General features: G+C 44.8%; 3 protein-coding genes across 5 annotated transcripts; all 3 read left to right on the top strand.

The window, feature by feature from the left end:
- Positions 1-26350: 26350 nt before the first annotated feature.
- On the top strand, positions 26351-48585 carry TRIM16 (tripartite motif containing 16). Its single transcript, XM_081115682.1, has 6 exons — positions 26351-26883; positions 32105-32200; positions 35425-35658; positions 40547-40712; positions 41172-41267; positions 45272-48585. Exons 1-6 carry the CDS (start codon positions 26404-26406, stop codon positions 45853-45855), a joined length of 1656 nt encoding a protein of 551 aa, XP_080971808.1. The 5' UTR covers positions 26351-26403; the 3' UTR covers positions 45856-48585.
- Positions 48586-55423: 6838 nt separating this feature from the next.
- FBXW10B (F-box and WD repeat domain containing 10B) lies at positions 55424-100470 on the top strand. The gene is made up of 14 exons (XM_081161908.1): positions 55424-56057; positions 57253-57420; positions 58337-58537; positions 58624-58751; positions 59409-59531; positions 62638-62747; positions 64293-64493; positions 75751-75872; positions 80009-80157; positions 81124-81266; positions 92257-92415; positions 94026-94267; positions 95158-95316; positions 97761-100470. Exons 1-14 carry the CDS (start codon positions 55553-55555, stop codon positions 98579-98581), a joined length of 3231 nt encoding a protein of 1076 aa, XP_081018034.1. The 5' UTR covers positions 55424-55552; the 3' UTR covers positions 98582-100470.
- Positions 100471-102112: 1642 nt separating this feature from the next.
- On the top strand, positions 102113-123308 carry LOC308568682 (Golgi apparatus membrane protein TVP23 homolog B). Of its 3 annotated transcripts, XM_081161912.1 has the most exons (7): positions 102114-102280; positions 105181-105263; positions 106356-106500; positions 111074-111163; positions 112248-112379; positions 120702-120830; positions 122118-123308. In XM_081161912.1, exons 1-7 carry the CDS (start codon positions 102269-102271, stop codon positions 122142-122144), a joined length of 618 nt encoding a protein of 205 aa, XP_081018038.1. In that variant the 5' UTR covers positions 102114-102268; the 3' UTR covers positions 122145-123308. The 3 variants fall into 3 exon arrangements, with proteins under 3 accessions (XP_081018039.1, XP_081018038.1, XP_081018040.1); XM_081161913.1 differs by lacking the exon at positions 120702-120830 and having other exon boundaries at positions 102113-102280; XM_081161914.1 differs by lacking the exons at positions 102114-102280; positions 106356-106500 and having other exon boundaries at positions 105179-105263.
- Positions 123309-143123: the final 19815 nt, after the last annotated feature.

The following is a 143123-nucleotide window of genomic DNA, read 5'->3' as shown; positions in this document are numbered from 1 at the left end:
CTCGTATGTGGAATCTAATGAACAAAGTAAACATGAACAAAACAGATCCAGAGACACAGAAGCATGGAACAGACTGAGGAATCTCAAGGGAAGGCGGAAGTGGGTAGGGACATTGATTGATTTGCATATGTTGGATCATCCTTGTGTTTCTGGAATAAACCCCATTTGATTGTGATGTAATAGATTTTTAATTTATTTGCTAGTGTTTTAAGGTTTTTGCATCTGTATTCATCAGAAACATTGGACTGTAGGGTGTGTGTGTGTGTGATCTTTGCCTGAGTTTGGTATCAGGGTTCTTTTTGCCTCACAAAGTATGTTAGGAAGTATTGCCTCTTCCAGTTTTTGAAGAATTTGAGAACAGGTGTTAAGTCTTTTTTGAATGTTTGGTAGAATTTACTAGTGAAGCCAGTTGGTTCTGGACTTTGACTTTTTGGAAGTTTTCTGATGTTTGTTTCAAATTCTTCACTGTTGATTTGTCTATTTAGATTTTTTAATTCTTTGTGATTCAGTCTAGAAAGGTTATATATTTCTAGAAGCTTATTCCTTTCTTCTAGGTTATTTAATTTGGTGGCAGATAGACTTTCATAATAGTCTTTTACAGTTTCTTTTGGTATTTTTTTTTTTGGTGTCTCTGGTTACTTCTCTTTAATTTCTGATTCTGTTTATTTAAACCTTTTCTGTTTTTTTCCCCTTATGTTAACCAGAGGTTTGTGAATTTTATCAGTCTTTTCAAAGAACCAGCTCTTTGTTGCATTAATTTTCTGTATAGCCTTTTTGTTCTTTATTTAATTGTACTCTAATGTTTTATTATTTCTTTTCTTCTTCTGACATTGGGCTGCTTTTGTTCTTTGTTTTCTAGTTCTTTACAATGTAATGTTAGGTTGTTTACTTGGCATTTTTTCAAAGATAAGCCTGTAATAATATAAACTTTCATCTTGTTACTGCTTTTGCTGCATCCCAGAAGTTTTGATATGTCGTATTGTCATTCTCGTTTGTCTCTATGTATCTCTGGATCGCTCCTTTTATTTATTTTTACCCAGTAATTTTTTAGTAGCATGTTGTTTAATATCCACATATTTGTGGGTTTTTTTTTCATGTTCTTTTTGCATATGGTTTTTAATTTCAAAGCATTGTGCATGGAAAACTTGCTTGGCATGATTTGAATCTTCTTAAATTTATTGAGGCTATTTTGTGTCCCAGCATATGGTCTATCCTTGAGAATGTTCCATGTGCACTGGAGAAGAGTGTATAATCTGTTGTTCTGGGATGAAGGGCTCTGTAAGTGTTATTTATGTCTGTGTGGGCTAATGTGTCATTTAAGGTTAGCATTTCTTTATTGATTTTTTTTTTGTTTGAATGACTTATCCATAACTGTCAATGTGATATTTAATTCTCCTATTATTTATTGTGTTCTTGTCAGTTTCTCCCTTTTGTTCTGTTAGTAGTTGCTTTCTATATTTTGGAACTCCCTGATTGGGTGCATATGTATTAAGAAGTGTTATGTCTTTAAAAATTTTTTAAAAAAAATATATTTTTACTGACTTCAGAGAGATGAAGGGAGAGGGAGAGAGATAGAAACATCAATGATGAGAGAGAGTCATTGTCATTGGTCGGCGGCCTCCTATGCGCCCCCTACCGGGGATTGAGCCCCTCAACCCAGGCATGTGCCCTGACTGGGAATCGAACCACGACCTACCTACCTTTTTTCCTTCCTTCCTTCCTTCCTTCCTTCCTTCCTTCCTTCCTTCCTTCCTTCCTTCCTTCCTTCCTCCTCTCCCTCCCTCCCTCCCTCCCTCCCTCCCTCCCTCCCTCCCTCCCTCCCTCCCTCCCTCCCTCTCTTCTTTCCTTCTTTTAAAATATATCTTTATTGATTTCAGAGAGAGGAAGGGAGAGGGAGAGAGAGAGAGATAGAAACATCAATGATGAGAGTCACTGATCGGCTGCCTCCTGCAAATTCCCTACTGGGGGTTGAGCCCGCAACCCTGGCATGTGCCCTGACTGAGAATTGAACCTTGATCTCCTGGATCAACTGCTGAGCCACAGTGGACAAGTGTCATTTTGATGTAATATCCCCTTTAACATTATACAATGTTCATCTTTTTCACTTGTTACTTTGTTATCTTGAAATCTATGTTGTCAGATAAAATATGGCTACTCCTGCTTTTCTCTAGATGCCATTTGTTGAGTCGATCTTTGATTTGCCACTTCGATGTGTCTTGAAGGCAGCACGTGGTTGGGTTTTGTTTCTTGGTTCAGTCTGCTACTGTGTGCCCTTTTTTTTTTTTTTTGGTGAATTCAGCTCATTTACATTTAGGGTAATTATTGATGTATAAATATTTCTCATAACCATTTTATCTTTTGTTTTTCTCGCAGGTTTTTATCTTCATTGTTAGTTTTCCCCCTGTGTTTCTGTGTATTATTTTAGTTTGGTGGTATCCTATAATTTTCTCCTCTGTTTCCTCTTTTTCTAAGTTATGTGTCTCAGCTTTGGATCTTTTCTGCGTGGTCACCATTAGGTTTATTCAACATTTTTTCATATATATCATAGTTTTCTTCTTCTTAAAGGAGGGCTCCATTCTCCTTTGCAGATTCAGACCTTTACCCTTTTTCCTTCTGTGAATTTGTCATCAATAATTATCCCTATTTATGCTGTGAGTTTATCTCCGAATGCAACAGGTATTGTTTTCTCCTCTCTTTTTTAATGTCTTACCTCCTCTAACCTTATGTGACATTTACATGTATAATGCCCTATTCTGAACAGTGGGTAATACCCGGCTTCTGTCTGGCTGTTAGTGACCTTACTCGTGGTTTTGTGTCCTTTTGTCCCCTGTTCCAGGCAGAATAAACTCTCTAGTATTTCCTGTAGTAAAGATCTTCTGGTGGTAAATTCCTTCAGCTTCTGTACATCTGGAAAAGTCTGTATTTTTCCTTCATATCTAAAGGGTAACTTTGCAGGAGAGGTTATTCTTGGCTGGTAATTTCTACCCTTTAGTAGTTTGAATATTAGATTTTACTGTCTTTTAACCAGAGTTGTTCTCCTGAAATAACCCCTGCCAACCCAGTGGAATTCTCCTTATAGGCTCCTGGCTGCCTGGAGAATTTTTTCTGTGCCGTTAATTTTTGACAGGCTTAATATAGTGTGACAAGGCCTTTTCAGATTGAGATAATAAAGTGCTCTGTGGGCTTCTTGGGGTTGAGGATCTAGGTTTTTGCACAGGTCAGGGAATTCCCCTTCGCTGCTTGTTTGTATAGGCTTTTGGTTCTTTTCCCTCTCCTCTCTCTACCTCGTACTCTTCTATTACCTTTTCTGACTTTGTCAGGTTGTTCTCATAGAGTGCTTTGTTTCTTCTTCTGTCAAGTCTCTCTCATTCCATCTGCATCACTTCTAGATTTCTATCTTTGATATCATTAATTCTTTTCTCTGCACGGTCAGCTCTATTTTACAGCCTTGCCAGTTTATACTTTACTTTTTACTGAGTTCTTCATCTCCAGAATTACTTTTTTGTACTTTTTGAAGTTTTAATCTGTTTGGGAAAGAACTCACTTCATCCATTAATTTTATTTATGAGCTTATTAAACAGCCTATCTATGTTTTCTTGTATCTTGTTGAGTTTTTTCAGAACTGCAATCTTAAATTCTCCATCATTTAAGTCATGTTTTCCCACATCTTTATTTTCTGGAGAGTTTTTATTTTCTTTTTGAGCTGATATTGGATGGATTTCTCATCTGCCAAGGCACCTACAAGTGGCATTTCTTTAGTAAATTGTTAAGAAGAGTCTTTCTTTTGTTTTCCAGTAGGTGGCGCTAAAACACAAGATTTTTAAGTTTTCTTGCCCAGCTCTGGCTTTCCTGATCTCTGTGGGGTGATTAAAGATGTCCTGTATTTCGGGGGGAGCTGAGCATCCTCTCTGTGACCGGGTCTCCTCAGTCTCAGGGCACCAGTTCCACAGGGGAATGTGATGGGCAATGGTGCTCCATGTCCATGAAATACCTGAGTTTCCCTTAGAGTGCTGGCAGTGCGCCTGTCGTGGGTGGGGGTGAGGTGAGCAGGGAGAGGTTGGCTGGCATGTTTGTGGCTTAGTTTCCCCAGAAATGTTTACTGCCAGACCTCAGTGATTTCACCACTGTGTCTCCAATCATCCCTGGAAATACGCACAGTGTACACCCATTGCTTAGAAAAAAATTCTTTTGTGGCCTCAGTTCTCAGGCTTGCAGTTTCTGTCCTCTGCAACCTTGTTACCAGAGGAGATGGGCTCTCCTTTGGTTTCGCAGGAAAAGAGCTTCAGGGACACTTCACAGGAGGCGATTTCAGCCATAGTGGCAAGATTTCTTCCAGTGAAAAGAGATTGTACAGTCTCAGAGACAGAGAGCAGGCAGCTACAGGGTGGCGGCTGCGGCTGCGTGGACTCAGGAAAGAAAGTTACAGAGGCAAAGAGAGTCCTCTGCCGCTATGTGCAGCACTGCTGGCAAGTCTCCTGGGGAAAGTTTGGGAGAAAAGAAGGCAAAATGTATCTTCCCTGGAGAAGAAAAGGCAGGAGCCTGCCCCGAGGTGGAGCACTCTGGATTCTGTGCCAGGCTTCCATATATTTCCTTGGGTTTGGGAAAGACCAGGCTTTCTTTCAACCACCCCATGTCTCTCCTGGCTCTTCCCGGCCTGTGCTGGTGCCCTCCCCGCCCCAGCCTGTCTCCTGGCTCTTCCCGGCCTGTGCTGGTGCCCTCCCCCTCCCCAGCCTCTCTCCTGGATTTTCCAGGGGCTTCTGCCCTTCTCCCACTCGACCCTCTTCCAGACTTTGCCAGGCTGGCTTCCTCCCCATGTTCTGGTTGCCACTTTGGCTTCTCTCGCACATGCCCCATAGCTCTGCTCCATCCTTTGGCTTCTGCTGTGCATGTGCTTAGAGAAAGAAATCCCTCGGGGCCATATTAGCTTCTCCCGCGTGCATTCAGCAAAAGGGATTTCTCCTGCACCATCTTGGCTCCCCCATGCCTGCACTCAGGGAAGGGATCCCCCCTTGCCATTTTCTCCCTCACCCTTTTATCCGCGGGGATGCCACCAGGGTGGCTGTAATGCTCTTTCCGGCCTAGTCCGCTAGGCAGGATACTTGCTCCCTTTGGCGGACCGATGCCAGTTTCTCCTCCTCGTGACTGACAGGTTAAACGGACTTAATCAGATGTGTCTGGTTCTGTTCCCTTTTGCATTAATATCCAACTGCCTACTCTAAGAACTGGACACTCACTGCTACAACTTTTTCTGGGGACCACTGCTAGCCATGGAGAGAGAACAAGGGGTGTGCTCTTGGACGGTGAGTGGAATTGGCCAGGCTCTGTTGCTTTGTACGCAAGTTACCTGGCACACACTGGGACTACTCTTCTCTGCCTTTGCCCAGGTCACTGGGTTTAGCCGCAGCCAGAACAGATCCCTCTCCCAGGAATGCTGGCTGTGTCTCTCTGCTCCTGGCTGTAGGGAGTGCTGGTGGCAACCTGCCTCTTTCTTTCTCCCTAGAGCCACAGGGTGCTCCAGGTTGCATCCATGGCATGATCTAGGCTCTTCTCTCTTCTCTGCTTTCATACCCCCTCATCCAGCTTTGAATGTTTCTGTGCTCGGATCTCTCAGATGTGACTGAATGTTGAGCGGTAGAAACCTCTGTTGGACTATAGCTGTTAAAATTGTTGTAACATTAAGGGGAGAGACTTAGAACACCTCTCATGCTGCCATTCATCTGCTGGCACTTCCCAGGTTTGCTTTTAGAATAATTACATTCTGTAAAGTTCAATGATTTTGGGGTGCACTGTAATTCAAGCATACTTGTGTTGTTGTTTTTTACTGTAAAAACATAGGCCAGTTCCCAAGGGCAGGATTTCAGGGAGTATGACTGGGCACCTGCATCCAGCCCGAGGTGCCAGCACAGCAAGCAGGGAGGAAAGGTGTTGGGAATACTTTTCCTACCTCACAGCTCAGTGTGCCTGCTTTAAAAAAATCAGTATAACAACCAAACCATATTTATAAAATTCTACTGATCATATCAACAACAAATTTTTTTTTATTTGGATGATTACAACTGAACATATCTATATAATGCTATCTAAACTCAGAGAGAGACTGTACAAAACTGGATTACCCTATATCCCCAGTGTGTTTTTCATTTCCTATGATCAATTAGGCCATCCCTTTTGATCTCTACCAAATTTATGTTTTATTGCTGCATATTATTCCTCTTCAAAATCTTGGACACCAGCTGTTCCTGCTGCCACCTCCTTCAGGAGCAATGCCTTCTCCTCTGGAAGTAGCCTTCACGTGCAGGCATCTCCAAATCTCCAATTATTCCCTGGACTTTCAGAGCCCTTCTGCTTGCTTGTGTCCTCCCAGGATGCCAGGCTCGTCACAGCATGTCTCACCATCTTTGTTTGACATGAGGTTTTCCCAGGCCAGCTGCTGCTCAATCAAATTTCACTTCAGCCTTCAGTACGGCACTTGGCACACGGTAAATACTCATTATTGTTTGAAAACACTGTGGATCTAAAGGAGTTACTCACTGTGGCAGAGAACATTAGCTCTCCATCAAAATTCATTCTACTCCTTGAGGCCCGTGGCTGGACTACCTCTCCCTGCTTCCCTCATGGCCACATGACAATTATGCTGAGCTCAGGCTTGCACAGTTATAAATTATATCACTTACTTGGGAAACCAGGGCCCACAGAGAGGTAGGGACTGGACAGGGTGCTTGGCAAGCTGACTCCAGAAGTAAGGGTGTTTTCTGACCTGCCAGTCAAGGCTCTATTGCCTCCCACAGGTTTGTCATTGCCCAGCAGAAATCTGAATATTTGGGAAGCCCTTGTGGGTTCCTTCCTATGTGGGTTCCACTTTTTTCTGGGCATCCAGATTGTGAACCCCAGAAAACACGCAAACACACACAAATACGCACACAGGTGTGCGCATAAACTTAAAGGACTGTGGGTAGGATTGAAAGAAGAGTAAACACACAAAGGGACCAGAGGAAAAAACAGAGGTTGAAGGCACTACCCACATGTGCCAGTCGGCAATCCTTCAGTTTCCTAAGTATCCCGGGTCCAGAAGTAAGAATGAGGGTTAGAGTCTGAACACAGGTCTGTTTCAAAGCTGAAACCAGCTGCACCAGAACTTCCCATGGGGACGTGGAGAGATGTGTGTAGGTGTCCCTGTGTGAAGATATGGTCTTGCATGGAAGAGGGCCTAAGCAGTCAGGAGCCCACAGAATGAGATGTGTGACTCAAAGAGGTTACTCAGAAAGGGGGAACCAGGAAGGGAAGTCACTTTCTTGATAATTGGCACCCACAGACATGAAACCCCTATAACCAGGCACCCATATTCTAGTAATGGTCCCATAGCCAGCTCACTAGGCAAGAGACACTCAGTAGTCAAAGATGCTGTCTTTATGTTTTCCAAATTTTGGGGGCTGTTGCTTTAAAATATCCTGCAGGCTCTGGCTGGTTTGGCTCAGTGGTTAGTGTGTTGGCCTGTGGACTGAAGGGTCTCGTGTTTGATTCCGGCCAAGGGCACACACCTCAGTTGCAGGTTCAATCCTGGGCCACGTTGGGACTCATGCGGGAGGCAACCAATCAATGTGTCTCTCTCACAGTGATGTTTCTCTCCCCTCCCCCTCTCTCCCTCCCTCTCTCTCCCCCCTCCACTCCCCCCTTCCTTCCACTCTTTCTGAACAGCAATGGAAAAATATCCTCAGGTGAGGATTAAAAAACCCCAAAAACTTGCAGATAAAATATCCTGCTGCAAGAGCCTTCCCAGGTGCTGGACCCTAGTTCCTGAAGTCCCTGGCCATTCTCAGGAGGTTCCCTCACATAAATCTAGGTGGCATAGGTCAGGCCAGTCCAGGCCACGCTACCTCTGTGAGCCTTGTCGGGGCAGCTGCCACACATCTCTCCTCATGTGCCTAACGGGGACATGAAGAGAGAGATCAGTCTGAGTGGGAACATGTTGGACGGTCCACCATCTGGTGGATTTGTCTGGATCACATCTCAAAACAGGGTTGGCAGAGTGGAAAGGGGTTAATGAGCTGACTCTTTTCTGTGCTAATGGGCCTCTGAGGCCTTAAGGTGTTATCTTTTCCCTCATTGTTGGAGGACTGAGCCACATGTGCAGGGTGTGTGTGTGTGTGAATGTCCACCGTCACAGAGCAGCCTCCGTCTCCTGTTGGGAGATGTGGGAGACTCAGCAGTCATGACAGTGCTAGAACAAGCAGCACGGCGACAGCAGGCCGACCGGAGAAAATGCAATGGGCTCTTCAAGAAGATCTGAGGTTCACCGTCAGACTAGAGAAAACAACCTCGTGCCAGGCCAGCCAGGGAGGCCAGGATGAAGAAGAGAAGGCAAAGCGGAACGGTGATTCTGGTAAAGCTGGGGGCCACGTCTGCCCTGGCTGAGGGGTGCACTGGGAAGGTCTGTCACTGCAAAGGGCCCATCATGAAGCGAAGTGGCTCAGTCTTTATTCCCCAGATAGGAATGGCTTTGGAGAGTCTCAATGTTAAATATATTTTAAAAACTGTGACCTTGCAACCTGAATGTGCCCATTGTGCATTATGTGACACATCTTCACTCTCGGGTACTGGGCAAAGGGTTTCAGATATTCACAGAACTGAGGTGTGGAATCTGCTGTCACAGGGCTGAGTGGTGATGACAATACCATAGAGAGTGAATACGTGTGGGCAAAATTCCGGGTTATTAAACTCATAACCTGGTCTCTTTTCCACAAAAACTATAACTACTTTTTACTGCCCTGACCATGATGCCCCTTTAGGATATCAGGGACAATGGGCACGTTCACCAGGCAAAGCAGACTCTGAGCTGATCGCTGGTGGGCAGTGTGGGCCAAGCCTTGGCTGTGCTGAGAGTGTCAGCGACATTTCCAGTGTCTTAGGAGTGAACTACTAGCTACTCAGATTTATATCACAAAAGGTTGCATGATGGGAAAATAACTTTAATACTTACACCGAGGGTCAGTTTCACTTTGCACAGAGGTCCACCCGTGAATGGAGGGGTGGAGGAAAGGAGGGGGTTGGACACACACGGGGGTTGGACATATCATTTTACAAGTCTGTCTGTGTCACAAGGAACAGCTTCCTCTCAATGGCTTACCTTATAATTTGGTATTGGTAGTGGATTTTTATAAAATTCTGAATGAAATTGAAGAAAATATGCAAGTAAATGTTTTTTCAAGCAATCCTCTAAAGTCAGAAAACATGTTCTGAAGAAAGGCAGCCAGTAAAAAAGTCTTGGAGCAGCAGCGTCATGGTCTCAGGAGGAGAAGCACTGCCTGCTGGTGGCTCAAGGAGAAACACCACTAGCACTGCAGGGTCCCTGGTTCCTTCGGCAAAGCGGGGGCAGGGGGCCTGCGTGGAGGTGGGCAAAGGGGAGGAAGTGCAGATTCTGGCAGTCGCACACTATGACAGTCATGACAAATGTCACAGACCACCAAAGGTAGGGTTTTGATGTCTTCAAATGGCCACTGTTGGGCTCTGGTAACTGAATCAGGAGACCTGGGGTCACAGGACACCCGGCACAGAGCACCTTTCCACTTCCCTCACCAGGGCTGTCACTGTGGTCCTGCGGGGAAAAGCTCTCTGGACTCGCTGTGCGGCCCCACTGCAGACCAGCTCCTCAGCTGATTCTCTCTCAGCCCCTTGAGGCAGCGCTCAAAGCCTGTGCTCAGTGGGGGGCTGAGTACTTGTCTGGGTTCCTCTGTTAAAGGTAATTGCTCTTCCTGGCTCCTGTTCTCCCCCGCCCTCCTCCTTTGGTAATTGCTCCGCAACTGGGTCCCCAATAGGTACGACCAGTGCTTCCCAGGTGTTCAAGGGGCGGGAGTGACATCGTTAAGCTGGGGACACATCTCCGTTTCATGGTTCAGGGACTTGGGCTGTTTCTTCTGACACCTTGCCCTGCGGGTTAACTGGAGAGTTCCTTCATAGCTTTATTCCAGATGATTCTGCTTGTCACGTGCTGAAGGGGAGGCAGCGAACAGGGAGGAAGACAGAGGGCACAGAAGGGTGTTAAAGGACCCTCTGTTAAGTGACTATTTCCCCACCCCCACCACCAACCCAGGAATTCACTGTGTGTTCAAACACGGACGGCCCAAGACGCACGGGTCAGGCCCTTGGCAGCAAGTCAGCACGTGTACTGGGAAGACCAGCGGTGCTGGTGGTCCCTTGTGAGCCGAGGCACCCTGGAGACCTCGGAGAGCTTTACAGAGGCTCTCACCCAGCCTGCAGTGCCTCCCCCAGAGCTATTCCCAAGTGCAGGGAAGCTAATGAACATTGGACCCATGTGCTCTTGGAGATCAGGGGAGATGCCAGGGAATCATCCCTCTTCTGGGTTCCAACCTGGACTGATACCAGATACAGGCTAAGTTCAGTTAAAGGTAACAGGTATGTAGGGCTAGCTGGGCCAACATGGCTTAGACCCAGGACCAAAATAGACTCTCTACTTCCTGTCCCCAAATGGAAAAGTGGAGCCCTGGGCAGTCCACCTGGCCCCACCCACCTTTGCTTACCCCACGCAAATGAAGATTTTGTACTGTTTTCCTTCGAAGTTTTATGGCTTTAGCTTTTATGTTTAAGTCTATGATCCATTTCTAGTTAATTGTTGGGTGTGGTAGGAGTAAGGGCGATGATTCATTTTCCCACGTGTACATCCAGAGATAGAAATGCCTTCCACCCAGACCCAGAGCAGAGCCAGCCTGGGGCCTCCCTCCCTGAGGAGGCGAGTGGCAAATGACCTGAGTAACTGAAAGAAAATCCTCAAATTCATCACTATTCTCTACTGGATTTCTAGTCAGTTTTAATTGAAGTTCATGCATTTCGTCCCCCCTATTTAATTGCCTTTTGGAGATCGAATCATTTAACTTGTTTAAATTAAACCTGAAAAAATTACAAGACAACAAATTAAACCCTTTACAAGAGTTTCATTAAGTACTGGTGCCTGTAATTCCTAACCCCATGGCCTGACAAATCTCTGATTTTTTGGGGTAAAAACAGAGCAGGCACCCTTTCCCATCCCCTGAGGAGTACACACGATCGCGTCCAGATGCATCTGAGAACTTCCATGTCACGGAGAACAGAGCGACCGTGAATCTGATGGGCCGTTGGAAAGGGAGATGTGTAATTAGCCTTTGATGTTTAACTATGACAGTTGACCTGCACGTTCTGTACAGTTGTGCATTTTAATGTATGTTAGATTTTTGTATATCAGACTAATTGTACAATTTCACCTGAGAAGCAGAGGTTTGCTGTGGCTCTTATGAGGAGTCCCAAAATTCTGCAATAAAAAATAAAAACAGGCCTCTGGCTACAAATTTGTTCTAGTCATAGGACTGAAATAACTCAAAAAGTATTCCTAAGAATTGCTATAAATCTAAACATACTACCCCTCCTCTCTACATGTCTACACCAGCATCCCAAAGCCCATTAATATATTTTCCACAAGAAAAATGGGTTTGGTGGTTAAATTAGTTAACAAATTAAGGAGTAAAAGAATTAAACTTTTACATTAAAATTTATATACAATTTTCAGAGTCTTTAGTTGCTAAATTAGATGAAACCATTTCAATTGTATCATGCCTCCCTTCCTCCTGCCCTCCCTCCCTCAGGGCGCCTACCTAAGAGCAGTGTTGGGAGGAATGAATGAGTTGATGCATATAAAGGGGCGGAGCAGCCTGGCCCGTGTGGCTGGGTGGGTTGAGCACTGTCCAGGGCACCAAGAGTTCGCTGGTTTGGTCAGTTCAGGGAATGTGCCCTGGTGTGCCCTGGTTGATAGGTTTCCAGTAGGGGGTGTGCAGGAGGCAGCCAATCCATGTTACTCTCTCAGGGATGTTTCTATCTCTCCCTCTCTCTCCCTCTCTCTCTAAAAAAATAAAGGTGCCTGAACAATGTCTAGCACATCAAAGTGCTTTATAGGTGCTTATTATAATTATTGTCAAGGAAATCGGAAAGGGTTTGGAGAGAGCTAAAGAAGGCAGTCTGTACATTGAATTCTCCCTTCATGCTCCTAAAAATGAAAGACACGGACCAATGTCTGCATCTCAAATTGCATTTCTAGGGTAAGGACGAAAGTTAGATAATTCACATTGAAAAAAATCTTACAAATGCTGTGAATATGAGAGGACCTGTTACCACTGAGCTTTTATTTCACACCTGAGGATCCACCCTGGAGAGGCCACATGAACACAGCAAAGCCGTCCATTTTCACTTAGCCGTAATTAGCATCGGCAATGCACATATCACGCACGATAAATTATTAATGTAGTGACAGTGGGAAGACATTAGACAATGTTCTTTCATATATTATTGATGTCCAATGATGCACACTGGTAAAACCAAAAACAAAACCCTAGAAATAGAACAGAGGTTTTGTGAAGCCACGGCCTAGAATTTTGTGCTTTTTTAACATCATTGTTTTCATAGGACCCCGATCCTGGAATTTAAATATATAAATAAAAGACTCCAGTAATACCAAACTCATTGTATACAGTACAGTCCTTACTGGAGGAAATACTTATGTTGCAATAGGTATGGCAAAGGCTATCATGGCTCATTTCCAATCGCCTCTAACCATAGATTTTAGAAGGGGCGGGTAGAAGTCATACTTCCCTGAATGTACCTGTTTTGTAGATTTGACTCTGGAGTTATGTGAATGTTTAATATAGGGTGAAACAAACAAATCAAAATGTATTGGCAATTTGTGTCTTCCTTTTTCTCCCCATCAGTCTATTTAAGGTTGACCAATTTTATTGACCTTTTCAGAGAACTAGCTTTTGTGATTCCACATCTAGGAATATATCCTAAGAATCCTGAAACACTAATCAGAAAGGATATATCACCCCTATGTTCATAGCAGCATTATTTACAGTAGCTAAGATCTAGAAACAGCCCAAGTGCCCATCAGTAGATGAGTGGATAAAAAAAAGCTGTGGCACATTTACACCATGGAATACTATGCAGCTGTTTAAAACAAGGATCCCTTACCCTATGAGACAGCATGGAGGGACCTGGGGAATATTATGCCAAGGGAAATAAGCCAGGCAGAGAAAGACAAATATCACAAGATCACTCTTATGTGGAATCTAGTGAACAAAATAAATTGACGAACAAAATAGACCCAGAGACATTGAAGCATGGAACAGACTGACGTATAGCAGAGGGAAGGGTGTGTGTGTGTGAGAAGAGATTAACCAAAGAATTTATATGCATATACGCATAACCTATGGACACAGACAATAGTGTGGTGAAAGCCTGGGGAGGGGGCGGGAACAGGGTGGAGAGGGTTAATGGCAGGAAAAAGGGGACAATCTTTAAAACTTCCAACAGGGGAACTTTAAGTATTTAGTGTAGGCTTTTTATTTTAAAAATGAGGAGATAGAGGCCTGGAGAGGTTAAATGATATGCCCAAGCTGTTTATTTTGGGTAGTCAATAGCAGAGTTGAATTTCCATGGACTTTTTTCTCCAAATAATACCCCTTAGCTACGTGCAGACTACAGAGGAGCAATACTGGGACTGCAGGGGCCAGAAGGATCCTTCCAAACGGGGCAACCAGCGGCTGAGGGGGGCAGGAAGAGACTGCCTTACTATTTAGCGGCGGTTACCAACCGGGGTACTGCGATGAGGCCGCGGGGATCCCTGTTTCTGCCTGAGGCAGTTGGGATGCGCTGGGTGAGACTGGAGTTTCCTGTTACTGAATTTGAACCTCAGTACAGCAAAGCTGTGAAAAGAATTCTGTGCAACCAGGGGTTAGCGATCGCTCCCTGACGATGGAGCTGCTCTAGGGAGCATCTTGCCTCACGTGCTGCTTCTGTGAGTGAATGGACAACACATTTTATTTATTTCGCGTGCAACAAGACTTTTATTCTCTTAGCTCTAGTCTCAACCAGGGCCATTTTTGTCTCCCGGGGTACAGTTGCCAGTCTCTGGAGACATTTATGGTTGTCACAACTTGAGGAGAGGGTGTCACTAGCATCTAGAGCAGGGGTGGTCTGGCCCTGCCAAGGCAACTGCAGGCAGGACTCGAAATTCAATAAATCTAGGAGCTTTTTTCATAGCTAAGTTTTAAGTTGATAATTGTGTATGGCCCACGAATGATGTTATAAATACCCAAATGGCCCTTGCAGTAAAAAGGTTCCCCACCCCTGCTCTAGAGGACAGAGGAAGGGACAATGCTAAGCATCCTACAACGCACAGGAGAGCCCCCAGAACACTTACCCCGCCCCAAATGGTGATGGTGCTGAGGTAGGCAACTGGCCATGGCGGATGTGACCACCAGGTGGCAGTCATGCCCGCTGTTGCGATGTTAAAATTGACAGAGCGCAGTTGATTGCAATAGTCAATCCCTCTCTTCTCAGCGCGCACACACACGCGCACACACACACACACACACCCCTTTTAAATTACAAAAGTGAATTATTTTTGCAACAGACTCAAATAATATAGAAATTCATAAAGTAAAAAACAGGGTTCCTTTGTTTCCCCTTCAAGTCCTGCCCTTTATAATTATGTTTGATATGGGCCTGTCCAGAGTCTGTTCTTGTTTATATGTGTATGTGTATATATGCCTGTCTGTGTATGTACACACACACGTACGACTAGTGTACTGTGTCTTTTGTTTTGCAACTCACTTTTAAATCTCAACATTATACTGTAGACATCTTTACAAGTAACTTAGAGCTACCTCATTGTTTAGATGGGTGCAGAGTGTTCTGACGTATGGATGTACTATAATTTATTTATATACTTTCCTACTGATGGGCACTTGTGTTCTTTCCATTTTTTTGCTGATACAAACAATTCTGTGCTCATGGTGCCATTGCTGCAGGATGGACTCCTGGAAACGGGAGAGCTGGGTCTGCGTGCAGGCCCATTTAGAATCGTCGTAAACCGGCTGCCGTGATCCGCACTCTGACAGTGCCAGAGCGCGCCTGTCTCCCCACACTCTTGCCTGCGTTGGCTACTATCAATATTTTTAATTTATACTTTACTATATTTCATTCTTAATGAGGTTGAATATCTTTTCATATGTTCATCTATATTTTCATATGTTTATCAGTCCATGAATTGCTTGTTAATTTCCTTTCCCCATTTTTATATTGGACTGTTTTCTTTTTATCAGTTTTAACTAGCTCTTTATGTGTTTTGCTTGTTTGTGCTTTGTCTAAAGTTTGCTTTTTAATAAGGAGTGAGTTAGGGGTAAAACTTAATATTTCCTCAAATTGCTAGCTGATTGAACTGATAGCATTTATTAAATAATTCCTTCTCATTGTGATGAAACGCATATGTACATGGGTCTATTTTTGTATTCTGTTCTATCTGATCTTGTGCCAGTTTCACAGTATTTTATTCACTGTAGCCTTATAACTGGTAAAGAAGGGTGTTAGGTGATGTACTATGGTGTACAAAAGCCTAGTGGTAGGAAAGCATGGCAAGGGAGTGAACGAGGCCAGAGGCTAGAGAAGGAAGGAGGGCAAGGGGAGGAGGGGCTGATGTTGCAGGGCACACACTGTAATTCTTATTGCATGTGCCTTACACCTCAATAAAGGTGACTGTTCAGAAAGTTTTCTCTGGTGCAATATGGAGAGTGGGCCAGAGGGAGCAGGAGTTCTAATTCCGAGGCTGGTGCCATGATACAGTGAGAGACGATGGCTCTGGCTGTAGCCATGGCCGTGGGAATACAGAGGGTAAGGTCCTGAGATACCCGAAATGCACGGTGGGGTTGGGGGGTGGGGGCTGGGGCACTCCCGGTCTCTGGTTTAGGCATCTGGCTGGGTGCTAGCAGGAATCTGAGAGGAAGAACCAGGACGAGGCCCGGTGGGTTGTGGTGGGATCGGAAAAGGCTGTAAGTTCAATTTTGGATGTGCCTGTGAGAAAGTCAGGTTTTTTACATTGAGAAAGTAGTTGGATATCAAAATCTGAAAGTCTGGGCTGGAGACATTAACTTGTGAGTCATTCGTACTGATGGTGACTGAAGTCTTAGGAATGGAGGGGAGAGGAGCTCTCACCCTCAGCAGCCAGGAGGCGGGAGGGGAGCGGCCTGGAAAGCAGGAGAGTGTGGCTCCGCCTGAATGTTATTCATTCATTGTCCAGCTTTCCAACACATCATCTTGTTTTAAAAGTTAGAATCTTACAACAACCCTGGGAGTCACACAAGGCAGGTACCACTCTAATTTTATAGGCGAAGAAACTTGAGGCTCAGAAGGCAAATGACACCTGTAAGGGGCTGACGAACGGCTGAGCTGGGATGCACCCAGGTGTGCTGACCACTCATTCCTGGTGGCTCTGTTTGCGAAGACACTCCCTGAACTGCCACTGGAGACGTGTCAGCAAACAGATTTATTTTTAAAAGTTACTGTGTTATGATATGTAAATGATGAATTCTTATTTAAAAATTGGAAACTATGGGAAAGCACAGAAGAGTAACCATCTGCAGTAATTTCATGCAGACCTCTTCCTCCATACATGTATAGATACATTTAAAGCTATTCTTTTCTATGTGATTAGCCTCATCATGTGCAATCCAATTTACAGCCGCCTTTCAGAACCTTAATATATTGTGATTCTCTCCTCATGCCATTAAATAATGAAAACCTGGCTTTGAATGAGTTGTTTGGCAGAATCTTAGAAGTGCAAATAAAACAACCTGCCAAAAGGAAACAAGTCGTGTTGAGTAGATTACTTATAATACTACCCAATTACCTATGTCTTTTAATATTCCTCTTATTGAAGCCAAAACATGCATTCGCTTTTGGGAAGGAATGGTGCTGCTGGAACTAAAGTTTCCTTGACCCAGATGTGTGATCCCCACTGCTCTCCTGTAATCCTGGAGGGCATGTGCTGTGTGCCGCAGCTTGACGTGATGTTACCCGGGCCTGTGGGTCCACTTCATAGGGGTGTATTTCTAGTCTACAGGGACAGGATGAGCGTGCTCTTCCCAGGCCCCCAACATGAGGCCACACCTTAAGCTATGAGATGAAGCTATGAGAGCCCCTACTCTAAATTGAGGGAAACAGAACCAAAAGGTGAACATAGGTGTCAGGATAGGTGCCAGGCATGACAAACCTACAAACCTGACACCGATCCAGAAGCCACACGTGCAAGTCTGGAGTAGGAGGGGAGCACATGCTCTAGAAGTCCCACCTCACTCGGGAAGCATCCCCGATGCACATTTCCTCAGTATGTAGTCTGTCTGCTTTGAGATGCTAGAACTGATCATGTGGGGGAGACAGCAAGTCAGTCTACACAGAGCAGGAGGTGTGGTCAGTCACACTGGCCAACGGGTGGCAGAGGCCAAGTCTGGCACAGATGAGCAGAGCCCAGTCCAGGAGCTGGGACGAAACCTGTGGAAGAGAAAAGTAAAAGCTGTGCTCTGCCGTTAGGCGATTTAGAGTGAAGCTTGAATGTGGGATTCAGAGAAGTCTGGGCCTCTCCAGTGAACTGGTGGGCAGCCCAGCAGGGGTCTCACTGCGTGAGAGACCGGGGAGCCTCCCAGCAGAATGCTTGTCCTGAGGGTGGGACTTAGCCGGGTGAGCCTGGCTCCGCATCGCCATTCCAGGGGCAGTGTGAGAAGGTGTCCTGGGGAAGGCAGACTGTGTCCTAGGGTCTGCCCTGGAGCCAGCCTCTGTGAAGCTGTGGAGTTTCTGGGAGACAGAGAGCCCTGAGTAAATAGAGAATGAGCAGTGTAAATAAAATCGGAGGGACACGGTGTACCCACACCCTGCTTTGGGACTCCTCCGGCAGAACCCTCTGCACTCCATTCCTGGGCAACCGGGACCCCTTCTGGACTCCAGAGCATGGGAGGCGCAGTGGTTAGAGAAGAAGGTGCCGGGTGGAAGCGGTGGTGCCCCCAGGAACCCAAGAAACACTGGGAGAAGGAGTTTGCAGGTCTGACCTTAATCCGTAGGGGGGGGAGCGACTATGCCTGTGACCCTGCTCGTATCCACAGGCTTCCGTTACCAGGGCTCTCCTTGGCCTGTCCCTTATCTCACAGCTTAAGAGAACTCCTCTGAAGGATCCTTCAGGCCACCAAATTCTGGTGTTTGTGAGCATAATATTATTAGCAAATACGTTCATTTGCATTTGTATGATGTGTTCACTTCCATTTTCTCACAAACCACACTAAGTTTGCTGAAGCTGATCCTGCATTCCCATTTGATGGATGAGGAAACTGGGGCCCAGAGAGGTTAAGATACTTATAAAGGTCACAGAGCTGGTAGGTTCTAGGATCATGACACCAAGCATTTGACAATTCTAACTCCAGATTTTCTTTCTGATGATATCTGGAGCCCTCCCAGAACAAAATCACTCAAGTGTCCCGTTTAAAAGCCTTCCTATTAAAACAGTCTTGGCCAGACAGCAATTATTTCACTCTCGTGGGGGTAACACGAGCGCTCCTGTTTCATTCAGTCCCCGCCTGCATGCACCATCCTTGAAGCAGAGCTGCCCTCATCCCAGGAGGTCCATCAGCAGACGTGTGCTTCCTCCAGCCAGCCAGGTGCAGAAATAAAGAGCATCCTTCAGTCACCTGCTTTCCAACAGTGTGGTAATTGGGAATCAAAACCACTTGAGCAAAGGGGTGACCCAGGGGAACAAGGCGGGAGCTCTGGCAGCTTCTGAGACTCAGCATCTCTGGGCAGGGAGAGGCCTCAGGGGAGGAAGAGCACATTGTTTATAGAGAAAATGCCCCATTGGCCTTTGACCCTGGCTACAAACAATCCCCCGCGGGAGGGCCAGGTTTTGGACTTAGAATGAACTTTGCTTTTCCTCCCTTTGTTCAGGGATCTAGGTCAGTAAATCTTTTCTTATTATTAAACAAAATAAGTAAATAAAAAAGAGGAGCCAATTCCAAGGTTGCTGGAGGAGAGTTCCACAGCGTCGGGTGGTAATTCACGGTGTAGAAACTGAGCCGACCCAGTGAGCGTCCCGGGCTCATCCTGGTTAGCGGCCGGTGCGCGGTGGATCAGAACCCAGCACCTCTGGACAAGTCATTTAGCCTGAGAAGCCTGGGTTTTCTCATCTACTGAGTAGGAACAGCAATAGCGCCTCTTCGGGTGGCCGTGAAGATTCACCCCTGTGCTCTGCGCGATGCCTTCTCACTGATGTCGACATTAGCACTATCGGCACCGCGCGCCCTAGAGCTTCACCAGACTCCTCAGGCAGAGCAAGGCCAGGCGCTCAGGCTGCCCCGCTCTGGGTGCCGTGGGTTCCATGCCTGTGCCGCCAGCCGGCTCAGGGGCCAGTTTTACCATCCTCTGCTTGAGCGGGTGAAGGAAGTTTCTGGAGCTTTTGGTGGCTCCGTCTTCTTGCAGAGGCCCCGTTTCTCATCTGTCCTTGGGAAAATCCTTCTTCCTTGCCCGTGTAGTGCCCGCTCTGGTTCTGTTTGTAGGCAACACACAGGCTCCTGTGTGGCCCAGAGGCCGCCAAATCCCAGCCTCTCTCTGTGGAGCCCAGAGGCGCATTTTGCTCTCCTCACCTCTTGACAGCCTTTGGCCACCTTTGTGATGTCCATGCTTCCTGGGAGCTGCTGGGTTTGGGTAATTTTCAAGCCACACTTTGGCCACAGCAGTTCTTTCAGCAATTCACACATGAACACGCCCACAGACCCACTGTGGGCCGGGTTTGGCTTCTTTTCTGCTGCGAACAATAACCTTTGGTCACAGTAGTGGCCAGTGCGGACCGCTCCCCTATGTCACTGTGCTCCCCGGGTGCCAGGCACCCAAGTAGTCAGTGTGCTGAGTCTCCCACACATGTTACCGTCACTACTCCATCCTTCTTGGTTTTTGCTATCACATGCTAGTCCTCACTGAGCTCGAGCTTTCTTATTTGTGAGTGTTGGGAGGGGAGGGAGGAGCGTGGAGGGAATGGTTTTCTAAGGTTTCTTGCAACTCTGAAGGTGCATACCTCCTCGTAAACCTATGAGGACCCTCGCCCCGGCCCTGCAGCCTGCCCGCCCACCTGGCTACGCCCTGCCCGCAAGTCTGCCCTCCCCGCCCCGTGAGCTGCTGAGCCGCGGCTGCCCTCAGCACCCGGGGGTGACCACACCCGCCTGGCCCTTATGAGGTAAACTTATGAGGGTGAATATGGCCCTACGGAATGCGTGGCATCCCAGCAAATCGCTAGATTGGGGGTGCCCATTTTTTAAAATTTATCTTTATTGTTGACAGTATTGCAGATGTCCCCCACTTTTCCCCCTGGAGGTGCCCGTTTTGACTGGGGGCCGAGCGGCTGTCTGACGTCCAGAAAACTGGCAGTACAAAAGCAACTCTTTGCTTGGGGCCTCTGGGGTGAGCCAGATTTGGAACCCATCTTCTATCCCCAGGGCCAGAAATAATATTTGTTACATATTTTAAAAGATTCATTTCATTTGTGCCCTGGCTGGTGTGGCTCAGTGGTTAGAGTGTCAGCCTGTGCACCGCAGGATCATGGGTTCGATTGCTGGTCAAGGGCACACACTTGGGTTGCAGATCCCCAGCCCCAGTCGGGGTGCACGTGGGAGGCACCCAGTCGATGCGTCTGTCTCACATCGATGTTTCTCTCTCTGTCTCTCTCCCTCTGTACCCCTTCCTTCCACTCTCTCCGAAAATCAATGGAGGATTAACAAACAAGCAAATTACTTCATTTGTTACGGGGAGGTTATTTTGCCATTTTAGGCCTAACTATAAAGATGACTGGAGTTCAATCTGTGTAATTACTTTGGGTTTTATCACACCACAGTGCTTAGGGCCGTTAAGGAGGTTGATATGAAGATTCAGCAGAACACAGACCAATGAATTTGTGAACTGTGTGCCTCATAAAAATGTCCTGCGCTTGGGTCTGGAGAGTGTGGTCACATTCCTGAGCTCTCCATTTCCAGGGCATTGAAGGCTCCCCCGCCCCTCCCGTAGGTTCCTGGGTGGTGAGAGAAGAGGTGATGGGAATGCACCATGGCCACACCTCACTGGCAAACAGAAGGGAACCTGGGAGTACTCAGGACTAGACTTCCTGCCGCCTATGGAAGAAATGAGCCCACGCACTCTCGTAGTTGGAGGCTGTCCATAGCTGAAGGCACAGTAGAAGCTGATTCCTGCCAGTGTTCACCCATCAACAGGAGCCTGTCAGGCATTGTGGTGGGTGCTAGGCAGTTGGACCCTACCAGAGTTTGCAGTCTCATCTTCTGAACAACACGTGTGTCTCAGTCTTTATGGAGAGAGGGCACGTGTAATACCCTAGGAAGCCCCCTCCTTCCTGAAGAGTCCAGCCACTACACCACAGAGATAGGTGTGGGGGGTAGGGCACCATGTCCTGAGATGAGGAGCAGTGATTCTTTGAGTCTGTAATCTCAGTTCTCCTCTCCATCAGTTCATTCTCTTGTTTTGCTAGTAATAATTAATGATCAGAACACTCTATGAGAAAAGCAGGGCTGGGGACCAATTTGCAACAGCAACCCCAAGCCTGAAAGCCCACTAGGACAATTCCCCTTGGGGAACCACTGGGACAAAGCACCCTGAGGAGCCAGGAAAATTCTGGGCTGGTTTCTGGAAGAGTGATGCCTCTCTGGAGGTAATGATCTTGAACCTGCAGTGGCACTCCTCTGTGTGATTGGTGATTTTGCTCCAACGATCCTTGCTTTTAGATGCAAGTTCAGGGGAGGTGAACAGAGGGGTCAGTTAGGGTTCTAGGGTTGTCAAGAGAATGTGACAGGGTAGAAAGGGCAGGGGGGCTGAGGGCAGCTGCAGGAGAAGGCTGTTAGTGGCGGACCATGGAGTGTAAAGGAGCAAAAAAGAAACGAAGCCAGGAGGGGAAGAGGACGGAGAGGAAATGGTGGAGACAGTGGGTTAGAGGCCCGATGAACCTGAGGCCCTTTTTCCACAGGGCACCTCAGCGAGCGAGCCATAGGCGTGGTCAGAGAGTGGGATTATCAATTCATGGTTTTGGAGACAGAGTTCCGGTGACTTTAAAATCCATGTGTGAGGAAGGAAATTCCAATACGTGCGACACAAGTGAGACTCAAGGACATTATGCTGAGGGAAGTAAGCTAGACACGGAAGGACAACTACTGCACGACTCCACTTACGTGAGGTTCTTAGAATAGCCAAGTTCATGAGACGGAAAGTAGGATGGGGCTGCCAGGGGCTGGGGGAGAGGATGGGGAGCCAGTGTTTGGTGGGGACAGAGGTTCAGTTTTACAAGATGAAAAGAGCTCTGGCGATGGGTGGTGCTGATGGTTGCACAGCAGTGTGAACGTGCTTAACGCCACTGAGCTGTGCACTAAACGCGGTTAAGGTGGTAAGTTTCATATGTGTATTTTACTGCATTAAAAAAAAAGCCAGGTGTGACCCCAGGGTGGTGGCTGAGGAGAAGGAGCTCAGCGATGAGGTGGTGAAGGAAATTCAGAGGTGGAGGCCCTGAGAATGAGGGTAGAGCTGGGGTGGAGAGGGGGAGGCTGCGATCCAGGGCCTTCAGCCTCCACGAGTAAGGGGCAGGAGACAGCCAGGAGGAGCGGAGGGGGTGGCATTGCTGGGTGGGATGAGCAGCAGGGGGCAGACCTGACAAGAAGGCTGGGGTGCTGGGGGTCTGGGCATTTGCGATGGGGGTGAGGGCGACTCCCAGTCCTCTGCTCGGAGATACACGGGAAGGAGCAGAGCCGGGAGAGGCGGCAGGAGAAACAGTCTGGGGAAAACCAAGTTTCTGTGAAGGAGGGGAGGGGGGCTAAGGGGCAACTGAGAAAGGGGTGGTTGGTGGTGGTGGTAGAGCGATCGTTTCCATTAGGAATTTGAGTTTAGGGGTCACGCAGGGCGTCGGCCTCAGGCCTCTGGTGCTGGGCCATGGTGGGGCTTGAGGTGCGAGGAGATGCACTGCGGTTCCTGGCAGTAGGGGTAAGACCGCGGTGCCCCTTCCACTCAGCTCAGATGTGAGCTCAGACACAACAGTTCCCAGGGAGCCAAACCAGGAGCCTATTTACCAGCCCTGCCTAGACCAACCTGCTCATTTGATGGACAAGGAAACTGAGGTTAAGAGGGAACAAATGGTTTTCTTAGACCAGCCTGGGGCTGAAAATTCAGATTTCCTGTTCTCGACGCGGCTGTGGAGTGTCCGCGAGTTCCGGGGCTCCGACGGAGAAGGGCTGAGCACGCCCATGAGCTGCCCTGCAGAGTGGGTAGCGAAGCAGGTGTGGCAGGGACACAGCTCACGAAAGGGGGAAGGGTGGGAAGGAGAAGGGGAGGTAAAGAAGGGGAGATGAGTGAGAGGCCACAAAACACCCAGGCTGGACCATGCCCTCTAACTGGCACTTGAGAACGTGGACCAGGTCGGACAGGCAACCACCTTCTCTCCCCTCCCTAGGAAGCTCAAAGGCTCTGTTCAGTTCCGTGCCAGGTCATTCTGAGAGTGAAGCAACCCTGTCCTGTTAATACTGGAGAAAGCCCCAAGGCCAACCAGCAGAAGCCAGCTTCTTTCCCTCCTGGTTGGAGATTTAAAAACCATGAAATGAAACATAAGGAAACCTCTCTGGGGGGATCTTCAGCAGTGAAGGAGGGTAGTCAGGACAGGGATACTTGGGAAACTATACATGTTGCTGAAAAGAACAAACAGGGCCACATCTGAGATAGATTGTGATGGTCTCCTATGCCCCCCAGCTCTAAGCAGCTGCTGGGTTTCTTGCATTTATGAAATGTTTTGGTCACTGGCAAGAAACGTCCCTTGGTTTATTTGGTTTAATCCAGGCCCTGCAGAACTCACCCCAGGGGTGGAGAGCCATGGGGGGCGTGACTCTTGGGAGATACCCCAAGCCCTGATCCCAGGGGTGAGCTGCACCAGGGCCCCCTCCCTGATTCTCTCTCTCTCTATTCGATTTGTTTTCCAAACCCATATATATGAAGACATCTGGGGGAAGTTGTAGAGTCTCTTCAGGATACAGAGTTGGGGGCAGGTACCCTGGGTTCTTTGGTACTTGTCTGGCAAACACTAAGTACACTGTGCACCCCCCACACCCAGTGGTGATGCCTTTCTTCTCAGGGCCCAGATACTTCCTGTCTCATCCCCTGGCCATGTGTTATGAGCTGAATCATTTCTCTGCCCCCACCCCAATTCATAAATTAAAATCCTAACCCCTAGTAGCTCTGAATGTGACTGTATTTGGAGACAGGGTCTTTAAAGAGATCATTAAAGTAAACTGAGGTCATTCAGGTGGGCCTCATCCAGTATGACTGACGTCTTTATAAGAAGGGGAGAATGGGACACAGTGGAAGACCATGTGAGGACACAGGGAGAAGGCAGCCATCTATAAGCCAAGGAGAGAGGCCTCAGAAGAAATTAACCTTGCCAACACCTTGATCTTGGACATTCGGCCTCCATAATTGTGAGGAAACAAATTCCTGTTGTTTAAACTGTGAAACATTGCCATAAGTTGAAGCCATTTAAAACAGAACTAGGGAAGCCTTGTGTGTCTTAATCCTCTAAGCTTTGGAATGTTTGAACTGGGAAAAATAATCTTTGGACTGGGCCAGACCAACATTGTATTTCAAACAAACGTTTGCAAGTTAATCAGAAAGGAGGCATCCTGACTATTGGACTGATAGGTAAGGACGTTCTTTAGAATGAGCATCACCATGTATAGCTAAAGAAAAAGTTAGCCTATTTGCTCCTTCAGAAATTTTTCCTTTATTCATGTAATTATGCCTCTTCCTTTACCTCGTAAAAACCCCTTGCCTTCACCCCCTAATCAAAAAATTATTTGGGTTTGAAGAGGTTCAGAGCAGACCTCCCCAAGATGAGCTACTTAGGCATGTAAATTATTCTGAGCTGAAGGCAATGGAGACCCTACAGTCTCATGAGAAACTTTTACCTCTCCCTTAAAGGATTTAAATTTGGGTCCTTGCCCATAATAAAAGTTATCACCAGAAATAAATTTTCATGACCTATCTACAGAGCAGGGCAAACATCTAATTTCTGGACAGATGTTCTCCTGTGAATGACCTTCCTCCCCTCTGAAGCCCCAAGGCACCTTACCTCATCCTGAGCTCAGAATGCCATGTATATAATTTTCCTTTCTGTCCCTGAACCTCTCATGTATGTGGGTCTCTGACTCTCCCATGTATGCAGGATTCCCAAACATGTATGTGTAATTAAATTTGGTTATTTTCTCTTGTTAATCTATCCCATGTCTGCTTGAATATTAGAACAGCTGGAAGAACCTAGAAGGGTTGAGGAAATCCCCCCCCTCCCCCCAGGTTTCTGCCTGAATCAGTGTTTCCCAAATAGCTATTCTTTTTTTAAATCTCAAATAAACACTTGTTGCTTCTCAATTTGGTCTTTTATTTTCAGGTTACCAAAACCAACTAGTCAGTGTTTTTGTTATGGCAGCCCAAGCGAACTTATACAGCATGTCTAGGAACGCCTTATTAAGTGGGCAAAGGGGCTATTTCTTGGCATAGACCCCTCTCTAGGAACCATAGGGCAGGATGTGTAGCCTGGGAGGGTTGTCTGAATGGAGCTCCATGTGGAAGGAGACAAACTCCTCCCTGCCCCCTGATCCATACTAAATGTCCATCTGAACCCGGAATGCATAAGATGGTTATATGGGAGAGGTCAGAGGTCAGATTCAGAAACACGTACCTTGCTCCGAGCTGACTCATGTCTGTTCTGTGAGAGGGGAACGGGTGAATGGCTGCCCTGCGTCTGAAGTCCTTATATTTTGGATCTCTTTAAAAAGAAAAACAAGCCCTAGCCAGTGTGGTTCAGTGGTTAGAGTGTCGGCCTGCTCACTGAAGGGTTGTGGGTTTGATTCCACGTCAAGGGCACAGACCTGGGTTGCAGTTTCGATCCCCAGCTGCCCCAATTGGGGCATGTGTGGGAGGCGACCAATGGATCTGTCTCTCTCACATCGATGTTTCTCTCTCTCTCTTCCTTCCACTTTCTCTGAAAAGCAATGGAAGAGATATCCTTGGGTGAGGGTTAAAGAAACAAACGAACAAACAAAATAAACACAAAAAAAGGTAGCCTGTAAAACTATGTAAAGCAATGCAGGCTTTTTACAGCAGAGCTCAGGAATCCCTTGTCTTTTCCAGAGCAGCCACAGACTTACAGGGCCTTCAGCTGCGCCTATGGGGTCAGATTATTCACATAAGAATGGGAGTTTTGGACGAGGCCCGAGGAGAAGCCCGAGCCTGTGGGGACATCCCGAACTGCTGTCTGAAGTATGAGTAATGTAGCTGCCTTGGCGGCACCGCAGCTGGCTGCTGTCCAAGCCCTGAGCGGAGTCACGACTAACCGAGCTTCCTCTGGGAGGGAGGAAACAGTTAAAGTCCTGCAGGGCTGCAGTCATCTGGGCGTGGCCCTCTGTCTGACTTGAGCTCAGGATCCTGGGCCGAGGAGCAGAGGCAGGGAAGCTCGGCAGCGCCTTCCAGATGGCTGAGCTGGACCTGATGGCTCCAGGGCCGCTGGCCGGGATCGCCGCTCACTCCCTGGCCACCCTCAGCCCGGACTCGGGGTCAGCCAGCCCGGCAGAAGAGAACAAGGGCTCCCTGGGGAGCCCCCCGCGGGAGGCTGAGGGACAGGGCGCCGGCTCTGGTGGCGAGGGAGAGGAGGAGATCCTGTGTGACTTCTGCCTCGGGGCCCGCAGGGTGAGGGCGGTGAAGTCCTGCCTGACCTGCATGGTGAACTACTGCGAGGAGCACCTGCGGCCACACCAGGAGAACAGCAAGCTGCACAGCCACCAGCTGGCCGAGCCGGCCAGGGACCGCGACCTGCGCACCTGCCCTGCCCACCACGGCCCGCTGGTGGCCTTCTGCTGCCCTGACCGGCAGTGCATCTGCCAGGAGTGCGGCCAGGGCGAGCACAAGGGCCACGCCTCGGTCTCCCTGGATGTTGCCCGCAGGGACAAGGAGGTGGGTACTGGGGCCCCTCTGGGAGAGGGGGTGGGGAGCCGGGGAGCCCAGGGAGAGGCCGAGCCACTGCCAAGCGCCCAGGGTCGCTCACTCCACTTCTGTGCTCGGAGTTCGCCCGAGAAGGACTGTGCCCTGTTCATCCAGGGTCAGTATCTACTTCACCTGGCGCTGGAGACGGAAGCGGGTGACCCTGTCCCCGCCCCTGTGCTGCCTCTCTGCCTGCCTCCTGGTGCGGCCTGGTTGCCTGCTGTTCCTCACGCCGCTTCCGCCCATTGTCCCGCTTTCGGATGTGGGGTGCAGCGATGCTCCCCTCTGCCTGGATCTCTGTGGCAGTTAACACAGTGTGAACTTGGCAGAGATTCAAGAGAGAGGAATCAAACCTTTCCCCTCATTTCTCCTTCCCTCTACCCCAAACAAGAGACCAGCAGAAAGTGCCCCCCTAGAGGTACCGGGGTGAAATTCAAGAGCTTGAAAAGTGCTAAGATAACATAGAGTTGGAAACTTCCCTCCAGGTACAATGTCAAGGGTGGCTTCACTCAGGGAAAATAAAAGTTCCTTATCAGATAGAGGTATCAGGAGGGACTGAAAAAACACCATGCTCATAGCCTGTAATTTTATTCCCATCAGATAGGGAAACGGTTTCTAGAACAACTAGCCCTACAGCTGACAGCCTAGAGTTCTTGGGAATGGATTTAGCAACTTTGTAGAGCGTTTCTCAACCTTAAACTTCTGGGGAGCAGTTTTTTGTTCCAAGCGACAAAGTGCAGCTGACTCTTGTCCTATGTTCCTTATATTCACACTGAGGGTGGTCTGTCTGCACTGCGAGCGGGGTGAGGGTGGTGGGGGGTGAAGGGGTGAGGGGGTGAGGGGGTGGGCCCACCCTTGGCCCAGTCCCTGGGCAGCAGAGGAAGAAGGTTCCTGGGGAGGGCAGTTTACTTGTCAGGCCCCTCCCCCAGGCACTCTTGGGCTTAGATTCTATCCAGTGTTAGTGGGAATTGTTTTGGAAAACTCTGTGGTCCAGATGCCAACGAGTCATTGTTTCCAACTTTGGAAGCCACTCGCCACCGGTTTCTAGTGTTTCCAGTGTCAGGGAACATCACTCCTCTCCCTACTTTCATAACCTTTCAGGCTCTGCGCTGACCGACAGATCAAAGGAAAGGCTCCGTGTAACTGAGGAAATCAGTCTTCACTGAGCACTGCTATGTGCTAAACGCTTTCCGTGGATTTCCCCACCTGGTCCTCACATAACTCTATGAGTGACGATCTTTTATCTCCACCACATTTGTCCAAACTCTTAGATATGACTAAGTCATGGAGAGAGGAATGAAAGCTTTAGGGACCCACCCTACTGGAGGAACACGAGGGCAGGACCCCAAGATCACCATATTAGAACCTGACTTTTTCTTTTGCACTAAAAACCTACCAAACACAGCAGAAATATTAAGACAAAGTGTACTGCTTTTTCCTTTGGGTATAACATCTGATTTTCATTATACTTTCCTGGAAAAGTGATGCATGTACATATTGAAAAACAATCTTCTCCAAATATTGCAGTGAATTACGGCAGGAGAAGGTCTCCCTCCCATCCTGGACTCCCATCCCCCTCCTCAGAGGCACAGGCCACCATCTACACTTCCTTCTGTTTTCTTTAAGGAATGTTCTATGCCCGTGGCAGCACAGACACAATATGAATTTTAAACATGGTGTAAACTGATGCATTACAGGGATGTAGGGTAATTGCAGTTCTGAGCAGGAGGAGTTGTGTAGAGCGTGTGCGGAACCCCAAGTTCAGACCTCCTAAGAGGGGCCTGGTGAAATAAAATAAAGACAGCTACCTAAGGGTCTAGGGAAGTTTTGAGGGCTGAAAAGCAACCATGGTTATAAATATAGTGCAATAGCCCCAGCCCCAGATTTTTGGTGATGAACCCGGTTTACAACCTCTGTGTTTTGGTCTGCCTAAGAGAGCTCTTGTCCTTTCCACCCTGTGTCCTTGTTTTCAGCTCAGATAGTCAGTTTACTCTGTGACAGCCACATTCTAGGTGGCTCTGCCAAATCTTCGGAGCCCAAAGATTTCTTGTGAGGGGCCCAGCCCAGAAGATGCAGTGCCTTGATGAGGCTGCAACTGCACCGGGATTTTTTGCAAGTTTTATTAGACTAAATTAAGGCTCTAGAAACCCAATATTCCCTTCAGCTAGCCCAAGCCTGCTGGCATTACTTGCTGAAGGTGACTTTGGATAGTGTTAAGGGCTAATTACTCAGGCAGGCGTGTTGTGCATAGAAAACTGTAAATGGCAGGGTCGGCCATGAGGACACAAAGTAGCCGAAATCCTGCATTGGTCTGCAGAGCAACTTAGGTCTCAGTGAAGCAGTGAGCCCTTTCTGAAGCTCCCCCGGCCTCTAGCTATGCCGGGGGCAAAAGCTCGGAGTTCCCGGAGTAGTTCGGTGCCCTGTGATTGTTCTGTTCTGCCAGCCTCTTCCTGATGGGGCCTCAGCACTTCCCTTTGCTCCAAGCCAGCTGCCCGAGCCCCTTCCTCTAAGGGCGGCTGGTCCAACTCCTCTCCCCCTCCTGACTCGCAGGCCGGCTGCTGTGGAAACGTGCACATGTGCACGCTGGTGCGGTCTGCGCTCCTCCTGACCGCTTCTGTTTGTCCTGACCCACAGAGTGCACAGGGTTCTTTCTTGCTTTTCCTCAAGCTTATCAAACATTTTGGAGTGCTTCCTACGGGCTGTCAGGCTCCCCGTCTGTCCTCGGGGAGTGTGGACTCTGATCAGGAAGCCGAGCACATTCCGGGGCTCCCTGGAATGCCAAAGGGCTGGGGCAGCACAGGCCGTGGCCGTGAGGTCAGGGCAGGGTTCTGATCTGGGCCCTGTCTCGGATCTTGAAGTCCATTCGTGACAGGCCATTACATTCAACATCAGCGTTGGTTCCAGAAAGTTCAGAACTGTGTGCTGCCCGCAGACAGTGTCCACATAGAACAGCAGCGAAGTTTCTGAGAGCCGCGGGGATTCGTGCATCTCTGGAGAGCAGGTGACCAGCATTGCTCACAGCCTGTTTGCTGGCATCCAGAAGATGGGTGGCGGAAGGCCACTCAGGAAAGGAATTTATTTAGAGATTTTGAGGAATGCCTTGGACTTAGTATTATGCAACTTGTTTTTGTTAAACAGTCTCCCAGGCTGGATGTCTTTCAAGAGCAGCGAGGATGTCTTATTTCACTGGACTAGCATGTAGCAGGTTCTGACCAATAACTGAGGAGTGAAGTCAGATGGAAACCAAATGTAAACACTCCAGCAGGACCAGCATCTCGTGGTTGGAAATACAGAGGAACTAAGACCATTGGGAATTTTCTTCTCTTTTCTCATGCTCTCTGCTCTTCCTATTTGCATCTCTGACCTGGCTCCTGGCCACCAAGCTCTGGGTGGGTACCTTTGCCCTGTAGATAGAAGCAAGGACAATTCTGTTGACATTCCTGAGGCCCTGCACCAACGGAGACACTAAATGACTTGACACAGGTTGTATGGCCAGCAGCGGCAGGCAAGTATGGTACCCTTTGCATATTTGTCATTGCCCTGCTGAAGAGGCGGGACTCTCTGTGCCCTTCAACATAGGGCCCTCTGCGCTCATGGATGCCCCCTCCTGCTCTGGCACCTTGGCTGGGCTGGGAGTGGCTGGCATTCTGGGAAACCCTGAAGCCAGAGTATGAGCCACCCATTATTTTCTAAGAGAGGAACAACTGGAGATACTGGTTTCTCAAAGCGATCCCACCTCTGTGGTAAACAGGAGTGGCTGCCCTTGGGGTGACTCACTCAGAGAGGTCACCATTAGGGACGTAGGAGCCTTTTGCTCTTGTTATGGCCGTTTGCAGAGAGTGAGAGAAGTGCCTCCCTGGAGATCTCTGGGGTCTCCCTGCGGCTCTGGGCCACGCTGGGCTATTTTACCAGTTCTCGCACTGCCAGGGGGTTCTGCTGGGTCTGCCTCCACCTTAATCAGCCGCTCGTGTCTCCTTCCGCCCCCTCTGGAACCGGTCACTGCGCAAGCCTTTTCGACAGGTCAGGATTATACAAGTGCCCCAAATAGGCCAGGCGCCCCCCCCCCTTCACTCCTGGGCATCAGGTCTCAGGTCTCAGGAGTGGGAGGTCACTGGGTTCCCAGGCTCCAAGTCAGCGCCCCAGAGCCTGAGCAAAGGATTCCTGCCCACAGCTCCCTCGCCCAGAGGCATGAAACTCCCCCAGGTTTCAGTGGGAGAAAGGAGAGACTTCATTTATAGCCTTGGAGCTCTATTAGGGCTTAATGACTCAGCTTTAAGTGCAGCGTAACCTATTCAGAGCAACCAGAGCTATTCTTTTTTTTTGCTGTCTCATGCCCTTGTGGAAGCAGGAGAGTGACAGGGCCTCTGACATTTTCAAAGGCTTAAGTTTCATGCCTTGGCACACTTTGTGGCAGAAAGGGCGTCCCAGGAGGGGAGAGTGGAGCTGGCAGTGGGGTCGGAGCAGGTGGACTTGCCTCGGCTGGCCGCTGTGCCCGCCTCCAGGGGGAAGGAGACTCGCGGGGGAGCCGCCATGGCAGCCCTAGCAAGGGCAAGGAGGGCCCCGGCGGCACTGGCACGGGCACAGCACCCACAGCGCACCAGCTACTGGGCACAGTCTCATTAACGCGCTGTCCCCGTCAGCCCTCACAGAAGCGCCACCAGTTAGGCGCTTCACAGGTGAAGAAGTGGGAGTCCGGAGATGTTCAGTAGACTTTTCCCAAGTCTCGGCTGCTAAATGGAAAACCTGGGATCCCCGCCATCAGCTCCAAGCCCCATGCTCCCTGTTAGGTTATTCTGGGTCCGAAGGCCTGGGCTTAACTCCACTGTTCAACTGCGTGACCTTGGATAGGTGGCTTGATTTTATTATGTGTGAAATGGAGACAGTGACCTTTACATATGGGTACGGTTAGGATGATTTGAGGTAATCCATATTACTGCTTAAAATAATGACCAGCGTGGCACAGTGTATGTGCTCCCCATATTTTAGCCAATTCCTGCTGAGTTCAGCCCCAGGAGGTTCTGGCGCACGGATGACCTTTGCGCCTCCGTTTAGGGTTCTCTGGGCTCACTTCTGAGAGCAGCTTCTGAGGCCAAACTCTCCTTTCCGTGGAAGTAAGGGGAGGGCGCTGTTGCTCCTGGGACCTTCTGTGAGCACTGCCTCCTTCCTGCTTAATGCTGTCTTTTTCTTTTCTTAGGCTGAGCTTCGGAGCACCCAGCTAGACCTGGAGCGGAAACTCAAATTGAATGAAAACGCCATCGCCAGGCTCCAAGCCAATCATAAATCCGTTTTGGTAAGGCTGGTCGGGGTCACCTGTCAGGCCGCAGTACATGCCCGGATGCAGCTGCAGGCTCAGCGAGGCCCAGCAGGTTCAGCCTCCATGTCCGTGGGCTCCTAGGTCTCTCAGCAAATGAGAATGAGAGGTATAGACACAGCCAGCTGCACCCCTGGGTGGCCTAACCTGCTGTTGGGATTGGCTATGAAAGTAGTTTACAGCTCGAAATTGGCAAGTGAGTTACTTTTTCATAATATAGAGCAGAAGCAAGACTAGGTCTGTAATAGCATTTAAGAAAAATATCTTTATTGATTTCAGAGAGAGGAAGGGAGAGAGAGAGAGAGAGAAACATCAGTGATGAGAGAGTCATTGATTGGCTGCCTCCTGCACGCCCCCGACTGGAGATTAAGCCTGCAACTGGGCATGTGCCCTGACCAGGAATCGAACCTCGATTTCCTGGATCCCAGGTCAATGCTCAACCACTGAGCCACGCCTGGCCGGGCAATAATAGCATTTTTATTCTTACATTTCTGTATGCTTTCTTGATCAGGACAAAAGGGTGTGGGAGAGTTAGGGGGTTGTTTAGATGGAGCTCCAGGAATTTTACGTAATCTTGGCTTCTCCACCTCCATGTGAGTGTCATTAGTCCTATGTCTTGGCAACCAGAAAAGAGAGTTGAAAACTGCTAATTAGTGGATGATACTTGTTAAGGTCAGTGGTATACAGGCTACTTAGTTTTAGGCTCTCTGGTTTTATGACCACTTTCCATATAAACTCAATGTAGACCCAAACAGTTCCACAAATGCTTCTCATTAGTGGTAAACCAATAACCATCACTCAGAAGAGAATGCAATACATCTGTCCTATGACAGTGAATCAGCAGTGTTATTTTTGTATACCAAGAATGATTCTATCCCATCCATCCATCCACCCACCCAACCATCTGTCCATCCATCCATCCATCCACCCACCCACCTACCCACCCACCCATGTGTAATACGTGTATTCATTTCAACTTAATTTTCTCCTCAGTGTTTATAACTAAGTGCTACTGAATGGTAAATACTTCTTTCTTATGCACATAATCTTATGAAAGAAGAAAAACAATTGCCCATTTAAAGCCTTATAAACCTTCAGAGATTGTTGATTTCCAATCTCAGCGTAGTCTGGAGAACCACACAGAGCACCTTGCCTTTCCCAGTTCTTTAATTTTCAGACACTTTGGTCCCTATGCAGCTCTTTTCAGAATTGCCTGGTAACCGAGGGAGGTAGTTATCATAATGTCACCGTGTACAAGGGACATGAAGACAGAGAGATAAGACTTGTCTGGGACCCCTAGATGGATGAAACAGGTGAACCTGGGATTGTTGCTCCCTCGGCCTAAGAACGACTCAGTCCATCGACAGGCATGTGCACCATAATCTTCAAATCTTTACCTTTGGTACTTTGATGTGTTTGTGGCCCCTCCTTTCCTTAGTCTTTATTTGTCATCATTTGGGCAGTAAATTATATGTTTATACATTCCATTTAGATGCAAGGAAGAAGTACATCCATGGGAAGGCTTAGGAATGAGAGGCTACACAGGACAGCGGAAGAGTAAACCCACCAGCATCATTTGAGGCCTTCCTCAGGAGGGCCACAGCGGAGCGGGGTTTGCACCTGAAGTTTGTCTTTAGTCTTATGCCTCTGAGCTTCATGCTATCATGCTCCCTACATGTCATCATTATAGGGAGTAAATGGATTCCTCTCCTTTCCCATAATACCCCGGGCCCAACCAACATTGTCTCGCAAACAAGCGTTTGCAAAGCTAACAGGGAAGCAGGCATCCTGACCACAGGGACTAGAAATTATAACTCTGAAGACAGAATCAGAAACCAGCCATGTATAGCCAAAGAGTGACTCAGCTTGTTAGCACCAATAGAAGTTTCTTTTTTTTCTATTCCTTTTCTCATAAAAACCCCTTGCTCTCATCCTGTAACTGGGACACCATTTAGGTTTCTGCCTGAATCTGTACTCCCTGAGCTGCAGTTCTTTTTGATTCCAAATAAATGCTTGTTGCCTCTGAAGAAAGAGTGAAGATAGGTAATATATAAAATGAAGTCACTTTCACAAACCTGATAAAACTGTTAACACTGTGAAGGCGGAGGCATGTGGCAAGACTCTACTCTTGTCCTAACTACACTGGGAACTTAAACTTTTTCAACTTTCCAGTCCTGTGTCAATGCCTGGATATACATCTGGGCACACACCAGACCCCCAGGTGACCCTCTGATTATCCCTGTGAAGGACTCACATATCCAGGCCACCTGACATCCACGTGACATCCATTATACAGACCACTGGGTGTGACCAGATCTCCTTGGACCATCCTCTAGACCACCAGGCATCCACCATCCAGACCACCTACCATCTGACTGATAACCTTTCTGGACCAATTCTAGGGCTAAGAATGCTGTCTTTTTACTATACTTTAAGAACTCTTAACTGTACTAAAAAAGAACTTTTTACTAGAAGAACCGTCAGCGCCAGTACTTAAGAACTACCAATGAGAGGAGGAAACCGTTTACAACTTGGGTTGATATTGTACATAGGACACTGACTGAAGGCAGTTTTGCAGGGCGCTCGCCCTGTGAAAGTTCAGAGTCCCACATGCACAAGCGCAATCCTGACAGTTATCACGCCGAGTTTGTTTTATGTTATTTGAATGTAGCACTCAGTCTGCACGGGTGGGCTCCTCCTGTGGGCACCAACACACACCCTAAACAGTCGTGCCTGGTAGGACGCCCTGACCTAGGATGTGCTTTGGGCTCTGGTGCCTGCAGTGGGCAGTTTAACAGGCAGCAAAATGCTAAGGAAGCTGGTTCATGCTATAGACTTTTACAAAGAAGCCCAATGATCAATTTACCACAATAAATATAACTATCAAGTACGCTGAATACTTGAATTGCCCTGGTAGAAAACTTGGGTTCAGAACCTTGAGTAGCAGCCCGGCTGTCGGAGCTGGAAGGCCACTCTCTGCAGTGGGAGGGACTGCGTTAAAGGTGGGTAAACAAGGACTTACACGCTGGGGAGCAGGCCTTTTCTTCCAGGAACCCAGGGTCACATGAGAATAAAAGCTTCCGTTTATAATAGAAAATTGCTCCGTAATGTACAGGTCTGACAGATTTGCATTTCTGTGTGCTGAGCGTTGAGCTTTGATGAAGCCGGAGCCCTGCTAACAGGCCCTCTGCTGCCCCCATCAGGTGTCGGTGTCGGAGGTGAAGATGGTGGCTGAGGAGCAGTTTGGGGAGCTCCTTGCTGCCATGAGGAAGGCCCAGGCCGACGTGATGCTCTTCTTGGAGGAGAAGGAACAGGCTGCGCTGAGCCAGGCCAATGGCATCAAGACGCACCTGGAGCACAGGACTGCGGAGATGGAGAGGAACAGGCAGGAGCTGGCGAGGATTGCCGCCATCGGCAACACCGTGCTGTTCCTGGAGGTGCGGCGGGCTGGGGCCGAGGTGTCTGCCAGCGAAACTAACCCCAGGGGCTCACTGGTGGATGTGCGGATAGAACCGCTCTTAGATCAGTGGGGTGCATGGGGAGCCCTGGGGACAGAGAGAGGCAGGTCCCGACTCAGAGTACAGGAGTGCAGGAAGGAAGGGCAGGGGGACTTCCCGGAGCTGGGAGCTGGAACCAGGTCACGGCAGATGAGTACTGCCCAAGGAGAAGTATGTTCCAGGAGAGCTGTGAGGAAGCAGGCATGCGGGAGCGAGCTGAGGAAGCAGGCATGCAGGAGAGAGCTGAGGAAGCAGGCATGCAGGAGAGAGCTGAGGAAGCAGGCATGCAGGAGAGAGCTGTGAGGAAGCAGGCATGCAGGAGAGGGCTGTGAGGAAGCAGGCATGCGGGAGAGAGCTGAGGAAGCAGGCATGCAGGAGAGAGCTGTGAGGAAGCAGGCATGCGGGAGCGAGCTGTGAGGAAGCAGGCATGCGGGAGAGGGCTGTGAGGAAGCAGGCATGCGGGAGCGAGCTGAGGAAGCAGGCATGCGGGAGAGAGCTGTGAGGAAGCAGGCATGCAGGAGAGGGCTGTGAGGAAGCAGGCATGCGGGAGAGAGCTGAGGAAGCAGGCATGCAGGAGAGAGCTGTGAGGAAGCAGGCATGCGGGAGCGAGCTGTGAGGAAGCAGGCATGCGGGAGAGGGCTGTGAGGAAGCAGGCATGCGGGAGCGAGCTGAGGAAGCAGGCATGCGGGAGCGAGCTGAGGAAGCAGGCATGCGGGAGAGAGCTGAGGAAGCAGGCATGCAGGAGAGAGCTGTGAGGAAACAGGCATGCGGGAGAGAGCTGAGGAAGCAGGCATGCAGGAGAGAGCTGAGGAAGCAGGCATGCGGGAGAGAGCTGAGGAAGCAGGCATGCAGGAGAGAGCTGAGGAAGCAGGCATGCGGGAGAGAGCTGAGGAAGCAGGCATGCAGGAGAGAGCTGTGAGGAAGCAGGCATGCGGGAGCGAGCTGTGAGGAAGCAGGCATGCGGGAGAGGGCTGTGAGGAAGCAGGCATGCGGGAGAGAGCTGTGAGGAAGCAGGCATGCGGGAGAGAGCTGTGAGGAAGCAGGCATGCGGGAGCGAGCTGTGAGGAAGCAGGCATGCAGGAGAGAGCTGTGAGGAAGCAGGCATGCAGGAGAGAGCTGTGAGGAAGCAGGCATGCGGGAGCGAGCTGTGAGGAAGCAGGCATGCAGGAGAGGGCTGTGAGGAAGCAGGCATGCGGGAGAGAGCTGAGGAAGCAGACATGCGGGAGAGAGCTGAGGAAGCAGGCATGCAGGAGAGAGCTGTGAGGAAACAGGCATGCGGGAGAGAGCTGTGAGGAAACAGGCATGCAGGAGAGAGCTGAGGAAGCAGGCATGCAGGAGAGAGCTGAGGAAGCAGGCATGCGGGAGAGAGCTGAGGAAGCAGGCATGCGGGAGAGAGCTGAGGAAGCAGGCATGCAGGAGAGAGCTGTGAGGAAACAGGCATGCGGGAGAGAGCTGAGGAAGCAGGCATGCAGGAGAGAGCTGAGGAAGCAGGCATGCGGGAGAGAGCTGAGGAAGCAGGCATGCAGGAGAGAGCTGAGGAAGCAGGCATGCGGGAGAGAGCTGAGGAAGCAGGCATGCAGGAGAGAGCTGTGAGGAAGCAGGCATGCGGGAGCGAGCTGTGAGGAAGCAGGCATGCGGGAGAGGGCTGAGGAAGCAGGCATGCGGGAGAGGGCTGTGAGGAAGCAGGCATGCGGGAGAGAGCTGTGAGGAAGCAGGCATGCGGGAGAGAGCTGTGAGGAAGCAGGCATGCGGGAGCGAGCTGTGAGGAAGCAGGCATGCAGGAGAGAGCTGTGAGGAAGCAGGCATGCAGGAGAGAGCTGTGAGGAAGCAGGCATGCGGGAGCGAGCTGTGAGGAAGCAGGCATGCAGGAGAGGGCTGTGAGGAAGCAGGCATGCGGGAGAGAGCTGAGGAAGCAGACATGCGGGAGAGAGCTGAGGAAGCAGGCATGCGGGAGAGAGCTGAGGAAGCAGGCATGCGGGAGAGGGCTGTGAGGAAGCAGGCATGCGGGAGAGAGCTGAGGAAGCAGGCATGCGGGAGAGAGCTGAGGAAGCAGGCATGCGGGAGAGAGCTGAGGAAGCAGGCATGCAGGAGAGAGCTGAGGAAGCAGGCATGCGGGAGAGAGCTGAGGAAGCAGGCATGCGGGAGAGAGCTGAGGAAGCAGGCATGTGGGAGAGAGCTGAGGAAGCAGGCATGCGGGAGAGAGCTGAGGAAGCAGGCATGTGGGAGAGAGCTGAGGAAGCAGGCATGCGGGAGAGAGCTGAGAAGGCAGGCATGCGGGAGAGAGCTGAGGAAGCAGGCATGTGGGAGAGAGCTGAGGAAGCAGGCATGCGGGAGAGAGCTGAGGAAGCAGGCATGTGGGAGAGAGCTGAGGAAGCAGGCATGCGGGAGAGAGCTGAGAAGGCAGGCATGCGGGAGAGAGCTGAGGAAGCAGGCATGTGGGAGAGAGCTGAGGAAGCAGGCATGTGGGAGAGAGCTGAGGAAGCAGGCATGCGGGAGAGAGCTGAGAAGGCAGGCATGCGGGAGAGAGCTGAGGAAGCAGGCATGCGGGAGAGAGCTGAGGAAGCAGGCATGCGGGAGAGAGCTGAGAAGGCAGGCATGCGGGAGAGAGCTGAGGAAGCAGGCATGCGGGAGAGAGCTGTGAGGAAGCAGGCATGCAGGAGAGAGCTGAGGAAGCAGGCATGCAGGAGAGAGCTGTGAGGAAGCAGGCATGCAGGAGAGAGCTGAGGAAGCAGGCATGCAGGAGAGAGCTGAGGAAGCAGGCATGCGGGAGAGAGCTGAGGAAGCAGGCATGCGGGAGAGAGCTGAGGAAGCAGGCATGCAGGAGAGAGCTGTGAGGAAGCAGGCATGCAGGAGAGAGCTGAGGAAGCAGGCATGCAGGAGAGAGCTGAGGAAGCAGGCATGCAGGAGAGAGCTGAGGAAGCAGGCATGCAGGAGAGAGCTGAGGAAGCAGGCATGCGGGAGAGAGCTGAGGAAGCAGGCATGCGGGAGAGAGCTGAGGAAGCAGGCATGCGGGAGAGAGCTGAGAAGGCAGGCATGCGGGAGAGAGCTGAGGAAGCAGGCATGTGGGAGAGAGCTGAGGAAGCAGGCATGCGGGAGAGAGCTGAGAAGGCAGGCATGCGGGAGAGAGCTGAGGAAGCAGGCATGCGGGAGAGAGCTGAGGAAGCAGGCATGCGGGAGAGAGCTGAGAAGGCAGGCATGCGGGAGAGAGCTGAGGAAGCAGGCATGCAGGAGAGAGCTGAGGAAGCAGGCATGCGGGAGAGAGCTGAGAAGGCAGGCATGCGGGAGAGAGCTGAGGAAGCAGGCATGTGGGAGAGAGCTGAGGAAGCAGGCATGCGGGAGAGAGCTGAGAAGGCAGGCATGCGGGAGAGAGCTGAGGAAGCAGGCATGCGGGAGAGAGCTGAGGAAGCAGGCATGCGGGAGAGAGCTGAGAAGGCAGGCATGCGGGAGAGAGCTGAGGAAGCAGGCATGTGGGAGAGAGCTGAGGAAGCAGGCATGCGGGAGAGAGCTGAGAAGGCAGGCATGCGGGAGAGAGCTGAGGAAGCAGGCATGCAGGAGAGAGCTGAGGAAGCAGGCATGCAGGAGAGAGCTGTGAGGAATCACAACTGCTTTGGGGGATTAGACACTTTCACAAATGGTGGGAGAGGAGGCTGTCTGGCTGTGAGAGAAGTTTGCTCTTCATCAGGGAGTCACAGAAGCCGGTGGAGGGCGATGGGGAGGGGTGAGCAGAGCAGTGTCCTTAGGACCCTCTGACAGTGCTGAGGAGGCCTGCCTGGCAGGGGTGAGGCTGGAGGCCTGTTCGCCAGCCGGTGCTGGGCGATGGAGGAAGGCCCGTGAGTGGATGAGACTTCATAACAATGGACAGGACATTCAGGTACGTGGCAGGAGAGCCAGACTGAGCACGTGTAATATTGCAGGGAAGGGGCACTAGGTCGGCATAAATTCTGTCACCTCAGGTCTGTCACTAATAGCTGTTTAGTTTTTAGCAAGTCACTTAACTTTTCTGGGTCTCAAATGCCTCATTTATCGAACAATCAGGTCAGAGTAAGTGATTAATTCCTTAAGGTCTAATATCCCTAAATACAGACAGTTTTCTTCTCTTGCATTAAAAAAGAATTCCCTTCCGGCTACAACAAACATAAATGTTTACTGTGAAAAAACAGAAAAACATGAAGGAAAAGAGTCACCCACACGCCCACCACCCAGCCAGGCAGAGTTAACCTGGTAACGAGAGAAAGAAGCAAAGACAAAAATACGACGGAAGCCTTTTTCTCAGTTCCTTGCATTCCAATATCAAAACGTGAAGAAAATACGAATTGAAATTGACTTTCAATCTCTGAATCACAGTACAAGAATTAGAGAAAACTGTGTTTGGATCGAATTGACAGGGAGAAGGCAGCCAGTGTTCCTGTCAGGTCTCATTTGTGCATCTTCTGAGTGCCGCACCCAGTCCTCCATTCCCTATTGTGGCTTGTGTTTAAGTTATTTTTAAAAGGTCCTGAGGGTATGAGCATAGCAGGGATGTGACCTCCTTTGCGCTGTTGGCATAAAAGGTGCTTTTGGTTTTTTTGGTTTCCAGCCTGGGCTGGGTACTGGAGTTGCTCATAGGCGTCTAGTAGCTCTTGATTTTTAAAAGCCCACTTTCCCAGTTAAAAAAATAAATGTTTTCTATGCTGTTAGCCCCTGAGCTGCACATGTGACACACCTAGTTTGTGAAGTGCACATTGCCATCGACCCATTTTATAGCGGCAGAGAGGGACGGAATGAGGAGAGCAGCCAGTTTAAGAAACACAGGAGCCAGGGCAAGCTCTGCCATGCTTCCTTCCTGCAGGAGTACTGCAAGTTCAAGAGCACGGAGGACGGCGCCTTCCCCAGCGTCTACATAGGGCTCAAGGACAAGCTCTCGGGCATCTGCAAGGTCATCACGGACTCCACTGTGCACCTGATCCAGCTGCTGCACAACTATAAGGAAAAGCTCCAGGAGTTCGCGAAGGGAGGTGAGAAACTGTGGGCTTGGCACGTGTGTCCCTCAGAGCGCTGATGGGGAAGGTGAGGGAGAGCGCCAGGGAGGGCAATCAGGGCGACGTCTCATGTTCAAAGCCATCCTTCGCCAAACTGTTACTAATGGACACGTCTTGATTTCCTTTCACAATCGAGACCCAGATAAGGTGGGTCAGTCACATCGTGCCACTGGCTGACATTTCCAGGCCCAGCTTCTCCGATTCCTAATGCCTACGCTTTTAGGTGAAACCCCAGTCAGTCTGGGATCTTTCTCAGCCTGTTTTGCTTCACCCATGAAAGAAATGTGGCCCGTTGAACATGGTTCTCTGAGACGTGATGAGGCTCAGCCCCATTTTCCTCCAGGACATCTGGGGAAGCCTGGCTGGGAAGACCTGCTTCTTAAGTTCTCCTGGCCACCGGGACAGGTGTACATTCACAACTCTCTGATTTTCCAGAGGAATATGACATCAGAACTCAAGTGTCGGCTGTTGTTGAGCGCAAGTATTGGACCTCAAAACCCGAGCCCAGCACCAGGCAGCAGTTCCTGCAATGTAAGTTGTGAGCAGCCCTCTCCCCCTCAGTTACTGATGCCAGTATAATGCTCTGCTGAACCAAGAATGCCATCTCTCACGTAGGTTCCAGGTTCTTGCAATCTTTGGTCTATTCCTAAAAGATACACTTAAAAAATTTAATTAAAAATGTTTTTAACTTTTCATTTTGAAACTATTTCAAACTTATAGAAACATTGCAAAAATAGGACAAAGAATTCCCATGTACTTTTCATCCAGCTTCTCCAAATGTTAACACTTTGCATAACTACATTGATCAAAACCAGGAAATAAACGTTGTTGCTACAATGCTATTAACTAATCTACAAAATTTATTCAAGTTTCACTCAGTGTTCTAACCAATGTCCTTTTTTGGCCTAATGTCTGATCCAGGATCACAGATGTTTCCATGCCCCCTTAGTCTCCCCCAGTCTGGGTCTGGTCCCTTAGTCTTTTTTTGTCTTTCATGACCTTGGCACTTTTGTAGAGCCTGGCTAGGTGCCAAATGGTTCCCGGTTAAGTCTGGCTTGGCCAGAATTGCATAACACATTGTCCTGTCACTATGTGGTACTGACGTGGTCTGTAGCATTATTAACACACTGAACTTCCAATCAACACTTCATTGTGGTTAACAAGCCAGTGAGGTTTCATCCCCTAGTAGAGGAAGGACTGCATCTGCATGTTAAGGCACATCTTTTATTTTTATTTTTAAATTTTAATTTTGTTTAAAATATTACAGATGTCTCTTTTTCTCCCCAATGACCCATTCCACCCCGTCCCCTCCCCCTCCCCACCATTGTCTGTGTCCTTGGCTTGTGCATATATGCATATAAATTCTTTGGTTACTCTCTCCCCCTGCACCCACTCGCCCTCCTCCATCCCTCTGACATTCGTCAGTCTGATCTGTGCTTCCATGTCATTGAATCTGTTCTGTTCATCAGTGTATTAAGTTCTTTAGATTCCACGTATAAGCGAGATCATGTGATGTTTGTCTTTCTCTGCCTGGCTTATTTCACTCAGCATAATATTCTCCAGGTCCATCCATGCTGTCCCAAAGGGTACGAGATCCTTCTTCTTTACAGCTGCATAGTATTCCATGGTGTGAATGTCCCACAGCTTTTTATCCACTCATCTACTGATGGGCACTTGGGCTGTTTCCAGATCTTAGCTATTGTAAACTGTGAGGCTCATCTTTATGACATCTGGCTAGTTCATCTTTTTGGAACATGCCATTGAACTCTGCTTCTAATTGTTTCTGGGGGTGACTACTGGCTAACCAACTCCTGGACCCCCTTTTCTCTGGTTATCACATGTAGCCCCGGTTCTGATGCCTGTCTCCCATTCCTGCTACAGCCCTGACTTTTCCCAGGACCTCTTGGTTTGCACATAGCTTCCATTGTTTATTCTTTCCTTCTTCCTGGCAGAACATCTATATTTCACAAACAGATATAATCAATACAAGAAGCCAAATACTCTTCATTCTTAACATTAAAATAAAAATGATACATATCCTATTATAATCTTTTTTATTCTGCATGATGAATACCTTTTTGTACACCTAATAGGAACTATTTCTCTTTGAGTGTTGTTATGAAGCTTTAACCTTTTACAGACTCAGATTGCTTCACTTTTCAAAGTTCTAGGGCTCAAACTGCCAACTTGACCAGCTGGAGTCACTTGTATGCTGGCCTCTCCTTCAAACACTGATATTCTGCCCTTGACAGTCCTAAAAGTATCATTGCTTCCTGGAACTAACAGAATGTTCCAGACCCATTCTGGCTTTCTTGTCTCGAAACACAGAATCACCTGCCCTCCTGGAAGTCCTTCGTCCCCTTAAATGAGAGGAATATTATTGTTCAATATATGATGCCAAGGGTTGCCAAAGGAGTTGGTGTTGGGTAAAAGTTCTGCTGCGGATACTGTTGCGGCCACTTTTAGTAACAGCTGCAGACTATATGCCTTTGATGGTCCTTAGTTTACACTTATCTTTCCGTTTAACTTCTTGCACTGCTGTGTCATTTTCTTCCAGGAGGTGGTCTCACTGATTACTAGGTATTTCTCTTACTGAAGGCATTTGGAAAGCTCTGGGTTAAACTAAGATCATTTTTTAAGTTAATGGATTTAAAAAAAGTCTTTAATATGCTAATTAATTTGGCAAGTATATACTGTGCATCTTCTCTGAGCTAAACCCCAGGTTAGAGTCCCATATAAAATGAGCATCTTACAGGTAAGGACAAGCATGAAACAAGCACTCAAATAGATTATTACACATCGTGACGAGTAGCACAAAGTGTAAAAAGCCAGGGTGCTCTGAGAGTCGGTGATTGGGAGTGATTCAGATAAGGGAGTCACAGAGAGCCTCGATGAGGACATGAACCCTCAGCCGCAACCTGAAAGGATCAGTGGGGATCCCTCGACTCAGGTTGGAGTGACGATGACATCTCCAGGGGAATGGTCTGTGCTAAGCCCTGAAGTGGGTTCAGTGTTGGGCAGGTTTGAGGTCAGGGTGCTGGAGAGGGCAGGAGACAAGGCTAGAGACACAGACAAGGACCAGTCATGCAGGGCCAGGTAGGCCAGGATGAGGGATCACTGCTTTATCCTAAGAGCAAGGGGCACCATCAAAGGGCTGTAAGCTGGGTGACATGATTTACCTTAACCTACATCCTGAAACAAGCACTGTGGCTCCATCATGGGGAAGGTAATGAAAGGGGCCATGGGAGAGCAACGTGACCAGCAAGGAACCTATGACCCTAGTCTGGGCGAGACTTGTGGTGCCTTACATTGGGGGGGGGGAGAAGCATGATAGTAAAAGAAATGTTGAAAATAACAGTGAGATTCAAGCAACTGCGTGCATGCAGGCACTGTCATTTTCTGGGACTGGGAAGAGGAGATGTGTGGGGATTGTTTGAGAGCTCACCAGGCTAAATATTGGTCAAATATTTTTTTTAAAAAAAACCAAATAATGGATGAAATGTGGGTATATAAGTGCCTGTTCCCCCAAACCCTTGCCAACACTGAGTAGAACAGTGCCTGGTCTTCAGCACATTTGTTGAATGAATGAGTAAGTGAACCAATGGATTTCATTTCTTAATTCAGTTCAGCAAATAATACAGGAAATGCGAAACAATTTGAGCTTCAGGAAGGAAGTGTAGTGACTTGTTCAACAGGGTCTGGGACCACTTCCAACACGGGTGTGGTGGTGGTGGGGGGGTTTCCCCAGCAAGCGATTCTCTACAACACCAGCTGAGTGTCCAGAATTTAACTCCATTCAGACACTACCTACCTGGAGACGGTCATATCCCACAGGTTAAGGGCTTAGTCCCACCAGACAACCCCCCCTTCAGATGCTGTTCACAAGGAGCGGGTTACCCACAACTTCTGTAGGACTCGGCTGCAAATCGGAGGTTCCCATGACCCCGTCCTTTGTCAGAGCAGCTCACAGAGCTAGGGAAACACTGCCTACGTTTACTAGTATATTAAAGGACATGATAAAGGATATAGGTGAGGCCTGGGAGGGTCCCCGTGGAGCTGGGGTGCATCACGTCCCAGGGTGGATGTTTACCCGCCTGAAGCTCTTAGAAGCCCCTGCTGATGGGATTCTTCATGGCGCTATCAATTACTCACTCCATTTCCTGCCCCTCTCCCTTCTCCGGGGAAGTGGGGCCGGGCTGAAAATTCCAAGCTTCTAATCAGGGCCTGGTGTCTGCGGTGACAAGTCCCCACCCAGGAGCCATCCCGGGCCCCCCCGGAGTCACCTCATCAGAACTGAAGACAGTCCCGTCAGCAGGGAAATGCCCAGGGTTTCAGGAGCCCTGCGCAGGAAGGGGCAGGGACAGGGGCCCAGCGCGTATTATTAGAGCCACACTACCCCGTTGCGTCCTGTTTTCTGGTTTTGCCCTTCCTCCCGGGGGCACGGCGCCCGGGTAGCGGGGCAGAGGTGGGCGTGTCCTCGGGCTCCGGCCGCTGGTCAGGTCTGACCGCCCCCCCGGCTTCTGTTCTCTCCTCAGACGCGTGCGACATCTCCTTTGACCCCGACACGGCGCACAGGTACCTGCGGCTGCAGGACGACAACCGCAAGGTGACCAACACGACGCCCTGGGAGCACCCGTACCCGGACCTCCCCAGCAGGTTCCTGCACTGGCGGCAGGTGCTGTCGCAGCAGAGCCTCTACCTGCACAGGTACTACTTCGAGGTCGAGACCTCCGGCGCGGGCACCTACGTCGGCCTGACCTGCAAGGGCATCGACCGGCAGGGGGAGGGGCGCAACAGCTGCATCTCGGGGAACGACTTCTCCTGGAGCCTGCACTGCAGCGGGCGCGCGTTCGCCGCCTGGCACAGCGACGCCGAGACGCCGCTGGCCGCCCGCGCCTTCCGCAGGCTGGGCGTCTACGTCAGCTTCCCGCGCGGCGAGCTCGCCTTCTACGGCGTGGAGCGCGGCGCCATGACGCTGCTGCACCGGTTCCGCTGCGAGTTCTCCGAGCCGGTCTACCCGGCCTTCTGGCTCTCCAAGAAGGACGACAGCGTGCGCATCGTGGACCTGGGCGAGGAGCCCGAGGAGCCCGCGCCGGCCCCCGCGGGGGCTGCTCCGTAGGCGCCGGCGCCCCCGTCCGGACGTTCGCCGACCTCGGGGCAGCCGCCTGCCCTCCGACGGCAACCTGGGGGGGCCGAGATCCGTGCCGGGGGGCGGGGGGGGCAGCGGGCTTTGGAGACGGCGCGGGTCTGTGATCGAGAACGACGGCCCCTGGCTTGGCCCGCGCGCCACCCGTGCGGCGCTGCGCCTGAGGTCACGCGCACGTGCGGCCGGCTGAGCGACTTCTCCCGTCTGCGCACGTGCAGCCCGCTGAGTGACTTCTCCCGTCTGCGCACGTGCAGCCCGCTGAGTGACTTCTCCCGTCTGCGCACGTGCAGCCCGCTGAGCGACTCCTCCGATCTGCGCAGGTGCAGCCCGCTGAGCGACTTCTCCCGTCTGCGCACGTGCAGCCCGGTTAGTGACTCCTCCGGTCTGCGCAGGTGCAGCCCGCTGAGTGACTTCTCCCGTCTGCGCACGTGCAGCCCGCTGAGCGACATCTCGCGTCTGCGCAGGTGCAGCCCGCTGAGCGACGTCTCGCGTCTGCGCAGGTGCAGCCCCGCTGAGCGACGTCTTGCGTCTGTGCAGGTGGCCGGCACGTTGCTCCCGGGGCTGGTCACCAGGAGCCTTCAGAGAGATCAGAAAGATCACGGAGTAATCGCAATAAATGGCTAACTTTCTGAGCACTTCCTCCGTCCCAGACACTGCGCTGAGTGCTCCCTGTGCGTCCCCCGGGACCCTCGTACAGCCCCGTGGGCGGGTGCCCTGTCAGCCCCAGCGTGCAGGTGGGGAAACGGTGTCGGGGGGACAGCTAACTTGCCCAAGGCCTCTGCAGCCCCGCGGTGAGTAAGCGACGGAGCTGGGGTTCAGACGCGGAGGACTGACATTAGGCTTCACCCGCTCCACCCGGCAGCCGTCCTCGTTCGGCCGTGGGTGTTGTGGGGGAGGACAGGCCGCACGGTGACGGGCACAGTGGGCACAGCACCGCGACCCTGCTCCCAGCCTGTGGCCCTCGGGGCGGCCCCGCGCCGGAGGGGCTGTGCAGCCGCAGGCAGCGCTCGCCGGTGCCGGGACAGTGAGGATAAGGAGCGCCAGTGGGGCCCTCGGCTGAGACCCGTGACCTCCGGGGAAGGGCCTCCTTCCTCCCTCCTGAGGTCACCCGGGTACGGCGCTTGTCCGATTTCTCATTGAAGGACGGTTCAAGTATTTAGGGGCGGTTCTCACAGCCCCCTCCCAGGAAGCCTTTCCCACTGTGCCGCCCACTCCTCTTGCTCTCACACTTGCCCATTTTCCTTCCCGGTGCCCAGGCCTTTCACTCGGGTGGTCGCGCCCTCCTTTCCACGATGTGCCCCTAACACGTGCGCACTCACAGGCCTTTAGGCAGGTGGCAGACTGTCCTTCCACGAGCGTCTGAGAGCGTCGCCCGAAGCCCCTGTGGGCAGCATAACTTCGGTTCTGTCCAGGCAAACCTGCTTCCCCAGGCCGCTGCTGCCCCTGGAGGAGAGAGGTGAGAACAGAAGGGAAAGATGTGATCCTGGGATTTATAACAAATACGTGCTTGGTCTCTGCCCCGGTTCCTGGCACAGAGCTCCTGAAACCCTTGTGATTTCCTAAGTGATAAGAGCACTAGCAGCATCTCTTGTCCTAATATTTGTCTTGCCTTTGACCCGTCTGATGTTCTATCTCAAGAGTCCATTACTTGAGCATCACTTGACTTGTTTCCAGAGATCCTGAACTATTATTTGTATATGAGAATATGTACAGTGTAGGATTTGACATTTTTACTGAATTTATAAATATTCAAATTTTATTGAATTAATTTTTTTACTCAAATTTAAAATTTCATCACATTTTTGCTGCTTGCTGAGATGGTTTTGATTCATGATTCTTTTTCCTATGTATGGGCTCTCCTTCCTAGCCTGGAGTCAGAATTGTTAACCTTTCCTTCTTAAGCCTTGATCTTGTTGCTACATATTATTTAGGGTAGGGCCAAATACAGAATCCTGCAGCACTCAGTCAACACTCTGTGGGTTTAATTACTCAATAAGTTCTGCACTGGTAGAACTGGACAACAAGGGTGCCTACCTTTTGCCCCTTTACCCACGGGACCCAAAGAAGGACCTTTTCAGTGGCAGAGATCAAGATGAACTATGTCGGCATCTCCTTGCTGTTCCCGTCTAACAAGGCTGGCAAAAGAGAAGTTGTGATCAGCTCGGCCTGCTTTGTTTTTATTGAGCCCCTGTGGGCTTCTGGTGCTCATTGCTTTCTTATCTAAATGCTCCCAAAATATTTAATAAGCCATTCAAGAATTCGGCTGTGGGTTAACATCAAGTTTACTAGTCTTTTGTTTCCAGGATCTACCTTATTTTTCTTTCTAAAAATAAAAACAACTTTCCTGTTCCCATTTTCTACCATTCTTCTTAATTTCTCAAAGAATAAAGTTTGGTGTTTAGTCACATTGATAAATTGTGTCTGTCATGAGATGTAATTTGTTTAGACCAGAATACTTGGCTCATAAAAAAGGAACCCTTTGGGTGTCTCCTTACCTGTTGTGAACTTCATTTCCCTGTGAGCTCTTTTTGTCTGTTTTCAGTTTCAAGACCTTTCTTCTTGATATAAAAGATCAAAGCAAAATAGAGAGTTAGGAATATTTGCTTTCTTTCTATCACTGCCTCAACTGATAGGCATACATTTTTCTTTTTTTTGGTCCACAAACTGAAAATTGCCTAAAACAAACCAAATAAAAAATTTTTTAAAAAAGAGAACAAAGGCTATTTTATATTCTCTGTCATTTCCCCTAGCTGTGTGTGTGACTCTTCTGTATTTACCCACCTTTATTTCCTCTTTCATTGTATAGACTCACTTTGGAAAAACAAACAACTGAATTCATCGAGAGCTCCCTTTGGTGCCACATTATTTGGTTCCAGTTACCAGATCATTTGTGATTGGAAAGTCAGAATGCAGTTTTAGCCACTACATAAATTTATTCTTATGTCAACTGTTTTTCTTTTTAAAATAATTTTTAAATTACAGTTGTCATACAATATTATATTAGTTTCAGGTGTACAACCCAGTGATTAGACATTTGTATAACTTACAAAGCAGTCACCCCAATAAACCTTGCACCGCCTGACATCGTACATAGTTATCCTATATAAGTGAAATCATCTGGCACTTGTCTTTCTCTGTCTGAATTATTTCACTCAGCACAATACCCTCTAGGGCCATCCATGTTGTTGCAGATGCAAGATTTTATTCTTTTTTTCTGGCTGAGTCATATTCCATTGTATATACACACTACTTCTTTACCCATTCATCTACTGACAGATGCTTAGATTGCTTTCATATCTTGGCTATTGTAAATAATGCTGCAGTGAACATATGTCTTTTTGATTTAGTGTTTTGGGTTTCATCGGATAAATACCTAGAAGTAGAATTGCTGGGTCCTTCTTTGTCTCTTGTTATAGCCTTTGTTTTAAAGTCTATTTTGTCTGGTGTAAGTATTGCTACCCCAGCTTTTTTTTTTTGGTTTCCATTTTCATGATATACCCTTTTCCATCCCCCCACTTTTTTTTTTCAGTCTGTGTGTCTTTTGATCTGAAGTGAGCCTCTTGTAGACAGCACATGGAAGGGTCTTGTTTTGTTATCCATTCAGTCACCCTGTGTCTTTTGATAGGAGCATTTAATCATTTGCCTTTAAAGTAATTGCTGATAGACAGGTATTTCCATTTTATTATTTATATATTTTTAAATCTTTTCTTCTTATTAAAGAAGAACCTTTAACATTTCTTGTAATACTGGTTTGATGGTGATGAACTCCTTTAGCTTTTTCTTATCTGGGAAGCTCTTTATCTGTCCTTCAATTCCAAATGACAGCTTTGCTGGATACAGTAATATTGGATATAGATCCTTGCTTTTCATCACTTTAAATATTTTGTGCCAATCCCTTCTAGCCTGAAAAGTTTCTATTGAGAAATCAACTGACAGTCTTATGGAAGCTCCCTTTTAGGTAACTACCTATCTTTCTCTTACTGCTTTTAAGATTCTTTCTTTGTCTTTAACCTTTTGCATTTTAATTATGATGTTTCTTGGTGTGGGCCTCCTTGGGTTCATCTTGTTGGGATTCTCTGTGCTTCTGGACTTGAATGTTTATTTCCCTCACCAGGTTAGGGAAGTTTTCCACCATTTTTTCAACTAGGTTTTCATTCCTTCTTCTGTCTTCTCCTTCTGGTTCCCCCATGATACAAATATTGGTACACTTGCAGTTGTCCCAGAGGCTCCTTAAACTATCCTCATTTTTTTTGGACTCTTTCTTCTTTTTATTGTTCTGATTGGGTGTTTTCTGTTTCCTTATCTTCTAAGTCACTGATGTGATTCTCTGGTTCATCTACTCTATGGTTGATTCCTGTCATGCATTCTTCATTTCAGTTATTGTACTTTTCATTTCTTACTGTTTTTTCTTTGTGGTTTCTATCTTCATTTTTATGTTTCCTATCTCTTTGTTGACATTCTCACTAAGTTCCTCTTCTCTTCCCTTGAGTACATTGAGCATTCTCATAACCAGTGTCTTTAACTCTGCTTCTGGCAGATTGCTTGACTCCATTTTATTTAGTTATTTTTCTGGAGTTTTGTCCTAGTCTTTCATTTGGAACATGTTTCTTTGTCTCCTCATTTTGGCTGACTCCCTGTGTTTTTTTCCGATGTATTAGGTAGAGTTGCTACATCTCCCAGACTTAGTAAAGTGGTCTTACTAAGTAGGTGTTCTGTAGGTCCCAGTGGTACAGCCTTTTCAGTCACCTGAGCCGTGTGTCCTCCATGTGGTTGGTGCACCCTCCTGTTGCAGGTGAGTCTGGATTGCTGCTGGCATATTAATGGGAGGGATTTACCTTCAAGTCAATTGGTTGTGAGGGCTGCCTGAGACTACCATGGAAGATGTACTGTGCAGGGGTCGACCCCATGGAGCAGGACTCACTTCAGGGGGCTCTGGTGCCCAGTGAGTTCTCCCCTGGAGTGTGTTGCTAGTTAAGGTGGTTGGTTGGTACTTAGGTGTGGTCTGAGCTGTCTCTGGGTGCACTGGCTCTGGGGCCTCCTAGGAGGTACAGGCTAAGGTCAGCTGACATTTGTGTCCTGCCTGAGCCACCGAGCATAAGCCACAAAACAATCTGTAGATGGCTGTTACTTGTGCTGGGCTTAGAGGTGCCCAGGAGAGAAAAAGCAGTGAACCAAGTCCGGCTGCTGCTAGTACCAGGCCTGGGACCACTTAGTAAGAGGTTTGGAGCACACTAAGGCCAGATGCTACTTGTCTGAGAGATTTTAGGAAAGTTCACAGCATGAGCCAAGACAGGCTGTTTGCATGGAAAGGCACACCAGGGTGGGGGGAACAGTGTTTGCCAGGTTGACGGAAACTCAAATATGGCACCCACGTGCCAGCTCTGTGAGAGCTCAGAAAAGGAACAATGGCCTCTGCCAGCACTTCTGCCTGGAGAAAGTTGCTCCTCTCTAGTCCTCGCCCCAATGTCAGACAATCCAGTTCCTCCCTGTACCTCCCTGGCCCCTTTTGAGCTGCTGCCCCAGTGCTGGAGCTCAGAGTAAGTGAGTCTGAGTAAGTCCAGGTGTGGGCCCTTTAAAAGGAACTGCCTGGGTCGCCAAAAGTCCACCATCTCATTCAGTCACAGTCTCTGCTGGTTTTTATAGCCAGAAGTTATGGGGACTTCTCTATTTGGCTGGGGGTCCTGGTGTGGGGCTGGTACCCCTTGCTCCTCAGGGGGGACTGTGCAACTGAGTTATCCCTCTGGAATTTTAACAACCACATGTGGGTATGGGACCCACCTATCCACATCTCCCTACCTCCTACCAGTCTTGACGTGACTTCTTCTTTATATCCTCAGTTATAGGACTTCTGTTCAGCTAGATTTCAGGTGGTTCTCAATGATGGTGGTTCTGTAGTTTAGTTGTAATTTTGATGTGATTGTGAGAGGATGTGAATACTGCATTTACCTGCTCCAACATCTTGACTGGTCTTTTTGAAATCCAAAGGCATATATATATATATATATATTTTTTCTTTCTAGGAATCTTATGAATTTTGAGTAAATTCCCACTTTTTTTTTTTTTACAAGAAATGATGAGATGAATACTGGTTTAATCTTAGAGCCCTTATCTCTCCAACTTGGTTCAGCATGTTTTTGGAATGACTGTCTTAAAATCAAATCAACTCAATGTATATAGCATTTACAACATGCAAACGCTGTGCTAGTTGCTAAGATATAGTAACTTAGAAGAAAACTAGCTGTGTCTTTTGATCACAAGAAGTTGATTTTGGCCAATAGACATATGATAAAATGCTCAACATCACTAAACATCAGAGAAATGCAAATTAAAACTACAATTAAGTATCACTTCACATCTGCCAGAATGGCTACCATCAATAAGTCAACAAACAACAATTGCTGGCAAGGATGTAAGGGAACCTTACTACACTGCAGATGGGAATGCTAAATGGTGTAGCCACTGTGGAAAACAGTATGGACTTTCCTCAAAAATTAAAAGTGGAGCTGCCTTTTGACCCAGAGATCCCACTTGTGGAAATATATCCTAAGAATCCCAAAACACCAATCAGAAAGAATATATGCACCTCTATGTTCATAGTAGAGCTATTTACAATAGCTAAGATCTGGAAACAACCCAAGTGTCCATCAGTAGATGAGTGGATAAAAAAGCTGTGGTACATTTACACAATGGAATACTATGCAGCTGTAAAAAAGAAGGCTCTGTTACCCTTTTCGACAACATGGATGGACATGGAGATGATTATGCTAAGCGAAATATACCAGTCAGAGAAAGACAAGTACCATATGATCTCACTTATATGTGGAACCTAATGAACAAAATAAATTGACGAACAAAATAGAATCAGAGTCACGGAAACATGGAACAGACTGACAGAGGTCAGAGGGGAGGCGGGTGGGGGCGACCATATAAAAGAAGGTGAAGAGAGTAGCCACAGAACATATATGCATAGCCCATGGACACAGATGACAGAGTGGTGAAGGCCAGGGGAGGGGTGGCGGGGGCTGGGTGGTGATGCGCAATGGGGGTGGGGAATGAAAGACATTTGTAATAATGTCAACAATAAAAAAATAGGAAAAGACGCTTGATAATAAAAAAAAAGAAGTTGATTTAAATTAAAATGAAAAGTGTTTATATGTGAGGAGCTACATGGGAATCTACCCAGGGCAGGCAGCTTTGGTGAGAACCAGAAGAACCATGGTGCAGTGTCAGGCAGGCAGCAGAGCCAGGCGGGGAAGCAGCAGCTGCACCTGCTGGGCTCTCTAAACCACGTGGCAGGCGGGAAAGGAAGTGGAGATCTGGGGCGGAAGGGCAGGAGGGCTCAGTCAGGATCATGAACAATGAGCAACAGAGGGCAGAGCGGAGAGCTGGGGCTGAGTGGAATGCAGAGGCCGCAGAAGTAGCCACATGCTCACTTACTGCGATTAATGTAATCCTCACGTTACATCCAACGGTGCGGAGGATCATGTGTCTTATACAGGTAAGGAATGGGGACTCAGAGAGGCTGGACCTACTTCTTCAAGGCCACACCTCTGGTAGGAGCAGCAGTGGGATTCCACCCAGTCTCCCTGACTCCCAAGTTTGTGCCCCTCCGCTGGGCCACATTGGGCCCCTAAGCATGGAATAAAGGCTGAGCTGGGTTGGTAAAACTGCTTCCTTGATGTATGTCAGCCTCACAGATTAAAATCTTGATTTATTTGGACCTTTAAAAACAAACTACTTTTGCCCTAGCTGGTTTGGGTCAGTGGTTAGAGTGTCGGCCCTTGGACTGAAGGGTCCTGGGTTCAATTCCAGCCAAGGGCACATACCTGGGTTGCAGGCTCGATCCCCAGCCCTGGTTGGGGTGTGTGTGGGAGGCAACCAATTGATGTGTCTCTCTCATATCGATGTTGCTCTCTCTCCTTTCCACTCTCTCTGAAAAGCAATGGAAAAATATCCTCGGGTGAAGATTAAAAAAAAAAAAAAGCTATTTTTTCAATTAACACTATAATTATGGAAAACTGTCTATCAATAAAGATCACTAATATACATATAAAAAAGCTATTTTTAGTTTGTAGCACTTCTGGGGATAATGTGCCCCACACTCTTATATACCCAAGCCTCTGCTTTGGGCCTCCCTCCTCCTGGCCACCCTCCTTTGCCTGGCCCTGATAGATTAGATGCTAATCTGCTCTTGCCTTTCAGATATCTCTTCAGACAGAAGAGGTGGAGTTGTTAGCACTGTTCTCCTTCCCAGCTTGATTCTTGGCCCCACCCGACCCTGGCAAGGGATCGCCATTGCACACTAACTTTGGCCATGGTTTCCAGTGCCTATCTTCAACTGTGCCCATCTCTAGACCTGGGCACTGAAAATACTCATGGTATTGTAAATCTTTTGGTTTAATCTGGAATAATAACCATAATAACAGCAACAATAGCAGTGACACTGGTCTCACACATTTGATTTAATCCTAGAAGGTAGCTATAATTTTTATTACCAGCCTTCATCTCTGCCATCCTCACCCAGGTAGCTTACTCAAGATCATATAGTTCCTAAGTATCAGGACTGGTGTTTGAACCTAGTCTTGGCTGAAGTGGAATGGTCTCAGTGTGCCTTCGAATCTCTTTTCTGTGCTGCCAACATTTACTTACAAGGGCATTTTGGCTGCAGTGGCAAGCTGGGTAGCTATGTTAGGGAGCAGTCCATTATAGTAATTTTTTGTCCAATTTAGCAGTATATGTTTATTAGTTATTTTGAAAAATTTCAAACCTACCAAAAGCTGAAGGATGAACACTCATATGTTCTCCGCCTACATTCCACCAGTTATTAGCATTTTGTTACATTTGCACTTTCTCTGTATGTGTGTATATACACAGAAACACAAAGTATATGTGTTTTTTGTGTGTATTTTTTTAGTGGAACCTTTTGAAAATTATTTGCAGATGCTCATCCTGGATATGTCAGCACTTAATAGCAATGTTCAAATGGTTTTCCATGTACTCTAGGTTCACACTTCTGGCACACAGGGACAGAATCATTTCCCTTCCCACAATGAAAATAGGGGGCATTCTTGAGCCCTGACTCCAGGTTTTCCAGAAGTGTGAACCTAGAGTCCACAGAAAACACTTTGAACATCACGAATTTAAATTTTGCGATGTAAGACAGTACCTGTCATCTTCAACTTCAGGTTTAAAGGTTTTGTCTTCATCAGAATAGCCCCATTGTCCCCAACAATTGCCTTGCTAACAAGTAAACTTTTGAATTTATAACATAAATTTGTATTAATAGAATATTACATTTTTCTATGTTACATATTGAGTTTTTACAGAGGATATATATTACTTAAATTTGACTAATGCTAATCTTGTTCTAGAAATGAAATGACCAGCTCTTTCAGAATATACAGCAACTGCCTCCACATCAGCAGTCCCAGGTGTAGGAGATTTACGGTAAAGCCGTGTTTCCTCGGAGTTCTGGACAGAAAGCCACACTTCTACCGGCAGTTTCTGGGAGAGCTACGCTTTCCATCCATCTCAGAGGTTTACTTTTTCTCTGGGAGATGTTTATAATAGGAAAGGCTCATTTGGGATCTCTGTCAGCTTCCCCTGTCCCTCTGCTGTTTGGTGGGGTTGACCCCGGGCAAGGATAAGATGAACTGGTCATCTCAGGGTCATGGACAACCTGGAGTCACAGCTCAAGAACGTCCCCTATTTTCACTGCGAGAAGGGAAACGATTCTGCTCCCGTGTGCCAGAAGTGTGAAACGTGCATCTTGGCCAGCAAGGTCTTCTTCACCAAAGAGTGGTTCCAAAGGATCGGCGAGGTGGAGCAGAGGAGGTTTCTAGTTAGCGTTCTGGGGCAGTTAGATAGCTTACACTTGTTGCAGTATTTTCAAAATATCCTTCAGACCACACAGGGGAAGGATTTCATCTATAGCAAGTCCCAGATCAACCTGAGCAAGAAGGAAGGGGAAGTCATGAAGTTCACCTTGAACCAGATGTTGGACAAGACAGTAGAACAGAAGATGAGGGAGATACTGTGCTGGTTTGGGAGCAGCACCCCCCGAACTAAGGCAGATTACACACTCTCGCTGCTGCAGATGTGCACCCCCAAGTTACTGCTCACTGCTGCCCAAGTCGTCAGAGTCCTACTGCAGAGAGAGCAGAACAACATTTCAGGTAAACAAGGCCAGAGGTGGAGACCAGAGCGCCCAGAGACCGGGGGCCAGGCTTCTGGAGCTCGTGAAGGAGCCAGAGGTGTGGACAAACTTAGGTAGATGGGGATTTTCCAGAAGGCAGGGTAGAGTTCTTTGTCCTGACACCCGATTCTGTTTACCAGAGGAGAAATTGCTGAGTGTAACTTCCTTCTAGAAAACTGTCAAATGACAAATGCAGAAGGTGTACAGAAGTTTTAACTGCCGAGCCTTTAAAATGGATTTCTGCATCCCTTCAGCCCAGAAATGGCTCGTCTTTGTCTCTAAATGGTTCGTCTGTGTGTCTATCACTTAAGGCTGATGTGGTTCCTGCATCAGTGGGCTGGAGATGGGACTGGCCTTGGGAGGGATGTGAGGGGAAGATATTTAATTGTTTTACCCTTCACCCTGCACTGTGCAGGAAACAGGCCAACAGGTCAAAACTTAGGGCTTTATTTTTTTACTCATTCCACTATCTTCCTTGCTTGCACATAAAATCTAGCCTTGAAGCGGAGTTTACCCAAGGCTGGAGATAGCAAGAGGGCCTTAAATAAGGCTAGCACAATAGTTCTTTTTTTTCTTTTCTTTTCTTTTTTTAAAATATATCTTTATTGATTTCAGAGAAAGGAAGGGAGAGGGAGAGATAGAAACATCAATGATGAGAGAGTTGTCATTGATCAGCTAGCACAGTAGTTCTTAAGTTTAGCTTGTATCAGAATTGCCAGTAGGGCTACCATCACCCCCCACGGGAAGCAGCCACTTACATTAGAGTTGAGTCCAGGAACAGGTTGTGCAAACTTCTTATTTCCCTAAGAGAGCTTCTGTCTTAAAAAGTTAAAGTTTCTATTTTGACTAAAGGATAGTTCTTCATATCCTTGAAGAAAATGAAGCCAGAGCTTCAGGAGAGCAGCCCCTCTTCTGCCTCTTGGCCGCAGCTCTCTCCTTATATATAGAGCTCTGATAAATTTTGCATTGTAGGTGGGCCAACAAAATCTAATTAGGGGATTTCTGTGGTTTTTGCATAGAAACTCAGAGGCCCCAAATGAAAATGGACAGCACTGGCCCAGCCCATTTTGTGTAGATTTAAAAGAAACAAACAGAATTGGAACCATTAACTGCTGCCTCTTTCCTGCCACACACCTGCTTAAGGAGCAGCCTGGTCTCAGTCTTTTGTTTTTCAGGGTTTGCGCAAGACTCCAATTTTGTGTTTTCTTTCCCTGGAAAAGACTACAACCCCAAGTATGATACTTCAAATGTCTGCTGGGAATCCAAGAGCACATCCTTCCCTTCGTCCAAAGATTCGGGAAGAGAAAGCTTGCTTAAAAATGCTGGGCTGGAAGCACCTGCTGGTAAGCGGGCTTGTAGTGAGAAAGCCAGCAGACATGAGCGAGGGCAGCCCCGGTGGGGCTGGAGGGGCGGGGAGGCAGTAGCATCGGGCATGACAGACTTGGGGGATCAACACTCAGTTTCCATCTGTGGTGTGTTGGGCTCTGCGAAGGGGACAAACAAGAATAAAATCAGTCAGTTTCCAAAAGTCCATGTTTCCACCTCTGCAGCACGGTGCCTCCGAGGGACACCTGCAAACAGAGATCAGGAGGGAAACTCTCAAGGGCTTCCTTGGAAGCCTTCCTCTGTCCCAGGCCACAATCCCTTGTCTGTGGCATGGGGGGGCACCTCTAGAATTCAACCCACTCTTTTTGAAGAACTCAGTGGCTGTTCTTGCAGCCCTGGATTCCTTGGGGAGGAAACAAAAGCCATGGGGAATTTGGACCCTGAACTCAAGGCCCTCCTAGGTTGATTTTCAAAGCAAGACACATCCATGAAACAATGACTGGAAACACAACACACAGATTCTAGAACATTTTTATATATAATATTTCAAATTTCAAAAGTAGATAGAATAGTATAATAACCATTCACATAACCATCACCTAGCTTCAACAGTTATCAGCATTTTACCAATCTTATTTCACCCATTCCCCTCTTTTAAACTTGTTTAAGGTGCTTTGTTGTTGGGTGATCTGAGGGAAATCCCAGGCACCACGCCGTTTCACCTGAGCAGGGCAGGCTGTGAGACGGTAGACAGCTCCTTGGGCTGGGAAGGCTGAAAAGTACTTGTATGTTTGGTTAGGGGGCTTCTACTTTCATTTGGCTGAAGATATGACAAAAATCCAGTAGCCTAAGGGCAGATTCTGGTGAGTTTTACTGGCCTGGAATTACCACAGAGACAACCCAACTATGCACCTTTCTCTTGCTTTGTTCTAGCGGGACAATGGAAGAGTTCGCTCCAGTGTATCTCGGAGATGAATAGGCTATTTTCCAAAAAAGAAGACATGCCCAAGGCAGGGTACATCCCCTCCCATCTGTTGGTTGACCTGGATGCTGTCAGAGACTTGTCATCTGGGGCCAGCAAATACCAGGACTTCATTCGTCACCTGCCCATCCACCTCTCCAAGTATATTCTATGTATGCTGGGCTGTACTGGGGATTGCTCAAGAGACTTCCATTGCAATCCAGTTGGAAGGTTCCCAGGTGTATCGATTTTTTTTCAGGTATGCTCGATAAAACCACCCTGAACAGATGTGCCTCTGTGAGCCGGCACTGGGCCGCAGTGGCCCAGCAAGTCAAGACGGACCTCTTGATGCACACGTTCATTCACAACCAGATCGCCTTATTGCAGGTACTCGGCCGGGAGGGGCGGTCTGGAGGCCGGCCTCGCTCCCGGCCCAGGCTGGCCGCACCGGGCCCTCCGCCTGGCCTCCTGCTCCATGCTCGCCCCTTCACAGGCTTCAGCAGCCACTTCCTTTTTGCGTGGACATCCCATTATTTACCGTTTATTGAACCGCTGTCAGCGCATTGAGCAGGGACAGTGTGTAGAAACCTGTCAGGAAGAGAAAGGCAGAGCCTTGGGAGACCTCACGAAGCAGGGAACCCCTCGGCCCCAGAGAGCTACATCGTTTAGAATCAGAAAGCAGCGCCTATGTTTCTAGGTCAGCCTGGCACCGTACACCGGTGTCCACAGGGCCACAAAGCCTATTTGTACCATTTCTGGCATTTTTACTTCTGTTTCTTGCCTGAGTCTAACTCAGATCACGAGTTCTTGGGAGCCAGGCTCTCCCTGCAGAGGCAAGCTGGGAGCGGCCCACCACCTCCCTGCCTCGTTCAGACTGAGTGTCAGTGTCCTCCTCGGGCCAGTCTGAACACACTAGTGGCCTAACCGCCGGGTCCGGGCCTTGCCGAGCCAGCGCTCACCCCTCTTTCGGATCTTGCCAGGAACTAGTTTTCCCTCCTCTGGAGAGAGGCACCAAGAGTAGCCATGTTCTGTTTCTCCCCCCAGGGGTCCTACACAAAGGGAATAGATCCTACCTACGCCAACAAGCTTTTTATTCCAGTTCCTAAAATGACAGATGATGGAAAGCGCATACGTGTGAAAAATCAGAAATGGAAACTGAGAACAAAGGTGGGTTCTGATGGCATTGGAGGCAAATAACTGTGTCATGCTCTTATTGGCCACTGTAGGCTGAAGTCCAGGCTCAGTCCTCACACAGGATATAGGAAATGGGAGGGTATAGGATATGTCATATGGATATAGGATATGGGAGGTGACATTCCCTAAGGGAGACCAGAGTTCTGTGCTATGTGTCCTTAAGCTTAAGTCACTTCCTTTCTTCAAGCCTTAAATGCCTCATCTGTTAAATGAGTGGATTGATCTGGTTGTCCTCTCAGGGTTGTCCTTACTTCAAATCCCATGGCGATGTCCTATGTCCACAGCACCAAGTCATCTGGTGCAGAGCTCAGAGCCAGGGGCAGTGTCGGTGATGGCCGGGATTTTCCTCGACACCTGTCAGTCCATGCATCAAGCTGCAAGAGTCTGCGGCTCTGAAATGAGAAGAGCACGAGGGGAGGGCCAGGACCAGTACAGAATGTCCAGGGTCCAGAATCAATTAAGCTTTCTCACCTTGCACTTCCAGGTTCACTCTGATTCTAGGATGAAAGGGGAGAGTTACTTAACCCTAGACCTCCCTGCCAAATCTTGGGCAGTGATGGGGAGTAGGTGGAAGAGTCTGCACTCCATGCTCTGCCTATCCAGGCGTGGTTCACTCCTAGAACCATTAGATTCCTCTCCCTCCCCTTTGCTCAAGGGCCTCCTATTTGGAAATTATTCAATGGGCCCCCAAAGAATATTTAATGAGGGGTGGGCAGACTGTAGCTTCCCATAGGAAAACTGTGCAGTGTAAATTATAACTTGAGAGGTAGAAGTGTACAGAGAGACCATCTAGCTCGTATGTCTGTAGAGGCCACAGGTCCCATGAATGAGGGAGGTAGGTGGTGTGAGCAGTCAAGGACAGTGGGACAGGGATGGATTAGAGGGTTCACTTGCCATGTGAAGGGGCCAATTGCTACTCAGCTGCAGCTAATGACTGCCATGGGCAACTGTGGAGCTCGACCTCCCAGACCGCTGGGCTTTCGAGGGAAGTTAGAAATCTGAACTGTCACGTGATAGTCTTTGCCTTTCTGAAATGCTGGGAACTAATTAAAAGCATTTAAAAAAAAATATGGGCTGCCCGGCTGGGTGTGGCTCAGCAGTTGAGCGTCGACCTAGGATCCAGGCGATCGGGGTTCGAATCCCGGTCAGGGCACATGCCCAGGTTGTGGGCTCGATCAGGGACTCTCTCATCATTGATGTTTCTGTCTCTCTCCCTCTCCTTTGCTCTCTCTGAAATCAATAAAGATATATTAAAAATAAATAAATAAATTAAAAAAAAAATGGGCCAAGGAAAAGACATTTGTTTACCTCATTTGACCTGCAATTTTTTAAATCTTTGAGTTAGTCCATTCACTCATTCTCTAGATAAAGAAACTGAGGCACAGAGAGGTTCAGGTTCCTAGCCGGCAGAGTGGCAGAGATACACACAAGTTAAATGCTGCCCTGCTCTTGCCAAGCCTGTTGCTCTGTGAAGTATAATGAAAGTGACACACGTCTTCCTTAGGTGATATAGCTATAATCACCTGACAAAAAAGGACTACCCGGACAGGGTTTAATATTTTAGAAATTTAAGAAAAAGAGAAAAACAGGTAAAGCAGTATGGAGGCCAGAAGAGAATCTGTTGAGTAGCAAGACAAAGCAGTTAGGGGGTCAGCTAGAGAGAGGTGGAGGCGAGTGATTCTGAGGGGTGCCGATTGCAATGGGTACTGAGCTCAAACAGTGTGCCAGGCACAGTGCCAAGGGCTTTGCACACATTATGCACCTGGTCTTCACCATAGCTTGGGTAGGTAGCATTGCTGCCACTGCGGATGTGGAAATGAAGGCCATGATGTTAGAAAACTTGCCCAAGTTCCCATAACTGGTCAGTGGCAGAGCTGGAATTTGAACTCAGGTCTTGTTCCTCCCAACAACTCTACCATGTAGATTCTAGGCTCTCAAAACTTAGTTGATGAGCAAGAGCCAAGGAATTGCAGCCTGGGATGTGAGAAGCAGGGAAGCCTCATTTATTCAAGGCGGAGAATCAGAGCTGCTTGGGCTGTGGAGGGGGATGGTTTGACAGACTCCTCTGGGGAGAGACTCGTAGGTGGATATCACTGCTTGGTTAAGATTAAGAAGGAGAGCGAGCTGAGGAAAGCGGGCATTCTGAGGGAGGGTCTACAAGCATGGAGATGGCTAAGGTTTGGAAGAAAACTTAGGGAGAGATCCCCCAGATGCAAGCATGATGGTTGGGTCCACTGCTTTCATGATAAACTCACCCTGCTTTTGGTTTTCTGGAAGTGTGATTGTTATTTTCTGCTGCTGGAGGGTGAAGTGTACGGCTGGGAAGGAGAGTGGAACTGGGAGTCCAGTGGAGTCATCTGTGCCAGAATTGAGCATGCTTTGCACGCAATAGCTGCTCAGAAAGTGTGTGATTAAGGGAAAGGGGGAGGGAGACAGGAAGGAAGGAAGGGAGGAGGGGGGAAGAAAGGAAGGAAGGGAGGAATGAGAAGGGAAGGCAGGCACCTCTGATATTTTGATTTCTCCTCTCTGAGGCTCAGGCACCTCATCTGTAAAATGATCAGAATACTTTTTGCGGTGAACGAGGTACTTTGTGAGGCAGCTGTAAGGAGAAATTGAGGTTGCTGATGTATGAAAACTTTGAAGTGTAGCAGTCGTGTCACCTGTGGCTTGAGTTCCCATGTGTAGACTTTGTACTGTCAGGTCTGAACCTGCAACAGAAATGGGAAGCCCCACTTCCGTGAAGCGGTTGGTCAGAGGGCACTGTGACTGTATTTGTGAGCATACCCTTCGTGAGCTCATTTTTGGAAAAGTTGTGCATCAGCGACGTTGACAGTTCATGGAATCAGGACACATACAAAACACAAAGAAGTGAAAGAAAAAGTAGGACCCTGGACTCAACATTTTCTAACTTACCCATTACTTTTCTGCCTGCTCATTGGCCCCTCCCCATCACCACGTAGCAACCGCCGCAGGCTGAAGAGGTAGAATCCATGGGCCCTGTGTCCTTGCCAGGGGAGACTCTAGGGGATACGTGGAGAAAGTTGCCGCCGTGCTTTTGACTCTAAGTGTCCCTTGTTAGACTGACTACAACCTGTGGACGGCATACCAGAACCAGGAGACCCAGCAGATCCAGATGGAGGAGAGAAATGTCTTCTGCGGGACTTACAACATCCACATTCTCTCTGACACGTAGGTACTAGTGTCTAAATCTAGGTCTTCAGGGACCCTTGAATTACCCACACTGACATTTAGGATTTCCATGACCCTTGTTCACTTGGAAAGGCAATCCTTCCTCATCTCAAACTCTAGCTCCAAATTAACATGAGAATAGGTGTTTGAGTTTTGCACCTTTATCAGCAGTGTGTAGGGGATGCTTTCCCTTTATACATTTTGGGTATTCTGACCAACAAATTCATGCACAATTAAGTAATATATGCTTAGTGGGGGAAAATCCACCAAATGCCAGAAAATGTATAGAGAAAAGCAAAAATGCCCTATAGTCTTGTCATCTAGAGATAACTACCATTAATATTGGTGTTTAATCTAGAATTTTTTTGCATGCATAAATGTATATTTTAAATAGAAATGGGGTTATGTTATACATATTTCTGTAACCCACTCCAGCAAAATACTATGGATATCTTTCCATGTTAAATATGAAAATGGTATTTATGATAACTGCATAGTGAGGTATCACTTGGATATGCTATAGAAGACCCTTTAATAATCAACTTTCTGCCATACTTTCGGTCCAGGACTTCATTCCTCATTCATAAGGTTTTGTAAAGACCATCTCAATTTTATTTTGGGCTGTGAGTTATACTAACAAGTTGCATCTTGACCAGTCCTTAAGGGAAAGACAGAGCAGATGGGGGAAGGCAAAGTTGAGTTTTTTTGAGTAGTGTGGTGATAAGCACTCTTTAGAAACGATGGTGACTGGTTGAGCTCAAGGTACAACAAATGCAATGAGGACACATTTGCTCCTCATATTTAGAGTGATCATACGTTTCTTTTTACTGAAACCATCCCACTTTTCTCCGTGATCCTGGAGTAATTAATAATAGTGTCCCCTTTCACAATAAAAATGTTTGGAAAATAAATGATTTGGTCATCCTGCTCATATTTTATGTATTTGTTAATAATCTTATGACTGGAAAATTAATTCAACTCACCCTGTTTTATTGGACCCGAAGCTCACTGAGGGCAGGGTTCACACCTTACTCACCTTTGTATCCCCACGGTGCCTATTAGCACAGGACTTTGAACCTAATATATGCTCACTGGATATTGGTTATATAGAAAAAAAAAGAAACAGTGGTATATGCAGTGGACATAGGGCGTCCCAACGGTGTTCCTCTGAGGTTTTCCATGAAAAAGGTTTCTGTGGTCAAATAAGTTGGGAAATGCTGCGTGCTCTATTCCCCTGTTCTCTGTCTTGGGGGTTTATGATACATTAACTAGCAGATTTTTGTTTTTATTTTTTTTAATTTTTGCCTTTTGTCTTAAGGTTTTAAATCTACCCAAAATGGATTTTTGATTTGTTTTGTTTTGTTATGGTATGAGGTAGGGATGTGTCAGGGCTGGTTAATACTGGGCCTTGCTCTCTGCTACTGTCCTTGTTGGAACCCCTTGAATTTTCCATTATATTTGCAGGTGAAGGCCACCACGCTAAGTGAGTTCCAGGCAGGACACTAACTCTTTTTTCATGAATCATCCTTTTTCCGGGCCACTCAGGTGGGACAGGAACAGAGTCATCCACTATTCTGGGGGAGACTTGGTAGCTGTGTCATCCAATCGGAAGATCCAGCTTCTGGACGTCGTACAAGCAAAGGAGGTCCCCATCGAGTTCCGAGGCCACGCGGGGAGTGTGCGCGCCCTGTTCCTGTGCGAGGAGGACAGCTTCCTCCTGAGCGGGAGCTACGACCTGAGCATCAGGTGAGGGGGCCGGGCTGCGGCTCCTCGCCGCCGGCCTCACGTCGGCTGTGGACCGCGCGTGCATGCTTTCCCTTTTTGTATTTACTGAAAAGTTGTCCTAAATAATACTAACTTCTAGAACAACCCACCATGTTTTGCCTTTTTGCCAAGGTAAAAACCAATAATTTGTATACTGTTTAAGCTTTGAATGAGATAGACTTATAACAATTACCAGATCTGTGTTCTAGTTGAAGACTGTGAATCAGCGAGTATCTTTTTAGCATTCTTAGATGAAGGTATAATTTATATTTCCTTGTATAGATTCCTTCAGGGGCAAGTAGTTTTTTGTGGGTATAAAATATGATATAGAAGCAAGATAGTGTTTGAAATGTATATCTACATTTATTTTTAAAGAATATAAAATACACAACTGTACTCATTACTCAGGCCAAGGAACAAAACATTATCATTCTCCAAACCCCACTATGCGCCTTCCCATTGCTGCTTCTGTTTTCCTCCCAACCAGAGGTAATGATATTCTCAATTTTATACTAATTATTCCCTTGTGTTTTTATAGGTTTCTTTATACTTTTGTTGCCTTTTATATCTCTTCAAATATATTTATTACTTTTCTCCATTTTTGAACTTAACATAAATGGAACTGTGTTTTAAAAATCCATCCGTATTTGACTTCTTGAGATTCATTCATACGATGTAGGCAGCAGTACTTAATTTATTTTTACTGAGATACAGTATTTTATTGGATGAATATATCTTAACTCATTCATTTATTTTTATTAATGGATATCTGCATTGTTTCTAGTTTTTTAAAATTCTTTCCAGGAGTGCTGCCATAGGTGTTCTTGGATTTGTCTCCTGGTGCCTGTGTATATGAGCTTTTAGAAAAAAACTTTACTGAGGTATAATTGACATATAACATTTTAGTTTTAGGTGTACAGCATAATGACTTGATGTGTGTATATATTGCAAAATAATTACCACAATAAATTTAGTTATATCCATCGCTGCACATAGTTACACATTTGTTGCTGTCGTGATGTGAATTTTTAAGATCTCTCTGATAACTTTCGAATATATGCAACAGTATTCTTAACTGTAGTGCATGAATTTTTAAATTTTTGACAATATTGCAGATGTCTCCCATTTTCCCTCATTTTGCCCCCCTCTGCTCAGCTCCCACCCCACCCCAGGCCTTTCTCACTGTTGCCTGTGTCTATGGGCTATGCATATACGCATGTATGTTCTTTGGTTGATCTCTTCTTCTGGCACCCCACACCCCCCTCCACTCTGAAATCTGTCAGTTCGTTCTATGCATCCATGTCTCTGATCCTATTTTGCTTGTTAGTTTATTTTGCTCATTAGATTCCACGTATAAGTGAGATGATGTGACAGTTATCTTTCTCTGACTGGTTTATTTCGCTTAGGATAATAATCTCTGAGTCCATCCATGTTGTCAAAAAGGGTAGGAGATCCTTCTTTTTTATAGCTGCATAGTATTCCATTGGGTAAAAGTGCCACAGCTTTTTTATCCACTCATCTACTGATGGGCACTTGGGCAGTTTCCAGATCTTAGCTATTGTAAATAATGCTGCTATGAACATAGGGGTGCATATATTCTTTCTGAGTGATGTTTTGGGATTCTTAGGATATATTCCCAGAAGTGGGATCTCTAGGTTAAAAGGCAGCTTCATTTTTACTTTTCTGAGGAAAATCCATACTGTTTTCCATAGTGGTTGCACCAGTCTGCATTCCCACCAGCAGCACATTAGCGTTCCCTTTTCTCCACACCCTCGCCAGCAATTGTCGTTTGTTGATTTGTTGAAGGTGCCTTTCTGACACGTGTGAGGTGATGCCTAATTGTAGTTTTAATTTGCATCTCTGATGATTAGTGATGTTGAGCATTTTTTCATATGTCTCTTGGCCATCTGTATGTCCTCTTTGGAAAAGTGTCTATTCAGGTTCTTTGCCCATTTTTAAATTGGATTGTCTGTCTTCCTGGTGTTGAGTTGTATAAGTTGTTTATATATTTTGGAAATTGACCCCTTATCAGATGTATCATTGGCAAATATGTTCTCCCATACAGTGGGTTCCCTTTTCACTTTGCTGATGGTTTCTTTTGCTGTGCAGAAGCTTTTTAGTTTGATGTAGTCCCATTTATTTATTTTTTTCCTTTGTTTCTCTTGCCCTAGATGTATTGACAAAAATACGGCTGTGTTAGATGTCTGAGATTTTACTGCCTGTTTTCTTCTAGGATTTTTATAGTTTCATGACTTACATTAAGAATTTTATTCATTTTGAGTTTTTCTTGTGTGTGGTGTAAATTGATGGTCTAGTTTCATTTTTTTTGCATGTACCTGTTCAATTTCCCGAACACCATTTATTGAAGAGACTGTCTTTACTCCACTGTATGCTCTTGCCTCCTTTGTCAAATATTAATTGGCCATAATGGTGTGGGTTGATTTCTGGGGTCTCTGTTCTGTTCTATTGATCTATATGCCTGTTCTTGGGCCAGTACCAGGCTGTTTTTTTATTACAATGGCTTTGTAGAATAGTTTGATATCTGGTATTGTGATCCCTCCAACTTTGTTCTTCTTTCTTAAGATTGCTGTGCCTATACGGGGTCTTTTTGTTTCCATGTAAACTTTTGGAATATTTATTCTAGATCTATGAAGTATGATATTTGGTATTTTAATAGGGATTGTGTTGAATCTATAGATTGCTTTGGGTAGTATGGACATTTTAATGATGTTAATTCTTCCAATCCATAAATATGGTATATGCTTCTACCTGTTTGTATCTTGCTCTATCTTTTTTTTCAATGTCTTGTAGTTTTCTGAGTACAGGTCTTTTACCTCCTTGGTTAAATTTATTCCTAGGTACCTTTTTTTTTTCAGTGGCAAATGAGATTTTTTTTTAGCTCCTCTTTCTGAGAGTTCATTATTAGTGTATAAAAATGCCATTGATTACTGGATGTTAATTTTGTATTTTGATTATTTGCCAAATTTATTTATTAAATCTAGTAGTTTTCTGGCGGAGTCTTTAGGGTATTCTATCATGTCATCTGTGAATAATGACAGTTTTACTTCCTCTTTTCTAATTTTTCTTCTTGTTTGTTCGCTTTGGCTAGGACTTCCAGTTACTATGTTGAATAAGAGTGGTGAAAGTGGACATCCCTGTCTTGTTCCTGATTTTAAAGGAAACACTTTATTTTTTGTGCATTGAGTATGATGTTGGCTGTAGGTTTTTCATATATGGCCTTTATTATGTTGACATCTGATTCCTCTATGCCCACTTTGCTGAGGGTTTTTATCATAAATGGGTGCTGGATTTTGTCGAATGCTTTTCCTGCATGTATTGATATGATCATGTGATTTTTGTCTTTCATTTTGTTTATGTGATGTATCACATTTATTGATTTGTGAATATCATAGCAGCCTTGCATACCCAGAATAAATCCTTGGTCATGGGGTATGATCTTTTTAATGTATTTCTGGACCGGATTTGCTAATATTTTGTCAAGGACTTTAGCATCTATGTTCATCAGGGATATTGGCCTATAATTTTCTTCCTTTTTAGTGTCATTATCTGGTTTTGGAATTAGAATAATGCTGGCCTCATAAAAAGAGATTGGATGTACTCCTTCCTCTTGAATTTTTTGGAATAGTTTGAGGAGGATAGATGTTAGTTCTTCTTTGAATGTTTGGTAAAGTTCGCCTGTGAAGCCATCTGGTTCAGGACTTTGTTTCTTCTTGATTCAGTTATGGGAGGTTGTATGTTTCTAGGACTTTATCCATTTCTCCCAGAGCATCCAATTTGTTGGCATATAGGTGTTCATAATATTTTCTTATAATCCTTTGTATTTCTGTGGTGTTAGTTGTTACTTCTCTTTATTTCTGATTTTATTTATTTGGGTACTCTGTCTTTTTTTCTTGTAGAGTCTGGTTTAAGGTTTATCAATATTGCTAATCTTTTCAATGAACCAGCTCCTGGTTTTATTCTTCTTTTGTATTTTTTTTCCCCCCAGACTCCATTTTGTTTATTTTTGCTCTGATCTTTATTATTTTCATTCTTCTACTCACTTTGGGCTTTGTTTCTTGTTCTTTTTCAGGTTCCTATAAGTGTAAGATTAGGTTGTTTATTTGAGATTTTTCTTTTTTCTTGAAGTAGGCATGCACTGCTATGAATTTTCCTCTTAGGATTGCTTTTGCTGTGTCCATAGATTTTTGCATTGTTGTGTTCTCATTTTCATTGGTTTCAAAGTATTTTTGATTTCTTTCTTGATCTCATTTTTAACCCATTCATTGTTAAGTAGCATGCTATTTAGCCTTCATGTGTTTGTGTGCTTTTCTGTTTTTTTTCTCTTGTGATTGATTTCTAGTCTAGTACCATTTTGGTCAGAGAAGATGCTTGATAGGATTCTAATCCTCTTACATTTATTGAGACTGGTTTTGTGTCCTAACATGTGGTCTGTCCTAGAAAATGACCCATGTGCACTTGAAAAAAAAAATTCTGCTGCTTTGGGGTGAAATGCTCTGAAGATATCAATTAAATTTATCTGGTATAGTGTGCCATTTAAGGCCTCTGTTTCCTTGTTGATTTTCTGTCTGAAAGATCTGTCCATTGATGTCAATGGGGTGTGAAAATACCCTACTATTACCATATTACTGTAGATCTCTCTATGTTCATCAAGATTTGCTTTATATATTTAGGTGCTCCTATGTTGGGTGCATAAATGATTTTAAAGGTTAAATTCTCTTGTTGGATTGATCCCTTTATCATTATAAAGTCTCTTTCTTTGTCTCTTATATAGCCTTTGCTTTAAAGTTTATTTTATATGATGTAAGTATTGCTAACCCAGCTGTTTTTTCATTTGTATTTGCATGAAATATCTTTTTTCATTCCTTTATATTAATCTGTTTGTAGATTCATTCCAAGATGGGTCTCTTGTAGGCAGCATATATATGGGTCTTATTTTCTTATCCATTCAGCCACCCTATGTCTTTTGATTGGAGCACTTAACAATTTACATTTTGAGTGATTATGGATAGGTACACATTTATTGCCATTTTAATCTTTATAACTTGATACTTTCTTTTCTCCTCCTCCCCCTCCCCCTTCCTCATCCCCTCCTCCTTCCTCTCCCTCTCCCCCTCTCCCTCCTTTTCCTTCTTCTTCCCTTTAACATTTCTAGTAATACTGGGTTGGTGGTAATGAACTCTTTCAGTTTTTTCTTGTCTGGGAAGCTCTTTATTTGTCCTTTAATTTTAAGTGACAGCCTTGCTGGGTAGAGTAACCTCGGTTGAGCATTTCATGACAATCCATTCTGGCCTAAAATGTTTCTCTTGAGAAATGAGCTGATAGTCTTATTGATGCTCCCTTGTAAGTAACTGTCTTTCTCTTGTTGCTTTTCAGATTTTCTCTATGTCTTTAGCCTTTGCCAGTTTATTTATTTATTTTTAATTTTTTAATCTTCAACCAAGGGTTTTTTTCCCCATTGCCTTTTTTTTTTTTTTTTTAATGAGAGTGAAAGGAAGGGGAGGAGAGAGAGAGAGGAAGAGAGGGAAACATTGATGTGAGAGAGACACATCAATCGGTTGCCTCCTGCTTGAGTCCCAGCTGGGGCTGGGGATTGAACCTGCAACTCAGGTATGTGCCCCTGACCAGAAGTTGAACCTGTGACCCTGCGATACATGGGCCGACCCTCTAACCACTTAGCAACCCCGGCCAGGGCTAACTTTTTCCATGTAAATTATGATGTGTCTTGGTGTGGGCCTCTTTGGGTTCATCTTGTTTGGTACTTTTTTGATTCTTGGTTTCGTGCATCTTTTTTCTTCACAAGTTTAGGGAAGTTTTCAGTCATTATTTTTTCAAATAGGTTCTCAATCCCTTTCCTACTTCTGGTACCTCTGTGATGCAGTTGTTGTTATTGTTCATTTGTCCTAAAGGTCCCCTAAACTAGCCTCACTTTTTAAAATTCTTCTATCTTTTTGATGCTCTGACTGGGTGTTTTCTGGATTTCATTTACCAAATCACTAATTCAATCCTCTACTTCATCTAATCTGCTATTAATTCTTTCTAGTGTATTCTTCATTTAAGATATTGTATTCTTCACTTCTGGCTGGTTCTTTTTTATGGTTTCTATGTCCTTTTTTATGCTGTTGAAGTTATCACTAAGTTTCTGGAGTATCCTTATAATCATTGTTTTGAGTTTTGTATTTGCAGATTGCTTGCCTACATTTCATGTAGTCCTTTTCCCTGGAGATTTCTCTTGTTCTTTTATTTGGAGCATGTTTCTTGTCTTTCTACTTTGGCTGCCTCTGTGTGTTTGTTTCTATATATTAGGTAGATCTGCTTGTCTCCCCATCTTGGTAGGGTGCCCTTATGTAGTAAGTATCCTGTGGGATCCTGCAGTGCAATTTCCTTGATACCTGAGCTGGGTGCTCCAGGAAGGTCCCTTGTGTGGGTTATGTGAATCCTCCTGTTGTAGTTGAAAGCTATGCTAGATACAGTAATATTGGATGTAGGTCCTTGCTTTTCATCATTTTGAATATTTCATGCTAATCCCTTCTGGCCTTCAAAGTTTCTGTTGAGAAATTAGCTAACAGTCTTATGGGAGCTCCCTTGCAGGTAACTAACTGCTTTTCTCTAGCTGCTTTTAAGATTCTCTCTTTGTCTTTAACCTTTTGTATTTTATTTATTTATTATTATTATTATTATTTTTTAAATATATCTTTATTGATTTCAAAGAGAGGAAAGGAGAGGGAGAGACAGAGATAGAAACATCAATGATGAGAGTCACTGATTGGCTAGCCCGCAACCCGGGCATGTGCCCTGACCAGGAATCGAACCCCGATTGCCTGGATCCTAGGTTGACGCTCAACTGCTGAGCCAAGCCCGGCCGGGCAACCTTTTGTATTTTAATTGTGCTGTGTCTTAGTGTGAGCCTCTGGGTTCATCTTGTTTGGGATTCTTTGCCTTTCCTGGACTTGAATGTTTATTTCCTTTACCTGGTTAGGAAAATTCTTCATCATTATTTTTTCAACTAGGCTTTCAATTTCTTGCTCTCTTTCTCTTCTCCTTCTTACACCCCTATGGTGCAAATATTGGTATGCTTGTTGTCTCAGAGGCTCCTTAAACTATCCTCATTTTTTGGATTCTTTTTGTTGTTCTGATTGTGTGGTTTCTGCTTCCTTATTTTTCAAATCCCTGATCTGATCCTCTGCTTCATCTGCTCTACTGTTGATACCCTATAATATACTGTTCATTTTAGTTATTGTATTCTTTGTTTCTGGGGGGTTTGTTTTTATGCTTTCTATTTTTATGTTTTCTATTTCTTTGTTGATGTTCTCACTAAGTTTATCTATTTTTCCCTTAAGTTCATTTAGCATCCTTGCAACCAGTGTTTTGAGCTCTGCATCTAGTAGATTTCTAGACTCCATTTTGTTTAATTCTTTTTCTGGAGTTTTGTTCTATTCTTTATTTTGGGCTATGCTTATTGTCTCCACACTTTGGCTGCTTCCCTGTGTTTTTTTCTATGTTTTAGGTAGATCTGTTACATCTCCCAGTCTTGGTAGAGTGTCCTTATGTAGTAGGTGTCCTATAGGGCCCAGCGGTGCAGCCTCCTTGGTCACCTGAGCTGGGTGCTCCAAGTGTGCCCTCCGTGTGGGCTGTGTGCACCATCCTGTTGTAACTGAGTCCTGGTTGCTGTTGGCATGCCAACAGAAGAGATTAACCCCAGGCCATTCAACTGCAAGGACTGGTCATGACCATTGGAGAATCTGCTGTGCCGGGGCCAACCCCATGAAATAAGACTCTATTCAGCAAGGCTCTGGTGCCCACTGAGTCCTTCCCTTGAGTGTGTTGCCAGTAGAAGTGGTTGGTTGGTGCTTCGGTGTGGCCGGAAGCTCTCTACCAGATTCACTGTCTCTGAGGCCTCCCAGGAGGTGCAGGTGAAGGTCTGCTGATGGCTGTGCCCTGCTCTGGATCACCCCACATGAACTACAAAGCGGCCTGAAGATGGTTGCTACTTGTGCTGTTCGTGGCTGTGCCCAGGAGAGAAAAAGCTGAGAATCAAGGCCAGCTGCTGCTACTGCTAGGCCTGGGGCCACTTAGCAATAGGTATGGTACACCCTGAGTTCAGATGCTTCTTGTTTGAGAGATTTTAGAAAAGTCTACAGCGTAAGCCAGACAGGCCATTTGTATGGGAAAACCCTGGAAATGGCTTGGGTTGGTCTATAAGATGGGTGGGACAGTGTTTTAGGGAATCACCAGGGTGGGGTGAGCAGTGTTTGCCAGGTTGATGGAGACTCAGATATGGTGCTGCCTGCCAGCTTTGTGGGGTGGAGGCTCAGCAAAGGAAAAATGGCCTCTGCTAGCACTTCTGCCTGGGAGAGCTGCCCCTCCAGCCTTCATCCTGATGGTAGACAATTTAGTTCCTTCCCTCATGTCCCTGGCCCGTTTTGAGCTTCTGCCCCAGCAAAACTGTTTAAGAGGAATGCCTGGGACTCCAGAAGCCTCTCATCTCACTCAGCCACAATCCCTGCTGGTTTTTATAGCCAGAAGTTATGGGGACCTATCTTTTGGTCACTGGAACCTTGGGCTGGGGGCCTGATGTGGGGCTGGAATCCCCTGGCTCCTCCTGGAGGGACTTCCACATGTGGGTATAGGACTATTTTGGACATGGCTTCTTCTTTATATTCTCATAAGACTCTGTTCAGCTGGATTTCAAGCTATTATGAATGATGGTTGTCCTGTACCTTAGTTGTAATTTTGATGTGGTTGTGGGAGGATGCGAGTACCACATTTACTTACTCTACCATTTTGACCAGAATCCCTGCTTAGTAAGTGCTGAAGCTGGGTAGTGTCAGTTCTCCAACTTTGTTTCTCTCCTTTGGTATTGTGTTGGCTAGTCTGAGTGATATGTCTCTCCATATAAACTTTATTATTTTTTAATTTTTCCAACAAGTAGCAGTGCCAGGATTCAAACTCAGGTCTACTTTTCTCTAAGCCCAAGCTTTTAAAAGCTCTGCCATATAGGCCTTTGCATTAAGAGCTTTTCAGAGATCAGAAGCAGCATGAAGCAAACCATTGGGGAAAGGGAGTGAATTCCTGGAGGAGACATGTATTTAACCTGACTAACAGGCTCCCAAGGAAGAGCAAAGTGGGGGGAGATGAAGCTTCAAGAAAAACTGGGGCAAAAATTTAGAAGGCAGATCCCCCCATATAAACATTAGAATAAGTTCATCTATATCCACAAAATAACTTGCTAGGACTTTGATTGGCTCCACCCTGTTTTAAAAATTTTTATTTATTTATTGTTATGCATTTGGAGAGTGTTTTCATTTATTATTATTTTTTTTTAATGTGACTTAGCTATGGTACATATTTTTTGAGTTTTAAGAGTAAATTTATCTACTTTAAAAACGAACTAGACTTGATTGGGGTTGCATTGAATTTAAAGGCTAATTTGCATGACATTCACTTTTTTGTTCTTTCTTAGAACTTTAAAATTTTAAAAAATAAAAGTCTTTTATATTCTTATTTAGTTCCTAAGAACTTTATAATTTATTGGTATTGTAAATGGTACTTTATTTTCATTTATATTTTAAATTGATTATGACTGGTATGGAGAAATGATATTGATTTTTCTAGTTTGACTTTGTATCCAGCAACCTTGCTAACATCTATTACTAATTCTAAAAGTATGTGTGTTGATTTGGTTTGTCTATGTAGATGATCTTGTCCACTGGAAATAATGATAATATATTATCTTCTTTTCCAGTAACGATACTATTTTCTTGTCCCTTCACTCTAACTTTGCCGAGGCCTTCCAGCTGAGCAGTGCCAGTGAGAGGGGGCATCTGTATCTTGTCTGCCTTTTTGAAGGGAGTGCATCTACAGTTTTTATATTAAGCACTATCCTTGCTGTTATGACTTTGGTTTACAAGTTTACTGAATCAAGAAATTTTCTTCTGACAAGTGTTTATCAAATATATTTTCTGTATAAATTTAGAAAAACAACCTGGACACATGGTCGGCCATGTTGTTGCTAGAAACAGAAATTCAAAACATGCTTTCTTTCAGACGACTTGGACATCATCGTTAAACACACTGTGGGTCCATAGTAGGCTCTGACAAACAGATAAGGCCATAGGACACTTGGGAATGTTAGAAGAAAAAAGCTTAACACATTCAAAGAATGTACTATTATTAAGTATTATTATTAATCATCTATTATGTGCCAAATCTAATAATAACTATATGAGGCAAGTACCATTATTACCCCCAGTTTACAGATGAGGAAACTGAGGCACAGAATGGTTCAGTAACTTATCCGAGATCACACAGCCGGTAAGTGATGGACCTGGGAATAGACCTCAGGCATCCCGGCTCCAGAATCTATTATCTAAGCATTAACCTTTGCCCTGTCACAAAAGAAATCTGGCTGAAGTGGAAATCTGTAATAATGATAGTTAAGAGACCTCAGGCAAGTCTGTTTATTAAAAAACAGTGTGACACATACATGTTTCTATATATCTCTTAGATATGCTTCAGAAATATACCTAAAATATTTGGGGTCTGAGTGGCTGGTGTACATTATTCTGTTGTTCTTGTTTGAAGATCAGCTCTACCATTGAATCAGTGTTATGAATTCTAGGCCTGGTGGTCATTCCAGGGACCCTTCCTCCTAATACCAACTAACATTTACTGAGTATTTTCTATATGTTGGTCACTGTTCTAATGTTACATGCCTTAATGCAGGGTTTCTCAACTTCAGCACTATTGACATTTAGGGCTGGAAAATTCTTTCTGTGGAGATAGCCCTGTGCATTGTAGGATGTTTATCAGCATCCTTGAACTCTACACACTAGATACCAGTAGCACCTCCAGCCCCGCTTGTGACAACCAAAAATGTCTCAGACATTGGCAAATGTTCCGTGGGGTAGAAATCACCCAGAGTTAACAATCGCTGCATTCGTGTATTTAATTCTTCACAAAAATCCTATGTGGTAACTACTAGTATTATCACTTCCATTTTATCAATCAGGAAATGAAGCTTACACGGAAATTTGAGTAACTTTCCCAAAGTTACACACCTAATAGGTGCTACAACTGAGATTCAATTCCAGGCCTCTGAGCTGAACTGGGAAGCTTTTCTGCCTTACAGCTAATTTTTGATCTACAGGAACTCTTTACAGTATGATTCCTTGGGCCCTGAGAAAACCTCAAATACATTTTTTTGGCCTAATTCCTGCAGATACTGGGATCTGAAAAGTGGGACTTGCATACGAATCTTCAATGGCCACCAGGGGACAGTCACTTGCATGGATTTATGTAAGAACAGGCTCGTATCTGGAGCAAGAGATTGCCAGGTGAAAGGTGAGAAAGAAATGCCCTCAACTTTCTAAGAAATTTCCCCAAATCCATGGGCTGCCAAAGTACTTATTTTGCTCATGTCTATGGGCAGTCGTTTATTCTTTCATTCATCCATCCATATACCTATTGATCCATTTCTTTGACAACTGTTGGTTGAATACATACAATATGCTAGGCACTGTGCTAGGTGTTAAGGAAATAAAATGAGTCTGCTATGGCGCTTTCAACATGTGCTTTGTTTCCTCAAGAGGCTCATCATCTCCTAATGAAAACAGATATAAAATATATAATGGGGGATATAATAAATACGTGAGTAATAACACCGGCCACTTAACTGAGTACTAACTTTCTGACTGTGATAGGTGCTTTATATATATTATCTTATTTAACCCTCATAAGAACACTGTGAGGTGGATGCAGAGGAGGAATCCAAACTCAGAGAGACAAACAGTTTGCCCTCAATCAAAGCTGCGTCATGGTGGAGTGTCCGACTCTAAACCATGCGCCCGTGACCGACGTGCAGCAGTCTGGGGGGTACAGAAGTAAGAGCAAGCGGGTGCTGTTTGAGCGCGGCCTTGAGGACGGCAGTTCCACGGGCAGAGGGGAGAGCAGGGGAGCCCACGCAGAAGGAACAGCACAGGCAAAGCCGCGGGGCCGGAGGAAACTCTGAGCTCGGGAATCCCCCTTCGCCGCTGCGGCGGGGTGGCCTTGAAGATAAGGCTGCTGCTGTTTGCGGTCGGAAACTGAACCGTATCCTATAGGCCGTGGGAAGCTATAAATGCGTTTTAAGCTCAGGATTGACATGATCAACTGTGTTTTTGCAAAAGATAACTTTAGTGACAGTGTGGAAGAAGGATCTGGAGACGGGGGACAAAGCGAGACACAGTCTAGAGAACGGTGGCGCTTCTCTGCTATGGGAGGACAGGCAAGTGTGAGGAGCCCCGGGGCTGCGGGTTTGCACTGAGTGGCGAAGACTCACTGAAGGGGGGTTTCTAGAGGGAGAACTGGCAGGGCTTTGCCACCCGTTGGATATGAAAGTGAGAAAGACAGAAGGGCGAATGATGAGGCCTGCCTTCTAAAGTCAGGCCACTGGGGACATGGTCGTGCCACGAATGTCAGTAGGAACTACAGGGGAATACTAATGATATCATTATAATAATTTGGTTAGTAATTCACAGGGAAGGAGCGAAGGGGAGACCGGGTCGGAGAGGCGGCCCATCTGTACAGCTCTGCCAGGAAGCCGCAGTTAGCCCTCTCCGAGCGCTTCCCGCGGGTCGCTGGGGCCAGGGACTGACGATAGGCGCCTGCCCAGGAAAGTCTAAGTGACATGGGAAGGTGCTTACCTGGCAGTCACACCGGGAGCGAGGCCGTGGCCAGAATAGCACGGCCACTGCAGGGGTGTGAAGTCTGAGACACTCGACCCCGGAACAAAGGGAGTCGTCGCTGTGCTTTTGTGCTCTTCGAGCTCTTGCCCTCCGGGGACTCCTGGTGCAGGGGCCGAGCTCCCTGCATTTGCCCACATGGCTCACAGCCATGTGAGACCCACGCAATGGACTAATGGACTTCAGCTAGCCTGATGCTACATCGGACCCAGCTCCACCATGGAACAAAATCTCTGGACACTGGCCCTGCCTTTGGCTCTGTTGGAGCCCCAGCTATGTGTTTTCCAAGGCTGGATTAAGGGACATGGGACTTTGCAACCCAAGAAATATAATTCCATGCCAATAAAAACCACTCTTTCTCCTGTGCAAACCTTAGAAAATTCCCTTTTAAAAGATGTAAGAACCCCACTCCCACTAGTGACGGGGAATTGCAACCCAGCCAATTCTCTAGCAACAGTAAGGTAGGGTGAGGAATGGAGGAAGCGATGGCCACAACTTTGGACATGTTGAGGGTGGTAGGCAGACTAATGGCCACCCAGACATATTCATGTCTTAATCCCTGGAACCTATAAAAAACTATGTAACCCTGCATGACAAAAGGGGCTTTGCAGATGTGATTAATTTAAGGGCTTTAAAATGGTGAAATTATCCTGAGTTTTCAATGTGCACCCATCGGTAATCACATGGATCCTTAAAAATAAACTTTCTTATCTGTGATCAAAAGGAGATGTGACTATGGAAGAATGGTCAGAGAGATGCAATGTTGCTGGCTTGAAGATGAAGGAAAGGGGACATGAGCCAAGGAATGTGGGCGACCCCTAGAAGGTAGAAAAGGCAAGAAAGTGGATCCCCTCCCCCAGAGTCTCCATAAAGGAACACAGCCCTGCTGACCCTTGATCTTAGCCTTTTGAGGTCTTGTTGGATTTCCATAAAACAATAAATGCGCATTGCTTTTAGCATCTAAGCTTGTGGGAATTTGTTACAGCAGCAATAGGAAGCTAATAAATTGAGCCTGGGCTTCCCAAGTGAGAACTGCAGTAGGAAGGTGCAGGTGTGACCATACCAGCCTGGAGCTCCAGGTATGTGGATTGGTGGTTATCAGTTATAACGAAAGATGGAAGCCGCAGGTGTGGGTGAGAGTCTCCTGCAAACCTGGAGGGAAGAGTGAAGAGCAGAAAAGCGAGGGACCCAGGAGGACACGGCGTGTTAGTGGTAGACGGAGGGAAAAGGTGAGAAAAGGTGTGGGGAACCACGAAGGGAGTGGCGCTGCACATGCACGCGCGGCCTGCTACAGTGCTCCCTGACCCCCCTTCCCCCCGCCTCCCTCCCTGTTCCCCCTCCCCCTGATGGAGCCCGTCCCCAGGACTGCTCTGAGGGGTAGGGCAGGAAGGATGAAAGCCTGCGGGCCTCAAGCTTGAGAGAGCCCCTGGGAGCCACAGGCGGGACCTGGGACAGGGGAGCTAGGCCCTTATCTCAGGTGTGAAGCGTGCGGGGGCACCGAAAGCAAAACAAAACAAGAACCCTCATTATTTAAGATACCTATGATAAAAAAATATCAGAAGATCTCTCCCACCCTGACCCTGGCCTTGGCCAGCAGACCCCCTCCTTTCCCTGGGCTCTTCCCACCTGCCCGGGTTATCAACATAGAAGGAAAAGTGACCTGAAATGTAACTCCTGCTTTTTAAATTCTTTAAATCAGGGCCCCTTGCCAATGAATATTTTAATTCATCTTTCAATTTTCACATATCTAATTTGATAAAAGGGAGGGCCAGTATGTATGCAAAAATAAGAAAAACATATTTAAAGTTAATCTGTGTCCGTGGTTAGGAGCATAGCCCCTGGATCCAGAGTGCCTGGGTTCAAATCCCAGCTTAATCTGCTAACCACCTGTGTGATCTTGAGAAGGTTACTGAACCTCTCCATGCCTCAGTTTCCTCAACTGTACAGTGGAATAATAGTCCTTGTCTTGTGAAGATGACTTAATCCATGCCAAGCCCTTTGAATGGCGCCTGGCTCGTGGTCTGCGATGTGTCAGCTGTGGTCGTTTGCCTTAGGTCATACATTCTGTTGCCTGGGAGGTGCTTCGGGGGTTGAGGAAGCCGACCCTCATGTTCTCATCCTTGAATTCGTGGTGCCCACTTTCAGTTTTCACCTTTAAGCTCCGTTCTCCCCCTCACCCATTTGCTGTCACATCCACCCATCTTCCAGTACCCTGGGCTGCTGCTCTGGCACCATCTTTGTAGAAGCAGCATCGAACCTGCCCCCAGCTGTGATAACCTCTTGATTAGAAGAATCCAAGTCAGATTTGAAACTATTGAAAAATGTAAATGAAAATAGGCAGCTTTCTTTTCTTTGGGGGATGGGAGGTGTCAGTCAGGAGCACAGCATCTGGGAAGACTCATGCCACGGCACGCTGTGATTTTCCTGATATCTCCATGGCAAGCATTCTGCAGGCTTGAGGAGGAGTCTCACTGGAGATGAGCTATCCAGCACTTGGACCCCAAGGCTAAGTTCCTGGGTTAGAGCCGAGGTCTTGGCATTGCTGGCTCTCCCAAGAACCTGTGATCAGGGAGCTCTGGGTTGCAGGTACATGGGGCTGTTGGAGAGCCTGGGAGGTGCTGGGCCAGGCTAAGGCCTTCTGGGGTCTACCTGATGGGCTCCACTAGTCTTAGCTTGTCTGTGATGGGATGTGGAACTCCAACGAAACCTGCCTTCTTCCCCTCCCTTTCTCTCCCCCCACTTTCTCCTCCCTTTCAGAGTGGGATGTAGAGACAGGGAAGTGCGTAAGGACGTTTAAGCACAAAGACCCCATCTTGGCCACCAGGGTCAACGACACCTACATCGTGAGCAGCTGTGAGCGAGGGATAGTGAAAGTGTGGCACATTGTCATGGCTCAGCTGGTAAAGGTGAGGATGTGGGCTGTGGAGGGAATGGGGCACTGGAGGTGATGGATTGGGGGAGGCTAATGATATCCCCAGCGTAGCTCTTTAGATCGTCCTGGAGCAATTGAGTTATAATCACCAGAAGGGTGGTCCTGAAGAGCTGAAGGGGAAGCCCCCCCAAAAGTGGGCCATTGCATGTTGGTGGAGGTCCAGGGCTCATGTGACCCACGTTGTCATGGGGGTGGTAGTGGAGGGCTGCATTCTGACTTGACATTATAAATGGGCTCAGGATATTTTTACAGCAGTAGGGATAAAGTACATTTTCTTTTTCTGGAATATTCTACCCTGATTCTGGCATGGGTAAGGGAATGAACAAAGTCACAGTGGGTTTTCTCCTTACTCTGAGAACATTGGCTGAACTGAAAGTGATTGAATGTTCAAATACACAAAATGTTCTTGCTGGATTTGAACCCCTGGCCGTAGTGGGTGGTGGTGAGATTATTTATGCCAGGAGCACAGGATCACAGTGAGAAGGTGCTGGTCTGTCTGGTAGATTTTTTTTTTTTTTACCACCAATCTTGTTGTTACTGTGGTCTAACCAGCGTCTGCAGGCACAAGGATGCCCCAGGTGCCTGCTGGTTCTTGGAAGAAGCTGGGGATGGGACACCTGGCCCTTCTCCTTCTGGTGGCAGGGGACGGTGGTCCTGGCCTTCTCTGGTACACCAGGGCAATGGGCCTGCCTCAGCCATGGGCCCGCCAACAGCGAGTCTTCTCCCTGATCATATCCCCCCTTCACTGGGGAGGGAACCCTGGAGAGAGGGAGCATGGACTCTACCAGCCTTCGGTTGGCTAAATACCAAGTGAGTGGTAGTCATGGATTGGTGGAGACTGGCTTTGGAATTTATCTAAAGAGGCTTCCAGCTTTGGCCCTTGGAGGAGCCACAATCTGTGTTGAGGATGGGCTGAAAACAGGGGCAACTTTCCTTGCAGACTCTCAATGGCCACGAGGGAGCGGTGAAGTGCCTGTACCTTGACGAGTGGCACCTCCTCTCGGGAAGTAGCGATGGCCTGGTCATGGCCTGGAGCATGGTGGGGAAGTATGAGCGATGCCTCATGGCCTACAAGCATCCCAAGTACGTGCCAGGAAACCCTGTGTGATGAGTGTAGTGCTCTCTCCTTTTCCTGTCATAGCCTAGAGCTTGATTTTTGGCAGGTCAGTCCCTTCTGCTGTCTGCCAACCTTTTAACCCCTGTGCTTTTCACCCATTTCCTTTCCCCCTCCTTTACCTGTTACCCATTTCCCCCCACCACCCTCTGTTTGGCTAGTCCCTCTCCTGCCCTCACTTGTTCCTCTTAAGAAATAATAACACTAGAAGCTGGTTTTGAGAAATGTTTGAAATGTTATACTTATGACACACATGATATACTTATATCTGTTACCTACTAAATGTATGAATATTGGCAGAGCTGTCCCAAATAATGCCAATTCCATTAAATTTAAAATTTTTGGAATTGGCTTTTATCCCAGGAAACTTGTGTTCACAAAAGCTTAAAATGACCCAAGTGACAAAGGTTTAAAAATAATTGAGGATTTTCTCTGTCTGACTTATTTAGCTTATATGTGCTAAATCTAAAGAGCAATATAGCCCTGCCAAGTGTGGCTCAGCGGTTGAGCACCAACCTAGGATCCAGGAGATCAGGGTTCGATTCCTGGTCAGGGTGCATGCCCGAGTTGCATGCAGGAGGCAGCCGATCAATGACGATTCTCTCATCATTGATGTTTCTATCTCTCTCTCTCTCTCTCCCTCTCCGTTCCCCTTTCTGAAATCAATAAAAATATCTTTAAAAGAATAAATAGCAATATAAATGAACAAACAAAACACAGACAGACTCATAGAAACAGGTGGTTGCCCAATGGGAGGGGGTAGAGGGCTGGGTGAAAAAGGTGAAGGGAGTGAACAGCACAACTGGTAGTTACAGAATAGCCCAGGGATGTTCAGTCCAGCACAGAGAATGTAGTCAATAATACTGTAATAACTATGTGTGGGGCCACATGGGTACTAGACTTATTGGGGGACTCACTTTTTAAATTATATAAATGTCTAACCACTATACTGTATACCTGAAACTAATATAACATTGAATGCCAACTGTAATTGAAAAACATAACTGAGGGCTTAAAGGAGGGGCTTCCTTAAAGTCCATGGGCTAGATTCTGTTCCAAGGACAGCAAATGGATGTCATTTCACAATTCCAATCCCACTTTAGTGGTGGTGGCTGCTAGAAGCCATTTGAGAAATAGCCTGAGGTCCTATCTGGGCTTATTTGGAAAGGGTATTGTGGTCAGTTAATGGGTTTGCCATGGCCATAGGTTTTTACCAGCTGCTCTATGCCGCTCCTGTACTACGTGAATAATTCTTCTTCCTCTGAGTGCAATATAAACAATTCCAGGGAATGAGATGCTATCCCAATTGATTAAAAGAGTAAATGGGTCCTCCAGGGGGATCTATCAGGGGATAGCTATTTAGTAAAATACGTCCCTACACTCCCTTATACCCTCAAAAGAACCTCTTGAGCAGGCACACTGGCTTTGTGGGAGGTGGAAGGGGACTTGGATATATATGTGTATGTGCTCTGTCCGTGGTGCATGACTGCATTATTGAGAGTGGGTGCTTGGAAGGGCCCGTGTTCAATGATTTATCCAGACCTTAGATGACTGTCAGCAACTCTCTTAGCGTGCCATCTGGATTATCAAACCTGGACTCCAAGGAGGGAGTCAAACCTTATGCCATCCGAAAATAGTAACTATATGTTTTTAAAACCTTCCAAGCACAATTCAGTAGGATTTAGCTTAAGTATTGGAAAATAATTGGTTCCCAGCAAACCCAACAGTCTGGTCGCTATTACACCAATCCATGAGCCTCCCACTCCACCTCGGCTATGAGAGCTTCTTAGACTATTCTCATTCCCATTCAATGACATCCCCAACATACAATTCGCATCGGCTCTTGATACCTTTCATAGTTACAGTGAATCCATAGACATCTGGAGGACATGGTCAATGCTCTTGTTTATAGGGCCCCTCCTCCTGCTCATCTGTTGTAGTGCTGACAGTCACTCAATAAATATTTCCAATTGATTTTTAATGAAGACTAATTTGACAGATTGCCCTTCTGGAGAGTTATTATAATGATTGGACTGATACCCATCTTTTGAATATGTCAGAGTTGAAAAAACAGATATACTTGCTGTCTCTCCCTTTGATCTAACATTTTTTCATCCAAAATTAAGATTATGCATATAGTGTGGCAGGCAATGGATATGAGAAATAAAATTAAAGGGTACAATGTAGAGCAGACAGCAATGGTGATCCCTAGAAAAATTTGTACTCTGTAGTATCTTAAAAAAAAATAAACCCTTTACTCTTTAATGTCTTTCCCATAGCTAGTATTGTAATAATATCATTTTTTAACTTTTAAATTAAGATGTAATTTATATAACATAAAAGTCATAGTGTACAATTCAGTGGCTTTTAGTATACTCATAATGTTGTAGAACCATTACCACTATATAATTAGAGGACATTTCCATCAGTCAATAGTAATGGCCTCTGTTTCATTTCTGATTTTAGTGATTTCAGTTTTCTCTCTTATTTTCTTGGTAAGTCTAAGTAAATAATTGTCAATTTTCTAGCTAAAAGTTTGTTCATCTTTTCAAGGAACCAATTTTTGGTCTCATTGATTTTTCTCTATTGTTTTTCAATTCTCTAATTCATTAATTTCTGCTCCAAGCTTTATTTTACCTCCTTCTCCTTGGTTTGAGTTTAGTTTGAACTTCTTTTCTAGTTCTGTGAAGGGGAAAGTTAGGTTATTGGTTGGAGAAGCATAGGCATCTACTGCTGTAAATTTCCCTAGGAGCAAATTTCCCATATTTCCATCTGTTATTCATTTCTCAGTTAATTTATTGTGGCTGGAGAACTTTGTATGATTTCAGTCTTTCAAAATTTATTGAGACATATTATGTGGCCTAACATAAGGCCTATCCTGAAGAATGTGCTCTTGAGATGAATGTGTGCCCTGCTGGTATTTGGTGGGTTGTTTTGTGTATGTCTGTTAGGTCTAGTTGGTTGCTAATGTTTTTCAGGTCTTCTTCCTTGCTTATCTTCTGTCTAGTTAGTCAAGCCATTATTTAAAAGGTGGTATTGAAGTCTTCATCTGTGATTGTTGTCTATTTCTCCCTTTAGTTATATGAGTTTTGCCTCATGTATTTTCAGGTACTGTTGTTAGGTAAATATGCATTTATAATTGTTATACTTCTTGATGAACTCACCCTTTTATCATTATATAATGTACTTTTATGTCTCTATTAACAATTGTATTTTGTGTGATATTAGTATGGCCACTCCAGCTCTTGTTTGGTATGGATTATCTTTTTCCATCCTTTTACTTTGAACCTTTTTGTGTTTTTGATTCTAAAGTGAGTCTTTGTAGACAGTATATAGTTGAATCACGTTGTTTTTAATCTTTTATCCCAATCTCTGCCTTTTATTTGAAGAGCTTAATCCATTTACATTTAATGTAAAAATAACATTTTACTATTTGTTTTCTATAGTTTTATCTATTTTTTTTTTTTTTTGTTCTTCAACTTTTCTATTATGGCCTTCTTTGTTCTTTTTTTTTTTTTTTAAATATATCTTTATTGATTTCAGAGAGAGAAAAGGAGAGTGAGAGAGAGACATAGAAACATCAATGATGAGAGAGTCATTGATCAGCTGCCTCCTGCACATCCCCCTGCTGGGGATTGAGCCTACAACCCGGGCGTGTGCCCTGACCAGGAATCAAACCCCGATTGCCTGGATCCTAGGTCGATGCTCAACAGCTGAGCCAGGCCTGGCCAGGCCTTCTTTGTTCTTAAAAGGATATTTTCTAGCATATTATTTTAATTCCCTTGTCTTTTTTTGTTTTGTTTTTTACTATCTATCTTGAGTTATTTTCTTAGCAGTTGACCTGGGGATTACAATTAACATCTTAATTTATAATAATCTAATTCACATTAATAGTAACCTAATTTCAATAGTATACAAAAATTTTGTTCCTCTCCTCTCTTTTATACTCTTATTATTAGAATTAAGTCTTTATATCCTGTGTATACATCAACATAGACTTGTAATTATTGCTTTAAGCAGCTGATTTTTAAATGAGATAGAAAAAAGAGTTATAAACAAAAGATACATTTATATTGTCTTTTATATTTACCTTTACTGATGCTCTTTGTTTTTTATTTGGGAATGTCTTAATTTATCGATTTTTGAGGATGGTTTTGATGGATATAGAATTTTTGGTTTACAGTTATTTGTTTTTCTTTTAGTACTTTGAATATGTTATTTCTGTTGACTTCTGGCCTCTGTAGTTTCTGATGAGAAATAAGTTAACGTTATTGAGGATCCTTTTCATGTGATAAGCTGCTTGTCTCTTGATGCTTTCAAAGCTCTGTTTGTCTTTGTCTTTTTACAGTTGATTATGATATGTCTAGGTGTGGATCTCTTTGAATTTATTTTAATTAAAGTTTGCTAAACTTCATGGATGTGTAGATTATTTTTTCACCATATTTGGAAAGTTTGGGGCCATTATTTGTTCAAATATCTTTTCTACCCCTTTTCTCTCTTTCTGGGGCTCCTATTTTGCATATGTTGATGTTTGATGATGTTACAAAGGTTTCTAAGGCTCTGTTTTTTTTTTTTTTCCTGTTCTTTAGACTGGATAATCTCTACTGACCTCTCTTCAAGTACTTTGCTTTTTCTGCCTGCTCAGATCTACTGTTGAGTCCCTCTAGTGAATTTTCATTTCAGTTATTGTTGTCCTCAACTCCAAAATTTCAATTTGGATCCTTTTTAAATTTCTAACTCTTTATCGATATTCTCTATTTGGTGAGACACTGGTCTAATAATTTTCTATATTTTGTACATGGTTTCCATTAGCTATTTGAACATATTTAAAATAGATAATTTAAAGTCTTTGTTTAGTAAGTGAAACCATTGGGCTTCCTTGGGGACAATTTCTACTGATAACTTTTTTTACTACATATGGGCTATAGTTTCTATTATTTTTATATTCATATAATTTTTGTTGAAAACTGGACAACTCAAATATTTTATTTTTTATTAAGTTTTCTTGTGATAACATTGGTTAATAACATTATATAAATTTCAGGCATACAAATTTATAATACAACATCTATATACTCAGTTATGCTCTCACTACCTGAAGTCTAGCATCCTCTGTCATCTTGTATTTGACCCCCTTTGTCCTCTTTGTAGTCCCCCCACCTCTGCTCCCCTCCAGTAACCTCCATTCTCCTGTCTGTGTCTATGAGTTTGTTTTGTTTGTTCATTTGTTGCCTTTTGTTTTATATCTTACATATGAGTGAAGTCATATGATTCTTGTCCTTTTCTGCTTGGCTTATTTCACTTAGCGTAATACTCTCAAGACCCATTTATGTTGTTGCAAATGGCAATATTTCATCTTTCTTAAGGCTGAGTAGAATTTCATTGTATATATGTATGTACCACATCTTCATCCAATCACCTAACAACTGAGTTGTTTCCATGTCTTGACTATTGTAAATAATGCTGCAGTGAACATAGGGGATACATAAATCTTTATGAATAAATGTTTTCAAATTTTGCGGGTAGATACCCAGAAGAGGCATCGCTGGGTCACATGGTAGCTCTATTCTTAATTTTTTGAGAAACCTCCGTACTGTTTTCCATAGTGGCTACACCAGTTTACATTCCACCAGCAGTGTATGAGGGTTACCTTTTCTCCACATATCCTCTCTAATACTTGTTATTCATTTCTTGTCTTACTGATAATAGCCGTTCTAATGGGTGTGAAGTGATAGCTCATTGTGGTTTCAATTTTCATTTTCATTATAGCAAGTAATGTTGAGCATTTTCCCATGTATCCACTGGCCATCTATATGTATTCTTTGGAAAACTGTCTATTGAGGTTCTCTGCCCATTTTTTAAAAAACTGAATTGTTTGTTTTTTCTTGCTGAGTTGTATGAATTATTTATAAATTTTGGACATTAGCTCCTTATTGGAGGTGTCATTTACAAATATCTTCTCCCATTTGGTTGGTTGCCCTTTTATTTTGTTGATTGTTTCTTTAGCCGTGAAGAAGCTTCTAAGTTTGATGTACTTCCATTGATTTATTTTTGCTCTTACTTCTCTTGCCTTTGGGGTAAAGTTTACAGAGACCTCCCTGAGACCCGGGTCCATAAGTTTAGTGCCTATGTTTTCTTCTATTTTCCTTATTGTTTCAGGCCTTATATTCAAGTCTGCAATCCATTTTGAGTTAATGTTTGTGTATGGTATTAGATTGCAGTCCAATTTCATTCCTTTGCATGTGGCTTTCCAGTTTTCCCAGCATCATTTATTGAAGAGGCTTCCCTTTCTCCATTGTTTGTTTTGGCTTTTTTGTTGAAAATTAGTTACCCATATATGTGTGGGTTTATCTCTGAATTCTCAATTGTGTTTCATTGGTCTATGTGTCTGCTTTTTTGCCAATACCATACTGTTTTGATTACTGTAGCTCTGTAGTATAGTTTGAAGGCAGAGAGTGTGATACCTCTGGCTTTGTTTCCCACCCCCTCAGTATTGCTTTGGCAATTTGGGGACTTTTGTGGTTCCATACAAATTTGAGGATTTTGTTTTTGTTCTATTTCTGTGAGAAATGCTGTTGGGATTTTGATAGGGATTGCATGAAATCTATATATTGCTTTAAGTAATATGGCTATTTAACAATGTTAATTCTTCTAATCCATGAACATGGAATATCTTTCTACTTCTTTATGTCTTTTTCAGTTTCTTTCAACGTCTTGTAGTTTTCAGTGTACAGGTCCTTCAACTCTTTTGTTAAGTTTATTCCTAGGTAATTTATTCTTTTTGTTGGGATTATAAATGGGATTGTTTTCTTCATTTCTCTTGCTGATATTTTATTGTTATAAGAATGCAACAGATTTTTGTGTATTGATTTTGTATCCTGAAACTTTACTGTTTTGTTTGTTTTTTCTAATAGTTGTTTAGGTCAAGTCTTTAGGGTTTTCTATATATAGAATCATGTCTTCTGCACACAGTGCAACAGTTTTACTTCTTTGTTCCCAGTTTGTATTCCTTTGATTTCTTTTTCTTGCCCGATTGCTCTGGCAGGGACTTATAGGACTATGTTGAATAACAGTGGTGAGAGTGGGCATCCTTGTCTTGTTCTTGACCTTAGAGGAAAAGCTTTCAGTTTTTCACCACTGAGTATACTAGCTGAGGGCTTGTCATATATGGCCTTTATTATGTTGAGGTACTTTCCTTCTATACCTGTTTTATTGAGTGTTTTAATCATAAATGGATGTTATAGCTTGTCAAATGCTCTTTTTTGCTTCTATTGCTATGGTCCTATGATTTTTATCTTTTATTTTGTTAATGTGGTGTATCACCTTGTTTGCTTTATGTAAACTGTCTTTGCATTCCCACTTGATCATGATGTATTATTCTATTAATGTATTGTTATATTCAATTTGGTAGTATTTTGTTTAAGATTTTTCATCTATGTTAATTAGAGATATTGGTCTGTAATTTCCTTTTTTTTTGCATTGTCCTTGCCTGGTTTGGGTATCAGGGTAATGTTGGCCTTGTAAAATGAGTTAGGAAGTGTTCCCTCATCTTCCAGTTTGAAGGTTTTAATATGAAAACTCTGGAAATCAAATCTTTCCCATCCCTAGAGTTTGTTTTTGTTGTCGTTTGTTGTCATTTTGTTCATTAGTGTGTCCCGTATTCTTTGTCTTGTTTGGCGACTGAAGTCTCTGTTTTATTGTCTTGGTGATATAGTAGTGACCGGAAAGAGACATGAACACCTGGAAAGAAAATATCTCCAATTCTTTGCCAAGGTGCTCTGGGTGCCTACTGATGGAAGCCTTCGACTCCCAGCCAGGCAGTTGAAAATTCTACCTTAGCTCTTACTTCCTGCTTGCATAGAACATCACCGTCAGCCAAGAGTGAGAGCTTAGGCCTTCTTCAGTTCTTTCCCAAGTATGAGCACAGCCCCAGGAATAATGTATGAGCTTTTTAAAGTCCCCTGGACATTTTATTCCCCAGATTTTTCTCCAAAGCTTTTTGGTTAGTCAGTCATTTGCCTCAACAGATATGTATTGCCTTAGGCAGCAGTGATGAAAACACTGGCTTATAGATGTTTTCAATAAATTCCCCCAGGCAGCAGCTTTAGCACTGGTGAAATAAAGACAAGTTTTTTGAATCACTTTCCAGGAAACCACCAGACAGGTCAAATAATTCACTGTGAATAAGGTCTGTTCTGTTTCCTCCAGTACCAGGAATGTGGACTGTTATTTTCAATGGCTACCACTGGACTGGGAAGTTTGGAACGGGACTAGTGTCCATACTGAGACTAAACCATTTTTCTTGTCTAAGTGCTCCCTGACTTGCTGCAAGCCTCTGATTATTTTCCAGATTTCCTAAATATTTATTCTGACTGCCACCCCCTGGCATTTGTTTCATAGCTTTAATGGAAGGATAGACTTTTGGAGTTTTTGCCTTCTCCGTTTTCATTGGCATCACTTTTTGTAGTGTCTTTTGATAGAGAAGGAACAAAGGAGACAAATGACTTATTTCTAGGACAGAGATAAAACCTGAAAGGAGACTGGTCTATGGTAGGGTCATAACCACCACAATTATGTTGGGTGCCAAGCTGTTTTTGAAATACTTTGACTTAATCCTGACAGCAGTTCTATGAGGCAGAAATCACTATCCCCTCTTCATAGAGGAGAAAACTGAAGACTGAGCGGCTAAGTTACTTTTTCAAGGTTATACAGCCAGTAGGTTGTAGAATTAGGTTTTGATCCCAGGTTTTCTGGTCCCAAAGCCTGTGCTGTAATGGTATTGGCTGAGCTACCAAGTGTCACAGGAACCTATGAGAAGTGCAGGCCCAGCTCAGCAGGATCAGAAAAGATATAGAAAGAGGCAAACACTTCTCCCACAGACATCTTTCCTAGTGTTGGATTCCCTGACAAGTGGACTGAGATGCACTTAGGGCACCAATAAAGTCATTGTATTTCCATCTTGGAAAAAACCTAGAACTGTTTTGGACTTTCTTATACTTAACCTATTATACTCTATATCTATATCTATCTCTATCTATCTATTATCTGTCTCTATCATCTATCTATCATCTATCTATCTCTGTCTATCTATCTATCTATCTATCTATCTATCTATCTATCTATCTATCTATCTATCTATCTATCATCTATCTATCTATCTATCATCTATCTATCATCTATATCTATCTATCTATCTATCTATCTATCTATCTATCTATCTATCTATCTATCTATCTATCATCATCATCTATCTATCATCTATCTATCTATCTATCTATCTATCTATCTATCTATCTATCTATCTATCTATCTATCTATCATCTATCTATCTATCTATCTATCATCTATCTATCTATCTATCTATCATCAATCATCTATCTATCATCTATCATCTATCTATCATCATCTATCATCTATCTATCTATCATCTATCTATCTATCTATCTATCTATCTATCTATCTATCTATCTATCTATCATCATCATCATCATCATCATCTATCTATTATCTATTATCACATAAAGAGGGATTCAAGCCACATTGGCGTCTTTACTATTCTTTGAATATGCTACACATGCTCCTGCCTTTCAAGTTCTTTGTTAATTCTAATTTGCTAGTGGTTGGGGCCTTGAAAAGTCTTAATCTGGCCCTTGGACCTGACCAAGGCTCATGCCAAATGATATGAGATAGATGTCATTTTTTAACACACTGTAGCAATGATCACACTCTAAAACATGAGTTGACACCCTCTTTTTCAACAAATATTTATTGAGGGTCTACTATGGGCTAGGCCCTAATTTAGGGCATGCAAAGATGAATAAGACATAGGGTATACCCAAAAGAGCCCATCATACACCTAAAGTTTGTATGTGTGTGTGTGTGGGGCGGGGGGGGGGGATTGGGATAAGAGATGGTTTTATGAGCTAGGCCATGGATGGACTTAGATGGGTACAGATGGCAGGGATGGGTGGACTTGCTTTGCATATAAAATCAGACAAATTGGTGGCATTAAATTCAACTTTTCAATATCATTGACAGGACTGGGTTAGTTACATTTTTCAGAATTGGATACCCTACATATCTGGGATCCCACTTGGACCAGCTGCTGTGGGGTGGATTCTGTTGGAGGCATCTGTCTAAGTCTTCTCCTGCTCCTTTCTCTTTTCTTACTGGCCGTCACAAAAGGGAACTGATAAATCTCATACCTGGGTACAGTTTTCCTTCAGGATGTTTAATTGGAAGAATGAAAACCAGCAATTTAAGACTCAAAAGAAATGCTCAAATACCAGATTTTTTTTCTTCCTATAAAGATGATAATTTTTGCTTTGCTCTTTCTTTATCTAATAGTACTATTGGAAAAGAAATCAAAACATTAAATAATTCACTCCGGCCAGGTGGCTTAGTTGCTTGGAATGTCTTCCTGTGCACCAAAAGGTGGCGGGTTTGATTCCTGGTCAGGGCACATACCTAGGTTGTGGGTTCGATCCCAGTCAGGCGTGTACGGGAGGCAACCCATCGATGTTTCTCTCTCACATCATGTTTCTCTCTCTCAATCTCGACCAATGGAAACATATCCATTTAATCCTCGAGTGAGGATTAAAAGAAAAAAAAAACATTAAATAATTCTTAGCAGGACCTTTGTAGATGTCAATAGCTAGGAATCAAATTATAAGAGAAAATCTGATCATCTATAAAACAGACCCCACAAAAATTTGTGCCATAAGCCTCTGTATTTGGCCACCTTGTGGCACTGTGAAAAATAATCGCAGAACAGGAGGCGAGAGTACAGCCATGTGTGAGGGTTAACGGTTTACATCAAGAATTATGACATGACGGCAGACATCCCTCAGCAAGTTACAACCACTGCCTCCCGACCATACACAAAATACCCTGAGCTGTAAAAGCACCCAAGCAGTTTCCCAGAGGGCAGGCGCGGCCTCTTGCTCTGTTCCCTTCCAGGGATGTGCTCCACGTGGCCCTTCTCTTCCTCCGGGTCATCAGCGCCTGCGCAGATGGCAAGATCCGCATTTACAACTTCCTGAATGGGAACTGCCTGAAGGTGATGAAAGCCAACGGCAGAGGTGATCCCGTGCTGTCCTTCTTTGTTCAGGGCAACAGGTGGGTGGTTGGTGTGGAGGTCAGAGCTATGAACAATTGTTTGGATGATTCTGTCTCCTCTCGGACACCAGCCCTGGATTTTCTGGCAGTAGGAGAGAGTAGGTAAACTGGGCTCTCCTCCAATTTTGGCTGGAGGAGAGTCATAGTTTCAGGGGAGACTAAGGAGACTTTGCAGCAAACTTAGCAATCAGGGTTCACATCACTCCTAGTTTGTTCTGAGTGTCAGGGCAAGTCGTGCAGAGTGCAGTCTGGCTTAGCTGCAGGGACCACCGCCCCTGCTTGCCCCCTGGGCGTGCCCTCGGCTGGGCCCCAGAGCTCCGAGCGCTCCCCGAAGCTTCACTTCTGATGCGGAGCCTGCAGCAGCTGGAGAGGTCCAGTGTCCGGTGGGACAGTGCTGAGCCGATGAGTTTACAGAAGCCAGACCTGGGACTAGACTAATTGTATACAGCATGGTGTTTGCTATATGCCACGTTCAGGGTGATGTTATGTGAAAATACCCAAATAGAATTAACTTTTAAGTTCTACCACAGGCTCACTTGAGACATCAGTTCATCTCCGTGAATCATATTGCCTTCTCTTTAATGAGACTTGACTAATACTATTTCTCATCTTAAAGAGGAAGGGTTGGTAATAAGTCTCAATAAATAAACACTTTTCAGTCACGAGGTGATAATATTTAAAAAAAAATCACCTCTGACTTTCTCATTCCTGACATCCGAAGAGAGACTGTTGAGTAAAAATAAATCTGCAAGAGATTTCTAATTGGAATGATTCCCCAAATTTTATTCCAGTCTTTTCAACCAAAACAAGTCACCCATTTAGAGAGTTTACACTAATCATTAAGGTCTTAAAATTGCAGCCGTGGAGCAGAAAGGAACCTATACCCAGTCTTTTTGTTCCTTGTTTAAGGTTACAGGAGGTCTAGGCTCAGAGTGAGGAGAGCAGCTTGCTCTGTGAACACTGTGAACAAGAGAAACCCATGGGCGGGCGGGAGGCAGTTCTTGGGGGGCCAGGTTTGGAACTCCTTTCCTACCAGGTCATCAAAGTGGGGATTAGGGAAGACGGAAACCACCCTGCTGTATAAATTACAAATGTTCCATCTAAATGTAGAGTGTGCATGGAGACCCTGGAGTGATGGGGTGAAGTGGAGTGACTGGAGGGCCATGGAGGAGGGAACCCCTCCCATTAATGAGTTTCCCACATCCCATCACAGCAACACAAACATGGCATTTGGATGCTGTGCTTAAAACAAGAGTGAATTTCAGGACATCTGTGTGCAGAGTACCTAAGCCTTCTGCCTCGGGCATCCTAGGTGCTTGACACTCACTCCAAGAACGGAAATTCTTTTAAAAATATTTTAACTCCAAAAGCAAAGTAATGAGAACATGTGTGCCCTGCTCTCACTTAATTAACAACAAAAACAGAGCCCTGCCGCAGGGCCTGCTACCCTAGACCCTTCAATGACCTACCCACCCTACCGGCACAGTCATTTCCTGGGGACTCTTCCCTTGGCCTGAGGATGGGACAGGACGGCAGTGGGCATGCAGATCTGCGGCCGGGCAGTGGCGGCCTCCAGGCCCCTTTTGTGGGCAATCTTGTTTTGTTTCCAGGATGTTGGTCAACACGGAGAGCAACGTCCTCCTGTTCCAGTTTGAGAACGTAAAGTGGCAGTACTCCCTGGAGCGGGCCAAGCCGAAGAAGAACAAAGATAAAGAGGAGGACCGGGAGGACAGCCCCCTCGAAGTCCTATCCAAGGGCTCCGTCTCTGGGAAGCCAGCGGCGGCCCCGGAGTCCCTGCTGAGTAAACCTCAAAGGTCCCGCATGCTCCTGAAGGCGGCCAAGGTTTCGGCAGGTAAGGGCCTCACTCCCAGCCCATCTCGGCGTACCCGGTGAAGCAGGGGATGGGCTGCCAGGACCAGCTTCATCATGGGATATTTTGGCCAGTGGTTTCTTGATAATATAAATCCCTACCTTTCAGGAAGGCGGGGATTTTCTTTGATTTGCCAATTTGTTAGCCAGCTCAAGGGAACCGCCTGATCTCCAAGGCCTAAGTTCCCAGACTTATTATAATCTTTGAAGAGCAGTGAACGCCAGCCCTTAATACTGGCCATTAAAACGAAAACCAAGCAACCAACCTCAAACATATAGTACATACTTATTGTCTTAAGACAAAATATTATTATACTGCAGAAAAATGTTCTGCAAAATGTTTTATCTCTAGACCCCTGATTGATAACACGCATACTTGGAAAACATTAGTTATGAAGCAGGTGCCTGTGTGTGTGTGTGTAGGTATGGGGCAGAGTGGCATGGCTCATGCCGTTTATAAGACATAAAAGAATAAGTTGTGTGGGGGCTAGCGTAGGCAGACTCCTTTCTTTTACCTGCCCTGTATTTGGCATGTGAAATGGGACCCACCGATCAAACAGATCACCTCCCAGCATATTATACTGTAAATGGTCAGACAGGAGAAAGCAAGGAGAGTTTTATAATGCTCTGTAAATGGTCAGATAGGAGAAAGCAAGGAGAGTTTTATAATGCTCAGAGCTTAATAGGAAAAGGGGCGGGAGGGAGACAGGGGGTACTCTAATGCTAAGGTCAGGTGACTACATAGTTTCACATGACAAACAACAAGGTGATGGTTTGGGTGAAAACCAGTCCAATGATCAGCTATGCCCCATTATTCAGACTTAATTGAATTATGTAATTACTATGGTTTTCTCTTCAATCTTAATTTACCAGTGTCACTGGAGGGGCCTCAAAGTCAAGGAAAGCCAAAATCACCCCGAAGAGATGGAGATGGCAAGAAGAGAGCGAGTCCTGTTTCTAAGGAAGCAAGTGGCTTGGTTGGTGGGCAGGAGAGTTTGGAAGCAAAATCCCTTGCAGGAGATAAGATGAAAGGTGAGACTTTAGTCTGAATCAGCGGCATGATCCAATTCTCTCTCTCTTCCTCTCTCTCTCCCTCCCTCCATTGCTCGCTTTGTTAGTCTAGTTTCTCAGCAGATCAATAACTTTGCTTTATCTTTAAGAATTCAGAATGGCCTGGCCGGGCATGGCTCAGCGGTTGAGCGTCGACCTAGGATCCAGGAGATCGGGGTTCGATTCCCGGTCAGGGCACATGCCTGGGTTGCGGGCTCAATCAATGACTCTCTCATCATTGGTGTTTCTCTCTCTCTCTCTCCCTCTCCTTCCCTTCCTCTGAAATCAATAAAGATATATTTAAAAAAAAGAAAAAAAAAGAAAAAAAAAAAGAATTCAGAATGGATAAAATGCCCAGCTTTTCCTAAAAGTGATTGGTTTTACTTAATTGTGTCCTTACTAACTGAGGCCACAGAGCGAGAACCTTTGTAAGAGCTAGGTTTCCAGCTTGCGGCTCATAGCCTGACCCCTTTCTTCCCTGCCATTCAGCCTCCTCACTTCTTGGACTATTGTGTCATCAGTCTGAGTAATGGGGCAGTTGTGGCTGATTGCAGAGGGCGTTTTAGGGGACTTCATGAGGAAGGAGATAGATTTAGGGATGGGTGCCAGGTATGTGAAATAAGGAAATAAGGGAGAGAGATGGGGAAGGGGCTTTTAAGAAGAGTGACTGGGCATCACAAATAGTATGTCCCTTTGTTGTTTTTGAGAATCTTTGATAAAGATTTAAAATGCCTTTCAAATAGTTTTGGTTAATATAATAGTGATTCTTTGAACCAAACTCCCTGCGGAGACTAATTTCAAGGTGAGGGGAAAACAAAGTTTTAGGAAGGCTCTAACGGTGGGCATGTCTGTGTACCTATGTAGATATGCCTATAGTGTAAAGTCCTCAGAGTGGCATTGCTGAGCCAAAGGATAACTGCATTTAAAAACTAGAAATATATTGTCATGATTGTCCTTAAAAAATGGCATATCAATTTACCATCCCACCAAGGATGCATGAGGGGTCCCACTGCACCCATGCCCACACTGGGTGTCATCCATCATTTTGGGCTTACTTGTATGATAAGAGAAAAAGGTATCTGCATGTCTTTAAGGATGACCACTAAGAAACTAAATGTTCATCAGTGGGCAATGACTAATAATGAAAAATCCACACTATGCAATATTACACAACAGCTAAAACTGTATCATGAGGATCTACACATACTGACTTGGAGAGAGATACACAATATATTATTACATATAAAAAAAGACAAGTTAATGAACAAAGACTCAGCACAGTTCCTTTTTACGAAGGGAGAAAAAACCATGTGTTCTGTCGCACATGCACGTGAGTACGCGGGATGGTTTATTCTGGAATTGAAAGGAGAGTGGGGAAGATTTTGACATCTTAATTTTATTTACTTTTATATGTTTTAATAAAATGTTATTTAATTCACAAAGGAAAAGGGAGAAATTTAAAGTTTCATTCCATCCTAGTATGTCCATACACAAGCATCTTGGGATAAAGCGATTTGGTCAAGGAAAATTATATGCTTAACACATGGTTGCATTTTATTTGCTAGCTTTAGATTGGTATAGTTTGGGGTACAGGCTTTTACTTACTGGGTCAGACTAGACAAAGGACTTCTATTTTTCAGGACTCAGTTATTTCTTTTGTAAAATGGGAATAATACTTTCACTGTATCTGGGAGGTGTTGTAGGGATTGAAAGGCCAAAATGAAATATAATAGCACTGATATAATAGATTTGCTCACTTGTGAAGACATCCTTGTTCACTCAAGGTCTTAGACATCTTGGTGGTCTTGACCATAATGTAGTGTGACAGAATGAATCTCTGGTCCTTGTCAGCAGCTTTTGGCCCCACTGCTATTGCGTAAAACATTTTGGGAACTCCTGTTCCGGAACTGCCTTTTGGTCATGCTGTGATATTTAGCATTTCCCAGGGGTGACATTTTTTTTGAAGGCAGTTTTGATTTTAAAAAATGTCCAAAGATCATTTGGAGTCAAATTTGATTAATAAGATGGAAATCAAATTTCATCATTCAATTTTTCTTTAAAAACAGAGGGATGTTACTATGAATTTATAAGGCCTATTCTGTGTGAATTATAAATGAGGTGTGATGTTTCAAAACAGGTGTGGAGCTTTGGGATTACATGCTGCCTCCAAAATATGCATATTTAGAGGTTGATACACACACACAAATACTAGCATATCTGTTAAAGGCTTGTATTGAATATGTCATAATTTCTGGTACCATAGAGGATTTTTGCCCACATGATGGCATGTCTATTGGGCAAGAAAGATGTCAGTTTGCATAGCAGTTAGAATGGATTTAATTTTCATGTATAAGTACTTAATATTTTTCATGTGACACTGATTTGTTTCCTTTTTTTTTTTTTTAAAAAACCCCCCACAAAAACAGATGATACAGAGAAAGTACCAAAAAAAGGACAGCTGCAAACTCCTGGAGACCTGACCAGTCATTCAAAGAAAAACTCCTGGCAAATCTCTATGTCCCCAGACCGGTTCCTCCTGACCGTTAATGCCCTGCAGCAAGCCCATAACTCAGGCGACTTTGCCTATCCCCGCAGGCCCCAGACCCAAGTCACTGACACCTGGGGACCTTTAATTTCACACCCAAGGAAGGTCCTTAGTTTCAAAGGAAAATCATTACAACATGCAGTTGATAGGTTGAGAGTCAGCAACCCACCCATGGATGTGAAACAAACCAATATTTTCCTTGAAGTCCAGAAACTGCAGCCCAACTTGAAGAACTCTTTGCACAGTCCCCGAGTCCAGTCCACCATACCCCAGCCCATGCTCATTCGCCCCAGGGTCTCCGGCACCTTGAAGGGTGAAGACGGAGCAGCTGGTTCACTTGACAGGACAGTGCGAAGCTTCAGCCCCTTAACCAGCATGCAGGTCATTAAGCCAAACCGCATGCTGGCTCCCCCGGCAGGCATGGCAACCCTGTCTTTCAAGAAAGAGTGGCCTCGCTGCTGCACGGCCCTCGATTCCTTTAGAGTGAACACTGAATTCATGCTGCTGACTGTGCGGGAGGAGAAGGAGTACGAGGAGGCCAAGATGAAAGAGTACCAGGCCCGAAAGCCCGCTGGAGTGATCAACCCAGAAAAGGCCAGCAAAGCTGCCTGGATCAGGAAGATCAAAGGCCTGCCCATAGATAATTTCATGAAGCAAGGGAAAACGGCAGCCCCTGAGCTTGGTCCAAACGTATTTATCTGAACCAGCCTTGGGAAATTACAATGTCCTGCAATAAAAAGGAAACCAAGTGGATGTTGGTGTTTGGCTTCTTGGGTTTGTTGTTGTTGTTTACTGTTCCCTGGCAATTGACATGGGGACTCCTGTTTATCTTCCTATAAGCCAAAGAAATGACATTATCAAAAGAAGGAAACAGAGGGAGGCTGGGAGAGATTGGTATTTGTGGTCCCACTGAAAACCACTCACTGAGACTGTGGAAGCCCAATTTCATGGGGGAGGGGAAGGTTGGGGAAGTGATCATTGGAAATGAAATACCACTCATCACTATCAATTTAGTGCTATCATTTTAATGGCAAACAAACTGATGAGGTTGTATCAGAATAATGCATTGGAGTTCCTTGGTGTTTTTGCACCGAAGCCTGATGAAGTTCAGGGAGTTCAGTGAAGAATCTAAAAGGAGAAGTCCTCAGTGGGGTTGACCTATTGCATTTGGGAACGCTGTGTGTTCTTCTCCTCATTAGGGCTAACTCCTATGAAAGAGAATGAAGCATATTTACCCTTTCTACAAAGGGGGGGTCACGAATATCGTATGTGTTGAGGTTTCTACTTATACCTTCTGAGGATGGTGGTGTTGATATCATTGTAATTAACTAGTTATTTGTAATAGGAAAGGAGCAAAAGAGAGGTCAGACATTATAAACATGGCTATTTGGGGACCTTCATCAGGAAGCTGAAATTTCACACTCCCCAGGGAACCACCAGCCTACTGGGGGAAGGGACTGGACAGAGGGAAGGATGGACACATGCGCAGTGAAGTTGGGATGACGTAGGGAAGGTGCTTGCCATCTGTCTAACCTGGAAACAGAAATCATTGGCTAGAAGAGGCGAGGCCAATGCAAGCCTGAGAAAATTTGGGAATACATAATCCCCGAGACAAAGGAGCTCTCTTTCTCTTGGCTGGTGGGGTTCTCCTGTTCCTGCTTCCTTGCATTCACCTGTGTTTCCTTCACAGACGTGTGGCCCTGTAGAACCCACATGCAATGGACTGATGGACTACAACTGGGAACACAAACTAATCTAGCTTAATGCTGGACTGGACACTGCTTCATTTTGGAGCTAAAACTCTGGACACTGGCTCTGACTCTAGCTCTGCTGAAGCTACACTTCTTCCTTGGTGGGACCTTGGAAACTCAAGGGTTTAATTCTGCAAAAATAAAGCTTTCTACAATATCTCAGCCTCATGTGCAAGTCTCAGAAAATTCCTTTCCTCAGGATATCACAAGAAGTCCACTCCCACTAGCAACAGATGGAGATATGGAGATCTCCCCACTGATAACAATATCAGGGACCTGGTAGGTAATTTAGAAGAGTACAGCCCACCACAAGGACTATGGAGAGCTCAAGCCCCATCCAAATGGGATAGCTCCTACTCAGTGGCTCAGCATGGCCAAAGAATGCTGTGAGATAATAGAAAATATATATTGGCCTCGGCAACTGGTTCCTGGCACAGAGCTCCTGAAACCCTCTTAATTCCTAAGTGATAGGAGCAGTAGGAGTATCTTTTGTTCTAATGAGGTGACTGAGTGGGCTCTTGGATGGGGCCTTGTCACCAGAAAAACCAAGCCATGACTAGAAGCTTGGAATTTTCAGCCCACCTCCCCATTCTTTAGAGAGGAAGACGGACTGGAGATGGAGTTAACAATTGAACACGCCTGCATGAGGAAGCTCTAGAAAAATCCCAATAGTAGGGGGTTTGGAGAGCTTCCAGGTTGGTGAACACGTCCATATACCGGAGGGTGACCCCCCATCTCCACAGAAGCTCCTGAGCTGGGGGCCCTTCCAGACCTTGCCCTATATATGTCTTCATCTTGCTGTTCATTCGAATCCTTTATCATGTCCTTTAATAAACTGGTAAATGTAAGTAAGTGTTTCTCTGAGTTCTGTGGGCTGCTCTTGCAAGTTAATTGAACCTGAGGAGGGGGTCATGGGAACCTCCAATCTACAGCTGGTTGGTCAGAAGCACAGGTGATACCTGGGCTTGTGACTGGCTTCTGAATGTGTGTGTGTGTGTGTGTGTGTGTGTGAGAGAGAGAGAGAAAGAGAGAGAGAGAGAGCGCCTTAACCTCAGTGATCTGATGCTATCTCCAGGTAGATAGTGTCAGAATTTAATTAAATTGTAGGACACCCAGCTGGTGTTGCAGAGAATTGCTTGGTGTGGAGAAACCTCAATATATTTGGTGACCAGAAATGAAGTGTTTTACATGAGTAGTAAAGAGGTGCACAGGAGAGACACAGTAGGGAACTGTCTTTCTTCCTACACAGGAGATGAACTGGTTTTCCTACACAGATGGTAATGAATTCAAATAGAATGCAAAACAAAAACAACAGAAATCCCAACCTCCCCCAACCTACACTTTGGATGGGTCACCGAAACATGGCATCAGCTGTTCAGGTGCACAGGTAGCCTGTTCACAGCCTCCACTCTTCACTTTCAAGTGCAGAAAATCAATTGTTGGCCAAATTGGAAAAAAATTTTTTTTCATTATTAGGTTTAAAGTAGCATTTGCAAACAGCCATGTAAAAATGGTGATTTTAATAGAATGAGTCCTCTCAATCAAGGAAATGTGCTAATACACATTATTCCAGGAGCCTTCAACAGCAGTTTGACCCATAGGCCATCCGGATAATCAGTGTCGAAGATGACTTCCAGTCCCTGAATTTCAGGCCCTTCACACCATTAGCAGCTAACCCTAAAACAGTAATAAGAATACCACCTTCTGTTTACTAGGGACTTATCCTGTACCATACCATTATCATCCCCACCTTACAACCGAAGAAAGATGTGCGGGGAGGTTAGGTAATTGGTAAGAGGAGGGGCGGGGGGGGGGCAGGTCAAGCCCAGAAGCTCCAGCTCCAGGGCCCAGCTCTCAGCCTCCTTGCCCGGCGTCTGTTTTCCTCCCACAATAAAACCCTCCATGATTGACTCGAGGCCTCCTGCTTTGCTCTTCTTCATAACGTTTTACCCCTCTGCAGGAGCACATCGATTTCTTTCAACTGCTTCTAAAATATAAGGTACAAATATGATACTGTACCGGAAAACATGTTGAGTAAACCGTTCAAACAAAATGCAGCTATTAAATAATAAAGCCCTCCCCCCATCCCCGCCTTCGGGACATCGATGCTAGTGGGAATGACAGCTCTCAGGTAGCAACATCTCCACGCGACAGAACGCGAAGCTTTCACCCTCTTCGAAGCCACCCGCGGCACGAGGACCCTCCCTCCGCCGGGTTTTCGCGAGGCCCAGATGGGCGCTTGCCCCAGTCCGCGCATCCTTCTCCCCGGTCGCCCCGCCCACCTCCTCGCCCCGCCCACCTCCTCGCCCCGCCCACCTCCTCTCCCGCCCCGCCCCAGTCCCCACCGCGCTACCCACGGCACAGTGCCCGGACCGAGCGCTCGCCCCGCCCCCAGCTCGTCCCGCCCCGGGTCGCCCCGCCCACTTTCTTGCTCCGTTCCCGGGAGCCCCGCCCACACGCTCGCCCCGCCCCCGCATTTGCTTCTCCCGGGAGGCGCTCAGAAGCGGAAGCGGGAAAGGCTGGGGCTTGTACTTTGGCTCCGGCAGGCCTCGGTGACCCGGTCGTACCAGTTCCAGTCCCCGCCCGGCGGCTGCGGCGCTGACGCGGCTCCCGGAAGTGGGGCTGGCGCAGGGCCGCCATGTTGCAGCAGGTGAGGGGCTGCGGCGCGGGCCGAGGGCGGCGTTCCTGGGGCTCGGCCTGGAAGGTGGAGCGGCGCGAGTGGGGCGTCCCGGCCTGCTGCCGGTCCCAGGAGGAGCGGGGAGCCGCGGGCCGCTGTCGGGGCCTCGGGCGGAGGGGGACGCGGTGCGCGGGCCGGGACAGGTCCCGGTGGGAAAAGCGCACCGGGGACCGCGCGGGCGCCGCGTCGCTCCGGGGCCGCCCGCAGACGCGGTGTGCGGAGCTGCGGTGTCTCGCTCGGTTGCGCGGAGACGCAGGCGTGTGCGGCGCGTAGCCCGACCCCTAGGGGCGCGCGGCGATCCGAACTGAACTCGAATTGGTGGTGGCGAACGGATTTCATCACAGGCCACAGGTTTACAGCCAGGGTTTAGTATGGATAATTTAGTAACCCCTTCGTATTAAAAACAATTCACAGTAAAGTGCCCTCTCACTTAGGTTCTCATAGTGTTTTTTCTTACCGGAGGGGTTTCTCTGGCCCAGGCGCTGTCGGCCCTGCCGTACGGAACCGCTGCTCTCGAGGTCGCTGACGTCCTGTCAGAAACGCGGCGGCCACTTTCCGGTTTTCGTCTTGTGATCGCTACTTTCATTGTCTCATCACCTCGGGCGCTCACCCTCCGGGGTTTCTTACAAGGACCGTTGTAGTTGCATCATTGGGGCCACCTGGATGATCTCATCTCAAGACCTTTAATTTAATCACCTCTGCCAAATTCTTTTTTCCAAGTAAATTTACATATTCACACAATCCAGGGATTAGAATTTAGACTTCTTGGGTGGAGTAAAAAGGAGGCATTATTGGTCCCACCACAGTTAATGGAGGGGGATGGCCCGAGACTGGGTCTTAAAGGTGAGCAGCGGCCAGATAGTGGTATGTCAGGGCAGGAATGTCTTTCAGCCGCAGCGCTGTGGGTTTTAAGTAGGGGAACAATATCACCTAATGTAAAAGGCCGCCTTGGCTGCTTGTGGAGATTGGACTATTTGGATCAAGAGCTGAAGGCCTCAGCTTTTCATTCCATAGCATCATACAGTAAGCAGATCTCACTCTTGGCTGCACATTTTTACCATCTTGAGAACTTTGGAAAATCCAGATGCCCAGACCAATTATATCTGAACCGCGGGGTGGGAGGGTGGGACCCAGGTATCAGTTTTTTTGTTTTGTTTTGTTTTTTAAAGTGCCCCAGGTAATTCCAGCCTGTAGCCAAGGCTGAGAACTGGTCTTATAGATCTGAATCCATTTTACCTTACTAGCTTTAGTTCCTACTTCACTTTTCCCACCTTTTACATACTCTGTGGGCTCCTTGTCCATTCCCTGTGCATACTTCATGTGTTTTCACTTCTGAGCCTTTGAACATATACCCAGTCAAGGGACTAGAATGAGCAGGTGACCTACTTGTTCTGTCAAGGCCCGGCTGACAAACTCTCCTTCAGGAAGCCTCTCCAGAGCCTCTTTCCTCTGCTCCCATTTGCACTTATATTTTTCTGGACACTGATCAGTCTGCCATTACAGGTGATTGGCTCCTTTGTGTTGACTCATGCTTCAACAAATACTGTATTGCCTCGCCTGGTGCTCTCCTCGACACTGGGACTTACTACAGTGCAGTGACAGACCTTGCCCTCCAGTAGCATAGAGTCTGGGTGGAGGTAGGAGTACACTTGCAGTAAGAAATTCCTGAGATAATTGTTCAAATGGAGATTTGTTCAAGTGCTGTGGGAACAGGGGAAATGGTATGCCTGGGGATTTCAGGGAAAGTTTCTCCACTAATTCAGTATTTGAGCTGAAATTTGAAAGATGATTTGTTGTTTGCCTGCTGGTGAACTCTGTAGGGAATGGGGAAGGGAAGAGCTTTCTGGGTAGAGAACACATGAGAGGCAGAAGGAGGGGAGAGACAGTGTTTTCAGAACATGTAGTAAACTATTGCTGTAGTGTCCAGTGGGAGTGTCAGAAGGTGAGTAAGGGGGGTGAGATCATGAGATATGTGTGAAGAAGTTTAGTTTTATCCCATACATGTGTGGCACAATAAAAAAATGTGGGCAGGGGAGTGACCTGGTATGATTTCCATGTTAGGAGGATTACTCAGATAATGAGAGGCTGGAGTAGAGCTGAGCATGCCACTAGAAATAGAAGCAGGGAGGCCGCTGAGTGGCTGGAACTGGTAAAGGTATAAAGAGCAGATTGATTGTGGTTGAGGCTGAAGGTGCATTACAGTGAGTTGAAATGTGCACCACTCTTAGAAGCCTAGTTATGAAAGGAAGGAACACCTTGGAAAGTAGAAGACAGGAAAGATTCAGGATCAGGATTTTAAAAAAATCTTTTTCCTTCTATAAAGGACACTCAGAGAAGTTTATATGCTGATTAGAAAGATCCAATAGAAAGCTTTGAAGATACAGGAAAGTGTAAAGAAGGGAAAATAGATGAAACAAGTCCTGGAGGAGGCAGGAAAAGAAGTGGTTCTGAGCACAAATAGTTGGTTTTGCTTTGGATAATAAGAGGAAGAGTTGTGGGAAGGGGTCAGGGAAATGAGAAGGCAAGTCAGATGATTCTGTGAAGAATCCAGAAGTACCGAGTTTCTCCCAGTAGCCTCAGCAGCTCTGACTTTGCAGGGGCATCGTCTGTACCCTGGTGGTTTTCTCATAGAGCTCTACAGCTTGGGTTGGGATGGAGACAGCAGATACTTGGATTACAACGTGGGGGTTTTGCCAGATGACGGGGATGGGGGTGAAGGAACTGCACATGCCCTTTTCCTAGGTTGTAAATCCAGATGGCTTTGACCATGTCTTAATCTTGTCTTCCATTTTGACTAGCATGCTGCCTTGCATGTAGTTGGCATGCACATACGGAATTAATTTTGCTTCATGGATATTTAATTTTCTTATTAGGACAGTAATGATGACAGTGAAGATGTTGCACTGTTTGATGCAGAAGAGGAAACAGCTAATCGACCCAAAAAATCCAAAATCAGGTATGAGGATAACTTTTAAGAGTTGTGTTTGTGTCCACTGCTGTTCTGCCTTTAGACTGGTGCCATCTGATGGGATTCAAGGCAGAGTAGTTGTGATGTACTTGTGAATATTGTATGTCATTAGCGTGATCTTTAGTCTGAGACAGAAATGATATTTCAGATTTTCTTTGGGAATAACTGGCATATGGAATTTTACTCAACATTGAGTTTTCAAATCTGCAAATCCAATTCTATGAACACTAGTGTGTTTTTCTTTAAATCCTTTCTGTAGATGCATTGTGACATTTTGATTTATTGTGCAAATTTCAGAATTGCATCTTTTGTATAAACTAACATGAAAATACCAAGCCAAACATTTCAATTCCAAATTTAGTTCTCTCTAAAGAAATTCACTTAATGAAATCAAATTCTCCCTAAACCTTGAAAACATACTGATAGCCTCCAGGCACAAAAGATCACATATTGTACAATTTCATTTATGTGAAATGTTCAGAATAGGCAAATCTGTAGAGACAAAGTTACATTAATGGTTGCCTAGGGCTGGAGAAGGGATGGGGTTGGGGTAAATGGGGGTGACTGCCAATGGGTAAAGGTTTCCTTTGGGGTAATGAAAAAGTTCTAAAATTGATTGTGGTGGTGGTTGTACAATCTATGAATATATTTAAAAAACCATTGAATTATATACTTTAAATAGGTGAATTGTATGGTATTATTAATTATATCTCAATAAAGCTGTTAAAAAAACAACTCTTCCTGATAGTTACTTTGTCTTAATGTCTGAAGTGATTTCTGAGGGCCTAGAAATTCTTTTGTCAAGATTTTTGGACATACGAAAATAGGATTCAATCCTGAGAAAGTTTACATTCAATGAGGTGTTAAAGTCATGTTTACATAGTGTATTTGCTGTGACAACAGGACTTAGTCAAATAATGGGACTTAGGAAGAGATGTAGGCGGTTTGCTTCTTCCTCAGTTCACCTCTTTTATTTTGCCCAAACCGCATGGTTATGCTGTGGCTGAAGCATTTTCATCTACATCTGCAGCACCTGTCTAAAATGTAATTGCATTTCTTTTGTTATGTTTTGGTTTTCAGACATCCAGTGGCATCATTTTTCCATTTATTCTTTCGAGTCAGTGCAATTGTAGTCTATCTTCTCTGTGAATTGTTCAGCAGCAGCTTTATTGCCTGTATGGTGACAATTATCTTGTTGTTGTCATGTGACTTTTGGGCAGTCAAGGTAGGTTTGATTGTTTTTATCTTGAAAACATTTACTATGATGAGATTGAATGGTGTATAAACAGTAACAAAATGAAACTTAGCATTTTGGGTTGGCATTAATTTATCTTTTTGTTACCTTAGGCCTCATCTGGGTTAAAGTGCCAGGTGTATAAAGATCACATGCAGGTTATTACACTAGTCACTTGTCTGCCTTATGTCAGCCCACATTAGCTTTAAAATTAAACAAATAAATGTGACTGGCAGCTTTAGACCCTACATATTGCTTCTAGTCCATTTCACTGGTTTTGCTCCAGGGTCTCCTCCAGCTGTCTAGATAAGACCCCAGCATAGTTTGTTCACAAATATTTAAGGCATACCCACTGTTTGTGAAGGCTCTAGGGCAGTAGTTCTCAACCAGGGCCAGTGTTTTCCCCCAGGGCACATATGTCAATGTCTGAAGACATTTTCGGTTATCACAGCTGAGGTGAGGGAAGAGTGCTATTTACATCTAGTAGGTAGAGGCTGGGGATGCTGCTAAACATCTTAAGATGCACAGATTGGACAGCTCCCCACAACAAAGAAATAGCCCAAAATGTCAGTAGTGCTAAAGTTGAGAAACCCTGTTGTAGGGGATTGAAAGGAGAGTAAGAAATGGTTTCAAACTCACAGGCAACCATGAGTAGAGAGATGGATGGATAGAAAGGTAGGTGGTACATAGATAGATGGACATGTGATAAAGTAACTTTTCAAACATTAACTGTAGACCCTAGGTGGTAGATATATAGGCATTCACTGTAAAACTAGACTCTTCTGTATGCTTGGAAATTTTCATAGTAAAATAGTGGGGAGGGGGTGGAAATCAAAGGGGGGAAAAATCAAAAACTGATTTTGGAATTTCAGAGACATGTATATTGATTCAAAGACCAGTAAGTTGTGACAAGCCTGTTCACAGCCACCAACACAGCCACTTTTAGATGTTTTGATTCTGACAGATATCAGAAGTGGTTGGCTTGGTGGTGGACAGTTTCCATAGGCCACAAATGCTGAGAATGAAGATTATGGAAGTCTGTTTTCTTTAAGCTTTTCTTTTGTACAGTCTTCTTTGGCTTGATTTTCTTTGAATTTCTTTTGTTGCTTTATGCTCTAAAGTGTTTTCCGTATCTTGGTCACAATTTTGTTTTGAGGAATGTTTCTTTTTGTTGTTCATGTAATTTCTGTTTAGCCAGATAGAACACGGCCTTTAGTCAGTTCTTCCTGGTAATTTCCAAATTCTTATAAATAAATCCTTCTGGATTTAGGGTTTTAAAAATGTGGCCAAAAAGTATATTTTCTGATAAGCTGGGGGTTTTTTTGTTTTTGTTTTTTTAAATGAGAGCTTAAAAAATGTCACCCTTTATCTGTGGTAAAATTACTTACTTACAAATATCCAAGCAATTGCTATGTGAAGCACAATTAAAAAGTCAAGATGGGAAAATTTTTGAATGAACTTGGGGAGGGGAGTAGGCAGGGTTCCAAACCTAATTAAAACAGAGATGTGTCATAACTATTCTAAATCTCAATATAGTCATCAAAAGAGATCTAATCATTAAAATAACTAAAGGGATAAATAACAAGATAAAATTATTTAAAAATATTTTAATATTTAAATGTTATAGCCTATGTGGTGTTTCTGTTTTATTCCTTACTGTGATGGATTAAAAGAGGTTAAATAATGGTTTAAAATTTTTAATGGTAACTATTGGTAAAATTTAAAATAAGTCCTGTATCTTTCACAACATTGGAGAAAATAAGAGCAACTAAAACAATTTATAAAGCAAGGAAAGGAAAGAAAGTACATGTCAAGGAAGCTTAAATATCACTAGGCGTACTACAAAGTGATGGAAGTAGTAGCAAATTACAGTAAATGTAATATATATATATATATATCTTTAAATATCTTTATTGATTTCAGAGAGAGGAAGGTTAAGGGAGGGAGAGAGAGAAACATCAGTGATGAGAGTCATTGATTGGCTGCCTCCTGCACGCCCCCCACTGGGGATCGAGCCCACAACTCAGGCAGGTGCCCTGACTGGGAATCCAGCCGCAATCGCCTGGATCCTAGGTCGATGCTCAACTGCTGAGCCATGCTCAGCCAGGTACAGTAAATGTAATTTGATTAAACTCTTTTTAAAGATAAGAATTCAAAGATTGGGCCCAAAATCAAAAGGCCAACCAAAAAGTTCCAACTAAAATCGTGACATTAGAAAAAGAATAAAGAGCAAAGATAACATTAGAGCAGTTCAAGCAAAAAGCAACTTGGTATTTAGTGCTGCTAGACAGAACAGGGGGAGACAGCAGCTGGGGTAAGAGTCATTTGTGAATCACAGTCGGGTTCATTTGTAGAACGGCATTATATCAAACTACATCTAGGGAAAACCTTAGAAACCCTAGGGGAAGATGGAGGGAGCATTGTTGTGATGGGGTCTAACAAGCCACTGTCTGACCGAGCAAAGCAACAAAAGCTAAATAAAGTTGAAAGGATTTGAATGAAATAACAAGGTGAGTTTAGTAGTAGTATTTGGAACTCTTTGTATACAGGGATAATTTAATAACAAGAGTTCAGTTCCTGTGCAACATTTGCAAAAATTAATCAAATATCACTACAAAGAAAATCCAAATCAATTGCTCAAAGCAGCTACATTTTCTAGCTTAGTGCAGCAAAACTAGAAATTAATAAAAAAAATGGTTGTTGAAACTGGAATTTTGAAAAGAGCCAACCTGCTTAATATCATGACTTAGGAAAAAAACAAAACTGTCTGCCTTTCTACCTGGGATGTTCTCATTTGCACACAACCTTAACAGAGGAATTCCTAATCATTTTTGTGTCACAGGTTCCTTTGACAGTCTCATGAAGCTATGAATAGTATTTTTAAATACATAACAGAAATATATTAAGATTAAATAAATCACTTATATTGAAATGTAATGAAAACATTAAAAAGGCAAATTCCTGATTTTGTCATATGTACTTTATTTGTGCATTAAATAGCAAGATCTAGAAGCAGGTCTAATTACTTTGAAAGGTCTAATTATTTTGTGATACCTACAACAAGTATAGTACAGTATGAAAAATATCTGTGGTTTTTATTGTGACAAAAAAATAAATTGATTCTACCATGGTTAATTATCTGCATTCATAATTTAAAGATAATTTTAGCCAGAAGTTAGTGAAAATAAAGATATAATTTTCCCCCATCCAGGTTCACAGAACCCCTGAATCTATTAGTCGGCACCGCTAATTAAAAATCTCCTGTATTACTGATTCCTACTCACCCTTTAAATTTCATTCCAAATGTTGATTCCTCGGAGAGGCATTTTATAATTCCTGACTAGATCACATTTCCCTATTTACCACACTTCTCTTTTCCCTCACTGTACTCACCATGTTTGGTAATGGTACATATGTGCACTGGTTGGCTGCCTTTCTTCTCCATGACACTTGAAGCTCCATGAGGACAGGAAAGGTATCTGTTATCATTTTATTACATGCTCAATAAATATTTGTTGAATAAATAAGCATTAGGAAAGCTATCAAAATAATTTGTTATGTTAATAAGAGGAAAAGAACTTGGTACATTTGAGGTAGTGAGTGAAGTCCAGTACCTGTAACCATTGCCTTAGTCAATTTGGGCTGCTGTAACATAATACTATATAAACTACAGGAATTTATGTCCCAAGGTTTGGAGGCTGGAGATCTAAGGTCAGGGTGTCAACGTTGGCGTCTGATGAGGGCCCTCTTCTGGGTTCTAGATTGCTGACCTCTCCTTGTATCCTCACGTGGTGGAGAGCAGACAGAGGTCAAAAGATCTCTTTTGATTCCTTTAAGGGCACTAATCCAGTTTATGAGGACTCCACCCTACTGACCTCATCTAATCGTAATCACTTTCTAATATCACCTGGTAGGGGTAGAGTTTCAACATACAAATTTTTGTGGGGTGGACATAAACATTCAGTCCATTTTTAGAGATAACAGTTTCAAAATATATGTAGCTACAGTCAGGATATATAGGAAAAATAGGTCTCAGTAGCTAAAGAGCAAGGAGTTTAGGAACACATTAGGGAACTGGAGAAAGGACAAGAATTCATGAGGGAAAAGGAGAGGTGATGTTTATGTACATGCTTACCCTGTAACCTCCATTCTTGCTGGTCCTGCAGTTGCCATTTCGTTTAATCTTTTGTCCAGGCCTGGTATGTAAGGGTCTTTAACTGAATATTAATAGAGGTAAAGCTGATGCTGTTTTGTTTGTGAAATGTTACACTAAGATATGACCTTATGGCCTGGCCAGCTGTGGCTCAGTGGTTGAGCATTGACCTAGGATCTAGGAGATCGCAGTTTGATTCCTGGTCAGGGCACATGCCTGGGTTGTAGGCTCGATCCCCAGCAGGGGTGTGTGTAGGAGGCAGCTGATCAATGACTCTCTCATCATTGATATTTCTATCTTTCCCTTCCTCTCTCTGAAATCAATAAAGATATATTAAAAAAATATATATATGACCTTATAGTAGATCTTTAAATAATGTTTTTAAAATGTGTGTATATTAATCTTTACCAGAATGTCACAGGTAGACTAATGGTTGGCCTGCGTTGGTGGAATCATATTGATGAAGATGGAAAAAGCCATTGGGTGTTTGAGTCCAGGAAGGTAAACTCCTCCCTCCCCCATTTTTGTGTAGATTATATGTAGATGACATTTGAGTATTTATGGATGAAGTATTCAAGATGAAAGTACTATCCAAATCATTTGGCATATCAACGCTAAACTAGATGGCCTTCTAAAACTAATTATATTTTTCTGGCTATTTCAGACCGGAAACAGTGTGCACGGGAAAGAATCCTAAAGGGGTTGGGTCAGAGTTCATACAGTGTGCTAAGCTGCATGTTGGGGGCTGCTGACAACTGGTCTCTTTCCTTATGTTGCCTGGCCTGGGTTACTGCTTTAGATAGCTTGTCTATCCTTGTTCCCAGGTCCTTTTCCACTTATGAGCAGGAAAAAGAAAGAGGAGGATTGCAGTTGGGTAGAAAATCTGAATTGATCAGTGCAGTCTGTTTAAGTGGGACCTGCAAGGGCCCTGGTCTGTTTTGGCTGGCCTGCTTCTCTAGAGTGGAAATCAGTTTGGGAGGCAGAGGACAACAGGCTTAGCTATGTACCGATGAAACTGCTTGCCTTCTGCTTGAAAGGGCTTGACAGATATTTCTCAGAAAGCAGCATATTGCTCAGTGAGCCCATATTCCTTTTTATTATAAAATCTGCCTTATAAACAACTCACCCGTCTAAATTTCGGGGGTTTGTTGAGATATCGTGGTCATTGTCCAGAATCCCTCAATTCCTTTTTTTTCTCTGGACATTGACTTGACCTTTTAGGATGACTGTAGCCTTGACTCCCTTGATTCTCACCTGAGAAGGTATCATTTATAGCTTCCTTATGAATAAACAGTATAAATGCAAGAAGAATTGAATAGAAGCCTATCAGAGATCATCCTTAAACTGTCTACTATGCCCTGAAAATGCAAAATTCTTGATTTAAAACAAGAATTGTACTAGTGGTAGGTCTACTAAGTGTTTTTGGGGGATGAGTGATGGATGTGGGTGGTTTTAACTTAGGACTTGGGTTGTGTGTATTAATTTATTTGAATTTGAGGATAAGGTGTTTTTCATAAAAAATTGTTAAATTTCTTTCTGATAAATGTCATAAAACATAGGCTATTAAATTCATGTTTTTGTATAGGCATCCCCTCAAGATAATAAAACTGTTTCAGAGGCTGAATCAAGAATCTTTTGGTTAGGACTTATTGCCTGTCCAGTGCTTTGGGTGATATTTGCCTTCAGCGCTCTCTTCTCCTTCAGGCTGAAGTGGTTGGTGAGTATCAGTGTGTAACTATTGAATAATCAGTCCATTAAGATGTTTGATGGATAATCATAGTAAGCAGCCATCTTTGTTAACATCAGGGACCTGTCTTGAATAGGCAGCTTGATCACGTATTTCCCAAGTTGATGAGCAGAGTCCTATTAAAGACCCCATTTCACCGTTCTCCAGGTACCTAGCAGAATTTTGATTTAACTCACCTGGTACAGAGATTACTGTATTTATCACATTATTATCTTGTTGGATGAGGATGTTTAGTAATCTCCAGACAAACATGTTTAGTTTAGTTTGGAACTAACAGAGTGGTCTTTTTGAAAATATTGGTTGCTAACCTGTTCTGGCTATCGCTTATATAGTAAACCTTGCCAAAATGTAGTGGCTTAAACATCAGCAGTCATTGCATGATATCTCTGTTTCTCTGGTTCATGAGCTTGGGAAGGGCTTGTGTGGAAATTCTGGCTTGGAGCCTTACATAGTTGCGGTCAGACAACTGCATGGGTGCTGGGGTGGCTGGGAGCTGAAGTGGCATCTCCTCTTCATGAGGTCCACGGCCTCCCACATGGTCTGAATACATGCTTGGGCTTCCTCATAGCCTGATGGCCCCATGGCAATTAGACTGCTTACTTGGAGGGTCAAAAGCTCCAATTAAGAGTGTTTCAGCTTACAATCTGAGTTACCTTTTACAACTGTATGAGTTTGCTTGGACTGCCATGACAAAATACCACAGACTGGGTGGCTTAAACAACAAAAATTTATTTTCTTACAACTCTGGAGCCTGGAAGTCTCAGATCAAGGTGTTGGTAGGGTTGGTTTCTTTGAGGCCTCATTCCTTGGCTTGTAGGTGGTCATCGTCTCTCTGTGTCTTCCCTCTGTACATGCCTGTGTCCTGTTTTCCTCTGCTTATAAGGACATCAGTCATATTGGATTAGGGCCCACCCTAGTGACTTCATTTTATTTTAATTACCTCTTTAGAGACCCTGTCTTTAAATATAATCATATTTGGGGGTACTTCATATTCCGTTAGGACTTCAACATATGAACTTTGGGGGGACACCATTCAGCCTATAATAACAACCTAGCCTCAGAAGTCACAGCATCACTTTGCTACCTATCCTTATTCAAAGGAATGGGAATTGGGCTTCACACCTCGATGTGGGGGTTAAAGAAGGTTCTAGAAGAGCATGTGGAATAGGAGATACTGTTGCTACCATCTTTCTAAAATATAATCTGTTATTTGACCCAAACTGTGAGTCTTGTTCTTTTAATGGTTAAGTTTGTCTCACTTAACTATTGATACCAGTATAATTTGGCCTTAATTATGTTTTTTGACCCTATTTTTTTATGTTTTCTTATTCCTGTTTTGCTATATAGGCTCTCTTTTTCTTTGTGAGTACATATATATAAATACTTTCCCTTTTTCAATTTGGAGGGTTTATTGTCTACTTCTAGTTTTTCTAGTATTTATTACATGTTTATATTATACCTTCTTTCATGAATTAGGAAATGTATTTAATATCTGTTGATTTTCTTCTATGGAGATGGTAGAGTTAACACTCATGGTTTCTCTCACCTTTGCTCTCTACTTCCACCTCTGGGTTTTTGTTGATTATACAGTTGGCCCTTGAACAACACGGGTTAGGGGTGCTGACCCCCACGCAGTTGAAAATATGTGTATAACATTTGACTTCCCCAAAACTTTACTACATAGCCTTACTTTAGTTATTTTAAGCAATACATTAAACCTGTTTATTGACTTACAGACTTTGTTTAGAAAGGAAAGGAAATAATATACTGTTAACTCCCTCCTTTGTTTCTTCCTTTCTATCACCTAAGTTTTGTTTTTTCCAGTATTTTTGTTGTTGTCAAGGTTTATAACAGTTACCTTTTGAACAGTATTTCTGACTGGTTTATTCTTTGATCTTCAGTATTTTAAAATACATTGATTCAGTCTTTTTATTGCAACTTTTCCTTTTACCTCCTGGATGGTTGGCTAAATTTCATTGTTGGGTGATTTTATTTTATTTATCTTTATTGTTGAAAGTATTACAGGTGTCTCATTTTTATCTCCCCAAATGACCCCCTCCACCTCGCTCCAACCCCCTCCCGAAGCCTTCACCCTGTTATTGTCTGTGTCCATGGGTTATGCATATATGCATATAACTTCTCTGGTTAATCTCTTCCCACCCTCCACCCCCCCTTCCCTGTTCCCTCTGAAATATGATTGTCTGTTGCGCGTGTCAGTTTCTCTGGATCTATTTAGTCTGTCAGATTCTTTTGTTTATTAGCTGCTGCTTAAAGAAGACCCTTCAACATTTCATGTAATACTGGTCTGGTGGTGATGAACTCCTTTAGCTTTTCCTTGGCTGAGAAGCTCTTTATCTGACCTTCAATTCTGAATGATAGCTTTGCTGGGTAGAGTAATCTTGGTCGTAGGTTCTTGTTTTTCATCACTTTGAACATTTCATGCCAATCCCTTCTGGCCTGCAAAGTGTCTATTGAAAAATCAGCTCATAGTCGTATGGGTGCTCCCTTGTAGGTAACTAACTGCTTTTCTCTTGCTGCTTTTAAGATTCTCTCTTTGTCTTTAACCTTTGGAATTTTAATTATGGTGTGTCTTGGTGTGGACCTCTTTGGGTTCCTCTTGTTTGGGATTCTCTGTGCTTCCTGGACTTGCAAGTGTATTTCTTTCCCCAGGTAGGGGAAGTTTTCTGTAATTTTTCAAAGAGGTTTTCAATTTCTTGCTCTCTTTCTTCTCCTTCTGGCATCCCAGTAATACGAATGTTGGGCCTCTTGAGCTTGTCCCAGAGGCTCCTTATACTATTTTCATATTTCTGGATTCTTTTTTCTTTTTGTTCTTCTAGTTGGGTGTTTTTTGTTTCCTCATATTCCAAATTGCTGATTTGATTCTCAGCATCCTCTACTGTTGATTCCCTGTAAATTATTCTTCATTTTAGTTAGTGTAGCCTTCATTTCAAATTGGTACTTTATTATGTCATTGATGGTCTCACTTGTTTTTTAATAGTCTTATAAAGATCCTTGAGCATCCTTATAACCATAATTCTGAACTCTGTATCTAGTAGCTTGCTTGGTTCTATTTCATTTAGTTCCTTTTCTGGAGATTTCTTCTGTTCTTTCCTTTGTGACATGTTTCTTTGCCTCCACATTTTGGCTGCTTCCAGGTGTTTGTTTCTATGTATTAGGTAGTGCTGCTATGTCTTCTGGAATTTGTAGAGTGGCTTTGGGTAGTAGGTGTCCTGTAGGGTCCAGTGGCTCAGCCTCCCCAGTCGCCTGAGCTGGTCCTTCTAGGTGCTCGCCTGTGTGGGCTGTGTGCACTGTCCTGTGGTAGTTGAGCCTTGGTTGCTGTTGGCGTCACTGGGAGGGATTGACCCCCAGGCCAATCGGCTAAGGACCAGCTGCAACTACAGCCAAAGAGCTGCTGTGCTGGAGACACCCCTATGAAGCAGGATTGACTTCACCAAGTGTGCCCCTTGAGTGTGTCACTCGTGGATGTGGTAGGGTTGTAATCCAGCGCGGTCGAGTCTGACCACTAGGTGCACTGTCTCTGGGGCCTCCCGGGAGGTGCAAAGTCAGCCTCTGCCTGTGCCTTGCCCAGGGCCACCCAGCATGAGCTACACAGCAAACCGTAGTTGGCTGCTACTTGTGCTGGGCTTGGAGGTGTCCAGGAGAGGCCAAGCTATGAACCAATGCAGGCTGCCGCTAGTGCCAGGCCTGGGGCCATTTATCCAGCCGTATGGGGTCCACTGCTGCTTGTTTGAGAGATTTTAGGAAAGTCCTAAGTATGAGGCTTGAGAGGTTACTTGCATAGAAAAGCCAGTGGAAATGGCCTGGATGAGCTTGCAGGCAGGGAGGGGCCAAAGGTGTGAGTCAGGTGTTGGCGATTCAAATATGGTGCCTGCCTGCTGGCTCTGTGCCGGGAGGACTTGTCAAAGGAGCAATGGCCTCTGCCTGCTCTTCTGCCTGGGAGAAAGCCACCCCTCCACCTCTCGCCCCAATTCCAGGCAGGTTAGTTCCTCCCCAAATGTCCCAGGTTTCTTTCCAGCTGCTGCGCAGTGCTGGGGCTCAGAAGGAGCGTGTCTGAGTGAGTCCATGTGGGGCCTTTTAAGAGGAGCTGCTGGGGCTCCCGCAGCCTCCCTGACTCTCAGTGACAGTCCCCGCTGCTTTCACAGCCCAGAGTTGTGGGGACATCTCTTCCCGGCCCTGGAGCCCTGGGCGTGTTGTGGGGCTGGGACCCCTCACTCCTCCGGGAAACCTCCATCTCTGAGATGTCCTTCCTGGGCTTAAACCGAGGCACCGGGGGTGGGCCCTCGGCCTCGTCTCCAGGGATTAAGCTCGGATCCGCCCACATCTGCGCCCCTCCTACCAGTCTTGGTGCTTCTTCAGTTCCCTGGTTGTAGGGCTTCTGTTCAGCCAGATTTCAGGAGGTTCTGAGTGATGGTGGTTCTGTATTTTAGTTGCAATTTTGATGTGGTTTTGGGAGGTGGCAGGTACAGAGGTTATCTATGCCACCATCTTGTTCGTGATCCTTTTAACCTTTCTCTGTTGGGGGTGATTTTTTAAAAAAAAACTTGTAGGTGTTTTCTTTGGCTCTGTCATGTTTGAGAATATGAGCCTTTTGACTTTATTCTTGAATGATGACTTGGCTAGGATAATATTTTTGGGTCCTAGCTTCTTTCTCTCATCATTTAGGAGACATTACTTCATTACTTTCTTATATATTGAATTTTGCAGAGAAATCTGAGGCCTAGCTTATATAACCTCCACAGAAGTGAGTGAGTCATTCTTTTCCCTGGACAAAATTTAAAAATTATTCTTGAAGTGTTAAAATATAACCAGAATGTCTTTGTGTTTATCTTTCTATATTGATTTTTCTGGAAACTGTGTGTCCCTCCAGTATGTAGGGGCAGGCTTTGCTTTGAATCAGGAAAATTGTCTTCTGTTAAAGTCTTTAGATTTATGTTCTGTTTTTTGGTTTCTCTAATTCTGAGGTATTAGTTATCACTGTTAGATTGTTTATCTGTTCTCATGTACCATCTTTAATTGCTTTGATCTCTCAGTTTTCTTCTATTTGTTCGGAGTCTGCCACATGCTAGACCTGTTCTAGGTACGGGGGATATTTGTTAGGGGTGGGATGACCAAGATAACCACTCCGATAGAGCTTATGTTCCAGTGGAGCATGATGTGGACATACAGCACATAGAGAGCAGGGTATCAGAAAGTAGTGATACAGGTGAGAATGGGGAGTGCAGGGGAGAGAACGGGGGTTACTTTGGATTGGGTGGTCAGCAAAGGCTTTTCTCTGCTTCCTTAGCTCTGCCAGCTTCACTTTCATCTCCTTCTGTTGTGTTATCTTACCTTCATTCTCTTTGAATTCTTATCTTTAGGTTCTTCCAAAGGGTGAAGTATTCCCAGGAATGCTTTTTATTTTGGTGGACTATATTTCTTTCAGAATAGATTCTTCACTTATCTTTTGCATAGTGTTCCTTATTTTAAATTTTATTTTGGCATAGTTTTGAATAGGTGCCTTGCCCCTTTTCCCTCTTCATTTTGCTCCTTACAGTGGCAGCCTTGTCCAGACCTTATGCTGCTTTAGTGTGGGTGAATTCCCTTTGACTGCCTCCCTCTGTTGTCTGAGATACTGGGGCTCTGCTGTGAGCTGGACTTTAGTGGCCTGAGGCGCAGGTGTGAGGAGAACGTAGCCAGGCCTCTGGCTGCCTTGGCTGGCTTGCTCCGGCTTTGCCCGTTAGATGTAGTGGAGTTCTTGTTTCTTGGTGGGTGTGTGTTCTATTCTAGGAGAGTCAGCCCAACCTTTCTACAGCAGTGTTTCCACTTCCCCAAAACAGAGCTGGTGAAGGTTATGTAGAAGGTTGTTTGTGCTCCTATGTTAAGACCACAGGGTGGGAAGGTGGTATCATCCAGGCTTTTCATGAGTGTTTTCCCACCCTCTGTGCTCTTCAGGTCATTTGCTTGCTGATTGGTGATCCTTCTTCCTTCCCTCCTCCCCCCAGGGAGGCATTGCCAGGGCAGGCTGCTGGGATTTTCCTGCCTCTGTTGGTTGGAAGGGGCTTCTACTCTCATATCTGTTAGGCTTTGGCCGATGTGACATGCCCTGTAAAAGAATTCACAACAGAGAGAAGAGATAGATGCAGGAGTTTACTATACTTTCCTCAGAAGGGAAAGAGTGGTGTACTGCTAATCTATACAAGGGCAAGAAACAAAAGGTGGCCTGCTCTTTTAAGCAGGGGCTGTTGCTAGGCTACAAGGAAGGGAGGAGTTTAGGGTGTCTTGAAGTTGAGCAGGTACTGGAAAAGTTTGTTTTCTAGGAGACAGTCTGGCAGAGTCCGGCAGATGTCCTAGGGAGGTGTCTTATCAGTATTTTCCCAGGCCTGTAAAACATGCTCAGAGCAAAACTTATGAAGGCTTTCAAAGAAGGCTTGTTTGAAGGGGAGGAGGGAAGGGAACTTTCTCCTAACTAGAGACTCCATGGTGCGAATTATCCCCGAGCTGTAAAAACAGCAGGAGGAGGGGGGTGCAGGAATGTAGCCCTGAGAGTAGTTTATCTTGTCTGCAGTTTGAACAGAGAAGCCAACAATCTTAGGGTTTAATTACCAGGTGCTTCTCATAAACCGTGAAAGGCCACAGCAAAGAAAAAGAGAGGCCTTCTTCCTGTCCTTACAATGTCTGTTTCTGCATTTTCTCTTAGAATTCTCTAAATCCTCTGGCCTTATGCCTCTCTAAGTTGTTAAGGGGTGGTGATTACTAGTGAAATTTTTCTTAGAGTTTTTTTGGAGAGTTTGGAGCCACATAGAGCGACACCAAGCTGGCTCTTTTTTGACAACCAGCCCATTTTTAATGTTTATTGGTACCTGCTTATTTGCCTTAAAAAAAAATCTCTTCTCTTTCTGTCTTAGAGGGAGGGAGATCTTGATATCTGGCTTTACTACACCATTGTAAACCAGAATGCTTGTTTTAACTTATAAATACATTTTAAAACTTGTTGCCCTTGGGTAACATGGATGCCTTCGCAGTGCCATGCTTAGTGTGACTGAGGCTTACATTGCAGGGCCCCGTTTGAGAAATGTTGGAAGTTGAAGGAAATTTATTTAAATAAAAACAGTTTTTATGTTCATTTAGGTAACTAGCAACCTTATATAGTTCTAAGTGTTTATTCCTGCAAAACATAAATTAAAAACAGAAAGTACAGCTCTATTTCCTTTACAGGTATTTGAACCTATTCCTTAAAACATTTAAACCCTCTCACTTGCTTAAAATCAGCTTGTAAGGCGAGTAAGTGTGGGTTGGAAAAAGATGTTCTGTTTAGCTGTCTTGCTTTTTAAAGATGTGAACATTTCCCAGGTAATCCTTTCTGTAGCAGATGAGTTGTGAGTTGTTTTTTCAAGAATAGGTTCTTGAAAAACTATGGCCTGCAGGCCAGATTCAGTCCAACACCTGTTTTTGCACATTTTTATTGGAACACAGCCTTGCCTGTTGGTTTATATATTGTCTGGCTGCTTTGGAACTAGAATGGCAGAGTTGAGTAGTTGCCGCAGAGACCATATGGCCCACAGAGCCTGAAATGTTTATTGTCTGGCCCTTTACAGGAAAACTTTGCTAAACCATTCTAGAATATTTAACCATGTGATCCCCTTATGTTGTCCTAATTAATTTTATTTTCTTAATATTTAAGAGTAGGCTTGAGTTTCTAATTCTCACTCCTTAATGATCTTAGTGGGGTCACCTGTGGGATTCCTGATGAGGCACAAGGAAGAAAACACTGCCAAAGTGCATTTCCTCCTAGCGCTCCACCCAGCCCTTTGTCACGGAGACGCACCTGTTGACTGTGCCTTGAGGCTCTGTTTGCTTTCCTGGAAGCCAGTTGAGGTGCACATAGCATAGAACAGGATTCACCTCTGCGTGCTCTCAGTCTATTGAACTTGATCTATTTCTTGACCATTCTTCTGTAATTCTTAAAGGTGTATTAAAGGAGTAATTAACGTTTGGGCCTCTTCTGGGTCTCATTTAGTTTTTTTACATCTTTACACACAGACCCATGGAAAATAGGGAATGTTGCCCCCACTTCATGTGTAGCATGTGTATTTAATAAATATTTGTCAGGCAGGTGATGCAGCATATGTTGGGTGGGTCTGCTCTGGCAGGTGCTGCCGTCTTATGGGCACAGCCCCCCTGTGGCGCTCCCTTTTCCTTCTCCTCCCGGGACTCTGCCTGTCTCGCTTAGTGGCACAGAGAAAGGTCAGTCAGTATTAGGCCAGCAGTCGTTGCCTTTTTTCTCTTTCCCAGGCGGTGGTTACCATGGGTGTGGTGCTGCAAGGTGCCAACCTGTATGGCTACATCAGGTGCAAAGTGGGCAGCAGAAAGAACTTGACCAGCATGGCCACGTCTTATCTGGGAAAGCAGTTTTTAAGACAAGTAAGTGTTTCCTGGCTGTAAGGAACAATTGGATGTGGTCAGTGACTAACACAGTGATTTCTAACTCTCTTAGAGTTCAATTTTTATGAAATACTTAAAGTTTTTAAGGCATATATTGATTTAGGTATGAGATGATGATGATGATGATAAAGTTATTTTAATTACTTTTTCGAGACTTTTAGTTCATACCAGAAATGTATTGTTAGTGTCCTGAAATTATTTTAAAATCAGAGAGATAAACTATCGTTGGTAATACCTTATTTTTAAAAGTTCAGTTGCTTTCCATTAATTCTGGTGGCTCTGACACTTTTGAAGAATGATTGTAAGGTTTTAGGGTTTATATTGTAGGAACGAGTAGAAACAAAATAAGACTGTAATTAAAGATTGTTTTAAAGGACTCAGGTTTTTTAAGAACATACCGGTTTTAGTACAATTCCCCAATATGAATATTTAGATCAGGATTTTCAGTGGGATAAGTAGTAATGGTAGATTGTTAAATCTCTTGGGAGATTAGGTCCTTGTTTCATGCAGTAGGTTCAAGGACAGTAGTAGTGTCCTGGACAGTGGTTCTCAAAATTGAGCCTGCATCTGCATCACCTGGGGGGCTGAAACACAGTGGCAGTCCCACCTCCAGTTCCTCATTCGGTTGCTCTGGGTGGGCCTCATCATTTGCATGCCTGAGAAGTTCCCAGAGGGTGCTGATGCTGCTGGTCCAAGGATTGCATTTAGATAACTAAAGCCCTGAGAGATTGTTACTACTCAAGAATACACAGCTAATAAGTGGAACAAAACTAGGGCTTGAGCCCGCCTCCTCTCTTGAAATTCATTGTTCTTTTCATTCTCCTGTACAGTTCCTCTTGCATGAAGGATAAGAAGTAGAGGAAATTAATATTTTTGCAGGGACATGAATCTCCTCCTGAGCGTTTTTGCTCGGTACCCGTATACCTATGCTGTGATCCACCTACGGTAATTGTCAGGTGTGCGCTTAGGAGGTTCCCCTCAGGATTTCCAGTGTTTCTGAAGTGGGGATGGACGTTGAGCTGGAGATAACGTGGATAGGATTCGTGGACTCACACTGCTCCTGGCGGTGCCCTGCCAAGATCACACTGACTTGCTGGGCATTGCGTGGGTCCCTTGATTTGCTTCTCCAGCATGTATTAATTTTTAACATAAGTGGGCCATTGAATGGAAGTTAATGTAGTAGCTGGCTCTGCTTACAAATACGGAATGCTTTCCTAGTGCTTTGAAGTCGATGCTTTTTATTAAGGAGTTCTTACTCTTTTGCAGAACACTGGAGATGATCAGGCTTCCTGAAGAGGGAGAGAAGCCCATGTGTGCTGTTACACTGGGGAACAGCTGAAGAGATTCTGGACCGAACCTTTTAGAGCTCAGTACATGCTGCAGAGAGGAGTGTTGTGTTTGTTTTTCCACTTAAAATTTACTTTAAAAAAAAGGAAAAGTAGTTTTCAAATTAAGTTTTTATTTTGTTTCTAGCATTTGGGTCTTGAAAATATGGTGTTGCTAGAAACACTGTCAGAATGTGGTTCGTGGTGTACATATATGTATGCACGGTCGTGTAATATCCTTGTATCGCAGCTTGATGAAGATGTTTATGTTCGTGTACACATGTAATAAAGACCTTTGCATTCTGGTCCATAGAACGTAGAAGGATGTTCTTAATCTCATCTCCAAATCTATGTGTTTATATATTTCTGTAGATTATTTTCAGAAGAAAGTTTTGCTTCCATGGTAAGAGTGAGCACTTTGGCTTATGTATGTTAGAAATAATTGTTAATTTTATGACTTAATATATACTTAATGATGAAACTTCTTATCGTAGGCATTCACAGGCAGATAAAAACCAAATCTGGCTCAGTGGCATGAGCTAGTTCCTAAAATTTTGTTTATTTTTATTGTAACAAGTCATGTATTTTAGGTCCAATTAATATAAATGAATTTTTGTAGTTTATGTGTAAGGGATACTTATCGATTGCTGCTGTTCTGTTTATTTTTTGGAAAGGATAGCCGGAGTTTACTTTGGAACCTCCTGAAGAGCTTCAGTGCTCCTTGGCCTAATGAAATCTTTTACCACGAAAAGAGTATTATTCTTATGTCATAGTAAGAATAATCATTTAAGTACTTGGCATAATAAATGCCTAAAAGACATTTTATTTTATGAATCTATTTTTTTCTTGCTATAGTGGGGATATTGTAAATCATGCATTTGTGTTAATGGTATTTCTTAAAAAGCAATATGTATAGCAGTCTAAAGACTGTTACAGACATCTGTAAATTCTCTTGTAGGTATACTGTAAACTTGGTGGAGTCTTAATCAACAGATTATTTTGTCAATTATTTATACATTGTTAAAACTTTTTAAAAGCTGTTTTGTTTAATTGAATAAGTGTCTTTATTGGAGTGATAGCTTTGAAGGTGCATAACTTTATATTTGTATAAAACTCTACTGTTTACAAAGCACTTTGACACGTGTAATCTCATTTGATCGTCCTGACAAACCTGTTTTGTGTGATGTCTGTGGGCAGATGATGAAATGGAATTTCAGGATACTGAGTGATTTGCCCAAGGAAATACAACACAGATTACAGGAAGACTCATCAGGATATGTTGCTGTGTTTAGAGGAAATATTTGTCTCGAATGTCTTTTCCTTTCTTAAGAATCATTAAGTTATTAAGTAATTCATTTATTAAGGGCTTATTTGCCGTTTTACTTAGGCTCGTCTGGTGAGGAAAGACATGTTATTATTTAATTTGAAAGAGCTAACCTAGATCTTTAGAGTTGAGACTAACGGGACACATTGGTATAGGTTTTGATATAACAATGTTACTTGAACATGCAATCCTAAAAAATATGAATTGAATTTTGGAATATGCAGGTGGCAGGATTTACCACTTGTTTCCCAATATCCATTTTCCCTTCTGCATGTTTCCTACTTATTAGCTGGGACATGGCAACAGAGACAGTTTTTTCTTGCTGCATCTTGGTGTGGCCATGTGACTGAGTTCTGGCCACTGGGTACATTTCCAGGACGTATTCCTAAAAGAGGGTCATGCCCATGCCCTCCCCTTTTCTCTTTCCTGAAATGTAGACATCATAGGGGGAGCTTGGAATGGGGTAAATGCTATTCAGTTTTTGAATAGCAGAGAAGTAAGGTGGGGATTGTGTTCACTCTAATGGGGATAGCAACCCTGAACAGTTTATCTGAATTTTTAAATAAGAAACAAACTTCTGTCTTGTTTAAGTGTTGTTGTGGCTTTCCTGTTGCTAGAGTCCAACTGAATTCTTATTGCTACATGTAGTTTTAGCATCCCCCTAATTGCATTAGTGGTGTTTAGGACATAATACTTCAGTAAAGGTTCAGCTGTACTAACTTGCTGTAGTGCAGTGATTTTTCATGCTGGTACAACCTTTTTTTCTAAGTCTTGTGTCAAAACTTAATATATATAACAAAGCAGAGCTGCTCTAGTGGAAACAATTGGACGTTCTGAGTCACCCTCTCAGCCCTAACTTCCCATGTCCAAGGCGCCTCCTGAGCCCTGTTTGCAGACCACTGCCAGGAAAAGTGAAACAAGTCTATTCCTGGTTTTGGAGAAGGTAGCCCCAAATTGTATGTTAAATATACTTTTCAATTACAAATAAAATCAGAAGAATATCTAGTTCTTATGTGAAGCAGGAAACACTCCTTAAGCCTTTATGCTATTCTAACTAAGAGAGGAAGAAGTGTATCATTCCTGAAGTTACAAGTTAGTGCCAAGGGAAATGTAATCTCATATGTAACTTTTCCCCACTATGATTAATTAAAAAAAGAAAGAAAGTAAGCACTCGTGATCAGAAAATCAAGTAGTACAGAAGGTGACAAATGCAGGTCCTATCCCACTCAATTTTGTTCCCCAGAAGCAAACATTTCAACTGCTTAGTTTTCATGTTTTGGGATATTTACCTCTATATCTCTAAATAATATGCTTACACTGTTTCTTAGTAACTTTATAATTAGCTGTTGACTTCCTGCTATGAAAAAATGAAGATTTAACTCAACCTGCTTCCCCCTCCCCACATATAGTTTGGTCCAATAAATCTCCATTTTTAAATTTAATCAGTTATCTGTTGTAACTGAATTTCCTCTGTTAGTAATTTGTTCAACTCCAAGTAACAATATCCTACAAATAATGGCTTAAGCAAAAAAAAGGGTTTGTGTATTTTTCAACAAAGGAAGTCTGAAAGTAGGCAATTGCTGGTGTTGATGCAGTTACTAAACAGTTCCTTAGAAAGCTGGTTTTGTCCCTATGCTCATTGCCTCAGGGTCATAAGATGACAGTCACAGCTGAGGATGAGTCATCCGTTTGTAAGGAAGGGAGAAGCATGGAAGCTCTGATTGCATCTGTTCCCTATTTCAGAAAAGCAAAGCTTTCTGAGGAATCACAGGACACTTTTGCTTTTACTTACATCTCACTTGCCAAAATGGTGTCACCCAGGGGTAAGAAAATCTGGGAAAACAGGTTATTAAGGGAGGGGAGGCACATTGCTACCTTAAATAAAAGGGATTTGGCTAGTAGGGGAAAGGGACACTGGGTAGGCCTCTAGCAGTGCCTGCCACATCTCATGCAGGGCTTCCTTTAGAGGACACGAGCTGCTGTGGTGGCCAATGCTCTTGGCATCCTTTCTACAGTGGATAAATGGCCTTTGATCTAGACGGCCATTTACAGCCAACTTTAGATGCAAAGCCATTAAAGTGAGACTTGGGTTAGATCTGTGAGGGTGTAGGCTGATGTACTCTAAAGTTTGCATCCTTTAATGTGATTAAGGGGGTAGATTTAGAATATTCAGAGCAGTGGTTCTCATGAAGAGGGTGCCACCCACTGGGGAGGGTGTTTTGTAATGTGGAGAGGGAGGGGTCGGTTAACACAAAGATTTGTTATTTTAGTGGGTGGAGCCTAGGAATGCCAAGCGCTTGTAGAGTGTAGGACCTGGCCAAAAATTGTCATGCATGTCTAATAACTTCCAAATATCTCATGAATAGTTATGTACCTGAAAATCCTGTTTCTAATGAGAAAGGAAAAGCAACCCCTGGAAGTTGACCTGTCCCTAACAGCTAGACTGTGGTGTTCTCCTGTTGAACATTAACAATTTTATACAACACCAACATCTGACTAGGCCACTCTGACCGTGAGGAAGCAAGACAAAAATAAGGACACTGGTCATGAAGGCACATAGAAATAGTACTGTGCAAACCATAAAAGGCCAAACATGCTGTCCTGGCTTACATGAGTGACTGATGCTACTTTACTCAATATAGCTTTAGATCGTCCTATCCTTCCTACTTTCTAGATTAAAGTTATTAAGATACCACTCATGGGCTTGCTTTACTTTTTGAAAGCACCCAATCCAACTGTGATCCATGGAACCCTTCTTGAAATCTCCTAGGCCCACCTGTAGGCCCAAATCCTATAATAAGCCCTTAGCTCCCTCAATCTGAGACACCCGTGGTGTGGTCTCCCTTGTGCAAAAAGTACTAATAAACCCAACTTTGTTCAACCACAGGTCCGTTCCTCATGGTTTCTAGCTGGTGAGCATTGACAATAATTATCTGAGCCTAGACTATCAGTCCCATTTTACATATAAAAACTCCATATTACATTTTGTTGCAGATTTGCAATACTTATCAAAAAAATGCAACTATCAAGTGAGAAAAGGTTGTACTCTGTGCATTTTACCAAGAGTTTTTCACCATTTTGAAAACTCACCAGTGGCAACATTGCTCATGGCATTTGAGTTGCAAGTCAAAACTGCTGCAGCTGCATTAGTCTGCAATTGTAGTGGCCACACTCCTGGTATACTTACCATATACAAGCATTTGACTACCTTATTGTGGCTTCAGTCATTATGGCCATTTTCACATTGAATTACATATTTACATAAGTTGCTTCCTTTTATTTCTCCTTTATATTAGACATTGATTTAAAACATGACTGAGGTAAGTTGTTGTATTGTCTATCCATCTATAAGTTTTTTAGAATAATGGAAAGGATATTTAAAAATATTTCTGATAAAAATTGGTTGTGGGGTGTGAAGGTGTGAGAAACCCTGGTCTGCAGTTATCGGTGGACTCTTTGCTCAGGTGGAGCTGGAAAGCAGACAGACTTGAGCTTGTACTCTGGTGTTCTAATATTCTGTGTTCTTACTGAGGGTGGATTCCATAGACTGGAAACTAGTGCTGACATTCTATGAAATTTGAGAAATCAAATGGTTCTCATTGGTTGGTATACCATAGGTGGAATGTCTGATGTTCTAAGTGAATTCAGTATATGCTGTTTGCATTAATTTAAGAGAAATCCATTGTATCCCACTTTCTATTAAAAGAAATTCTGGAGAAACATTTCAAGAATGGTGGAGTAAGGATCTCCAAAGATCAGATTCTCCATAAAAGCAAGGAGAACACTGGCAGAAACTGTCAAATTCAACTTCTTCAAACTCCAGAAATTAACCAAAGGATTAATTAGGAAACATGAGAAACATGTATTAAGGAGAAATGGTTGAATCTCTGTAAGAATAATAAGCTTTGTGACATTTTAACTTGTCCTGATCCCATCTCTCCCCAGCTCTGTGGTAGCCTTGAAAACCAGCAACCTTGAACTGCAGTAGCTGTGAAAGCCAACAACTGGAATAGTTTAGAAGTTCCCCAAATAGGTTTGGAGTTATCCAAGAAGCCCCATCCTCAGAGAATTGTCACTTGTTTAATTTGCTTGGCAGCTCCCTAGAAAAGTCCCACTTACAGTGCTTATCTTTAATTAATCTGACTCAATGAGAAAAGCCCTAGCCCCAGGTTGTTTGTTGGAAACAACCAGTAGCAATTGTTTAAATAGCACAGCTACCTGTTGGGGCAAACAGACTGGTAAAAAAAACTTAAAAGGAAAATGTGGGGAGTGAGATGTTCATAGGAGGCTTTAAAAAGCCCCAACATACTCCTGGGGGTATAGAAAGCCACATGCATGTGCAGGGTTTGCATGCCCAGGAAAAGACCTGAAAAGGCCCTAATCTCTGGATGATCTTGAGGCTCTGCATAAACAGGAAATAAAGGCTTAGGCAGAGTTGTAAACTGTTGCAGTCTTGAAGATGTGCTCCAATACACACAGGCCCTTCAGTAAGGGAGACTTACTGTTTGGGGTACTTAAGGTAACCCCTATCTAATAATTAGCTAAAGACTAAGCTAACTGAGTAGAGATTTTAGTGGCTGCAGACGACAAAGAATAGCTTTTACAGAATTCAGGAAAGTCACTAAAAAACTTGAAGTAACAAAAACAAACCTTAAAGGGAAGGAGCAACAAATCTGATTTCTATACTTGCCATCTTATATTTTTAAATTGTTCAGTTTTCAACAAAAGAAATTATGAGACATGCAAAGAAACAAGAAAGTATAGCTCATATAGAGGGGGGGAAAATCAACAGAAATCGTTCCTATGAAGCCCAGACAATTAAAGCCCAGACTTTAAATCAACTGTCTTAAATGTGTTCAAAGAGTGAAAGGAAACCATGGACAAAGGACAAAGGACTAAAATTAGGAAAATGATTTATGAACAAAATGAGAATATCAGTAATGAGATAAAAGCTATAAAGAAGCCAAATTGAAATTTTGGAACTGAAAAGCACAATAACTAACAAAAAAATTTGTGGAGGAGTTCAATGGGTTTGAGCAGTCAAAAGAAAGAATTGGAAAACTTGAAAATAGGACAATTGTAATTATCCAGTTTGGGGAGCAGAAAGAAAAAAGAATGAAGAAAAGTGAACACAGCCCAAGGGACCCTGGGACACCATCAAGAATACCAACATACATGTTATGGGAGTTGCAGAACAGGGAGAAAGGGTCAAAAAGAATAGTTGAAAAATTAATGGTTGGAAACTTCTCAAATTTGATAAAAGGCTTGAAAAAAGATAAGATCAATTTATATATCCAAGAAGCTCAACAAATTTCTAAGTAGGATAAATTCAAAGAGATTCACATATAAACATATCATAGTCACACTGTCAAAAGCCAATGACAGAAAGAATATTGAAAGCAGCAAGAGAAAACACCCCATCACATATAAAGGATGCTCAATAAGATTAAACACCTGCTTCTCATCAGAAACCATGAGGTTAGAAAGCTGTAAGGTGACATATTCAATATAGACTTTAAGATGAAAAAGTTGTTAAAGGAGACAAGGACATGATACGTTGATAAAAGGGTCAACCCATTGAGAAGACATAACAATTATAAACATATATACTTGACAACAGAGTCCCAAAATGCATAAAGCAAAAGCTGAGAATTGAGAAATAGATAAGTCCGTAATTATTACAAATGATACACTTATTTTTTAGTGATTGAGATAATCTATGTAAAATATTCAGCATTGTCCCAGGCACGTGGTAATTAGAAAGAAAAACTGTTATTTAGAACAAAAAAGTTAGTTTCTTTGCTATTGAAAGGTGGTGCGGTCAGGAAATCTAACGATAGTAGCTAGAGACTTCAATATCTCACTTTTAGTAATGGATAGTGGAACTAGGTGGAACATCAAGGAAACAGAGGACCCAGCAACACTGTAAACCAACAGATCGAACAGACATCTACAGAGTACTCTACCCAATAACAGCTTGATACACTTACTAAAGTCCACATGGAACGTTCTCAAGGGTGGACCATACATTAGGCCATAAAACAGTCCCCAGTGAATCTAAGATTAAAACCATACAAACCACAATGGAGTTAAATTAGAAATCAACAGAAGGAAGTTTGGGAAAGTAAAAAATATGTGAAAATTAACGCACTGAAATAACCAAGGATCAAAGAAGAAATCACAAAGAAAATTATGAAATACTTTGAGATTTATGAAAATGAAAACACAACATACCAAAACTTATGGGATGCAGCCACAGCAGTGGTTAGAGGGAAATTTATAATGAGAAACCCTTTATTAAAAAAGAAAGCTTTTATTCATTGCTTGTGGGGATGCAAAATGGTAGCTATGTGGGAAGACAATTTGGTGGGTTCTTACAGAAGTAAAGGTACTCCTGTTACTGTCATAACTAGCCAGCTAATAATAATAGGAAAGGAGCAAAGGGGAGGCCAGACATAAGCATGGTCATCTGGGCAGCTTCACCAGGAAGCTGCAACTTCACACTCCCCAGGGAACCACTGGTCCATTCCATGCAAATCACGGGGAAGGGACAGGACAAAGGGGAAGATGGGCACATGCACAGTAAAGTTGGGGTGATGTGGGGAAGGTGCTTGCCTGTCTTACCTGGGAAAACAATAGTTGGCTAGAAGGGGTGGAGCCCCTGCAAGCATGTGGAATCCTGAGGTTTAACTGGTTATGCTCCTAGTTAAAATCTCCAGAGACAAAGGAATTCTCGATCTCTTGTTCCCCTTGTTCCGTTCGCTCCTGCTTCCTTGCACTCACCTGCTCCATGGCCCACGCCAGCCCGCCTTGTAGCCCTAGAAGCTGCATGGCCCGTGGCCGTGTGCACCCCACACACGACAGACTGCAGCTGGGAACACAAGCTAACCTAGCCAGGTGGTGGACTGAACTGGGCCTTAATATGGAGCAGAAATTCTAGGCAGAGGCTCTGATCTAGCTCTGCTGAAGACAAGATGGGACTTTCTCCATGCGTGACGGAAGGAGATGGGACCCGGGAAGGGAACCCCCTTAATGTTACTTCATCAATAAAGCTTTCCTGATACCTCATTCTCCTGTGGGGGCCTAAGGAGATTCTTGTCCCAGAATCACCCCAAGAAGCCCACTTCCACCAGTAACAGGTGGGGACTTGGAGGACACCCCTTTGATAACACTCGTACCATGTAATCTAGCAGTAGTGCTCCTTGGTATTTATTTAAATGAAATAAAACTCATGTCCACACAGAAACCTGCACACAGATGTTTACAGCAGCGTTATTCATAATTGCCCAAACTGGAAGCAATCAAGATGTCCTTTAGTAGGTGAATGAATAAACTGTGGTCCATCCAGACAATGGAATGTTATTCAGCACTAAAAAGAAATGAGTTATGAAGCCATGAGAACATGTGGAAGCTTAAATGCATATCACTAAGGGAAAGAAGCCCATCTGAAAAGGCTGCACACTGTATGATTCCAACTATGTGACACTCAGAAAAGGGCAAAACTCTGGAGACAGTAAAACTGTCACTGGTTGCTAAGAACGGGGGTGGGGAGGATGAGGTGGGGCACAGAGGATTTTTAGGACAGTGTAACTATTCTGCATGATACTATAATGATGGATACGTGTCATTATACATTTGTCCAAACCCATAGAATGTACGACACCAAAAGTGAACCCCACAGTGAACTACGGACTTAGCGCGATTATGACAGATGTGGGGTGTTGACAATGGGGAAGGCTATGCAATGTGAGAGAGTGTACGGGAAATCTTTGCATCGCCCTCTCAATTTTGTTGTGAATTTAAAAATGATTCTGAAATGTAGTCTTAAAAAATACCAAAAGATTTCAAATCAATAGTCTAATCTTTCACCCTAGGAAACTAGGAAAGGAAAAGAGCAAAGTCAACCCAAAGGAAAGAGATGGAAGGAACTCACTGGGAAGAAAAGACTAAACTCACTAAAATCACTACTGAGAAAGAGCAGTCCTTACTGAATACTTTAGTAAAGTGAAGGGTAGTCCCAATAGAATAGAAAGCATTTTATACCTACCTGTGGTGTTAACAATCTGTTACAGGAGCATCCAAACATTGTGCTTTCTCCAAAAAGTGTTTCCCATGACTTGTTTCATCCTCACAACATTCTTAGAGGCAGGAGGTGTTGTATGGAGCAGAAATGTAGCCATGAAGAGCTTGCCTTGGGGTCAGGCTGACCTGGGTGGTGGATCCAGTTCTACATCCTGGTTTTGACTTTGAACAGCTGCTTATCCCATTTTTACAGATGAGGCAGTAAAGCTGAGAGTCATAAGTAAGATAACCTATCCTTTTCAGGGGGAGGGAGGGTAGAGAGGTGTTCATAAAGATTAAATGAAATACACGATCCATGTAAAATATTCAGCATAGTCCCATGCACAGGGCAAGCACTTGATAACGGTAACTTATTCAGAAAGCAAAAGAGAACAGCTTAGCTAGTTAAAGGTAGACCCACCAGGAAACCTAACCTCTAGTTAAGTGTCTTCTCTTGAATTTAGATTCACATCCAATATATGGCATGGAGAATTCAACTGGAGCAAGCAGTCAGTTGAAGGAAAGAATGCAGATTTTTAAAAATTTTGCTTAGATCAAGTTAGAGATCCTAAGATTATGAGCTGGTAACTTGCTATAGTGTTCATTTATAATTTATTTTATATTTAAAATACATCCTGTTATTTATGTTTTTCAGATTGCTGAAATTCAACTATGCTATGCGTCAATCTTCATACTGGTCAACATTTCTTCTAGGATTTGTCTTTCTTTGCAAGGCCTTTTTTCCCCTTTGCTTGTAGCTGGAGCATCTTCCACTAGATGGCAACACACCAACATAAAATGTACAGGAAACACCCATATTGCCACACCTTAGGTACTTGGTCTAATGGGAAATGATGGTTTTCTTGGAAAATCAGCCTGCAAGTAGTCAGTTAGGACTAAACCCATATTTCCTGTTGTGCAATTAATAAAAACCAGTGCTTATGGATGAACAAATGCTGACTGAATAAATACAATAATATATTTAGTACTTACAGTGTACCAGACGCTGAGGCAGGTACTACAGACACAGAGAGATGTAGGAACTACACCCATTCCCATGAACAAATGAGAAGTCTGAGTATTAAAGGATCAGTAGCTTTCCCAGAGCCATCCAGCTAGAGAGAGGTAAAGCCAGGACTTGTCAATCAATGGTGGGGGAAGAAGATGACTTTAAATTTAAGATACGTTGGACTTGAAGCTAATGGTTACATCCAAGTGCCAGAAAGTGATGGAACCTGGAATTCTGCATTAGGACTGGGCCAGAAGTAAACCCTGAGAGGCATCCCGTGGAGCAGAGGCGAAGCCGTAACACTGTACGGGGCTGCCTGTGGCCGCAGGGCCCGCTGGAGAATACAAGCTGAAGTGTAGTTCCCAAGGAGCAAGGTGACGACCTGACGGCCGAGCGGTGAGGGTGCCTCGCTGGAGGGAGTCAGGCCTGAGTGTGAATCACGGCTCCATGCTCGCCAGCTGTGTGTTCTCGGGCAAGACACTTAACCGCTTTGACCCCTTGCAATGACCTTCTGAGGGAGACCTGTCTCCATTTACAGATGGGGAAACTGAGGCTTCGAGAATGTAGGGATTAACCAGAGGTCATGGTGCATCAGTACACGATGGACCCGAGCTTCAAACCTGGAGTCTGACTTGGGCTTACAACGCTGGGCACCACATACGATGCTTCCCAGGCACAGCCCGGGCACTGCCTGGCAACTCCCTGTGTGCCTGCGAGTCTCCTGGTGTCGGTCGGGGCTCTTGAGAGAAACAGGACCCGCAGGAGAGAGAAACACACGTGTTCTTATCTATATATCTATAGCTATAGATCAGTAGGATGTATTCCTTGTTCGCCTCCTATGTAAACACACATACACAAAGAGATTCATTTCAAGGAATTGGCTCATACAATTGTGGGCGCCGCAAGGCGTGCCGGGCAGGGCGGAGCGGCCGGCTGGGACTCGCAGGGGCTTGTGTTGCAGCCTCCAGGCCGGCGCGCTCTTTCCTCGGGGACGCTGAGTTTGCTCTTAAGGTCTTTTAACTAATGGGGTTAGGCCCGCCCCCTGACCTAGGACATCACTTTTAGGTCCAGTCAGCAGTTGATGATGTTAACCACACCCACAAAAGGATTGCACAGCAGTGCCTAGAAAACTGCTTGATTAAATAACTGGGTACCTAGCCTGACCAAGTAGACACATAAATCTAATTGTCGCCCCCTCCCCCAGTGGTTTGTAAGCTCTGTGACAGCAGGAAGCCTGGCTCTCTGGTTTGCCTTTACCTTCCCAGTGCATAGCCCGCTGCTGGGCATCAAGTGACCCTCAGTAAATATTTACTGAGTGCGTACCTCGCCCCTACCCCCTTCTCTAACAGCCCGGGGAAAGTGAACATATGCACCCTGTTTCAACTGCAGACCTGGGCTGGGCTGCAGACCGTCAGTGTTCTCGAATCACATTGCTTTCTTTGGGGCCCCTGACTGGGCTGCAGGAGATGAACATGAAGCCACTGATGGCCATTGCCAGCTGGGGCCACCAGTAGGGGCTGCCGCCACCAAGAGCTGAGCAGGACTCTGTGCTGTGCATTTGCTGTCTTTGATTCTAGGTTTCCGCTGGCACCAGTTTCTAGCTCCTGACGCTATTTGCAGCTTTGTCTCTTGGGATAAAGCACAAAGGTTTTCAAGCAGCCAAACCTGCTGAGGTTAGATAAGAGTAGTAACGGTGGATCTGTGGGTGCCATGGTCCCTGAAGGACCAGCCCTCTGAGCATCCTGAGGCCCAGCAACCCCTTCTGAGAAAGAGAGACTGGACAGTGGACACCACCGAGGTGGTGAAAGCATCTACCAAAAAGTAGGCTGCAAATGCACACCCTCTGGGAGCTTTCTTAAGCGTCTGATTTTATTTTATTTTTATTTTATTTTATTATATTTTATTTACTAGATTTTATTATATTCACTTTATTTTTAGATTTTTGTTGCTGTTGTTTTAAATTTATCTTTATTGTTGAAAATATTACAGATGTCCCCTCTTTTTCCCATTGACCTCTTCTACCCTGCACCCCCTCCCTGTCCCAGGCCTTCACCACACCATTGTCTGTGTCCTTGGGTTATGCATATGTGCATATAAATCCCTTGGTTAATCTTGCCCCCCACCCCCACCTTCCCTCTGAGGTTCACCCGTGTGTTGCACACTTCTATGTCACTGAATCTGTTTTGTTCATATCTCCTCTGACTTTAAAGAGAATGGCGTCAGCTTCTATGATGAGAATTTAAAAACATCTTGGAATGCTTCTTATCTCGTTTCCTCCCTCCTCGCTAGGATTACATCATGCGGCCTCCTGGAGCTCTGTCCTTCACCCTCTTCCTTAGATTTGGCCACATGAACAGCCTGGCCACGCCAAGCACTCATCTTGACACCCTAATGCCCAGGGCAGAGATGGACTTGGAGGAGATGCTGAAAGACCTGTTTAATGAGACAGGACTGGGGGAGGCAGAATCCTTTGCAGGACTGACTTGTGTACCTCCCGCCCCTAATTCGTAAGTTGAGCCCCTAACCACCATTGTGACTGTATTTGGAAATGAGGCTTTTGGGAGGTTATTAAGGTTAAATGAAGTCATAAGGGTGAGGCCCTAATCTGAAAGGATTGGCGGCATTATAAAAACAAAAAGATCTCTCTTTCCAAGTGCACACACCAGAGAAGGGCCCTGTGAGGACACAGAAGGGCGGCCTCCTGCACGCCAAGGCGAGAGCTCTCATCGCTGCTGGCACTTGGACCTGGGGCTTCCAGGCTCCAGATTGTGAGAAATAAACTTCTGTTGTTTCAGCCACTCAGTCTATGGTAATACAATAGTAATCGCAATGAATTGTGACATTTTAAAGCTTGTCTAATAGAGGATGTAAAATGTGACAGAGAAGCATAAAGGAAGGAAACTGGTTTTCATGAAGTCATTTTCAATTCCAGGAAGAAAATAGGGAAAGGGCATTCGCAGTGAAAGGAAATGCTTACGCAGGGGTGTGAGAGTAGCATCGGGCACGTGCACACCCACGCACACCCACGCACGCGCCCATCTGTGGTGGGACTGAGACATCGGGTTCCTCCCACATGCCGGCTTCCTTCAGCAGTGTCTGGGTGCGGCCAGGACATCTGGTAAACATTTATTTATCCTTTGTTTGTGATGTGTGTAAAAATATCTTCTTCCAGTCTATAACCTCAACTTTGTTTAGGTTTTTCTTTGGCGTATGCGAGTTTTTTTTTAAATGTAGTAAATCTGCCCCCTCCTTCTATGACTTCACTTTTCGATATTCATTTAAAACTCTCTTTCCTTACACAGTGCCTAATGATACTCTATATTTTCTTTAAAATGATATTTTTTTATCTTCAACTTTTTAAATAATCCAGACTTTATTTTGGTGTATTGTGTGAAGAAGAGATCTCATTTTATCTTTTCCCATGTGGATAGCCAGGAGTCTCAGCACCTTGTACTGAATGGGTCAGGTTTTTCTCATGGGTCCATGATCTGTAATGCTACTTTTTTTATTTATTTGGAAGGGTGATTTATACTAATCCTTTGCCGATGATATACATTGCAAATGTATGTCTCATTTTGAAAATTTGATGAACAGAAGTTTTTAAATTTTAAGGTTGAAATTATCATTTTTTATTATTTCCTTTTTATGTGTCATGTTTAGGAATCCTTTTCTGACCCAAAAGATATGAAGATGTCCTCCTAAAAGTTTCATAACTTTGTCTTTTACATTTATATCTTTAAGCTTTAAGATTAAGTTTTTTGTAGGGTGTGAGGTAGGGAGCTGCAGTCAATTTTATTATTTGCAGAAAATACTCCTCTTTCCTGCTGTCTTTGAACAAAGCCACGTGACTTGCTCTGGTGAATGGAATGTGAGCAGATGCCCCATCCGCTGAGCCTGACCCGATACGTGCCGTAGCTGACTGGGGGCATGTGTGAGAAATAAATGTGTTTTGTTGTAAGTTACTGAGATTCGGGGGATGTTGGTTTTGCAGCATCATTGCAGCAACATCGCTGACTAACACAAGATTAATTTCTTTTTGTTTTTAATATGGATAACCAACTATTGAAATGTCCATCCTTCCCACAATGATCTCCAATACAAACTCTATCATTAATTAAGTTTCTGAATGTATGTAGGTCTGTTTCTGGGCTCTTTTTTTCAGTTCCATTTCTTTATTTGAATATCTCTGTACCAATACTACACTAAATTAATACAGACTTATATATAATAATTATTAATCTTATAAGGAACATTCTCCAGACTGGTTCTTATTCTTTAGAAGTATTATGGGTTGGTTTTTTTGTTTTATTTTTTCCTTCTTCCATATAAATTTTAGAGTCAACTTGTTAAGTACCAAGAACCTTATTGGGATATTAATTAGAACTTTACTGAAGCTACATATCACTTGGGAGAATTCCCATCTTTGTAATATTGAGTTTTATGAACCATAAGCATCGTGTATCTCTTTATTTCTTCAGTTCTTTCAATAAAGCTTTTATAATTTTCTCCATAAATAACTTTTATGTTTGTTAGCTTTAGTGTTAGGTACTTTTAATTTTCTTGTTGTTATCATCAATGTTACCTTTTACAATTGTATTTTCTAAATGTTTAAGTTTACATAGTGTAGGATTTTTGTGTTGATACTTTGGGATTTTTATGTAGATAATCCTACAAACTGCAAATAAAGACAAATTTGTTCCTTCATTTCCAATTTTTATATTATTTACTTACGATACACTGGCTGGGAACTCCACTGTAATGTTGCAAAGATGTGGTGACAGCAAGTACCTCTGCTTGTTCCCAATATTAAAGGCAATTCTTTAAGCATTTTACCATTGGCTATGATATTTGCTCTGCGATTTTTGTAGATACCATTTATCAAGATAAGGAAGTTCCTATCTATCCCTAGAGAGATTTTATCATGAGTGGGTGATGAATATTATCAAATAATTTTTCCTGTATTCATGTGAAGGTCATTTCATTTTTCTCTTTTAGTGGTGAGTTATATTAAATACTTTTCTAATGTCAAACTAAGCTTACATTCATGGGATAAATACAATGTGTTCATGATGCCTTACCATTTTTATGTATAGCCGAATTGGGTTTGCTTTTATATTTTAAAGTACTTTTCATCTATGTTTATGAGTGAGATGATCTGAAATTTTTCTTTTTCAAACTGTCCTGTCCTGTTTTGATATCCAGGGGTGAGTTTGCCTCGTAAAGCGAGCTGGCAGCCATTCCCTGTTTCCCGAGTCATAGACCTCTTTGTGTAACACTGGAAATGTTGCTTATTTAATGGTTGGTACTGGAGCAACTTCTTGAGCCTGATGTTTATTTTGTAGGATGGTGTCAAGGTTATGTTAGCCTCGTAAATCAGCTTGGGAGGATTTCTTCTTTTTTCTTTCCTCTGAAACAAGTTGTGCAAATTGTGGAATCTGTGTTCCTTGACTATTTGGTGGAACTTCCTTGTCAGACTGCAGGCATGGTGACCGTGTGTGTGTGTGTGTGTGTTCCAAATTCCCGGTTTAATTCATTTATTGTTATTAGTCTGTTCAGGCTTTCTATTTTTTTTCTGAGTCTATTTGGTTTTATATATATATCTGAGTTGTCCCCTTGCCCAATTTTAAAACATGGGGGTGCAACTGATCAGCTGGAGTCTCAGTTCCTTGGTCAGGTAGTGTCACCGTCACTAGAGCTCACATCTTCCCATTAGAACTTGACTGTTCTGTGCATGTTTAGAAGCCTGGGGCCCGAGGATGAGCTCTGCATCACATTGGGTCCCGTCCTCTGGGTATTCAGGCCACCTTGTCAGAAATTTTGGCTTGACTGCAGTTGGAGGTCCAGCTCGTTCAGCGTGGCGTGGCTGCTGGGGCTCGGTCGCTTTTAACCTTGCTCATCTCTTTGAGCCTGGTTCCCTCACCTGAGAAAGTGAGGGTGGTAAGACCTGCCTGCTAGAACTGTGAGGGTTAAATGGCTGTACAGGTGCACATGCCTGGTAGCGCACAGCACAGTCAGACGCAACAGTCTCTGGGGACCTCCGGACCTCCCCTCCAACTCATCGCCGGGGGACTCGAAGTTGGACGGGTCTGCAAATAGGCTCAGAAATAACTTTCAAAATTACAAATTTGTAGAAAAACATATATGTTGTGGGGACTCCCACTTCCAGCCATCATGTGGTAACAAAGACTGGACTCAACCGGGCATAGAAAACAATCAGAAAGCGGGACAAGATACATAAACTGGCTTGTTTCCCAGCATGGACAGCAGGTGGGGTAGGGCTGTGCTGCCTGAAAAGAGGGACGTCATGAAGCAGCCTTGTAAGGGCCCTGGCTTCCTGCCTGGAGCGGTTCCCGACGGTGGGATCAGGAAGCAGGAACGGGGCGGCAGGAGATCAAAGGGACCCGCAGCAGCCAGCGCGGGGTGAGTTAGGGGCTCTGAAGCCCGGCCACCTGCAGGCCAGGGGCAGGCCCGGCAGTGTCACCTGCAAACTGTCCTCACCGCGTAGGACGGCCAGGCTGAGAAATGGCTGTTCATGCTCTGTGCGGCCCGGAAGGCAGAGGCGGGGGGTGGGATGGACATTAGAGGAAGGGGCTTTTGGCCGAGCCCAACCCGGGGAAAGGCTCTGATCAGGCTGGAGTGGCTGCCTCACCCGAGGGGGCAGGGCAGAGGCACCCAGGATACTCCTGCAGTGGCAAGGGAAGAGCCAGCTGCCATCCAGGGCCCATTCTCAACTATTTTTATAGTTTGGGCTTTATTGCTTGGCCTCTATAAGAGGCAGGTGATACCACCTGGCTGCATTTTGAAGCATACTGAGAAAACGGAAAGTTCCTGAAGACCCCGCCTCATTAAAAAAATTAGAGTACATAGGGTTTGAAATAGAGCAATTTTCCCTGCTCATCATATGTATTGGTATTTTTATTTGATTTCTCGCCTCTGTGGGCCTTTCCTTGAAGGCAGGGCATTACTTACCCACATTTTCATGTGCCCCTGCAATAAACCACGTGGATACCAAGTGCTTCCTCAATCTGGGGTGAATGCGCAGAGTGTGGCTTGGAGAAGGGTTGGCAAACATGCATGGTGTGTGCTGTTCCCCTCCTGTGCCCCTGGCAGACATCACCAGCCAACCGTGGAGCTCTTTTCCACGCACCTCAGTCTTAGCCGTGGTTCTAGACAATCACTTCTAGTTAATTGCAATGACTATTGACAGTGTTTAAACTGGGTATGGAGGCGTGCTTAGGATTCTCTAAAGCACAGTACCAGCCTGTCCTGGTCAGGGCCTCTGTTTCTGACCAGCTGCCGGGAGTCCAGTTGTCATCCGCTTTCCAGACGTAGGGCTTTGTGGACACAGCCTGCGTGCTGGTGCTTTGGCTGAGCACCATTTGGGGGGTACTGAGTGCTAGGGATGCCACTTGGATGATGTAAATGAAACACCTTTTGAGCTCAGTTGACATAGTGTACAGGGTGGCAATGACCTAGGGTAGGAGTTGAGACAGGATCACATCTCTGAACCCCTAGTTTTGGGTAGAGCCTGATGCTGTGTGGTCCCACCTTCTGACTCTTCGTGCTTGTGGGGTTCTCCGTGAGTAACTGGGGGTGTTCTTGACTGAAGGTTCTCTTGAGCTTAACGTGTGGTGCAGTGGAAAGAGAACGGGCTTGAGATGAGGCTTGGAGCTCACTTACCAGCTGAGTGGCACGTTGCTTACCTTGGAGAACCTGGCTCCCCATTTTAAGGAAGGGATGACAATGTCCACCTCAAATGGTTGTTTGGAGATTTAATGAGACATCCTAGGTAATGGGTCAAATACACCGGGGACATTACAACTACCAGCACTCAGCGCCATGTCTCCTGTGGGCCATGCACTGCTCTAGGCCCTCTACATACAGCAGTTCATTCAATGTTCTTAACACGGTGAAGCAGGCGCTCTAAGTATCACCTTCATTTGATAAGATGGGGAAACAGGCACAGAGTGGCTCATTCTACCCAGGGTCGCACAGCATTGCAGAGTCAGGATTCGGACCCTGGAAGTCTGACCACAGCCCATGCGCTTAGCTGCCCTCCTCTCACCTGCACCGCCACCCACCGTCTTTACTGGCCGCCTGCTCCACACACGGCACTATGTTGGATGATGGGGAGCGTACAGTTACTGATAAGATACATTCAGGGATGAGGGATACATTTAGAAATGGATGTGGGGCAAGTAGGATTCAGTTTCCAGGATATAGAAACTGGGGTGAAGGGACAGGGGACAGAAATCCAATTAGTCAGCAGGAAAGGAGTGTCTTGTGGAAATGGCTGGCACTCACTATCCTTCCAGAAATCTCTGTGGGTACATAGCACCCTGCTGTACACAGGGGCCTCTTTCCCCTGGTTTCAGCTGGGGCGTGAAGGCCACCCTGTTAGCATACAGAGTTGACAGTGAAAGGTAGGAATTAAGAATTGTGTGCACTCTTGAGCCTGTAATGCAGCCAGACTTGGGACAATCTGCTTAAATCTCCTAAAATCTATCAGTAGGTATGGGCACTCTGTCAAGATTTTGGTCACTGTGCTCATCTGAGAAGAGTGAGTTGCTAACTGAAATAAAACTAGATAAAAAAGAATAAATACAGAAAATGCATTGATACTTTGATACTGTGGTGGAGGCCCCCTAGAGCCGCACATAGCTACTCCAGGTGCGGCCAGCTAAAGAGAACAGGTTGCTTCCAGGTGTCTCATTTTGGAGGGATGACATGATACAGTTAACTGAGTACAGCCAGGTGCAGAGTGACGTGCATAGAATAATTTAATTTTTATTAAAAAATTAAAAAATATAGATGCTTATTTCTTTGTAAGAGCACAGAAAAAGGTGAGCAAAAACACATACCAAATTAACCTTAATTAGATGAGAAAGGTGGGACAATAGGTAGAGTGGGGAAGATTAATATTTTCAAAAATAGACCTTTATATTATTTTACTTGCTATACTGAGCATATTATATCATTTATAATAAAAAAACAGTAAAAAAAAAAAAAGGAGAGAGAGAAAGAAGGACTCATTTTAGATGTCACCTCCTCCAGGAAGCCTTTCTGGGAGCCTGGTGCTGCCAGGCTCGCTCTTTGGCCCTGTTGCACTCCTGCATGCCTCTATTATTGTAAATTCTGCACTGAATTGTAGTAACCTGTTTGCCCTCCTGCCCCTACTGACTGGGAGCTCCTTAGGGTCAGGGTCTATGTTGTATTAGAATCCATATCCCTGACACCCAGCACTTGTCTGGCACATAATAGGTGCTCAATAAATGGATGCCGAATGGACATGCTGTAGACTGAATTGTGCCCCCCCCCAAATAAATCCATACATTGAAACCCTAAACCCAACGTGAAAGTTTGGAGATAAGGCTTTTGGGAGGTGACTAGGTTCGTATGAGCTTATCTGAGTAGGGCCCTCAGGATGAGATTAGTGCCCTTATAAAAAGAAACACCTGAGCTCTTGCTCTCTCTGTCTCTCTTTCTCTGTCTCTGTCCGTCTGTCTCTCTCTCTGCTTGTCTCTCTCTGCCATATGAGGACACAGTAAGTAGGAAGACAACCCTCACCAGAAACTGACCATACTGGCACCTTGATCTTAGACTTCCAGTCTCCAGAACTGTGAGAAAATAAAAATTTCTATTGTTCAAGCCACCCAGTCTATGGTATTTTATTATGGCAGCCCCAGCTAACTAAGATAGGATGGGTGAAAAAAGTCTGCTCCCATCTGAGAGAAGACCCTTTAGTTTATAGAGTGTCTTTGCTGCCAGGTTGATGGTCCATTCTCAACTTTAGAGTCCAACCTCTGCTCCTCAGGAGCCGCAGGTAAGGTGCTGCACCCCATGGGGAGCGACAGTGTCTCTGGGCAGTGCGCAGGGCTCCTTCCTGAAGCTGTGGTGTTCGGGTTAGTGACAGCCCCTGCGTCTCTGGGCCCCCCTCATGGATTCCCCCCTGCACTCCGAGCACGCGTGAGAAAATCACAGACGGTGTGCTCTCCTTTTGCCTCCTGTTTTATGATCAGATCCAGGCAGTGGCTTAACTGTATCAGTTTTCAGTGTCACAAACTTTCCTATGTCCCCAAATGTATTTATTTTAGTGTGAAAGCCTGCATTGGGTGGGGGGTGATGCTCATACACATTTACCTGTTTCAGACCGTTTATAAGTCACTCGCTCACTCTGGCTGGGAGGAGACAGGTAATACCACGAATTAGCAGTTGGCATATGCTGACTCCTGCTGAGAAGCACCTTGTCCTGCTAGCTGATGCTGTGGAAGAGATTTCTCCACTAGCAGCAGAAGGAAAAGAGAACATTTTATCTCTTTGCTTTGAAAATGCCAATTGTTTGAGAGATTTAAAGTTATAAATCTTGGTCCTCTAGATAGTATCTCAGGACTGGACGGCCCCTTGGTCCATGATGCTCAAGCTCCCATTTGAAGCCTGAACCCCTCTGTATTTCCTATTGTTTCCAGTAGTGAAAACCTAAATAAAGAAAAGGCATAACTGTTATAAAGAAGAAATGCCCAATTGTTTTCACATAGAAAGTTTTTTAAAGCATA

Source organism: Miniopterus schreibersii, assembly GCF_964146895.1.
Source record: "Miniopterus schreibersii genome assembly, chromosome: 16".
NCBI classification, from domain to species: Eukaryota; Metazoa; Chordata; class Mammalia; order Chiroptera; family Miniopteridae; genus Miniopterus; species Miniopterus schreibersii.
Note: the sequence above shows the minus strand (reverse complement) of the source record. Positions and strands in the feature narration are given on the sequence as shown.

Bases quoted from the DNA above. Each gene is read 5' to 3' on its own strand.
- TRIM16 (XM_081115682.1), top strand. From the start codon at position 26,404: ATGGCTGAGCTGGACCTGATGGCTCCAGGGCCGCTGGCCGGGATCGCC. The intron at 32,201-35,424 runs GTAAGGCTGGTC...TGCCCCCATCAG, and splicing joins CCAATCATAAATCCGTTTTG to GTGTCGGTGTCGGAGGTGAA. The intron at 41,268-45,271 runs GTAAGTTGTGAG...TTCTCTCCTCAG, and splicing joins CAGGCAGCAGTTCCTGCAAT to ACGCGTGCGACATCTCCTTT.
- FBXW10B (XM_081161908.1), top strand. From the start codon at position 55,553: ATGGACAACCTGGAGTCACAGCTCAAGAACGTCCCCTATTTTCACTGC. The intron at 56,058-57,252 runs GTAAACAAGGCC...TTTGTTTTTCAG, and splicing joins AGAGCAGAACAACATTTCAG to GGTTTGCGCAAGACTCCAAT. The intron at 64,494-75,750 runs GTGAGGGGGCCG...TAATTCCTGCAG, and splicing joins AGCTACGACCTGAGCATCAG to ATACTGGGATCTGAAAAGTG.
- LOC308568682 (XM_081161912.1), top strand. The intron at 106,501-111,073 runs GTAGGTTTGATT...AATCTTTACCAG, and splicing joins GTGACTTTTGGGCAGTCAAG to AATGTCACAGGTAGACTAAT. The intron at 111,164-112,247 runs GTAAACTCCTCC...GTTTTTGTATAG, and splicing joins GGGTGTTTGAGTCCAGGAAG to GCATCCCCTCAAGATAATAA.